This window comes from Echinops telfairi, unplaced genomic scaffold (assembly GCF_000313985.2).
Source record: "Echinops telfairi isolate 266 unplaced genomic scaffold, ASM31398v2 ScPeMD7_3;HRSCAF=10, whole genome shotgun sequence".
In the NCBI taxonomy this organism is placed as follows: Eukaryota; Metazoa; Chordata; class Mammalia; order Afrosoricida; family Tenrecidae; genus Echinops; species Echinops telfairi.
The window spans coordinates 22,340,401-22,470,151 of record NW_022103899.1 but is presented as its reverse complement, the minus strand read 5'-3'; the positions used below and the strand labels follow the sequence as shown (position 1 = coordinate 22,470,151).

General features: G+C 39.2%; 2 protein-coding genes across 2 annotated transcripts in view; one reads left to right on the top strand and one right to left on the bottom strand.

Annotated features, from left to right (window-relative positions):
• Positions 1–39,874: 39,874 nt before the first annotated feature.
• Positions 39,875–118,948, top strand: PGAP1 (post-GPI attachment to proteins inositol deacylase 1). The gene is made up of 27 exons (XM_004701510.2): positions 39,875–40,039; positions 46,432–46,585; positions 49,241–49,416; positions 52,837–53,008; positions 62,412–62,569; positions 64,035–64,087; positions 64,893–64,959; positions 68,548–68,653; positions 69,311–69,366; positions 73,106–73,189; positions 77,623–77,669; positions 77,993–78,044; positions 83,343–83,420; positions 88,129–88,204; positions 88,478–88,551; positions 88,671–88,722; positions 89,482–89,548; positions 89,958–90,066; positions 92,001–92,039; positions 99,655–99,748; positions 102,531–102,621; positions 103,666–103,863; positions 104,769–104,904; positions 107,801–107,851; positions 108,385–108,572; positions 110,170–110,274; positions 111,266–118,948. The coding sequence occupies exons 1-27, from the start codon at positions 39,893–39,895 to the stop codon at positions 111,402–111,404; spliced, it is 2,769 nt and encodes a 922-aa protein (XP_004701567.1). The 5' UTR covers positions 39,875–39,892; the 3' UTR covers positions 111,405–118,948.
• Positions 118,949–127,401: 8,453 nt separating this feature from the next.
• The window catches only part of LOC101658878 (bifunctional methylenetetrahydrofolate dehydrogenase/cyclohydrolase, mitochondrial-like), a 17,813-nt gene continuing 15,463 nt past the window's right edge, over positions 127,402–129,751 (bottom strand). Inside the window, 3 exon segments of the mRNA XM_045296598.1 lie at positions 127,402–127,824; positions 127,826–128,475; positions 128,813–129,010. Coding sequence (XP_045152533.1) covers positions 127,402–127,824; positions 127,826–128,475; positions 128,813–129,010 — 1,271 coding nt within the window.

Here is a 129,751-nt window from a genome sequence, read left to right as displayed (position 1 = left end):
GTGGTCTCATTATTGCTCATAGTGGCAATAATGGTTTCATTTTTACATGGTCCGGGGTAAAACATAAACATACTCCAGAATATCATAACGGCAACAACAAAACATCCCCAAATACAATTTGTGAGTGGATTCTGGCAACCAATTCCTACAGTCCGATTCTTTGAAGTCGGGCCATCTGTCGCTGCAGTCTGTCCTCAACGTCAGCCGGCAGGAGGGGTCCCATCAGTCTTCTCTTGGGTCAGCACCGATTCAGGGAGGCATGTGAGAAGCTGCTCAGCGGTCCCTGGGTGTTGCGTGCTTACTGTGTACAGCCCAATCAAACCAGTCGCAGTCGTTGCGTGCTTACTGTGTACAGCCCAATCAGACCAGTCGCAGTCAGCTCAGTTCTGACTCATGGTGGCCTCAAGGGTATGAGGAAAGAAACGTGCTCCCCAAGGTTTACCAGGACTGATTTGGGGGGAGTAGGTTGACAAGCTTTTCTTCCAAGGCTCCTCCAAGGAGCGTTTTCGGAGCAAGTTAGCTGTTTACACCATCCAGCAACTCCTAACCAGTGCCTGGAATTACCATCCATCCTTATAACACTATTAGCCCCACAGGATAGCTCTATCTCTTACTTTTCATCAAAAACATTAAAATATATATTAATCTCTTACACTTCATATAAATTGTTTCATGCTGTATAAATTATTTTCTGACTTGATTTTTTTTATCCCAACTATATTTTCAGACTTCTCTGTGGTGATACATTTAAGGATAACTCATTCATTTTCACTGTGACATAGCATGCCATAGATAAATGAAACATTATTTAGCCATTTTACTGTTGATGGACATTTATTCTACTTTGGTTTTCTCTTGTTTGCTTGTGTTCACAGTTGCGAACACTTCTGTATATGTCTCCTAATGTGCCTAGTGTAAGAGCTCTCACAACATAAGAGTGGAAATGCCGGGATATGGTGTGTGCAAGTGGAACGTTTTAATGTGCAGCAAAATCAGTAGGACCGTTTCCATCCCCGCTGGGAAGCACGAGCGTTCACAGCACTCTACACCGCCTCTCGCAGTTGCTGTGTCTGAGTCCTTCATTCTGGTCCATATGGTGGCTGTGTCATGGTGTGCTTCCCTGAGATTTTCTTTTACATCTCGCCGATTACTGAGGATCATAGGCTAGTTATTGAGACCCTCAGCTAGCTGTACAGACAGAAGGTTTGAGATAGTGACCCTCATGGTGGAGGGTTGGAGTGTATGGTTTGAAAAAGCACGTTCGGTATTATGATTTTAATTTGGAAAATGATAAATAAACTAATCTTCCAGTGGATCCCCTTTGATCATAGTTGAAGGATGTGAAGAGCCTTTTTATGATTCTAAATTTGATTTTAGCATATGTAGTTAGGTTCAAACGTAATATCATTTGATCTCCTCTTTAACCCATTTTAAAGTTGTTGCAGTTAAAAATAAAAGTAAAGAAGAAACACACATAGATTAAGCCTCTGGTGAATCCCTCCTGACCATAAACCAGGGGTCGCAAGTGAATAACCTTGCTATCGTGAAGAATGCATTAGAGGGTGGATTTTTGCAGGTGCAGTTAGGTTAAAATGTAAAACCTTATCTTTTTTTTCCAGCATTTTAAAAATTATTTGATTGAGGGCTCATACATTTCTTATCACAGTCCATACATACATCCATTGAGTCAAGCACCTATGTACACCTGTTGCCCTCATCAATCTCAAAACATTTGCCCTCTACTTTAGCCCTCAATATCATTTGCTCGTTTTGCCTCTCCCTCCCCCTCCCCCTCCCCCTCCCTCCTGAACCCTTCATAATTCATAAATTATTATAGATTTGTCATAAGTTACACTGTCCGACGTCTCCTCCACCCTCTTCTCCGCTGTCCATTCCCCAGGGAGGAGGCTATATGTAGATTCTTGTAATTGGTTCCCCTCTTCTACCCCGCATTCCCTTCACCCTCCAGGCCTCGCCCCTCTCACCACTGGTCCTGAAGGAGTCATCTGTCCTGGATTCCCTGTGTTTCCAGTTGCTATCTGTACCAATGTACATCCTCTGGTCTAGCCAGATTTTCAAGGCAGAATTGGGATCATGATATTGGGGCGAGGAAGCATTAAAGAACTAGAGGAAAGTTATATGTTTCATCATTGCTACCCTGCACCCTGATTGGCTCGTCTCCTCCCCAAAACCCCTCAGCAGGGGGGTGTTCTGTTGCCAACCGATGGACTCTGAAAACCTTATCATTTAATCTCCCTTTTGATCCATCTAAAATTTGTTCTAGTTTTTGATATGTTCTGCTTTCTTTTCGATTAAGGTTTTTCTCTATTTACTTTGTTATATTTGTTAGTTTGTGGTTGTTGTTGTTTTCTTTTTAAAATGTTTTCCTGTATATGAAATGCAAGATAGGCAAATCTATAGAGACAGTACCTGGATTAATGGTTCCTTGGGATATGACAGGGAAGGTTGAGGGGAAATGAGAAGCTAATAACAATGAGCGCAAGAATGAAGAAAATGTTCTAAAGTTGGTTTTTGTGATCATTGTGCAATGAACTATTGAATTGTATAGTTTGTGAATTATATGCTAATAAAACTATTTAAAAAAAGTAAAGCTTGCAGACAAATGTATCATAATAACATTACAACAGTATAAACTCGATGTGACTTATACAGGAGCTCTCTATAATATTCATGCAATGTTTCTGTTAAGTTACAATTATTCTAAAATTAAAAGTATACTTTAAAAAATGTGATACTTGCAAAATCATCTTGACTGATGTAGTTAACCAACAAAATCCCAGAGGTTTCTAATCGAGGGCATTGTCTCTGAGGCTCTGTATACAGATCTGGTGACAAAGATCACATAGACTAAAATTTCAGAAATGGAAAAGTAACCTCAGCTGTAATACATACTAATAGAGAAAAATTCAAATTGTGAACTAGTAAAGGAACCGAATGCAGATGATACGTTTCCATACTTTTAAAATGACCTACAATCACTTCCTTTTGAAATAGAAACAAAAAATTACTTCCAATAAAACTCCACGCTCCATGGAATAGCTGACGTAGAAACAACAGAGAAGAATGTCTGTGTTGCTGTTCGGGCCATCGGGTCGGTTCTGACTCCAGGGACTGTGCACAGCAGATGAAGCACTGCCCTATCTCGCACCAGGTTCACAACTGTGATGGCTGAGCTCATTGTTGCAGTCACTGTGCCAACCCATCTTGCAGAGGGGCTTCCTCTCTCTCAGTGTCCTTCTAGTGTTCCAAGCATGGTGGGATTTTCCAGGGCCACGTACCTCTTGACAATACGTCCAAAGTACTTGAAGCGGAGCCTCGCATCCTCGATTCTAAGGGGCATCCTGTACTTCTTTCAAGATTGATTAGTTGGTTCTTTTGGCAATCTATGGTACTCTTAATGTTCATCTTCAGCATCCCAATTCAAAGGCATCGATTCTTCTTCAGTCTTCCTTATGCAATGTCCAACTTGCCCACGCATGAGAGGCAGTTGAAGATAGCAAGGCTGCAGTAAGGCACACATAGGCCTTAAAATGACATACTTGCTTTTCATTGTTTTAAAGAGGTCCTGTGCACCAGGTTTATCCAATGAATGCATCGTTTCATGTATTGACCGATGATATTGTTCTATAATCACCACCTGCTTTTGGTTCACCTTTCTTTGGAATGAGTATAAATAAGGATCCCTTCCAGTGGTTGGCCAGGTAGCTGTCTTCCAAATTTCTTAGCTTGGTGAGTGAGTGCTTCCAGTGCTTCATTAGTGTTGAAACATTTCAGTTGCTATTCCATCAACTCTGGAAGCCTTGTTTTTGGTTAATGCCTTCAATGTAGCTTGGCCTTCTTTCTTCAGCATCATCAGTTCTGCATCATCTATTTGATCATACACCAACACTCTGGAGGAGCTTTATTCTTTCCTATAGGTTTACTAGGAGTCAGAATCAACTTGATGGCAGTGCATTTGATTTTTATTGTTTAAATAAGACTGGAAAGGAACCGGGTGGTATAGTGGGTTACATCTTGGTCTGTGTGTTAGGTCGGGTTGACTAGAGAAACAAATTCCATTGACACACATATATGTTTAAGAGGGAATTTTATATCAAGAAGTAATTATATATCAAGCAAACATTACAGCCCAGTCCAGATCAAGTCCTTAAGTCCAGTGCTAGTCCATAACTCCAATATTAATCCATAAGTCCCTCTTCAGACTCACGCAGCCACATGCAATGATGCAGAATGCAGGACGATCACAGGCCGGTGGGTACAAAGTCTTGTGGATCCAATGGCGGTGCACACATCTCCAGGCTCTCGCTGCCATCAGCGTGGCTCAAAGTGACTCATCAACAGGAAGGTGAAGCAGAGAAAGAGTGTGTCCTGCTTTCAGGGAGGAAAAAGAGAGAAGGAGGCTGTCATCAGAGAACCATTTATCTCTGTCCCCCTCCAAGCATTTTGCGACCTGATTGACAATCTAAACTCCACCCACATGTTCCTACAGAAGTCATGTTGGCAAGAAAACTTAACTATCACAGGCTGTTAACCTCAAAGTCATTGTTTTGGATTCATCAGTTGCTGTACAGAAGAAAGATGAGATTCTCTGCTCAGAATGATTTTGTCTCAGAAACTATAAGGAACAGTTCTACTCTGCCCTATAGGGTCTCTTTGAGTCCGATTTGAATCCTTCACAGTGGTCTTGGAACAAAATTAAGACAAGTGTGTTCCTGAGCAAACTTGCTTGCAGCCATCACAAAGAAAGGTGGAGGAATGTTTTATTTAGAATAAGCTCCTGGATGTATGAATTGACACCCCAGTCGCAATGTTTTTTGTTTTCCCCCCCTTATTGTTGAATGTTATCATTTCATTTTTATTTAGGAATCCTTTCAGGTTTTTCAGTCAAATTTCTTAATATCTGCACATATCTTGTCAGGATTTATTCCTAGGTATTTTATATTTTATTGTCATTGTAAGTATAAGTAGTACTTTAAAATTATCCTTCTAATTTGCTATTTGTTATTTAGAAATGCAATTTATTTTTATTTGTTGGTCTTTCTAAATTAGGCAATTTTAGTGCATTCATTATGTCCAGTAGTTAATCTGGATATCTCTTGGGTTTTTCATACAGGAAAAATATTATCTTCAAATAACAGTTTTTTTCATTGTTTATTTTTCCCTTTTCCCTTTTGATTCTTCTGTATTTTATTTCTTTTACTTCTCTTAGCACACAGGCTAAGATATCTAGCTCAACATTAAATAGTCTTGAGAGTGAACTTTTTATCATAAGATAGAGAGTATAATAGAAGCCATGCCAGTGACTAGCTTTGCTTTATTGCTGACTTAATGGAGAACGCTTTCAACATCTTGCCATTAAATATGCCCATCTGCTATAGGATGTTGAACCTTTTATCAGAATAAGCAAAATTTTACACTTATCACCTCCTAAGACCTTTTTGAATAGGATGTTACATTTTATAAAATGTTTTTTCCTGCATGTGTTGAGATAATTAGAGCCCTGGTGGTACAGTAGTTAAACCCTTGACTGCTTACTGAAAGGTTGACAGTTTGAATCCACCAGCTGATCGAGGGTGGGAGAAAGATGAGGCAGTCAGTTTTGGTAATGCTTTACAGCCTTAGAAAGCCTACAGGAAAGTTCTACTTTGTTCTACAAGGTCACTATGAGTGGAATAGCCTTGACAGTAATGGGTTTGGTTTTTTCGCTTTATTGTGATGATCCTATAGTTTTCCATCTCAGAAGATGATGTGGAGCAGCGGATATCACTCCTGACATTAGATGGATTGTGCCTGAGAGCAGAGAATAGCAGAGATATGTATTTTACTTGTGTTTCGTTGACTATGCCAAGCCATTCAACTGTGTGGATCATAACACACTATGGAGAGCCTAGAGAAGAATGGTAATTCCAGACCCCTTCATTATGCTCGGGTAGAACCTGTTTATGGATCAAGAGGCAGGTTTTTTTAGCAGAACAAGGGACGACTTCAGTGTTTAAAATCAGGAAGGATGTACATCAGGTTGTATCTTCTCACTATACTTATTCAATCAGTATGCTGAGCAAATCATCGGCAAAGCTGGAGTATATGAATAATAATGAAGCATCAGGGTTGAAGGAAGGCTTATTAACAACCGGAGATATACAAATGACATCAACTTCCTTGCTGAAAGTGAGGAGGGATTGGAGCACTTGCTGATGAAGATGGAGGAGGGCACCCTTCGGTATGGGTTACAAGTCAAGGTCAAGAAGACCAAAACCCTCACAACTGCACCAATACATGGCATCATGATAAAAGGAAAAAGGATTACAGTGGTCAAAGATTTCATCTTGCTTAGATCCACAATCAATGCTCCTGGAAACAGCAGTCAAGAGATCAAATGATACCTTGCATTGTGTACGTTTTTTTTCCTCAGTAACATTATAGACACCCTCATTTAAATGATCAAAATGGGAGGCTATTGATTGTCTAGGTCTGAACACCGCAGAAGGCATTTCTTCCTTCTCTCTAATCTCTCCCTGGAGGATTGCACACTCTGAGTTACACCACATCCAAATGGCAGTGTTGGCATCCTCAAGGAACGCATATTGTTTCTCTGTAATGTTCTTTGAGTTCTGAGAACACAGAGAAGTATGAAGGAGCAAGATGGCGAAAGGGTGGATGGATGAAATCCTCCCAGGGGACAGTCTCTGCTGCCTCCACGAACAAGCAGGTGCATCGTCACTATGGAAACCTTCCTCAGTGCAACATTCCTGGCATTTTTCTCACAGTGCTGTTCTCAGTTTTCTTACAACTTCGTCATAATAGAGCCCTGTGTTGGTCCATCCCCTTCACGAAAATCGGTCAAGATTGCCCCAATGGGATTCCCCCAAATCAGCTGGCATCATCTGAACTAACCTCTGTACCTTGAAGTTAACTGACCCAGCGAATCCCTTCAGAAGTCACTGTTTTGATTGGGTCTTGCTCTCTGGATTTTACTGAGAAATCTAAGACTCATTCATAGTTACATTTTTTCCCACAAAGTCTTGTTTATTGTTGGTTTTGATCTTGCTTAAGAGACTGGTGGGAAGATCCATTGCTTGAATTAGCAGCTCTTCCTGCCATGCGTTTGGCACCCGTTGACGTGACAGCTTGCTGAGGACATGGTGTTCACCTGAAATCGAAAATGCTGAACTAGAACCAAGTGAGAGTCCAGCACACTTAGTCATCACACATTAGTGCTAGTTCTACAGTCTTCCACCAGTTTCGGGACTTGCTATAGTTTTTCCATTCATTAAGACTGATGCGCTTCCTTCTTTGAGCTGAGACACTAGATCCATTGAGAGACTTCTTTTATGTGGAGCCTCATTTGCATAAACTTGTAGAGTTTCAGTGGTTTGGAAAATGTCCACTTGGATTTTATTAAAACTTTGATACTAGCTTTGACCTCAAAATTGTTCCCAACCACCTCTAATCCCCCCAGAGCATAGAAAGTATCTTTTTGGAAGGCACCTTATTCTTGGTCACACTCCCAGTTGACCTTGATCTAGCTATCTGAGGGTGCAAGGTCCTGAATTTTGGTGGTTCCCTAGGTTTATAATTCTGTTCTAATCAAGAGCATGAGACTCTTCACCTGAGGTGCATACACGTTTCAGGGGAGAGGGAGGCAGGGGTGGTGGTGAATTTTACTATATTCTCAAAGTGGCTTGTGCTCCCCAAAAGGTTAAGGACCACAGACCCTAGTTGGCACTAATATCCGTGACCTTTTCCATCATAAGTAGGACTTGGAAATCCTCACTTTGGAGCTGTAACCTCATGCTTGTGCTGCAGGTAGATGAAGCAGGAAGCAGAGATATCACGGGCTGGTGGGTGCAGAGGTACTGCCTCCAGAGACAATGGAAACATGGCAAGGTGCTGGCAGCTCTTAGGGTTGGCAGCCTACATGGGATCAACCACTCCAGGCAGGCAGGCAGGCAGGCAGGCAGGCAGGAAAGCCAAGGCCAGAGAGCTATAATTTTGTTATGCAAGACTTTAAAGTGTGGAAAAGCAAGGATGTTTCTTTGAGGACTAAGGTGCATCTGATCCAAGCCTCTTTTCAATTGCCTCATATGCATGTGAAAGTTGGACATTGAATAAGGAAAACTGAAGAAGGATTGTTGCATTTGAATTATGGTTCTGAGGAAGGATATTGAAAGTTTCATGGACTGCCAAAAGAACAAACAAATTTGTTCTGGGAGAGGCACGGCCAGAATGTTCCTGAAAGGCAAGGATGTTGAGACTTTGTCTCGTGTACTGAGTTAGTTAATTGTGCCAACCTGGCCAATAATCACATGTGGGGCTAATTGAAAGGCGAAGGGATAAATGGGTGGTGAGCCTCGCCTTTCTAGTTCTCGGGTCTCTTGCTTTGTGATGGTCGCACTAGGGTGCAGCTGCCTTAGCAGTTCCCTGCTTCAGCTTGCAAGATTGACTTCCTACAAGACATCCCCAAGGAGAAGCCACATGGACCTATCCCAATGCAGCCCTGGGTGCTGGAGCAGCCGTGTGGAGACCCCTGCTAGTGCTGAGATGCTTATTCGTTCACTGACTCGGCTTTCCTCCTGCAGTCGGCATCATTGCCTCTGTTTTGTGAGGTGGAGGACTTTGTGGACTGGTGTTGGGTTAATGGGTTAGTGTTGGACTTGTGGGCTTGGACAGCATTGGGTTGGGATGTTTTCATGATGCACACTTTCTTTACATAAAATTCTCTTATAATGAGTTGCTGTGGATTTGTTTCTCTAAAGTACCTAGACTAATACATGTACTTTGGGCATGTTATCATGAAAGACCAGCCCCTAGAAAAGGGCATTATGCCTGGTAAAGTGGAGGGCCATTGAAAAAAAAGAACCCCCCCACTATTTCCCTGCCGCCCCCACCCCCGAAACACACATACACACACACACATGCGCGCACGCGTGTGCGCACACAAAGCCCCATGCTTAGGGTAAACAGCTCATTCGAATGGGAGATGAAACCGTGGAGCAGCCACTCACAGGTTGCACCTCACAGTGGAACTGGGCTTGCATAGACTCCTCATACCAACAGTGTCCAGAGTGAAGTTCCTTTGGAAAAATTGATGGTGTTCCAAGTGCAATCACCGTATACCTCTGGGGGATGATGGGCAATGTTCTGTTTCTATGGGGTTTTGTTTTTCTGCCTTTAGTTTGCTTGGTTTTGTTTGTTTATCTTTTGTTGTCTGCTAGTTGGTTTGTGGCTGTTGTTGGGGCAGTTGGTCTTATGGGGTTTTGATTTTGTCATAATATGACAGCCAAAGTAAAGCTGAGTCATGCATATCCCAGGGAGAAGCAGATAGATTCTAGGCTGCGACTTAACTCTAGCGCCGATCCAACAACAGTTTGCTCTGATAACATGGCCCGGTTGAATATTCACCTTCGTGAAGAGATCACTGAAGATAAGAGTACTACAGCAAAATGTGCTGAAGAAAGCAGATGGTGCCAGGCTGTCAATAGGGTCTGAGGTCTTAAAGGCTTGTATTCCAACAAGCAGCCATCTAAGTGAGGAGTCAACTAAATCCACATGTAAGAAGCACACCAGCTTGTGTGATCCAAAGATGACAATAACAATGTCAAATATGACAAAGGAAAATATCAGAGCCTAAATTGCAAACACCCAATTTGTGGAAGGCTAAGGAAGAGAGTGGGGGCCCCAAACCCATCTGCAGAGTGTCTGATTAGGTTAAGCTGCTGGCAGATCTCCTCTAACCACAGGCGAGGGTCTCAAACAGCTTTATTATGAGATAGAGATCATTGTGGTGATTACACTGGATTAAACTGGATACTCAGCCAGTTGATCTCCTTCTTGGCCCAACCTGAAATTGTTCTAGGTGCAAGTATTTCTTGCTTGTTCCATGACAAACATATTTTTCTTTCCTAGCCTTTTAAATATTGATGATGGTCTTTTCTTTCTTATTCATTATTTATATTTTTATCTTTGTATTATTATTTCTTTATCCTTACCACTTTATTTTGTTTCTGTGTTTATTGTTTCTGTTGGGTTTTCCATTTGTGAAGCTCAGAAGGAGTAGATACATAGAGATAAGAACGGATGCAATGACTTATAGGGGAGGTAATGGTGAGCGTAGGAGGTGGGAGACAGAGCAGGTGGGGGGGCTGGGGAAGCAAACAATATATATGGGAGGGGGGAGAGAGCACTAGGACTGATGGTGATTATATAACTTATTTTAAAAGCCATTTCAGCATGGGGGGGCAATAAAATGTTCTAAAATTGATTGTGGTAATGATTGTACAAGTTTTCTTGATATGATTGCACTATTGAATTGTGTGATATGTGGATGAAGTGCCAATAAACCTGTTTAAAAAAAAAGAAAAGAAAGGTAACTGCAGACAATATGCAAACCAATGGGCAAGGCTGTGCTCCAATAAAACTTTATTTAAAAGAAAGAAAGAAAAAGAGAAAGACCCTTGACAAGAGGAACTGACCCAGTGGCTACAACAATGTGCTGAAACAGAACAATAGTTGTGAGGATGGCGCAGGACTGGGCGGGGTTGTGCACTGTTGTGCATAGAGGAGCTGTGGGTTGGAATTCACTCCGTGGCACCTACCTAGCAACAACAACACTCTGTTCATATACCAGCTGTTACTAATGAATTTCTAATGTCAAACCAATCTTGTATTTCTTTTTTTTTTTTTCCAATCTTGTATTTCTAAAGCAAACTTCATTATGTCTTGGTAAACATCTTATCATTGTTATTTAGGATTTTTTTCAACTCAGTTCATGAATGAAGTTGATTTGCAATTTTCCCTTTTTGTATTAGATTTTTAAAAATTAAGATCGTAAAATGCACTGAATTATATTTCCTTTTTCTACTCTCTAGAAATAAGTGTGTGAGGGTTGAGATTATGTCGTTTAAGCAATTGTTACTCCTATTGACATTTTGTCTGCTTTGTCTATCAATTATTAAGATACTCTCCCACGACAGCTTTTTCTTTGAATTGCGGGTAGTGTGTCACATACCTATAGTAATAATTGAACATAAACACTGATTCCTAACTTGTTATATATATTGTGCTTTATGTTTGTTCAGCTAGGAGCCCTGGTGGACTAGTGGTTACTCATTTAGCTGCACTCTGCATGGTCAGCAGCTTCCCTTCTCCCAAACTGCACCTAAGACCTGCTGGTACACAGTCACAGAGGCATTCCCATAAGAGGAATCGTCAATAAGGAGTTGGTATTTTGTGGATCATAACTTCCAAATAGTTCAATTTTAGCTTTGCAGTTTTTCACTTTATTACCTTTTCCAGTCGGATCTCTGCCGGGCAATGTGATTTATAGGAATATATATCATATGTCTTCATGCAATTTTGCTGTTGATAATAATCAAGAGGGTTTCCATTTCATGTGTGGATGTTTCTGCACTACTTTTTAGTTTATCTAAAAGTTTTTGATAGGCTACAAGTCTTCTGAAAACTGCTTCTGCAATAGGGGATCAATAAATGTTACTCAGGCATACGAACAGCATGGGGTTGGGGGCCTATTCTGCTATGACCTCACACACAGAGATATGTAATGTGGGTCAAAACCAACAGCCAGAAATTTCCGCAGTTCCTGGCACATGCGCAGTGTGCAAGCCTGGCTGCCTCTGGCTGGCATGGTTTAGGCACTCTCAGTGGTCATTTCTTGGGGGCAGATATTAAGCAGGACCACGTCATCAGAGCTAATTGCTCTTGGATTAGAGCTTACAATTAATTACAATTAAAGAAGAGCTCAAAATTCATTTATGTATCTAAGGTTTAAGTATTTCCCAGGTCCACTTTAGAGACAGCATTGTCAGCTGGTTGAGAAATAATGTGAGTAACCTACAGGAGACATTTGGTGATTCTACCAAAGAATTTCTAAATTTCAACATCATTTTTTCTTTGACCCAGGAAATTTTAAGAAATACTTTAAAATATCTAAATTTGAAAGTTTGGAGATTGAATTCACTCTCGAACCACGGGTTTAATTCAGTCTTGCCTATGTACAGTAGAGTTTAAGTGTCTGAGCACTGAGTTTGCAACACAGTATGGTTTAAAGTGGAAGCCTGAAATCCATTTTCAAGTTTCCACATAAACTCAGCCTCTGTAAATTCTTTCTGACCATTAGCCAGCAGTGTGAACAGCTTTGCCTTCAGGTAGAGTGCACTAGAGAGTAGACTGCTGCCACTCCCCTCGCCAGTCCTAGCCTTTGGGGACTTGCCTGGGTGTGCCCTTAATGGAAATTGTGATGCTAAGGTCACATGGTCATGAATCATATCCTGGTTGGCTTGGTCGGAGGCCTCTGAGCCAATCTTGTTAGCTCTTTTATCTAAATAATGTTAACATAACGTACATGTCCCAATCGTGGTCCCACTTCTGCTTCTGTAGTCCCACCTGTCCTGGGATGTATTGATGGTTTGGGGAGTTTCCTTTGCCCTCCTACATCCTTTTTAAGTCTCTGAATCTCTACAAATCATTGGACACCATTATGATCATATGCTAATGGCTCCCTCATCCGGATGATGTGTCTTTGTTTTGTCTTTCCCTTTTTGAGACTTAGCAAGAGTTTTCCTTTAATTAAGTTTTGAGATTTGGGATTTCTTTTGTACCCTAACACAAAAGAAACATTAAAAACTCTGAACATCGAAGCTCAGGTGTGCTTTTGGGGTTGACTATAGACAGCAATGCGCTGGTGGGTAACACATCTTGGAGACATGAAAATTCCATGTTGGGTAGACCTCTCAGACCTCAACTCATCTTTAGACATCTCTGCTTTGTGCTGGCCCGGTTCTGATTTTTTATAATAAAGCAATAATCAGCAGTATAGCACTCTCCTGAGTTCTGTGAGTCATTCTAAAGAATGATCAAACCCAAGAATGTTTTGTAGCAAGCAAATCAAAAGTGAGAGTGTCTAGTGAACACACTATTTGATTCTCCCAGAATCCAGATTTCTGGGTCATGGAATTGGGGTGAGCCATCTAGATAATTTATCTGTAGGTATCCTTTTGAACCTTGAACTTTTAAGGAACTGGTTCCCTAGAGGCACCTCAGGTCAAGCAACAGTCTAGTACCCACCTTAATGGAGATTATTTTGCCTTAGGCACTGAGTTCTTTTGGGAAAATATCTATTTGCAGCCAACTTAAAATGCAGGGATTACAGCCTCTGACTAGAGGCTGTGTTTTAAGATGTATTGTGTGTCCGTAGTGACTGTAACCAAACAATATTAAAATGTTCAGTACTAAACAATACTAAAACCCTACACTATATATATATATTGCATTTTAAAAACCTTCTAATGAATTTCAGATTTCCCCAATGCTTTATCCTATTTGATTCTTTTTTTTCTTTCAGGTTTTACTATTTTTTGCTTTCTCTTTTCAAAACCATTTTTTTTAAACCATTTTATTGGGAGTTAATACAGCTATCATATCATTCCACAGTTCAATCACATCAAGCAGTGATATCCAATTGCTACCACAATCAGTTTTAAAACATTCTTGTCTTTACTGAAATCCTTGACATCAGCTCTCTTTGACACTGCCTCCCCCCGCCACCCACCGCAACTGTACCCCTGAGAAACCCTTATTCTACTTATTGTCCCTATGGGTTCATCAATCCTGGGTTTCATATGCTGAAAAACAGAAAAGCATATAACAACAAATCAAGAGGGTGACCCCGAATGACATAACACATCTGAGATAAAGCCCAATACGAATAAACAAACAAACAAAAAAGTACAGAAAATGTTGAAAGCCACCTAAGGCCTAACATGCATCAGTGGGGGATCAACGGACAGGTATTAACCATTCAAGTCAGGTTATCACTTAGATCTACAGTCACCTCTCCAATGAGCTATGTTTAGTAACCACTTTTTTCCCATTCCTCTGTTACAGATAGAGGGAACTCCCTGGAGCTTGATTTCCTACGTAGAACCCACAGTCACTGAAAGCCTTCTGCAAACAGGAATCTCACCATTAGGCTCTGATACTATTCCCTTCTCCAACCTCGGAATATATGATTTACACTCCTTGGGTCACTGATGTTGGTGAGCTTCTTCCATGTGACCTTAGTTGACATCTCACTTAGATGGCTGCTTACTTGGAAACAAGCCTTTAAGACCCCAGATGTTTTTTATCTGATAATGGGCACCATCTAATTTCTTCACTACATTTTGCTATAGCACCCAGATCTGCTGTGTTCCCTTCCTGAGGGTAAGTAACAAAGAGGGTCATGTAAGACCTAATTTTTCTTTAGTTTGAGATAGGATTTAGGGCTAGCCCAAAACCCATCCCAGGATCTACGTTTTTTAAAAAAATCATTTTATCAACTCTTAACACAATCCATACATACATCCATAGTGTCAAGCACATTTGTACATTTTTTGCAATCATCATTCTCAAAACACTTGCTTTCTTCTTGAGCCCTTGGTATCAGCTCCTCATTTTTTCCCTCCCTCCCCGCCCCCCTTGTTCATGAACCCTTGATAATTTACAAATTAGTATGATTTTGTCATATATTACACTGTCCGACATCTCCTTTCACCCACTTTTTTGTTGTCCGTCCCCCAGGGAGGAGGTTATATGTAGATCCTTGTAATCGGTTTCCCCTTTCTACCCCACCTTCCCTCCACCCTCCTCGTATCTCCACTCTCATTATTGGTCCTGAAGGGAACATCTGTCCTGGATTCCCTGTGTTTCCTGTTCTTATCTGTACCAGTGTACATCCTCTGGTCTACCTGGATTTGTAGGGTAGAATTGGGATCATGATAGTGGTGGTGGTGGTGGTGGTGGTGGTGGGGAGGAAGCATTTAAGAACTAGAGGAAAGTTGTATGTTTCATTATTGCTACACTGCACCCTGACTGGCTCATCTTCTCCTGGTAACCCTTCTGTAAGGCCTGGATCTACATTTTTGAATGTTTTGTTGTTTCTTTCTTTCTTTTTCTTTCTTTCTTTCTTTCTTTCTTTCTTTCTTTCTTTCTTTCTTTCTTTCTTTCTTTCTTTCTTTCTTTCTTTCCTTCTGTCTTTCTTTCATCTGCCTTTGGCTCCCTTTCAAAACCTCCTTGTTAATTTATGGTAGAGTGTCTTAATGATCACCCCACTGAGGCATAATGATCTTCCATTCATATTGTCTTTGATTAGCTCCTGGTACTAATTTTTAAAGACTGTTGAGAGAGGGATATTGGGCCAATTGTAGGCTAACTCCATATCACAGTACCTGAATTATTCACTTGTTCAGAATCAATTCTTTCATGACTGAATGCTATTTACACAAACAATGGGAGTTTATCGTCAGGGAAATTTTACAATAATATTCAACTGAGAATGTCAGTCAGAGGTTTGACAGAATAATATATATATCTTAATACAGCAAAGAGGGCATTGATGAAGCAAGATCATGTTTGTCCGCCTACCAACCGTTCAACAATCTTGGTACAGCTGTCTGCCGCTTCCTCAGAAACCGTGTATTTTCCACCTTAAGTCCTCGGGTTACATGTGTGGGAGGGGTAGAGTCCAGTTCATCTGATTTTCCATATCGGATCCCACTGATGCAGCTTCTGAAGCATGTTGTGTGCCTTAACTATCCAAGAGTCAATGCCCCAGCATTCCACGGCACCCAGCCTGGGTCCCCAGGATGAACTTAGAACCCCAGGTCAGTGTGGCCCATTCAGTGCATACCATCAGGGACACCTCCCCCACAAAGGCCCCCAAAGCATTTTCAGTCATTCTCCCCCCAACTGGAGGTCGGTTCTCCCACTTTTCCTACCAGCAGTCAAGTATTTGTGTCCCAGACGTGTTTGCTCCCTTCCTCTCTCCTGACTTGATTTCCACATCAGTACCCCTCATTCCTCTGAAAGAGCTGTGTAGCTGTCCAGGGGACCTCATCATGGATGGACATGGCAGCCATCAGTAGACAACATCCCCTTCCCTTCCCTGGACTATTGAATACCAGCTGACAGAGAGCCTACTAGGCATTCACAGTTGTAAGTATAATGATAGATAAACAGACCAATGGATCAAGACAGAAAGCCCAGAAATAAAGACATCTGCATTCAGACAACTGATTTTTGACAAAGGTTCAGTATGCATTAAATGTGAAGCAGATGCCCTCTTCAATAAATGGTGCTGGGAAAACTGGATGTCTATCTACAGAAGAATGAAAAAGATCCACATCTCACCCCATGCACAAAAACAAACTCAAGGTGGATCAAAGACCTAAATGTAAAACCCAAAGCTTTCAGGATCATCAATGAGAAAATTGGGACACATCTAAGTGCCCCAGTACAGGGAATACATGGGCTACCAGAGATAACAAAGGAATCACACTCCGTGGAAGACAAAATAGATGAGTGGGACCTATTACAAATAAAGCTCTTATGTACATCAAAAGACGGCATTAAAAGAGTGAAAAGAGAGCTCCACGGATTGGGAAAAGATATTTCGCAATGACATGACAGACAAAGGACTAATTACTAAGACCTATAGCACACCACAAGCCTACAACAAGAAAAAACTGACAACCCTCTGAGAAGGTGGGTAAAAGACCTGAACAGACGGTTCACAAAGGAGGACACTCAAATGGCTAATAAACATGAGGAAATGTTCTTGGTTACTAGCCATGCAGGAAACTCAAGGCAAAACAACCACGAGATACCATCTAACATCCATAACTATAATCCAATTAAAAGCAAACAAAACAGCACAACAAATGCTGGTGAGGTATGGTGAGATAGGAACTCTTATCCACTGCTGGTGGGCTTGTAAATATGCGCAGCCACTGTAGAAGGCAATATGGGGATTCCTCAAACAAATGGCAATTGAAATCCCTTATGACCCAACAATACCACTACGGGCATACACCCCAAAGAAATAAGAAACAGATCACCAACAGATGTTTGCACCCCCATGTTCATCGCAGCACAGTTCACAATAGCAAGAAGTTGGAAACAACCTGAATTCCCGTCAGTAGAAGATTGTATTGAAAAACTGGCATGTGCACACAATGAAATAATACACATCCCTAAAAAACAGCGATGAAACTGATGGGTAGATAGATTCGAGATAAAGGGGGTTTGTCACCACCAAATGCCTTTAGGGACATGAAAATCAGCTAGCGCTGACACAATAAAGGGGTTAGAAAGAAACCAGGCACACTAATTAGACACCTATGGGAAGATCCAAACTGGGCATGTGCAGACCCAGGCCACCAAGGTCCAGGTGGAAGCCAACCTGGGCATACCCGCATTAGGCACCAGCAATATTACATCCACAGGCGCCTAAGTTCAGCCAGTAAGATCGGCCAGTACCATCAACCACGCCCCTGCCCACAATGGGAATAGGAGGCGATAAAGAGCAGACTGAAGCAAGCCACACCCTCTTGTTTGGGTGCTCTCTTGCAGGTAGGAGGGTGGGATCTCTCCTGTACGTGGCTTTGGCTTATACACCTGTGTGCCCTCTCAGGGCTGCACTCTCTTGGAATTTCCTGCCCTCGGCTCTGCATTTGGGATTCCAGTTCCTGTTCCCAGTACTCCTTCCACGTGTTTTTACACACTCCCCGAAAGCGGCCATTTGCAGTCGTGAACTTTCCCACGGCCCCCCCACCCCCGCCATAAGGCCTTGCACAATTTCCAGGATAGAGTGTGCTGAGACTGTCAGACCTGAAACTTCCCTTTCCCTCTTAGAAGTTATTTGGATTTACAAAAGTGCTTCTGCTGTGTGAATTCTTTGAGTGTTGAGAAGCAAGAACCGAGATAAACCAACTCAGAAACCTACCAAACCCATGAAGCACTCCGTGACATGGAGGGATCTGGAAGACATGCCGAGTGAAGGTAGTCCATCACAGACGGACAGATACTGTGGTAGGAACAAGCAGCACGATGGATGGTACAAGCGCAGGCTTGCAGGGTATCCAGTCTGCAGGCCCCTGGGGCCAGACAGCCTGAAAGAGCCTGACTGGCGCCAGTGAACCATGCACCATCCTCTCTAGGTATATATGTTTATTTTCCCCCCCTAGGTGTGTGTCCTGAAGGTCACTTTGCCTGCTGGAGGGCGTTTCCCATCATCTGCGCTGTATTTTGAAGCTATCTCCTGATAAATTAACATAACGCTAGCCTTAAAAAACTTAATTTAACCTTCCCATAAATTCAGGTTAACACTGCCCAAATCAAATTATACCTACTCACCGCGAATATATTCTTTTACATTAATGTTTTATGTTTTTTGTGTGCATTTAGGTTTTTGATACTAGAAATCCCTGAGTGTATGGTTGGTATCCTGAAGGAATAAGTAAAACCCTTGAATATATAGTCAAAAGATCAGAAGCGAGGATGTCCTGGGGGCCCTCAGACTTGCAGCAGGTATCTGAAGTCTTGGGCAGTCTGGAAGACTTTACCCCTTAACATGTAATATCTAATATGACCCTGGACGAATATAAGAAAAAATATGACTTGCCAGTTACTATTGGAATAGGACAAAGCAGTGTTGGAATTCAATTTTTTAGAGTGAGCATCAGAAGGCACATCTTTGAGGTATAATTTTACAGAAATAAATTGCCTATCTTTAAAGTAGACAACCTGACAAATCGCAGCATATGTAAATGTCCATGACAGATCCAAAGTAGCTGTCAGCCTCAACAGAGTTCACTCACTTCCTTTGCGAACTAATTGCGAACTAATTAAATGTCCCTGAACATTTCACTCAGTCAAAGGCCTGGTACCATACAGATTAGTGTTTGGATAGGGTTGTCTGCAAGTCATAGAAAATCTAACTTAAAATAGGTCAAACAAGAAAAAATATGATAATCTTACATCACAAAGAGTTCTAAGGTAGCTTGACTCTAGGGTTGCTTAGTTTTGCAGCTCAATGACCACGTCAAGGACTCGGGTTCTATTTATATCTTTCTGTCCTCTTGTTCTTTAGTCTAGCTCTCTTCCTAGTTGCAGTTATCCCAGTTCATATACAGACTTAAAAATATCCAGCAGTTCATATACAGACTTAAATATCCCAGTTCATATATAGACTTAAATATATCCAGCAGAAGGGCACCTTCTTCCTATGTGTCCTTTTTAGAAACAAGGGAACGTTTCCCTTATGTCCCCAGCAGACTTTCCTTCACATCATCATAGCCAGAACATTGTCACAAGCCCTTGTCATTTGCCAGTCAATGATAAGAAATATCACTACCATCACCACCTTCACAAAGCTGGATTGGACCAGCCTCCTCTGAAGCCCAAAGCTATGTGAAGAGCACACAGTTTAATTTGTAAGGAAAGACTAAAAGGACTGTGTTAGTCTGGGTTAGAGAAACAAATTCATACAGATGTGTATACGAAAGAGCTTTATATATAAGAGCAATTGGATATTGAGAATATGTCCCAGTCCTGTCCAATCAAGTCCATGAGTCCGATATTAACCCATATATCTGATACCAATCTATAAAGTCCTCTTCAGACTCACGAAATACATGAAATGATGCTGAATGCAGGAAGATCACGGGCCAGTGGGTGGAAAATCTTGTAGATCTAGTGGCAGTGTACGCATCTCAGTGCTGGCAGGGGTCTCAGCGCTGGCAGGGGTCTCTACGTGGCTCCCCCAGCACAGGACACTATCGTAGCTCCATAGTCTTGTCGCTGGAATGTCTCGCAGGGAGTGAGTGTGTGTCCTGCCTCCAGCGTGCTATTGAGCTCCTTAGCACCTCCAAATGAGGTCACCAAGCTGCGACCTGATTGACAGGCTAGACTCCACCCCATCATTCTTCAGTCTCAAATTGACAACACATTAGGTAACTACCACAAGGACGATGAGTAGCAACTAACAGTGTCTGCTAAATGAAGCCATACAAGCAAAGCACTTGTAAGCAGAGCCCACTGGATGTGCCTAGGCAGTGCACTTACGTAGTTGGTCTCTTTAAAGAGACATGGATAGGTGTAAGGAGCAAGTGCTAGGAGCAAAAGTTGTTGCTTACAAACTACCACTGAAGTCAAGTCATGGGTCACAGTGTTCCCTGTGATGTGTTTAAGGGGAAGTTGTTAACCCAATCATGTCTCAACAACCATCAGTGTATTCTCTAACAGAGAAGAGCTGAAATTGGTCATTTATTTCAGTTTTCTTGAAATTAAAATTACTCTCTTCCCAAATTAGCTGAGTTTTCAAATAATAATTTTAAAATAGCATTCCATCCTATCAGCTAGCTTCAGCTTTTCATCCCAAATTAAAGGACAGAAGCCCTTTGCTTCTCTTTCAGCACTCCTTGCGCAGTGCTATGAATGTAAGATATTGAATAATATTGCAATTGCGAACTAATTAATTCACTCAGGGAACTGCTGGAGCTATCTTCTTCTCTCTGCAGTAATCACTGGAGGGAATACTCAAGGATTAAATATTTCCATAAAGGCGATATATATTCTTATGCTTTTGCCTATAAATCATCTGTCACGGGATGAAGTGGTTTCCATGGTAAGTTGGGAGAATCAGAATGGCAGGTTATTATCTCAGCTTTGTTCCTAAGATTCAGATTTCAGAAGGCTGCACATAATAGTGGAGAGCCAATTGGGGTTCACACCAAAGCAGAGGAGATGGGTGCTGGATAGCAAAAGACAGACACTTGCTACCTTGACTGCCGGGTTTTGTGCTAACACCCATGCCTTCATCAATCATTTAGCCTACCCACTACATTGGGTTGGTACTATGTTATCTTAATTTTACAGGTGAATAAAATAGAGTATGGAAAGGTTAAATTACTTGCCCAAAGACCTACTGCTAAGAAGGTGGGGGGAGTTACCTCGGCCTGTCCCATTCTTAATCATTATATTAAGAGATCAAATGGTGGGTAAGGTCTACCCTGATTTAAAGATTTTTCAATACAATGCTTCACTACAATTCTTGATTTGACATTGTAATCATTTGGAAAACAAAACACTGAAACCTTACTCAACCACTGGTATCCTAACTTCTTTCGTTGTAGAGTAGTGGTTCTCATAGTGTGGTCCTCAAACCAGTAGCAATGGTGACTTGTTGGAAATGCTTGTTCAGTCCCCATCCAAGACCTACGGAAGAAGTACCTCAGCGTGTCAGCACAAAAATCTGTGTTTTGTGAGTGCCTCCACGTGACTTTGCTGCAATCATAATGCAGTCTGAGACATGCGGTTCTAGAGAAATCCTATCGATGTAAATGTTTAGGCTGCCTTTCCCTGACAGCGGGTTATGACAGTGGGCCAGGGATGCTTGGGATCTTCGTTTTTCTCTCCAGTCCTGTTTTGTTCCATAACATCTTCTCTTTCAGTTTCTTCTGCTGACTACTATTGTAACTTAAAGCTTCCTGGTCCTTCTTACTGTGATTGTTGTATCTCATAAACTTTAGAGCTTTTGCTATATTTTCTTTTTTTCTTACATATTTTGTCCCTTTCTGCTTCTCACTCATTTTCTCTATTTCCTTCTTTTTTGATCTCTTCCTATGTGCAGCTTCCCCCCCCCCCACCCCACTCCCCTGCCCCGACTAGTAGGTTTTAATCTACATTCTTTTCTTCTGTGGCTCTCTATTATAATGGATTAGACTATTAATTGCTCAGGAAACGATAACATTAGCAAAAAAGTACTGGATTTTAAAGCAAGAGACCCTTACTTAGAAGGAATTCCTCCATCTTTTCCTTTCTTTTTTTCCAGAGAACAAGAATAATTGGATTTCTTAGTAAGCTAAATCTGTTTTGAGGTAGGGCTTAGGTGTGATTCACACCAATTACACATTGCTATGAATGCTCCCCTATTTTCGGATGGAGAAGTATATTCTGACAAGGAGAGGTGACAGATAACCTCGTAGAAGCATATCTTGGGCCTCTAAGAGATACCAGCATCTGACCACAATAAGATAACTAACATCACCTAACTTCACCGTGAGCGCATCTTCCATTTCCTGCTCTTGCCTGCCAAACAGCTCGCATCTTCATCTTGTTCCTTAGAATCTGGTTCTTTCCTTCTGTTCAGACTCAGTCTGTCTAGGTGTTGACTTGGTTTCTGACCTTGTTCTTTTCATTGTGCTTTTGTTAACTAGACTTTGGCAGCCTGTCACATGCTCAGTTGCTGACCTCAGCCTGGCCACTATTTTTGGAATATTTTTGCTGGTAGCTTGCAGGGACTCAGTCAGTACTAGTTATGAGGAAAAAAGGATGACCTCCCAACCTCCATCCAGCTAGGCATCATGGTGAGAGTATGCACAAGTCAGGGCTGGGCAGAAACGAGGTAAACTGAGAGACCTGAGTACTAGCGCATACCTATATCTGAAACCCACGTCATGTGATCCCTGCGTGAGACACCCCCAGAAGATTGAAAGCCTTCTAGATAATCTCCCTATTGGCTCCGTCTCTGCTCAAAGAACCCACTAGGTATTAGTCACGTCTCTCAGAAGGGAGCACCCGGAGTGTGTCTTACCAGGAGTGCAGCTCTCCTTCTCCAGGGACTAGCCCTCCTGACCATCTGAAGTCTCCCACCTGGCTTCTCAGGAGTTTTCTGGCTGCCCTGTTCCAAGACAGATCTGTTTGTTCCTTTAGCAGCCCGTGATACTTTGAATATTCTTCTCCAGCACCATAATTCAAATGCATCTATTCTTCAGTCTTCCTTATTCAATGCACACGAGGCTATTGAAAATACCACAATTTGGGTGAGGCACACTTTAGTCATCAAAATACCATCCTTGCTTTTCAGCACTTAAGGAGGATATAGCCATTGCAATGCATCACTTTGATCTCTTGAATGCTGCTCCCATGAACATTGATTATAGATTCAAGCAAGACAAAATCCATGACAACCTCAGTCTTTGCTCCATTTATTATGAGGTTACAGTTATGATGATTTTGGTCTTCTTAATATTGAATTGTAATCCATCCTGAAGGCTGCAATCCTTGATCTTTATCAGCAAGTGTTTCAAGTAAGTCCTCATTTTCAGCCAGCAAGGTTGTGTCATCTGCATATTGCAGGTTGTTAATAAGTCATCCTCCATTTCTGATGCCCCATTCTTCATATAGTCCAGCTTCTTTGATTTTTTTTCTCAGCATATAGATTGAATAAGTATCGTGAGAGGATAAAATATATTCAGTAATTATTTAGAATAGATTTTAAGGGTTATATTTTTGGAGTATCAGAGTGGTGCAAACAGTTAAGTGCTCATCTGCTAATCAAGAGGTTGGAGGTTCCGGTCTACCTAGAGGCACTTCGAAGAAAGGCCTGGTGAGGTACTTCTCAAAACCATCCATGAAAAATGTCGTGGAGCACAGTTCTACTCCAACACACTGAGAGTCTCCCTGAGCCCGAATTGAGTCCGTATGAATACATTAGCCTTTAGCGTACATCCAACAATGACACCATATTTCATATATGTAACCTGATAACCTAATAGAATACAGTTGGATTGGTACACCTTTAAGCCAAGTCTCATTACATTTAAAATGTAAATATATCTGTTAATCTCACTATTAGTCACATTCTTTTGTGGGGAAGGAGTAAAAATGTCTTTATTTGCAGATGGCAGAGAGAAAATCTGTAGGAAAATTCTAAAACTAATAAATGAGTGTAGCAACATCACAAGATACAAGATCCATATTTTAAAAATCAATTGTACATATTTCTGTATGCCAGCACTGAACAATCACAAAATGAAGAAAGTAATTTCATTTACAGTAGCATCAGAAAGAATAAATGCATTGGAATAAATTTGATAAAAGAAGTACAAGACATGTACTCTGGGGGAAAAAAAAGAACATTGTCAGGAGAAATGAATGCACTGCCATTGAGTCATTTCTGAGAGCGACGCTATGAGGCAGATTAAACTGTGCCCACCTACCCAGGGTTTCCCAGGCCGTAAACCTCCATGGAAGTTGCATTTTCTCCCCCAGAGAGCAATTGATGGGTTCAAATCTCTGGCTGTGGGGCTATCACCCCAATACTTAACCTACGACATCACCAAGGATCCTGGAGATAAATTACAAGAGATCTGAATAAATGGACAGATCCTCCGTGTTTGTGAATTACTTAATTCATTTTTGTCACATAGACAAGTCTCCCATCATAAACACAATCTCTGTCAAAATCTCAGCAGACCTTTTTATGGAAATTGACAAACTAATCCGACTCTCTCTTTTCCCACCAGGAGCATGTTGCTCACATGTTATTCTTCACTATCTTTGTCTGTCATTTGGTTGAGAGGTGATCTCTGAGGGGGTTCAATTCCAGTGTTAGTCATATTCTTGACCAATGTCTAATAAGTTTGCAAAATCAGAACATCTATTTTAGCTGATGTTAACATTCACAGATATAAAATATTGAATCTGTAATACTAAATTAGAGATCTTCTAGTCCAGGAATCAGTCAATTATGGCCAGTTGGGCAAATAGGACCGACCCACTGTTTTTATTTTTATTTGTTTACTAAACTACATTTACTGTTTACAGTAGTAAAGGACAACAGATAACGTACAAATTGGTGAAGAAATACAACAAAAACCAACAAACACCCCACCCCGGGCCACATAGCAAACTGCAGAGGAACCAAGAACATTTTCAGCGAGATTTCACACAAGCAAGAGATGAGGGGTCATGTGGCCCCAAAAAGCAGAGGATGGCCATCGAGCAGACTGACCCCTTACTGAAGGACAATAGGCAGGGTGATAAGACTTTGTAATGGTGTAGATCCCCAAATAGTCCACAGAGCTGATATCACCATCGTAATGCATAGTAATTCAAGCTGTATTTGGAATGCAGCCCAGCAAACATCCATGAGAACAACATGAAGTCATCTTTCCATGGGCTTCAATTGTCGCCGCACTCCGAAGTGGATATGGAACACAGCAACACAACTGCAAATTCAGGAATCCTTAATCTTACGTCTCATGTAGAGACCACAATTACTCAGCAGAAACACATACGAGAAGACCCGAGACCACAATACCATGACCAAAGGGGAATTGTGGTCATTATTTTCTCCTAAATGAATAAGGGGAGAGAAGCCAATTGAGTTTTGCAACACCAATCGATAGGCACTGAGCAGTGCTGCTGGGACTCTATGCCACAGGGTGGGACACACTAGGGAAGACCCCCACGTTTCCTTGGTTTGCCTTTTAAGCAGCATCTTAGGATCTGCCCTTTGACTTTACCAGATGCTGAACAAAGCTTACATTGGCAACATGTGGGTAAATCTTAACCTGTGCCTACAACAAACAGCCAGTGAAATCTCTTCCATCCCCACCAAGCCCCCCAATAGGTGTCCAGGCGCATCACCCAAAGCCGAGCACATAAGCCATCTATATGATTGGATGTAACTGTAACACCTGGGGCCACATCTCCACTCACAGACTGAAAATGGACAGGTAGGTCACACTTTTGTCCAAAAGTGTTACTGGAAAGGGAGACAATAACAAGGAAAACTTCCTAACCCATTTTACCTAAACAAAGACAGCATTTATATAGGCCCAATATCAGTTGCAGGCTAACCCCTGCAGAAATAGCATTGAACCGCTCTCCAAGCACCTCAGAGAGGCAAAAGTAACTTGGTGACTGCCCGCGAGTTGGCGTTGGCATGTTCACATGTTTACTGGGTTGCAAAGGCAAGGACACAGGACACACACATCCCGAGAGGCTTCCAGACACCTGCGTGCTACGCTTCTGCTGCTGGAACACGGCCATCATGTCTTCGTCTTCCAGCTCCAGCTGGGCCGGGGTGTCTGTTTTGTTAATTGGCTGTCCATCAAACCTGAACCGACTCTGTCTCGTGGACACGCCCTGTCGCTCACAGTAGGCCTTCATCGGCTTACTCAGCGGCGTGTGCCTCTTGATTCTGAAGTGGACGACAGAGCCATCCTCCCTGTCCCCCTTTAGGTTGCTGTGGTCATTCTCCGTCTTCACTCCCTCCTTAGACTGCTCCCTGATGCAGTGGCGGGGGCAACGCCAGGCTGGGTGAGTCAAGTTCTCAGCCTTGCTGCTCTCCCCGCCCCTACCTGTTTTTATGAATAAAATTCCATCGGGTACTGCCTTGCTCACGTGTCCCTATATTGTCTACACCTGTTTTCACACTCTTTAAAGGCAAGATTGAACTGTTGCAACAGAGCCCTGGTGGCCAGCAAGACTGAAAATACGTAATTGGTCCTAACAGAACTAAATTTGTTGACCCCTGATTCAGTCCAACCTCCTCCATATATACACAAGGACTTTCCATTTCCAGGTCCTCTGCTCACATTTCCATCAGTCTTGCCCTTCTTCATACTGTGCTGTAACATACGAACGTAGGCTTTAGCCCAGACCTGCCAATTTTCCTATATGCCTTATTCTTCTAACGACAAGTACATGCTTCACCTGCTATTGGTCTTTTACTTTAACATAACTTCTTTGCTAAGCTAATTTAAAAAATGTGTAGTGTTTTATTCTCCAAGTCTCTTTTGAAGAAACATTATAAATATGATGGTTGTTTTATCGTTAAGCAGTCTACCTTTGCTATTTAAAGTACTTAAAATTAAAATAATGTTTGAGTACCACAAATGTTTCATTTCAAAGAAGAGGGGGAGGAAGAAGCCCTAAATGTAAAGCCATCAAAGCATAGGTTGTTACTGAACAATAACAAAAAGACGTAACAAACACTAATTCAAAAAGGGTTATGCAGGACCTCAAATTACTAAGAAGTCTCTGGATAATGTAAATGATGAAGCACTTGGGTACTAACTAAAAGGTTGGTGTTAGGAGCCCCTCCAAAGATGTCTCACAAGAAAGGGTTGAGATCTGCTTCTAGAGGGTCCAAACCAAGAAAAACCAAACTCACTGCCAGAGAGTCGATTCCACCTCAATGGTTGCACGTTGGACTGCTAACTACAAGGTTAGCAGTTTGAAACCACCAGCTACTCTATACGAGAAAGGTGAAACTTTTTACTCCTGTAAACATTTACAATACTGAAAACTCTAATGGGGCAGTTCTGTTCTGTCCTAAAAGGCTGCTATGAGTCCAGACGGACAGAGCTATCAAACACTCTATAAAGCAATTCTGAAGCAAGGGATCATCACGCATTGGAATTGACTCAATTGGCCACTGCTTTGGTTTGGTGCTTAGTTCTAGATTTAGCCCAACCCCATTGCTATGCAGTCAGATTTTACTCACAGCAACCCTATAAGACAGAATAGAATTGCTCCTTCGCGTTTCTGAGGCTGAAAATCTTATTGGGAGCAGACAGCCTCGTTTTTCTCCCAGGTGGGTTTGAACCACCAACCTTGTGATTAGCAGTCCAATGCTACACCCACAATACCACTAGTACACCTTGGTATTAGGCTTTGGTATAAAAAATGGCCAAGACTCTTAGATAGCCATTGTTCTGGAAGAACTTGAGTTCTTTGGGCACAGACATATAAACACAAAGTAGGTATAAGACAGATTTCAAAAATGGATTACATGCATCATTCTTTTCCACTATAGCAATCATCTGAATTTCTGTATTCATTATCTGAAATGATTAGTATGCCACCTACATCCTCTTTAATTGTACTGACATTGAAACAAAGTTCTGTCACATACCTCATCTAAAAGAAAATTATCTTGCTTCACCTAATTTTTTTCACACATAGAGAAATTCTGCTTTTATATAATATACATCATAGCACCACAAGAAATGGAATAATGCTAAGCCAAGCTTTCATGATCTATGGCTGTTATTTTTCAGGATCACGATTTTATCTGTGGTAGGTACAGATCTCTGGAACAAAGAACAACGTTACGATGACATTTTGCTCTATTTAAAATTGAATAGAAATTCAATTCCTTTCCCCTTGACGCCTATCATTTATGCTGCCTATCGCCTCTGTCCTTCTTATCTGTTTAAATAAAACATTTCATTTGAGAAGTCTATCCTTTCCTGATAAATTATCACCACTTTCCTATATTAATCTTAAGAAGTATAGTATCTGTGATTCAATAATGTAGACATTGGGCAGGTTCAGACATATTAAGCTATGCAGCAAATGTACACAGTGGTGTATATTCAAAAGGCATTTTGAATATAAAGGTACAACTGGATTCCATTATCTGCCTGGGTTGACGCGTGAGAGGCAAGCAGGAAAAGGATGAACCCTCTGATGGCCAGGCTGAGGTTGGGTGCTTTTCATTTTGCAGCGATGAGGCTGTCCTGGTGGAAAAAGGGTAATCAGGTTGAAAATCCTTATTTTGTTTTTGATGATCTACTCTCTGTTTCCTTGGAAACAGAGCTGGCAGCCACGGAGTTGCTAGCATTCTGTTTTCTTATTTCTAAGCTTTAAAGCATCAAAGAAAAGGTGAGGATTTATGATAATGACTTGTGGAATCTGGTGTATCTTCAAATAAATGAAAAGCAAATAATTATAGATTGCTTACTAAGTATGAGACACTAAAAAGAACAACTGGCAAGTCTGAAAGGAACTTTAAACCAATTAAATGGAATTCGTGTGAGCTTATCGCATGCCAACGAATGACATATTTTGAATTTTTTTAATTAAAAAAGATGAAAAGTTTATTTATTTTAAATCTATGGTGGGAGGCTGGGACATTGAGAAAGTATTAAAAACAAAAACAAAAACCGCAAACCAAACTCACTACCATCAAGTCAACTCTGACTCATGACAACCTTCTGGACAGAGGAGAACTGTCCCGGTGGGTTTCTGAGAGTGTAATTCTATTATCAGATAGAAAGAAAGTCCTGTCTTTCTCCCTCAGAGAGGCTGGTGGTTTCGAACTGCTGACCTTGTAGTTAGCAGCCCAACACATGACCACTATGCTATCAGGACTCCTCAAGGCTAGTGGTAATGGCAACAAAGCTAAACATTTTTCTATGAAATTGATATGATAATGAATTTAATAATATCTCTATTGGGAAGTGGCTATCAAATTATTTCACTATATATTTTTCCTTTATCAAAACTCACTGCCATCGAATCCCGCCTGAATCTGGGAGATCCTGTAGGACAGAGAAGAACTGCCCTTTGGGGTTTCCAAAGCTACACATCTTTTCAGGAATAGAAGCTTCATATTTCTCCTGCGGAGCACTTGGTGTATTTGAACTGAAGACTGTGATTAGTGCAAAGAATAACCCACTATGCACCATGGCTCCTTTATCAAAGATTGCGCTAAATAGAGGTTTTAAAAGGCTTAACATTTAAAATATAAGTAATAACCATTCAGAAATCATCTGTAAAATGCCTTTGTTTTTACACATGCAAAAGCAGGTCAAGAGAGATCAGGAAGCTCAGACTAACCCGGGGAAGCAGAGCTGGAAGCTAATGCAGCTCCCTCTTGCTCCTAATGACCGCCTTGTTGTCTCAAGTTGCAAATTTTTCCCACACGTTCTAGGCATTAATTTATTTTATATAATACGATGTGGAATATGAAGAAGCAAAACCAAAGTATAAGCATGTATCCAAAAGAAAGAACTGATAAGTATATACAAATTATGTGGGCAGTCTGTCAGAAGTAAACCAATTTACCAGACAGAGACAGAAGGGTGCAGGAGAATTTATTGAATACTCAGGGAGGTCACAGTGGATCTTGTCCAACAAAATCTGTTTCGTCGAAGGCAGGTCAAGGGGTGTTTACAGACAATGCTGGGGGAGGAGATCTTGTGGAATCCGGCTTGAGATAGGTCTGGGTCTTACCTTGTTCTCTACCTGGAGGCCCAGGTGCACAGTCTTGCTGCAGGTATTTTTAGCCAGTTCTATCCAACAAGTGGAGGTGGGTTCATTTCTAACTTCTACAGGAAAAGAACAAACGCACTGCCTCAGTATCTTCAGTCACCTCCCTTGCATGTGAAAACTGCATAATGAAGAAGGAAGCCCAAAGAAGAATTGATGCTTTTGATGATGTCACAGAAGGAGGTGGTTATGCATTGAGCAGCGATCCCTGAGGTCAGCGGTTGCAGGTGCTCCACAGGAGAGAGACGGGGCTTTCTACTCTTGTTAACAGTTACTGTCTCAGAAACTCACAGGGGCAGTTCTACCCTGTCCCAGAGGGTCGCTGTGAGTTGGCATCACCTCGATGGCAGTGAGTTTGAGAGAGTGGAATAGTTGACTATTGGGTCAATTTAGCTCAGCCAGGATTCTCAGTGGTTTGGCAATTTGGGCCTGGTAATCCCCCATGATATGACCTAACAGTGCAACCAGCTTTGTGATGGGTAACAAAATAACTGTAAAATGATCAGGCAGGAGTGCAGCCTCCTTACTGAGGTCACAGCCTGGATGCAATTGAAAGGAAGTTTCCTCAGGGCAGGACTTACTCCTATTTAGGCAGCATCTGTGGGAAGGCTTGCCTCTGCTTTCTAGTCTGGATCTGCCTCAGTCCATTGACCTCTAGTTCTATGTACTTGAGCCAATGGCCTGCCATATGGCCCAATAACCCCGGGAGTTATCTGTGGCCTGCCACATTGCTAGTCATTCAGCTCTTGAATTCATTCAACTGTGCAACCATGGGTTTCCCCTCCTTGGGTTCAACCTCCACCAGCCTGTGGGATTCCTGCTTCCTGGTTTGCCAGTCTTGTTTGCTGTCACTCTACTTTACCAAGCATGATGTCCTTCTCCAGGGACTGGTCTCTCCTGACATGTCCAAAATACATGAGATGACGTGTCACCATCCTTGTCTCTAAGGTACATTCTGGCTCATTTTGAGTTATGCCCCAGAAGCAAATGAAGGTCCCAAAGGCTTTACTCCATCTGGTCAACTCTACTTTGAGGAGGCAGCTCTTCATCAGTCGTATTTTGAGTGCCTGCAGACATGAGGGGCTCATCTTCTGGCACCATCGCTAACAATGTTCTGCTTCTGTTAGGTTTTCAGTAACTAACAATGTTTAGATGTTATCCATAGTGTTTTCTCTAAAGTGAAAAGCCTATTCCTTCTTTGTATTTTGTTCTTAGACTGTTGAAATCTGTTCACTTTGGGTAACTCTGCTGGTCTTTGAAATACCAGCAACATAGCTTTCAGTGTCACAGAAACACACAAGCCACCACAGTACAGTATGACAAATTGACACAGAAGTTGTGGGAACGAATCAATGCAATCATTCAATAAGCGCTGTTTAAGTCTTCATGTCATGCACATGACTTGTTCTTTTCTGAGATAATTTTTCCCCTAAACAGTTAAATATTTCTCCTTTTCTTGGTTCTTGGTTCATGTTTTTATCCTAACCCCACCACACTATCACTGAGTCAACTCCTACTAACTCTGCTGTTGTTGTTGTTGTTGTTAGGGATCTTATAGGTTCTGACTAGAAGCGGACCTGTGCAGAGAGAATGACGCACTGCGGGGTCCTGCACCCTCCTTACAATCGTTCCCATGCTTGAGCCCATGGCTGCAGCCACAGTGTCAATCCATCTCCTTGAGGGGCTTCCTCTCCTTTGCTGCCCCTCCACCAGACTTGATGTCCTTCTCCAAAGATTAGCCTCTCCTGCTAATGTGTCCAAAATGTGTAAGACAAAGTCTGCCACCCTTGCCTCAAAGTCACACTTTGACTGTACTTCTTCCAAAACAGATCAGTGTCATTTTAGCAGTTCATGATAATTTCAGTATTCTTCTCCAGCACGCCCATTCAAATTCATCAATTCTTCTACAGTCTTTCTTACTCAATATTCCAACTTTTACATGCATATGAGGCAACTGAAAACACAATGCCTTGAGTCAGGAGCACCTTAGTCCTCAAAGTAACATCCTTGCTTTTCAATACTCTAAAGAGGACTTGTGCAGCAAATTTACCTAATGCAATGCAGCATAGAACTGCCCTACAAGGTGGGAACTCTTTCAGAAGTAGACCACATCACATCTTTGCCTCACAGGGTGGCTGGTAGCTTCGAGCTTACTTTAACCACTGCACCAGAACTCCATCTTTATTCTAGTTGCTACCAAATTGTTCTATGCTTAACTTTAGACTGTTAGCTTCTTGATATCAGTGACTGTGTCTCATTCATCTATTTTTTAGTTCATATTGTAGAGCTTGGCATATGTGGTAATTATATAATCTGTTGTCAATTTGAGTATTAAGAGTGAATGGGGTAGAGTCTAGTCTGTCAATCAGGTCCCAGCTTGATGACCTCATTTTGGAGGCGCTAAGGAGATAAATAGCTCTTTGGAGGCCGGACACATGCTCACTCCTTGGGAGACATTGCATCTGACAAGACACTTGAAGCTACACTAGTGCCCTGAGCTGGAGGAGTCACGACATGGAGACCCCTGCCAGCGCTGAGATGCTTACAACACCACTAGATCCACAAGACTTCCCACCCACTGGCCAGTGATCTTCTTGAATTTGGCATCATTGCATGTGTTTCATGAGTCTGAAGAGGACTTTATAGATTGGTATCAGACATATGGACTAATATCAGACTTATGGAGTTGATCTGGATTGGGCTGGGAAGTTTTCTCAATATTCAATTGCTCTTGGTAAAGGTCTTTCTTTGACACATATGAGTGTCTATGAATTTGTTTCTCTAGTCAACCCAGACTAACACAGCATATAATAGTCCATGCTTTTTTAAAAAAAACTCTATATTTTTGTTTTTATCTCGATGAGAGAGATGCAGGAAAGCTAGAGATCTTTTTTAACATAGATTGGGAAACTTAGGTAGCATGAGTATGGAACACCGCTGACTGGGTCCTTATTATTGATCAATTCTTATTGATTGCCAATTTCATTTCTCAATGCAGTAATTCCCAAGTATCTCTCCTCTCTTCCAACAGACTCTCACTCTAAGCCTTTATTTTCACCTATTGGACTTTAACCTAAATCCAGCCGACCTAAATGGAAATTAAAATGACAGTTGTCTCTTCTCAATACTCTCCATTTCGATGTTTACTTCATATTCCTTACTCACCCTCGGTGTGCAGATCACAGCCTGGTGAGGCTACCTTGGAGATGTGGCCTATTTTGATATCTATTAAATGCTCCAGAGAACTGGCTTGGACTCTCTTTCTCTCTCTCTTGCATTCTCTCTCTCTCCCTCTTCCTTTTCTTCTTCCTATTTGTCTGGATCCTGTGTTTTGTCACCTGGGATGTGTGCCCATGGCCTGCCAAGCTTGAGAGCTATCCTTGGCCTGCCGTCACATTTGATCTGCTGATCCAACTCTGTCTCTACTGGCCTCTGATCTTGCCGTTTCCTGGCCTCCCAGCTTCCAAGTACCAGGCAGCCATGTGAGTCAGGTAAAGCCTTCAGCATAATACCTGATAACCAAACCAGACTTAACCATTTCTATAGCAGGGTGAGCCATTTTTCTTAATAAAAAGTTCTCTCTTCATATACATATACTTGTATGAGTATCACTGGGTTTTCTTCTCTGAGAACCCAGGCTACCACACGACCTTCCCTAAAAAGTGTAGCAGGATATAATGCATGCTTAAGATGAGCTCATAGACCCAAATGACAAAGCATTTGAGAAAATCTGACACCCTGAGAGAAGGTCAGTATATGCAATACATGGGAGAAATAACAATGAGCAGCTCTAGATAATACAGAAATGGTCTTTAAAATGAGTATGCTTATGAAATTCAAAAGGTTTTAAAAACAGGAATGGGGTCCATAGAACACCGTATAAAAAGAACAGATAAAAAGCATAATGGAAATTCTAGACATAAAAAAATAGTCATGTAATAAAAAAATCCTCAGTATATGGGATAAATAACAGACACAAACTGTTAAAGTTAAATTTCACAAGGTATCTAAGTCTTTAGTGAGGTTTTAATTTCATTAATGAGTGCAGGGAATTCTAGGTCTAAGCACTAGAATACTGGCCAAAAACTTAATGGCTGGGCCCCACTCAGAGGCACCTCAGAAGACAGACCTGGTGATCTACTTCCTAAGGTTTTCCTTGCAAACCCCATGGAACAGTTCTACTCTGTACATGAGGTTGCCAAGAATAGGAGGAATCAACTCAATGGCAACTAGCAGCAGTGTATCATATAATGACATACCTTAATAAAACTTACGGTATTTCATATTATAGAATAAGTCAGTTATGTTAGTCTGGGTAGACTAGAGAAACAAATCCAGGAAGACTCATGTATATATAAGAAAGAGGTTTATATACAAGAGCAATTGAATATTGAGAAAACATTCCAGCCCTGTCCAGATCAAGTCCCTAAGTCCGATATTAGCCCATATCCGATACCAATCTATAAATTCCTCATCAGACTGACGAAATACATGCAATGATGCTGAATGTAGGAAAATCACAGGCCAGTGGGTGGGAAGTCTTGTGGATCCAGTGGCATTGGAAGCATCTCAGCTCCCCCAGCTCAGGGCACTAGTGTAGCTCCAAGACTCTTGCCAGATGCAATGTCTCCCAAGGAGTGAGCATGTGCCCCACCTCTAGCGTGCTATTTATCTCCTTAGTGCCTCCAAATGAGGTCATCAAGCTGGGACCTGAGTGGCAGGCTAAACTTCACCTTAATCCTGTCAAATTGACAACAGATTATGGAACGACCACATCAGTCAATACATCTAACCAAATTTTAAGTAAGTTCATGATGTATTTATTATACCAGCTTTTGAATTAATATATCACTGACTAAAATAGAGAAGTTCATTGTGACTATTTTTGGTGAAATATTTCACTAGCATAAAAAACATAAAGTCTGAAATAATTATTCATAATCCCATATCAAAGATAAATAATGTTGATATTTTCCTATATTTTGCTGACAATTTTTTATGTATTTAAAAGTTCAGAGCATACTCTCCATATACTTTTTTAGTACATTTTTTCTTAGCATTATCTTTTATCTTGAAATGCTTCCAAAATATTCTCATTGTTATATTCCATAGTATAACATAATTTGTTTTCTCAATCATTAGGCTTGAGATTAAAATCTCAACCCCCCCTCAAAAAATGTACTGCCATCTAGTCAATTTTGATCCATAGCAACCCTATAGGACAGGGTAGGACTACACCTGTGGGTTTCTGAGACTGTTTCTCCAAAGAAAGCCTCATCTTTCTCCTGCAGAGTGGCTGGTGGTTTCAAACTGCTGACCTGGTCTTTAGCAGCACAATGTGTAACCACTACACCGGGCTCCTGAGATTATAGTATTTTTCCATATATTTAAAAAATTATTTCGTTAGCCCTATAACACCTGAATTTTTAATTTCAGGAAAAAATCGTTTTGGATTTTATTCCTTACTTTCATAGTTATCAATATATATAACAACCAAAATATATTAAAAATATAAAATGTTCAATGTTTTTTAAATGTAACCAAATTGTCACATTTGCCCATGGATTTATAATAAATGTTATAATTAAATGTTACAAAAACATCATGCTCGGCGTTATTGGGTTGGGGCAGATTCCCAGTAATAAAATTATTGGTGGTTTTCTAACCAAGGTGCCTTTGTAGTGTAGGGGATTATGTGTTGGGTGACTAACTACAAGTTCAGGAGTGTGAACACCCCAGTTGCTCCTCGGAAGAAAGCTGAGGTTGTCTGCTCCCTAAATATTTACAATCTCAGAAACCCAAAGGGGCAGTTACAGTCTGTCCTATATGGTCACTGTGAGTTGAATTGACTTGATTGTAGTGAATCTGATTTGGTGGGTTCTATACACCAGATTCAAGAGCTCTGGCAGCACAATTGCCCATTAGACTGCTAACCACAAAGCCAACTGTTCAAACCTACTAGCCATCTTTGGGAGAAAGAAGACTGTTCCTCTCCTGTCTTCTCCCAAATCTCTCTTATGACTCATCAAATAGCTCTCTTGCAGCTCCCACCTATCTGAACCTTCATTATCTGTTCCCTGGTGGATTTTTTTCTTTTGTTTCCATGTTATTATTGAGTTTTAAATTCTGGTCCCTGTCTGAACTCACACTCTATGCTATTTAATGCCAAGTCAACCTCTTCTAACTGGATTGATTACAAACAAACACAAAAACCTTTGACTTGGATTCCCGATGCTTTTCCATGTTTGTTGTTAGGTGTGTTGAGTTGATTTTGACTCACAGCAACCCCATGCACAACAGAACAAAACACTTCCTGGTCCTCACAATCATTACTATGTTTGAGCCCATTGCTGCAATTAGTGTCAATCTATCTTACTTAGGGTTTTCTTCTTTTTCACTTAGCTCTATACTGTCCCAACAGGATGTTCTTCTTCAAGGACATGGAGCCCTGAGGGCAAGGTGGATTACTCGTTGGGCTAACCACAAGGCCAGCAGTTCAAAATCACCAGTATCTCCAAGGAAGAAAGCTGAAGCTTTCTACTTCCCTCAAAATGTACAGTTTTGAAAACCCACATGGGTAGTCCAACAGGGTTGTGACAAGTCAGATGGTATGAATGATGGTATGAATGAGTCTTCAGGGACTGATACTTCCTGATAATATGTCCAAATTATGTGCGATGAGGTCTCACCATCCTCACATACAAGGTGCCTCTGACTGTACTTCTTACAACACCGGTGGGTCTGGCAGCCCAGGGTCTGTTCAATGTTCCTCACTAGCACCATAATCAAAGGCTGCTGCTCTTCTCTGGTCTTCCTTATTCGTTGTCCAGTTCTCGTCTGGGTATGAGACACTTGAAGATACCATGGTTTGGATCAGGTTCACCTTTGTCCTCAAAGTGACTGATACTTCCTGATAATATGTCCAAATTATGTGCGATGAGGTCTCACCATCCCCAACTACCAGGACCCCAATTCTGCCTTGCAGATCTGGCTAGACCAGATGATGCACAGCGGTACAGATGGGAATTGGAAATGCAGGGAATCTAGGACAGATGAACCACTCAGGACCAGGGGTGACAGTGGCGATACCAGGAGGGAAGGGGGGTATAGAAAGGGGGAATTGATCACAGAGAGCTACATATAACCTCCTCTCTGGGGGATGGGCAACAGAGGGGTCGGTGAAGGGAGACGCCAGGCAGCTGACATCAGCAATGCATAGTCAATAAAACACAGGTAAACATTTTTCTGGTTTTCTCTGCATCCAATCAATGATATCCCTCATTCCACATCTTCTCTTGAGCCCATGCTAAAGCTTTACAATCCTGTCTATGGAAATAGCTAACTAAATTTCAAAATATCTAAACAGAAAACACCTTTTCAAGCAAATTGACCTTTTCTCTGATTCTCTCTTCTTATTCCTAGACATTACCAATAGCCATCATGTTGATTGCAACTCACAGAGAAACCTATAGAAGACAGGCTCCATAAAGATTGCTGTTGCTGTTGGGTGCTGTCAAGTCCGTTTTCAATTCATGTGACGGAGTGGGTCTGCTCCCTAGGGCTCTCTCGGTTGGAATCTTTACTGGAGCAGACAGTTTTACTCCCATAGCCAACAAGTGCTTTTGGCGGGACAGTCCCGATTTTTAACATTTTTTCCCACGTTTCCGTGGCACTTTAAAAAAGTCCAGATTTTTGGAAAGAATGCACGACAAGCTGGGGTATACGGTTTTCGGCTGCCGTGTGGCTATTTCACCAGGATATGAGTTTTATTAATGGTGTCCCGCTTTGCCAATGTTAAAATCTGGTCACCTTAGAACTGTTATGCCACAATCAGCAGACCCTAGTCAGATGTTCTATCTGTACACAGAAGATCATCCTGAGTTGCGGCTGACTCAATGGCCACAGATAACGACATAGTACGTACAAAGAACTGTTCTAAATCTGCTGAGAATTCCGTTTTTGAGCATATTATTTTGATGCTAATTTTGTAGCGTTAAATGTATTTTCTCCAACTCATTTTTCATTATAGGATTGCTTTTGCATTTTATTTTTTAATGGTTGCTGGATGTTTTATGGTTCCAAGTAAAAAGTATACAGAATGCATACAGAAGATTCATTTCTGCCTCTGCCTCTTTGATTCATCCTCACCACCTCTTTTTTAGTTTATTTATCTTCTCAGATTTATCTTCCTTTCTTACACAAAATACAGCACATCATATGCACGGTTCTGCATTTTGTTTTTTCCTCTTCCTTAATCATGTATCTTGGAGATCTTTCCATATCAGTTCTGAGCCTTGTTCAGTTCATTAGCTATCCAAATATTCTTAATGGGTCTTTAAAATGGAGAGCAACAAAAACACAACGAAAGCCCGTCTTTCCTTATATTCTTCTACCTAAAATCAAATCAAATCTCCCCACTGGTCTGGAATGGGGCCCTATCCTCGGTAGTCTGACGGGACATCCATTAACATCTCCCTCAATACTCAATTGTGAATACATCTCATTTTATAGATCTTAAATAGCTTTCAATTATCTAACGTATAAAACAAACCTTGTCTGCCAGCTCTGGTTTTGGTGCCTGTTTACGTCTCCAGTACTGTTTACTAGAAACCTCTTAGGATGGTGAGACCTGATTTTAAAATGTAGGCGCCCTCATGGCGCAGTGGTTAAACTTGGGCTGCGATCTGCAGCAGGCAGTTCTACACCTCGAAAGACGGATCTCTTTTCTTCCACAAACAGTTCTAGTTCTACCCTGTCTCTTAGGGTCGCTCGATGGGAGTGACTTTGGTTTTGGCCTTGGATGTAAAAGGGTAACCTAGACCAAGGAGAGCACTCCTCTAACCCTCACGCAGGAATCCGAACTAAATACTAAACAAGAGAAGAGTTGTGTAAGATGGTTAGATATGGATTTGGGAGTGGCCATTAGGGAGCTGGGTACATGCCCAAGGAAGCCAGCTTGTCCTGACTTGTCAATTTATTTTGGGTTTTAGAGACTTCTTTTATTTATCTCACAACAAATCCTGTTCTTAGGTCAATACTTTGTTTTTAAGGCATTGAGGAGTCTCTAAATGTTATGTGGGAAAGTTAAATGATGGCTGAGCCTAAAAACATTGAAGGGATGAGTGGAGAAATGCATCACGTGTGCTGGAGAGGGGAGGTCAGAAGAGGAGAAGAAATTCCCCAATGGAAAATTAAGAAGGCAAGGGAGGGAAGCGTTTTGTGGGGGGGGGGGTGGGGGGGTTGGGGGTGAGTGGCAAATCTAGCAGAAAGATCAGGCGAAGCTGAAAAGTGTTGGATTTTGGTAATTAGATCTTTTATTGTCCTGGGTAGAGAAGTTTAATTGTGTGTGTGTGTTGTGTGTTTAAAAGGGTAACAAAAATGATAACGTCTTGAGGTGTGATTGAGAGGTGAGGAATTGCATATGAGTAGTGACCACACCTTTAGGAACCTTAAGAGATGACAGGAGCTACAGGTGATTGTTACAGGAGGATTTTCTTTCTCCTTAAACGTCTGAGGTTAAAAGGGGCGGTGGGGTAGGGGGCAGCCATTTGTTCCCTCTTCCGCGCTGACTGTTCCCGAGAGCTGTGGACCTGCTCTGTTACCGCTGGGAGAGCCGAAATTGCAGAGGCCTGAGGCGCTTCCAAATGGAAAGGGAAAGGTTTCTAAACTGCTGCAAGGCGAGTTGTTTGCGATGTGACAGCTGGTGGTCCCCGAGCTCTGATGTGCCCGCTCCCCTTTCCCGGCCATTAATTGCCTCCAGTTTATTGGATGCACACCCACCCCACCCCCAGCCCGTCCCTCTGGGCCCCCCAACCCCAAGCCTGGCCTGTCCCCCTCTGTGCCTCCAGTGCTCCGCCCTCCCCCTTTTTTCCTCTCCACACTCCCAAGCTTTCTTCTCTTCGCCCTCCAAGCCAGCCCGCCCCGCTTTCCTCCCTCTGCTCCCGCTCCCTCTCCCTCTCCATAGACTCGCGCGCCCGCAGCAGACGCCGCCTCCTCCCGCCCCGGGGAGAGCCCGGGAGGGCGGCGCGGGGGGCTGTGCGCGCAGGCGCACTACCTGGCGGGCGGGCGCGCGCGGGCTGCGGGTCCGCGCAGGCGCGTGCTGCTGCTCCGGCTCCGCTCGGGCGCCGGCGGCGGTGCTGCTCCGGCGTGGCCAGTACTGGCTCCGGAGCCCCGCGGTGGCGACACCATGTTTCTTCCCTCCGTCAACCTCTGGAACCTGGCGTTTTATGCTTTCATGGTCTTCCTGGCGACCCTGGGGCTGTGGGATGTCTTCTTCGGCTTCGAGGAGAACAAGTGCAGTATGAGCTACATGTTCGAGTACCCGGAGTATCAGGTAAGGGTCCGCCCTTTCCTCACCTGGGCGCTCGGAGAGTCCTGCCCGGCGCCGCGCGGAGTCCCTCCACCTCGGCACCCCGCGCTCCTCGGGCCGCTTGAGCCCAGCGCAGCCCGGCTTCGCCACCCCCGGAGGCGGGGCAGAGCCCAGCCGCCCCTCACCTGCCCTTTGTGTCCTCCCTCCTGGGCCGGGTGTTGGGATTGCCGGGTCCCGGAGCATCCTCTCCGCCTCCTCGTAGTTTCCCGGTCTCTCCGCCCCGCGCCGGCCTCGCAGCCCGCAGGAAGCCCGCACCTGCGACTGGCCGGGCCCCAGCGTGGTGACCTTAGCCCCGGTCCCCAGCCCCAACCCCACCCTCCCCGCGTCCGTCCGACAGGTGCCCGGGACCCTCTCCCGCGCCCTCCCGCGGGATCATTGGCACCGCAGCTTTCGCTTTTCTGCCCGGAGCCGAGCGCCCGCAGACTCGGTCTCGGGCAGCGGAGTTTGCGGCCGCCCTCGGAGTCTCCGGGCTCTCCCTCTGGGCAAAGGCTCACCCGAGTGCTGACAGGGGAAACTCTTTAGGCTCCCCGTTCGGCGCAGAGGTTGCCGTTTCTCGTTCGGTAGGCTGAGAGTCTGGGCACGGTACGTTTGTGCATGCCGCCGAGCAGCCGGGCCTCTGCCTAGCTCACTAGTTGCTTGCAGAATCTGTTTCATGCTATTATTTTTGTTTTCACCTCGTGTTCGCAATTTGATAGAAACCTGGCTCTTCTCGGTTCTACCTGTTTTCTCTCCCCATGTATGTTGATGCCCTTTTCCTCCACCTCCCCTCCCGTTTCATTTTTAATATTTTCCATCGCATTTGCTTCATCATTTCATTCATGACTAGCAGGCAAAAGAGGTGGTGACAAATTACACAGCTGTCCAGATAAATTTCTCGCGAATGCTGCTTTTATTTTTTTTAATGCGTGTCTTCATTACCAAGTGCCCCTTATGAGAACTCCCTACCGTGAAAAATGTATGCACGATAAAACATATGATAAAATGCATTATTAATATTCTTTTAAAACCATACCAGATATATATATTTAGGCTTAAGAACAGGAGTTGGAATTGCTTCTGTGCAAGTCATTTGATGGTGATGGGGTTGCATATATGATTATGCTATATAATTTAGGTCGTAAAACTACATAAGATTTAAAAGTTTAAAGGATGAAAAACAACCTTTCCCTTGGGCAAAATTCTAGGGAATTTAAATTTCATTTATTTTCAGCTCCATACCTGGATTTCCCATCATTGGTTGTAAGGCAGTGGAAACATTTGATATCATGTTCTAACATGTTACTGTTGTCTCCGTTCACTTGGAAGCAAATATGCTGGCTGATGTTTATCCGAGGCTAGCTATAATACAGTGCATGGGCTCTTGCTTTTGTGTTTGTCTGAAAATAGTCCCCTTAGAGCCACCTTGCATAATTTATGGTTTAATCATTAGGAAACTCCTAATAAACTGAAGTAGGTCACTTTAGTTTCATACTATATTGAAGAGTTTGGCTAGCATGAAATTATTGTGGAAAAATACAGTACTAATTCCTATTTATTTTTAAATTGCCCATGATTATGGAAGCAATTTTAATAGTCGCAGTATTAAAAACTGCTTTCCTAAGGATTGAGAACAAAGCATTTAGACCTGCAGGTGATTTCCTACCTTGTAAATTGATGTAAAAAGCGAATACAGCATAGCTGTTTGGCTTTTTTTGTTGTTGTTGAATAGTCTGTATTTACTCTTTTTGGTTCAAATTGCTCAACTGGAGTTTCTCGTAATTTGTACAATAATAATAGAAGTTTTCTTTAATTTTAAAAAATATAGATAACATTTGCCAATTCTACATTTTTTCTCCTGTACAATTCAATGAAACCAATTATCTCAGACATATTGTTCAACCATTACTGAGAGTCTTTGCCATATTTTCCATCTCCGTAAACAGAAACTCAAAACAAACATTCATTCCTCTAGCCAAACAAACATTCCTCTCAATAGATTTTATTTTTAGTATCTAAATAGCTATAATATTAATTCACTGCCTTTGACTTGGTCCTTTTTATGTTGCACACCAAGTTGTGTTATTTTACACATAAGCTTAAATCCTATCTTAGGAAATGAGTCATTTTGAATATGGTGAATTTCTGGAAAACTGAGGATATTCTTTTTAGAACCAGGTGGTTTTCATGACTAAAAATGTTCCAAAGGTTTTTATATGCTGCTCACTTTTAATTATTTTTACAGTGGTTCTGTAATTATTTTTTTTTCACGGGGGGCTGTAATTATTAACAGGTTGATATCCAGCATATAGTATGTCTTTGGTTTTCTCTTTCTTGGTATTTTTTTTTCACCATTTATTTGCATATTTTCTAGCATGTCACCTTAGTAAATGAGCAGTAGTTGAAACTCATCAATTTTACGCACCCCCCTCCTTTTTATTAAAAAGTGGAGCAGGAATTTGAACTTTTTGCAAAAATGAAGTTTTAAAATTTACAATTATTTATCCTCTTCCTTTGTTTTTCCTAGATTGACTTATTCAGACCTAGTGGAATATTTCACAAGCACATCTCAAGCCTACTAGGCAAAATACACACCATCCATTATCCTTGAATGTTTCTTGCCTTATGACAGCAAGGCAAAGCTTTTATTTAGCAACTATTTTAGGTAAATTGTAGAATTCAAGAAGAAATATCTGAGTTGTTTTCATCCATAAAGTAATTTCTCAGGTTATCTATTGATATGTAACCTAACAGTTTCTCCTGAAAGGAAATTCTGACATTAGAAAATGTGAATCATATATTATTAAATGCAATATTAATTTATCAAGTCATTTATCGAATAACAGAGCCCTTGGTGGTGTAATGGTTATGCATTGGTCTGCTAACCACAAGGTGGGCAGTTCAAAACCACCCGAAGTTCCAGGGAAGAGAGACTTTCTACTCCCCTAAAGAGTGACAGCCTCAGAAACCCACAGGGGCAGTTCTGCTCTGTCCTGTAGGGTTGCTATGAGTGGAAATCAGCTCAATGGCAGTGAGGTTTTGAGTTCTTTCGGTGAATCTTCAGGGAAGTAGACTGCCACATTTCTCCTGAAGAGTAGGTAGTGGCTTTGAACTACCAACCTGTTGGATAGCAGCCCAGTGTTTAACCATTGTGCCACTAATATTCCTCTGTGTTTATAAGGATTATTTGATATTTCTTTTTAGATATATTTGCTAGTTTTCATGGTCGGAGTTCATTTTTAACTAGTTTCAGACTTTGTTTTTAGCTACTATACTGAAAGGACTAATAACCTAACATGCATGCACTATTCTATCCACTGAATTGAAAGGAGTAAAGAAACATTTTTGTCCTCTTTTTTCTTTTGCTCAATCTGCATATAAGAAGTTAAATATGATATTTTCATTTTTTCGGTCCAATGCGAAATTAATATGGGGATTAATTTGAATCGAAGTACACAATAATGGAGTTAGTATTTCAGTGTTTTGAGTCTTTGAAGAGATAACTAAAGTTGCTAATGTCTTAAACCATAAGTTCACAGTCTCTAAAGATGTTTACCATGCTGTTATTAGACAGATTAAGAGCTCTGGTGGTACAGTGGTTATGAGTTTGGGCTGCCACTGCAAGGTCAGCTGTTCGAAACCACCCCACTCTATGGGAGAAAGAGGAAACTTTCTACTCCCTTAAAGAATTACAATCTGAGAAACTCACAGGGGAAGTTTTACCTTGTCCTATAGGGTTTGCTATTAGTTACTGTCAACTTGATGGCAGTGAGTTTGGTTTGGGCTTATTGGAAGATTGCTTATGGTACTGTATCCTAGAGGGACAGTCAAGAGTGTGCATGGATGGTCAGAGTTCTGTCTTTTGGAACAGCCAAGTTTTGGGGGGTTTTCCTTTTATTGGGGGCTCTTACATCTCTTATCACAATCTATACATCCAGTGTGTCAAGCACATTTGCACATATGCCGCCATCATCATTTTCAAAGCATTCTTTTCTCACCTGTTGTCAGCTCCACATTTCTTCCCCCTGCTCCCCCCACCCTCCCCAATCAAGTTTTTTATACTCGTTAACATTGAAAATTTTGGGAATGTCAGGAGGGGCGAGCTGGGAGGGAGGGGGATAAAATGAGGAGCTGATGCCAGGGTCTTGAGTGGAGAGCAAATGGTTTGAGAATGATGAGGGCAACGAATGTACAAATGTGCTTTACACAATTGATGTATATATGGATTGTGATAAGAATTGTATCATCCCCCAATAAAATGATTTAAAAAAAAAAGATTATTGACTTATTGAATTGGATGGTTGGTAAATTATATGCCAATAAAACTGTAAAATAATGAAAATAAATTGGGGGGAATGCCTTCAGTAATTAAAATTTATATTAAGCACATACTTCTTATATGTACAGCAAGGCTAGATTATTAAATTTATTGTAGTTTACTTAAATAGCATCTACTGTCCAGTCAAATTAATTTACTTTTTAAAGTTTTTATTTTGAATTAGGTGGAGGTACACAGAATAGAGTACCAATTTTACATTCAGCTGTTTATGCTCATTTTGTTTAAACGCACCCATGTCAGTCTCCTCCGTGTGCCGTCACCTATCCCACTTCTTCCCCATGTCTCTTCCTCGTTATTTCCTAGCCCTCTGTCTTTGTCCTTGCGCAAGGCTTCCCTTTTGGTCTAAGTGGTTGAGTATTCAAACATGGGGGTGAGTTCAAGTCCAGGTCTGAAAGGTGACTTAGGATCCTAGCAAGAGGCGGGTTTATATGTAACACTGCTTCGTTAGCTCCTTCCGCTGAGGGCTTGGGGGAGCCGCTGTGAGAATGGGGCAGCACTGGGGGCGTTTGGTTCCATTGTGCAGAGAGCTGCTGTGAGTTAGCACAGACTGTGAGGGATGACATTAATACTTAATATAGATCACATCGAAAAAAGTAGATGAATCATTGTCGTATGTAGCTTAAATAAGTGGCTTATTTGGTGACTAAGCACATAAATTCAGAGCAGTTTAAGACTTGCTGACAAACTGTACTCCTGGTCCCATGAGTATAGAAACATGCTAATTTATAAGAATGCTTATAGTACAGAAGAGTGCATTTCTTTTTAAGACATAGATATATATGAAGGGGTTTTAAAAGTTCAGAGGAAAACAAAATTAAAATCTTAGGAAAATCTTCCACAAACTCTTTGAAGTCTCTCATATATGTAAGGAGCCCTAACAGCATAGTAGTTAAGCACTCAGCTGCTAACCATAAGGTCAGTGGTTCAGACCCTCCAGCTTCCGGGCTTCCGTAAAGATTTACAGCCTTGAAAAAACCCAACGGGGTACTTGTACTTTGTACTAAAAGTGCAGTTCTACTGTGTCTTATGAGACAGTGAGAATGGACAATAATGGGTTTGGCCTGGTTTATAATAATAATTAAATATTTTACTATGCACATTTTAGGTCAAAATGTATTAAGTTGAGAAGTCTAAAGTTGCATTATAAACAAACTTACTGCCCTTTGAAATATGTGACAGCTGGAGTATGTAGTTAAAAAACAAACTCACTGCCCTCATGTAGATTTTGACTCATAGTGAGTACATGATAGAACTACCCCTGTGGGTTTCAGAAACTGACTCTTTAGCAGCAGTTCTCAACCTGTGGGTCGCGACCCCTTTGGGGGTGGACCGACCATTTCACAGGAGTCGCCCGATTCATAACAGTAGCAAAATTACAGCTATGAAGTAGCAACGAAAATAATTTTATGGTTGGGCGGGGTCACCACAACATGAAGAACTGTATTAAAGGGTCGCGGCAATAGGAAGGTTGAGAACCACTGCTTTAAAGTAATAGCCTTATCTTTCTCCCTCATAGCGGCTAATAGTTGGAACTGCTGACCTTGCGGTTAATAGCCCAATGCCTAATCCACGATGTCACCAGGGATCCTTCTAGAACATATAGTTAGGCCAGAGTAAAAGGAGAGACAATAGAAAAAGTTTAAAATGGCAAAAAAGAAGTGATTTGATAGTGTAAAGGTCATCATTTCTAAATGTAATTGATAGAATTTGAAAGTCAATGCATTTCTAATTATACTAACACATAACTTAAACCAAATGCTTTTTCTAGGTTGTCAGTGACCATTTTGGTTCATTTGTATTCTTTAGAAGTTCAAGTCCCATTTTATGCTTTCCTGAAGACTTTATAATTCAAAACTCACACAATTTAAGACTAATTCTCTATAGGAATAAACTAAAAGGAGAGCTTGTTTTGTTCATTAAGCTCAGTTTTTCTCCTTTGTAATATCTTTATATTGTATAAATTATAAAATTAGAATTGCATAAAGTGAAGCTGCATTTTATAAATAAAACCGATAAAAGTAAATTGTATTTTTTGCTGTAGAAAATAGAACTTCCAAAGAAACTGGCAAAGCGCTATCCTTCATATGAGCTATATCTTTATGGAGAAGGGTCTTATGCTGAAGAACACAAAATTCTGCCATTGACAGGGATTCCAGTTCTCTTTCTTCCTGGTAATGCTGGAAGTTATAAGCAAGGTAAGTCTTGGAAATACATTTTGAAAGCTATTACCATATATACTTGTGTATCAGCCGAGTTTTTCAGCACAATTTTTAATGCAGTTTTTGTGGTAAAATTAGGTGCCTCGGCTGATAGTCGGGTCGGCTTATACTCGAGTATATACGGTATATTCAATTGAATAAGTTGTTAAATGTATATACTCTTATTAGTTACTCTGTTAGGCATGTTGAAAGATACAAATAAATGACATTTTTTTTCTGAAAGGAGATATTGGGAAAACTTGATCATTTTGTAAAGAGTGAGGAGAAAAAGAATAAAGTTGAGTGGGTGGGATAAATACAGGGATTCAAGAATCAGCAGAGGGAAGGTTGTATGTTGAATATAAGAGGAAACAGGAAAGAGAACCTGAAGTATTGATTAGGGAAGTAAATCAGGTTAAGAGAGAAGATTGTTAGCACCCTGGGATCTACTGCCTACATGCCCCTTCTGATGACAGCTCTCTCTTTTTCCTGGGGATAACTGCAATTCTAATTGAAGGTGGTCATTTCCTTGTCTTTCTATGTAGTTTTAGCACCTAAGTATGTTGCCCCCCTATAACCTAGTTTGGGGGGCTGATTTTAAAATCCCAGATGATTTTACAGATAATCATGTAGAGTATATTCTTTTGTGTCTGATGAATCTTACTCAGCATTAAAAAGCTAACTCTTTCCAAGTGTGTCAGCTATAATTAGTTCACTATCACTCTTCTCTTTCATAGGCCACAGCTACCCTTACTTCTGTCTTTGGTCATTTGGTTGGTTACGTTTGGGGGCAGTGGCAGTTAATGAACATTCATCTTTCTGTGTTTTGGTGCACATAAGCCCACCTTTCTGTAAGATGTGTGCCAGAGAATGGAATTCCATATTACAGGTTATATATGTCTTTTCACCTTTACTGGTTATTTTGATGTGAACTCCCACAGGCACTGTACACATCGCTTTGTCCAAAGAGCTTGTCAATGTAGTAATTGTTATATTTTAAATTATAACCATTCTAGTATGTGTTGTGATTTACTTTTAGAAGATAACCAATCTGGGTCTGTACAGAGAATATGTTCTACAGGGTTATGATGGAAACAGGAAAACTGTCAACATTATTAGTCATTAGGAAAATGCAAAACAATTCCATAGTGAGATACTACTTATGCCCACAGGGTTGTCTATAATTTTAAGAAAAGAAGATAATGACAGGGTTGTTGAGGATGGGGAGAAATTTGAGCCCTAATGCAGTTCCAGTAGGAATGTGGCATGCTATAGCTGCTTTGGAAGATTGTTTGGTGGCTCCTCAGAATATTAACCCTAGAGTTACTATATGACCTGCTTTCAGAAAGGAGAGAGACGAAGACAGCCTCATACAAAAATCTGTGTGCAGATATTCATAGTAGCACTATTCAGCCAAAAGGTAAAAATAACCGATATGCCTGTGAACTGACGAATAAACATCCATGTCCATGTACTAGAACGTATATTATTTACCGCATATACTTGACTATAAGCCAACCCAAATATCAGTGGAGGCACCTAATTTGACCACAAAAACTGCATTAAAAAATGTGCTGAAAACTTGGCGTATACACAAGTATATACAGTAACAATAAAAATATTGGAGTTTGATATACTTTGTAACATTGGTAAACCTTGAGAATATGTTGCTAAATGAAGGAACTAATTACAAAATGCCACATATTTTGATATGTAAAATGTGCAGAATAGACCAATCGATAGAGAAAAAGTAGATTAGTGGTTCCCAAAGCCTGGGGGGAGGGGGGATTGAGAATGAGTGTTAATGCGTCTAGAATATCTTTTGAGAATGGTGAATTTTGAAATTAGGTTGTAGTGATGGTTACAGAACTCTGAATATACTGAAAATGATTGAATTTCTGCTGGTTGCAGAGTGACTTATATGATAATCTGAATTTTAGTATGTGTATGTATGTTAAAAATTGAAATGGCAAAATAGAGATATTTGTTTGCTAAAATAGACAATGGACTATTTATGCCACTCATTGTAATCAATTAACAATAAAATCTATTAAAGGGTTTACAACAACAACAAAGAGTGGAAGCAAGGAGACGAGTTAGGAGTATTTCAGGCGAGAAATGATGGTGCTTTGATTAGGTAGGTAGCGGTGAAAATGGTGAGAAACCTCAATTGGTTATAAGTTTGGAAGGTAGGGGATTTTAGGACTTATTAATGGGTTTGGATGTCATGTATGAAAGAGAAAAATGAGTCAAGCATGAATATTTAAACCAAGTGATAAGTAGATATATCCTTAGGAATCTTTTTATTCTTAAAAGCTGTGATAAAATTTCTCTTTTTTATTCTTTAAAGAATTCTCCTTTTTTAGGTATTATTACTCTTAGTGAGTAATAATAAAAGCACTGAAGCAGGTGAAAATGAGTATAACTTTCTTATCTTTTATTTATTTAACTTCATTTAAGAATATTTAGGATACTCTGTGCCAGGTGTATAATGACTAGACTAGTATGTTCTTTAAAATTGATACTTTTAAAGGGTGTCATCTTGAAATATTTTATTCAGTGTGAGAGCCATTTCTTGAGGAGCCTTGAAACAAGAATAAATGAAATTTAAAAAATTTTTTGCTTAATGAGCACTCTGCTCTTTCCCTGCAGTTCGTTCTCTTGGCTCTATAGCACTTCGAAAAGCAGAAGACATTGATTTCAAGTACCACTTTGACTTCTTTAGCGTGAACTTCAATGAAGAATTGGTGGCGCTGTACGGTGGAAGTCTTCAAAAGCAGACTAAATATGTCCATGAGTGCATTAAAACAATTCTGAAGCTCTATAAGGTAAAAAGTCAAATCAGTAGTAGTACAACCTAGTAGCCACTTTTTTTTTTTTTTTTTGCTAAAGGGATTCCATATATTTTAAATCCAGTATACTTTAAATTTTCCGTTTGTTTTTGTGGAAATGAAGCAACGATGGCACAGTTGTTTGTTTTTTGATGGAAGTCCGTTGTTTGGAACTCACTGGTGCCTTTTTATGCTTAAAATGAATTTATAAGAAACCTTTCTTGTGATTTTGGGGCAGAGGATTAAAACAAAGTGTAATGTGTTCTCCCAGCCAGAATAGTGGCTTTGTCAGAAGCACCACATCACACACTGTATCAAAGACCCAAGACACTAAGTGGAACAGATTTAGGTGACAATCCTTGGACCCTGAGCATGAAAGGAAGGGATGAAGGACAAGATCGGGTAACTGGTTGGCAGAAGAAAACATCTGGAAATAGAAAATGAGTCGAGATGAAGCAGTGGACCCTGGCCAGTGAGCCCGGTACTCATGGCCATCTTGACAGAAGCACAGAGACTGCTTCACAAGATTCCCAAGGACCTAGAGTAGCTGCATAGACATGCCCAGAGTGAAGTGAGGCCCTGACGACGGCTGTCGCCAGTGGGAGAGCCCAAGCACCCTGGCATGGTGCCCAAGAGTATGCTCCTCTTCTCTCCAGTAACCTGGTGATTAGTCACGTGACTCAAACTACAAACTCACTGCCATCTAGTCGATGCCAACTATAGCAACCCTAAAGGACAGGGTAGAACTGCCCCTGTGAGTTTCCAGGACTAACTTTTTACAGTAGTAGAAAGCCCTATTTTTCTCCCGAGCTATGGTTGGTGGTTTTGAACTGCCCACCTTGCAAATCGCAGCCCAACACATAACCAATATGCACTATAAACTCTCACATTATTCCAGCGTTGACTGCCAGGGACCAAGGCATGAACATTCTTGTTCCCTTCTACTGGGCCCTGATCATTGTCAGTCCCACCTGTCCTGACCAGCTTCCTTCCTCCTGACTGCCAACTCTGCCAAGTAACAATATCTGCTTCAGGCCAGCACTGGCTGCTCAGCTCACCCCTCCTGTCCACCAACTCAAACAGCAGCAGGCTACTCCAGCATAGCATTGACCGCTCATCCTACCACTCTTGCTTGCTGACCCAGTTGAGTAGCAGTAAGCTGCTTCACTGCACTGCCAGATCATAGCATTTGAGACAAGGCCGTTTGGGAAAATCCAGCACCCTTTCCTGATAAAATGCCCAGCCAAAGAGGAATAGAAGAGAAATTCCTCAACATAATTAAGAGTGTGCACACAAACCTTAACAGCCAAGATCATTCTCAATGGAAAGAAACAAGGCATTCCCCCCTGAGCATGGGAACCAGACAAGGATGCCTTTATCACTACCTTTACTCAAAATTGTATTGGAAGTATTAGAGCGGGAAAGCAAGAAAGGGAAATAAAAGACATCCAGTTGGTCCCGAAGAAGCAAAACACTGTAGTTGATGTAGTCCTATACGTAGAAAACCCCAGAGCTTCTGCAAGTAAGCTGTTGGAACTAATAGAAAATTCAACCAACTGGCAAGGGACATTTCAAAATATTTTGGACTGAATAGTAAAGCATAAAATCAGTACTTCTCAGCTTAAAATTGTGACTAAGAGAAAAATTATGCCTTTAAATACATAAAATTAGTGAACTCAGCTTTGCATTTAAGCTGGAAAATTAAGGAAGTAATTATGAATGAAAAAGCTAATATCGCTACAGAGCCTACAGGTATTAAGAGAATAGTAGCAAAATAAGAGGGGAACCCCCCCCCCCCAAACTGGAATTGTGCTGAGCGGAGCGGAGCTTTCATAGTATGCATTTTCCCCACTAGGCGAGCATCGAGCAACTTGCTCTGAGTTAGCGCACCCAGTGACATCTCCTGGGAAGGTTCTCTCTGGTCACAGTGAATTTTTTCTTAAAAGTAGTTTAGCTTGAATCTCATTTGTCGTGATGGCCAATTTAAGAGAACAGCATGTCGTTGTGAAATATTGTTTACTGCTCAGGGAAAAATGCCACGGAAACTGTTGTGATGGTGAACACAGTTTACCAGGACAACGTTATAGGGAAAACTCACATGTATGAAGGGTTTTCTCATTTGACAAAAAGGAGAAATGTTGATTAATGGCAAACTTCATTCTGGATGTCCGAACGGGTGAAAATGTGTGCTTGTAGTGCCTTTGGAGTTCCTTCCACCAGCTCAGACTGTTAATCAACCTTTCGATTTAGAAATGCTAAAAAGATTGTGTAACAGTGTGCAACAAAAAAGGCCTGATTTGTGGCAGACGGGAGACTGGTTTTGCCACCATGCCAGTGTGCCTGCTCATGCAGCCATCTCAGTGCACCAGTTTTGGGCAAAAAAACAGCATGCTTCTCTTTCCCCACGCACCTGACTCACCTGACCTTGCTCCATACAACTTCTTTTGATTTCCGTGAATGAAGAGAGACATGAAAGGACAGCAATTTGACAGCGTAGAAGAGGGGAAGAAAAAAAACAACTAGGGAGGTGCTGTCACCATCCAGACAGATGAGTTTGAAAAATGTTTCCAAGAATGGAATCGCAGATTTGACAAATGTCTTAAGTGTAACGGAGTGTACGTTAAAGATAAAAAGGTTTTATAAAAACTTTAAATACATACCTTTGGGGAAAAAAATCCAATTTCTTTTGGGTACCTCCTTGTATTAAGAATAACAGGTCAATATGTTCAACAGCTCACATGAAATATATAAATTTTTGAAGAGCACAGATTACCAGATAGGAGAAACAGAAAATCTGAGTAGCCATATATATTTTAAAAAAATAAGACTTTGTAATTGAAAACTATATCCCCCAACTCCCAACCCACACATTCACACTGACTCACCTAGAGCCCCTTAACTTCAGTGGTAGATCTTATTTGGAGGAAAAATAATAAATCATCTTACACTACTTGAGAAAATAGAAGAAAAACCATCAACTTAAAGCAGCGGTTCTCAACCTGTGGGTCAAGACCCCTCTGGAGGTCCAAGGACCTTTTCACAGGGGTTGCCCAATTCATAACAGTAGCAAAATTACAGTTATGAAGTAGCAACGAAAATAATTTTATGGTTGGTGGAGGGCGGGGATTCACCACAACATGAGGAACTGTATTAAAAGGTCACGGCATTAGGAAGGTTGAGAACCACTGGCTCAGAGTATGGGGCTGGCATACCCTGATATCAAAACCAATCAAGGATGTTATAAGAAAAACAGTATGTATACACTAACTGTAACTGAGTAAATGTACTTCTATTTCTTAAGAGGTTAATAGCTTAATTTTTATTTTCTTGTAAAATTAGTAATATTCAGAGAGCAATATTTGACTTTTATATTATGATACTAAGCCTTAATTATGCCTTGGTAATTTTTTTTAATAGGGTCAAGAATTTGCTCCAAAAAGTGTTGCGATAATTGGCCATTCTATGGGTGGCCTTGTTGCAAGAGCATTGCTTACATTGAAAAATTTTAAACAGGATCTGATAAATCTTCTTATTACACAAGCAACACCTCATGTCGCTCCTGTGATACCATTAGATCGTTTTATTACAGGTGAGTATTGTTGTGTAAACGCTAACTGATCTCACTGATGCTCATAAATAAATAAATCTCCACAGCTGCTGCTTTTAGGGTGCCTCAGATGTATCAGGAAGCCCTTGGCTGCCATCTGAAAGATGGGTGGTTTGAACCTATCAGCAGCTCCACAGGAGAAGAGAGCTGGAGATCTGTTTTTGTAACGATTACAGCCTAGGAAACCCTATGGGGCAGTTGTACTCTTTTGGTCAGAGTCACTATGAGATGGAATTGACTTGGCACACAACAACAGTACAGATTTATCCATGTGTGAAGCAGCTCACAAGAATGAATTTTCTGCGACTTTTCATGTAGAATCCTAATTGAAACTGCTTTTAATTTTTAGTCCATAGCACCTTAACATGCCTTATAATTCTGAGAGGTTCTTAAAATCATCACTCTTCAGGATGAGTCTGTCTCTTAAAATATATTTAAACTACTTACATATTAACTCAGTATTCTATTTAAAGGAAACATATTTACATAAATAATAGAAATGTTTAAATTTTAAATAAATTGGGTTGTTAATATACATAGCGACAATTGCTTTTTTTAAAGAAAAAATCATCTAGATTCATGAGTGTTGTGTTAAGTAACATGTAACATCTCTATTTTCACACAGTTCTATGGTGTAAGCTATATCAAGGAGGAAAAGAGAGTATTTGATTCAAGGCCTGTACTTTTCACTTTTGATAGCTACTGCCTCAGACTTGAAGTATGTTGTAATATTTGGTGCTGTGGGGTCAGTTATGACTATGTTCAACATAACAAAACCTTGCCCACTCCTGCACCATCTTCACTGTTGTTGCTATCTTTGGGTCCATTGTTACAGCCACTGGATCTATCAGTCTCAATGGTGACCTTCCTACTTTTCACTGAACCTGTACCAAGCATGATGTGTCCTGTTCCAGGGACTGGTCCCTCCTGATAACATGTCCAAAGTAGGTATGATGGTTAGATTTTATGGCAACTTGAGGTAGAGGTGGAGTCCAACCTCTCCATCAGGTTATAGCCTGGTGATGCCTCCTTAGGGACATGTCTTTTTTCTGCAATAGATGCTGAGGGGTGGGGACCAAGCTCTCTCTTGCTCCTTTTTGCCTTCCTGCTTGCCTGATTTGCGTGTCTGGCTCTGGAGTTGGCAGCCCAGGTAACCTGCTGACCCTGGGAATTGTTGTACCCTGTCATGTTCCTGCCAACCTTGGATCCAGCTAATATCTGACCCATGGACTTGAGTTGGGCTGGGCTGGGCTGCTTTCTTGACAGAAAGCTCGTTCTTATAAATATATGAGTGTCACTAGTTTTGTTTCTGTAGAAAACTCAGCCTAACACAGTAGGTGAGACAAATTTTCATCATTCTTGCTTCTAAGGAGCCTTTTGGCTATACCTCTTGTTCTTGATAGTCATGGTATATTAAGTATTCTTTACCGACATTAAAAATACCATGGCTTGAGATGGGCACATTTTAGCCCTCAAATTGGCATCTTCATTTTTTATATATACCAAGGAGCCCTTGGTATCAGCTCCTCATTTTCCCCCTTCCTCCCCCACCCTTCCTCACAAGCCCTTCATAATTTATAAATTATTATTAATTTTTCCATGTCATACACTGTCCAATGTCTCCCTTCACCCACTTTTCTGTTGGCCACCCCCCAGGGAGGGGGTTATATGTAGATCATTGTGATCGGTTTCCCCTTTCTCCCCCACCTTCCCCTTACCCTCCTGGTATCGCCAATCTCATTATTGGTCCTGAGGGGTTTATCACAATGATATGTTTTATTCTTTGATGCCTGATGCCCGATCCCATCAACACCTCGTGATCACACAGGCTGGTGTGCTTCTTCTTGGTAGGCCCCAAAAGACCACAGGTTTGTTTGTTTTTTCTCAAAGCTAGGTATTTAAAGTTGTTGTTTTTGTTTTTTTAACAAAACAACCTTTTCACCTTCAAAGTACTTTCCATTACACTTAGTACATTTGTTAAATCTGCAATTCCATTCTTTTTTTTAATTTATTTTTTATTTTTTATTTTTTTTTAAACATTTTATTAGGGGCTCATACAACTGTTATCCCAATCCATTGCAATTCCATTCTTGGAAGTGTTTTTTCAAACTCATCTATTTAGATGGCTGACAGCACCTCCCTGGTTTTTTTTTCTTTATCTCTTCTACATCTTCAAGTCTCTGTCCTTTCACGTCCTTCTTCATTCGCAGAAACCAAAAGAAGTCTCCTGGAGTGAGGTCAGGTGAGTCAGGTACGTGGGGCAAGAGAGGCATACTGTTTTTTGCCCAAAACTGGCACACTGAGATGGCTTGTGTTAGCAGGTACATTGTCATGATGGCAAAACCAGTCCCTCATCTGCTACAAAGCAGGCCTTTTTTGTCACACGCTGTCATGCAATCTTTTCAGAACCTCTAAATAGAAAGCTTGTGATTAACAGTCTGACCTGGTAAAAAGAACTCCAAATGCACTATGAGCAAACATTTTCACCTATTTGGGAAGTTGATCAGCATCCAGAATGACGTTTGTTATCACTAGACATTTCACCTTTTTGGAAACAAGAAAACCCCCCGTACACTTGAGTTTTTCCCTTGTGAGCTGTGTTCAACATCGCAGTAGTTTCTGCGGCATTTTTCCCAAGCAGGAAACAAAATTTCACAGCTGCACGCTGTTCTCTTTAATTGGCCATAACAAAAATGAAGTTAGAGAAAAACTGCTTTTATGAAAAATTCACTGTGACCAGGGAGAACCTTCCAGGCGATGCCACTGGGTGCAGTAATCCAGAGTCAGTTGCTCGATGCTTGCTTAGTGGGAAAAATGCATACTATGAAAGTCCCACTCCACCCAGTGCCATTCCGTTGTGGTTTTTTTTAATCCCCTTATGTATGTTATTTATATATATATATATTTGTTTGATTTACATAAAAAGATTTATATCAAGAAGTGGCTCATAAAGTTGTAAAACTGGCTAAGTTCAGTCTAGTTTAAGTCTGTGGGTCAGATATAAGCTGGAGACTTCTCCTGATTTATGTAGCTGCAAGGGTTGACGGACAGGAAGCCAGAAGATGAAGCAGGAAGACCACAAGTTGTGGCTGTAGAGCCACATGAAACGGAGGTTTGCCAGATGACTCCAAGGTCAGCATCCACTGATGGCTCCTGTTATCGCCAGGCAATATAAGCGATCAAGGAATCAGATGGCAGGATCCAATCTCTCTGGAATATATACAAAATTTATACTAAAATTCTTCTCTGAGTCAGCTCTTCTCTGAATGTTTGGTAGAATCCCCTAGAGATACCATCTGACCTTGGATTTTTGTGGGAAGAATTTTAATGGCCTGGCCTATTTCTTCTTTTGCTATGGATCTGTAGAGGTTTTCTATATCAGCCTATGTTAATTTGGGTGGATAGTGCATTTCTAGAAATTTGCCCATATCCTCTAAATTTTCAAATTTTTGGTGTACATCTTTCATAGTAGTGTATTTTTTAAAATCATTTTATTGGGGCTCGCGCAACTCTTACCACAATCCATACATATATCCATTGTGTCAAGCACATTTTGGTATCAGCTCCTCAATTTTTCCCCTCCCTCCCTACCACCCCCTTCCTCATGAACCTTTGATAAGTTATAAGTTAGTATTATTTTGTCATGTCTTACACTGGTCATGATATATTCTTGACACTTGAAACTTGTTCCTTTTTTTTTTTTTACGTTTGGCAGTGGTTTGTCAGTTGTTAATGCTTTTACAGAACCAACTTCTTGTTTATTTTTATGTTGTTTTTCAATTCAGTTATTCTGCTTCTCATATTGACGATTTCTTTACTCTGGTGGTTGAAGGTATGTTTTGTTATTTTTGTTCAGGTTCTAGAAGCGGCTCGGTTAAGGTAGTGATTTGGTTTTTTCCTTTTGTTCATGGATGTGTTGATTGCTATAAATTGCCTTCTGAGTACTGCTTTTTTTGTGTCCCAAAGGTTATTGTAGATCATCAAGGAATTTATTTTATTTTATTCCTTATTTCATGAATTATCCAGTAGTTTTTAAGCAGCGTGTTGCTATTGTTCTTTCTTCTGATTTTTACCCTTGTTCTTTCTATTGTTGACTTCTAATTTTATTGCATTGTGTTCTCAGGAAATTTATTGTAAACTCTCAATATTTTAAAATTTACTAAGGCTTGCTTTGTATCTTAGTACTTGGTTTATTCTGAAGAATGTTTCATGTGCACTGGAAAGGAATGTTTGCTGTGCTTTTTTTTGTTAAATCATTTTATTGAGGGCTCGTACCACAATCCATACATTGTGTCAAGCACATTTGTACATTTGTTGCCATCATCATTTCACGACGTTTTCTTTCTACTTGAGCCCTTGGATCAGCTCACACCCCTACCCCCTCATGATCCCTTGATAATTTTTTTTCCCCCATGTCTTTTTTTTCCCATCTACACTGTCTCCCTTCACCCACTTTTCTGTTGTCTGTCCCCCTGGGGAGGTTATATGTTGATCATTGCAATCAGTTCCCCTTTCCTACCCCCCTACCCCCCACCCCCACTTTTCCCTTACTTTCATGGTATCGCTCCTCTCATTACAGGTCCTGAGGGGTTTATCTCTCCTGGAATCCTGTGTTTCAAACTTTTGTCTGTACCAGTGTGCATGCTCTGATCTAGCCAGATTTGTGAGGTAGAATTGGGGTCATGACAGTGGGGGTGGGGAGTACTGTGCTGTTATTGGGTGGTGTGCTCTCTATGTATCTAGGAGACCAAGTTGGTTAATTGTGTCGTTTAGTTCTTCTTCCTCAGTGGCACTCTGGGCAAAGGAAGCACATCAGCAGTGGCAGGCAGCTGGGGAAGAACACTTAGTACTTTATGTTCAGCTTTGCCGCTTCCTTCCCTTTCTTTGCCCACTCCCACAGTTCTGGGGTGTGAAGACCTTGGTCCACTTAGCTTTGAAGTTGTTCTCCAAGTCTCCAGGGTGCATAGGCTTTCTGTCACATTGGTCTTTTCCTGATTGTTGTGGAGGAGTTCCTCTTGTGCTGGTGACTCAGTGGTCATCTTGACCCAGCAGTCTCTTTCCTTGTGTTTAAAACTTTGCCTGAATTGTTCTCTTAATGACAAATTTTTTAAACTTGTTATTAAAATGATCTAGATACTATAGATTAACAATGATAAAATACCTATAGATTTAGAAAATACCAAAGGTTAAAATCATGTTACTTGCACCACAATTGAGACTCCCGTCTGTGCGTTTATAAATTTATTTGAGGAATGACTTCAGGAGCACTGGGTTGGCTTGTTGTGAAGGGTAGCGCTGGTCTTTCTGCTCCTTATCTCACAGTTTCTCATATTGTGGAACTTGCATGCTGCTGTGGTGTCGGAAGCTCAGCCAGCAAGTCAGCCACAGTGGAAAGGTTTTAGTGGAGCTCCCAGAGGACAAGACTAAGGCTCGGGTGATCAGCAGTGGGACAGTATTTGATCAGCTCATTTTGGAAGACACCCAAAGTACAACTGGGGAAGGGCTTTTTCCCAGCGGTACAGCTGATCTTAAGGACATGGATAGAGTAATACTTTCAGGATTATTAATTTGCTGATGTAGCCTGACTCAAAATGAGAAGAAATGCTCATCCATGAATAATCAGAACATGGGATATAAGAAGTATGGATCTGTGTAAGACATGACAAAGTAATAATCATAAGTTCTCAAGGGTTCATGAGGGAGGGGCGCGGGGAGGGAGGGGAAAATGCGCTAATACCAAGGGCTCAAGTAGACAGCAGATGTTTTAAGAATGATGATGGCAACAAATGTGCAAATGTGCTTGACACAGTGGATGGATGGTTGGATGGATGGGTTGTGATAAGAGTTGTACAAGCCCCCAATAAAATGATTTTAAAAAGAAAAAAACTGAATTAGAAAGTTAAAAAATTTATGAAGACTGGTCAATGTTTATTTTTTAAATTCCAGATAATAAAGTAAAACACATTTTACCCAGGAAAAAAAAGTATGGATCTGGGAAAAGTAAAAGTCCTCAAAAATGAGGTGGTATATATAAAGATTGCTCTACTATGCATCAGTGAGCTGAAATGAACTGGCATTGGCCATTTTGGATTATCCAGTGACATGTGGGCTACTATGTTAGGAATGACAAGAGGAATGACATCACATTCATCAGCCAAAAGAATATTTCAGGATCCATCCTGGAAAACAGTAATGTCAGTGACAGGTTGTTATTCACATACCTACAAAGAAGATCATTTGATATGACTGGTAATCAAATTTATGGATCAACCCTAATGTCAATATGAAACAATGGAAGGTTTTGCCAGCTTCTCCAGTGCACTATTGATCAAACGTGCAATCAGAATACATTGATAATTATGGGTGATTGGCGTGCAAAGGTTAGAAACAAAATGGTCAATAGTTGGGAAGTAAATTTTGTTAGAAATAACATTGTTTAATGAAAGGTATCACAAAAACAGTGACTTTCATTGAAGATACCTCTTTTAAAAAACATTTGCAACAATACATGTAGACTTACAGGATGGGATATACAGGAATCAAATTGAGTAAATCTTTGGGAAGAGGTGATAGAATAAGGCCAGAGGCAGACTGTGGGACAGATGATCAATTATCATAGGGTCATTCAAGTTCAAGTCAAAGAAAAGTAAAACACCCACAGGAGCCAAAATATTATCTTAAGCATAAACCAAAATACTCTCCTTAATCTAGAGACGATCTTATAAAAAGGTTTGATTCATTGAACACTAGTGATTATAGACAAGACAAGTTGTGGGGTAGCAAAAGGTCATTAAAAAGACAGGAAAGAAAAGATCAAAGTGGATGTCAAAAGAGACTGAAACTTGCTCTTGAACGTAGAGTAGATCTGTGCTGCCCACGACTGTCAGGACCAAGGGTGCCGGAGTGAGCGCTGACACTTCCCCTTAGTGCGGCTAACTGCTGAAGAAGCGGTGTTCTTGTTTAACTCTGAATCTCCCCACACTGTGTGTCTATCCAAATAAGGAATCCACAAGTTGACTTCTTGTCCAAGTGTGTTGCCTTGTGTGAGACGCACTGGCTGCAGTGTTGTTGTTGTTGTTTTAGTTAGGAGTCATCACGTTGGTTCTGCTTCATAGTGACCTTGTGCACAACACAAGACATTGCCCAGTCCTGCGTCATCTTCACACCTGTTCCTGTGCTTGAGCCTTGGCTGTGTGCGGCCCTGCTTTATCTCCCTCCTTAAGCTTGCTTTTGTTCTGTCTTCCTTTCCATGTGGTGTTTAAATTCTTTGTCTTCTCATTTGTTGCTCAGAGTACCAGGATTATTGTCTGTGTTTATTTCACTTGGTTTTTCAGGTCTCTATTATAAAAGGATTGGAGGGAATATGTCGACATTGGGCTGGTGTAGAATTAGATTCTCCTCTTTTCTGTAGCCAGAGGAGGTCAGGAGCTCATTGCCATTTCGTCAGTAACAAATTAGGAAGACAGAAGAACTGACACCTTGAATTTCAGTGTTGGCAAAAAATACTCAATGTACTCTGAACTTCCAGCAGAACAGATAACTCTGCCTTGATAGAAATGCAGTCAGAATGCTCTTTAGATGCCAAGTCTCAAAGAATTTGAACCTGTAATCAGGAAGGATCAGTCCCTGGGAAAGTATATCCTGCTTGGTAAAGTAAATGGTCTGGGGACAAGAGAATGATTTTCAATGAGCTAGCGTGAACCAATGAATGAACCAATGGAGTCAGACATGGCAGCAATTGTGAGCACGGTGCAGAACCCCTCTGTGTTTCATTCTGTCTACAGCTCTGCTTTGGAACTGAGTTGGTGGCAGCTAGCAACAGCAGTCTTATATCTAAAAGGCTTAGGCTGAAAATAATTCTTAGCATGAAGGTACCCTTATAATTAGCAGACCTTTTTACCATTTATTTTATACTTATTCTTTTATTTCATTAAACCAGAATTAAAATGAAAGAGCAAAAGAAGTAGTTCTCAGAACGGTGAATTTTGAGTTTGGGAGAGACAGACTCCTGTTATGACAGAAGTAGATTCCCTATTTATAGTTGGTGGAAACACTGTCCTTTAATATGGTAAAGGGTGCCTGTACTGAGCTCTGCACATAGTGGACCTATGTGCCCTCCTTCATAGGGTGAGGAGTGTCTGTGGGCCAAAGGCATCACCACTTTACAGCCAGTGTCTACTTCTGTATCATGACCCAGGTTCCCAGGACCTCAGGCTTTCTTGCCCATGTATCGCAGCTCCACCCACTTCCAGGCCTGATTGGGTCTCCTATCTGGATCTGCCCTTCTCAGGGTAGAGGTATTCAGTTCTAAGCTTGAATTGTGCCTGAGAGATAATTATCAGGAAGTACAAACAGGTCTTAGACGTGAACACAAGGCGCTAGTGGTGCCAGGTGGAATTGAGATGGGAAGAGAAAGACAACTCAGCTAGAGGCTGGATCTTCTCTCCCCGTGCTGCTGTAATCTGATGCCCAAGGCAAGTGAGTCTAGGGATTCTTCATTTCAGCCTGCACTTCGTGGTCCTTGGAACGATATGTTTATCATGGTAGGCAGAGAAAATCTATTTGATTTTACATTTTCCTAGCTAGATTTTTAACGTTGAGTAAAAATAGACTTTTGGTGCATAGGCCCCTTTCATGCTTTATGCTAGGCTTTGCAGGCATTAGGAAGTGGTGTGGTGGACGGTCTAAGTAAATACTGCTGAGATCTTTCGTGGAGAGACTGCTCTTCTGAAATGTTGGAAGCCCTTTGTTGGTGCAAATGCAAGGATAAATAAGCATTATCGTTTTTATGATCAGAAAAGAACATGAGAACTACTGTACCTGGCTCAATGTGGTTTTTTTTTTTACATAAATTATTTCACTTTCTGAAGATAAAAATTGGTTGCTGTTTCTTTACTTTCTACACTAAATGGATAAAACTCAGAGTTACAGCATAGTCTTAAAACGAATATCAATGGCTTTGTCCTATTAAACTCTTACAAGAAATTCAATTATCCTTTGTGTGGCTGACTGTAGCAGAGAGCTCATCAGGAGAGACTTGCTGTGATTGGGTGGTCTATAACTTTTGAAAAATAAATCTTTGGAAAAGGTTTTAGGGTTTTCTCTCCTTGTTGCCTGTGTCCTATGAATAAGCAGCATGATTGGAATATGGAGATCTGCTTATAATTGGATTTGTTGTTGTTTACCAACTCATACTGTTTATGCTATGATGTGATGGGGGAGAAGAATATCTGTAAATTGATTTTTTACTCAAAATAATGTAATGTGAATACACATTATAGACGATTCAGATGACAAGCAAAATATTTCATTTACTCTTAATATAAGCATCTTATTGTTGTGTGGAACGACTACTTCATTTTAATATCTCTGTGTTCTCTACCAGATTTTTATATGACTGTAAACAACTATTGGATTCTAAATGCCCGACATATAAATTTAACGACACTTTCGGTAGCTGGAGGATTCCGAGATTACCAAGTTCGTTCAGGATTGACATTTCTCCCACAATTAAGCCATCATACCAGTGCCTTATCTGTTGTGGTAAATGTTTTTTCTTTAATTAAAGATTCTGCTTAGAAAGTAACATGATAAACATTATGGGCCATAAAAGATGTAGATGCTTAAAAATGACTGTTAAGTTGGTATAAAACTGTGTGTGAGAGAGAGGGGGAGTGGGGAGAGGAAAAGAAGGAAGGAAAGAAGATGGATGTGTTGGGAGGACAGGGGCATGGTTACTTATCTCCATAGGAAGTAAAAAGATCTTAGACACTTTGTGAAAATAACTTATTTATGAGGATTAATTGCATATTGCCCAAAATAAGATCTTGTCCATTGATTAGAGTTATATGTGAGAACAGCCTCCCCACAACCAAATGGGTCCAAGGGGTGGCTGAGTAATCGAGGGGTAAATTAAAGAGACAGGAGACAAGGCATGCAAGAGCTCACCTCTTTCCTGGTGCCCGGAACCAGAATGAGGCAGTAGTGTATACTCTCACAGCTTATATAATCTCGGACATGCAAGCCACTGTAAGCATATACATAACAGAAAGGGGTTGTATTAGAGGCATGCACCTAACAGGGCGACGATCTCAGGGTATACACACAATAGGATGGGGAGGCAACAGAGGCATACGTGTTGACAGGAAGGTACATACAGAACAAGATGGGCAGCTTCTAGAGTTAGGATGGTGGCTTAACCGTGGTGTCTCTGAGCCGGCTGGACCCTAGGTTTTCCTGAGCTCTTCTCCAGGAGAGCAATCTGTGATCCTTATTAGAAGGGAGTGGGCTCTATTTAGGGTGGGACAACCCTCAGGCAAGTAGCCTTCAAGCAGTTGACCTTCAAACGTACATAGTAGCAACCATGTGCTTGCAAGCACCTTAAGATTGGCATTATTATGCAGGGACATGGTAGGGAATCACTTTTACTTGGGAGAACATGACTAGGACACATCTCCAACCTACGAACATGAGGGTCTCCCTCTACAGGAGCCCCGGCCTCCCAGACTCCTTGACTTATGAACGTAGAGAATTTTTCTTCATACACTCTCTTCCGGGTTCTTTTTCCACAGAGTTATAAGAAAGTGCTAGACCAGAGGATGTACACGGGTACAGATCAGAGCTGGACCAATGCTTATTTATCCTCAGGACCAATATTAAGAGTAGCCATACCAGGAGGGTAAGGGAAAGATGGGGGGAGATAGTTGGCACAATAAACCTACCTATCACAATAGCCCTTTATTAAAAAAATAAATAAAAAGTTAAACATTTAGGATTCTATGGATGCTTTTAAAGGGTAATTTAAAGCTCAGTCAAAACAGGTTTATAGGTTTATGAGTTATTTTGTGCAGACATATCTTTATGTTTTTGTATTACCTTTTATAATATTTTCAAAGTATTCAATGAAATTAATGTTATATGTTTTTAAATACTAGCTTGTAATAATTTCAGGCCTTTAGGAGAATAACAAATGTACTTTTCTAGTTTGACTTTCGATTTTTTCTTTTAGAGTTCAGCAGTGCCTAAGACCTGGGCCTCAACAGACCACCTCTCCATAGTGTGGTAAGTTAGCGTAACTGATTGGCATGAGTGATCGCTGGCTTCTTTCCTCATTAATGCATTGAATGGCGTTTTGGTTTTATTAGAGCTCTATCCATTAGTAAATAAAGATGGGAGAAAGATTAATGCCTTAAAACTCTGAGCCTTGGTTTTTGTGCCACTTTGACCATGGTCCACTTGAAACCTATAAAATCATCTCCCAGAGAACCAGTAGCGTCTGTCTGAGATGAAGGTAGATACCAGCATCACAATCCCAGAGTTCGTCATAGTTGGATGGGAACAAATGGACTTAGAGTGAGACTTGTTGAGCACACGTGTTTGACTAGAGTGGTAGTAGTTATTCTAGGGGATAGCACATGGAAAACCAATTAGAAAGTAGATTTCCCCTACATAGCATTAAGACTACACGAGATTAAAGATTCATTAGAAACAGACGTACCCTGGTAACCTATGTTTATATGTTTCTGCTCAAAAATTATCTTTTGACTTACCTCTGACTGTGCATACAACAGTGTAGGCAAAAACTACAATGGTTCGGAAATGTAAAGATGGATTAGACAGTATGGTTTTACCTAGAGTAAACTTTTGGGGAGATTTATCGAAGAAGGAAGTACCCTTATAGTACTGTCAACCATCCAGAAAGATTTGCTTTGTTTTCTTTTAGTTGATCTCAACTCTAAGATATATATGCCTAATAAGATGATTTTAAAATAATTTTTAAGCTTAGAAGGTTAAGAAAGACTCAAATTGTGCATATTTAGATCAAAAGTATATATTAAGCAAGTTTCATTTGTCATTTATTCTTTAGGTGTAAACAGTTGCAGTTGACTACAATTCGAGCATTCTTTGATCTTATTGATGCTGATACTAAACAAGTATGTATTTTTAAGCTAAAATTTATTTCAGTAAAGTGAGGTTTTTGTAATAGCAGTTATGGATGTAATACATTTTGTTTAACTTTGATAAACACAGAACTTTATATCAGGTGGAATTAGATCCAAAATATAAATTTCTTTACTATTTTCTGAGCGTATAGTGTTTTAATTGTGAGCGAAATTGGCAAGAGTTTTAAGTATATTAAATAGAACTATGACAATAATGCAGTGTTTCTCAATGTGGGCGATGCCATCCTCTGGGGCACTATCATGGTCCAGGGGTGGGGTGCAAGAACAGATGTCTACACCTATCCTGGATATGGGCTGTACCACAAAAGTTTTTAATTATAGGGGCAAGGTGGTGCTGAGTAATTTTCTTTTTTTTGAAAAGGGGCAATAGGCCCAATATGTGTGGGAAACTGCAATAATGGAATCACATCAAATGACAAGACCAGTTTGTACTTGAAAAACTTGGTAGAGATTTTGGAAAACCTTGTTCTAAACAATAAAGAACTGTAGGTAGATATTTTTATGGATAATTTATGCGTATACCTAAATTTTAATAAATTCATTAAGTTGTAAGATGAGAAAATAACTCTAATACTATGTCATAATATAATTCAAATGCATAAACATTTTGCAGAAATACATTTTTATAACTATTCTGCTAAGAATCAAAATTTAATACTTTTGTGAAACTGAGTTATCTTTAACAAACTCAGTATTTAATGGGCTAGCTAGACTAAATACTAAAAAATAAAATGTTAACATGCGATTCTTAACCCTCCAGAAGGCTACAGTTTAGGGGGAGAGGCAGAACATATATTTTGGGAAACTATAACTCAAAACACAATTACCCATAAAAAAGTGGTCCTAAGAAGGGAAGCAAAATTGAAGATCAATTTCTGGTAGTTTTCAGTACACTGACTTAATTTATGTTTCATAATGTGTCTCCAGGTTCTAATATCTATCAGTGGCTATACAGAATTGCAGACAAAATTCATGATAAAGGATTTATCAAGGAATTTAACCAGTTGTAATGCCAGTGAGAAATGCTCAGAGTTGAGTTGTTTTATCAGGGCATGTTAACAAAGTTCTGGTAAGTCTGCAAATAAATTCCTACAGAGCATGCCACTCTTAAAAACTTCAACCTGAAGGCACTCAGCTCCTCTTCCATGGATCAGCAAGTTCAGCCACCCCAATTCAGTGCCAAGAGTCACTCCACTTTGAAAGCCAGCCTCCTGCACAAAAGCATTCAGCTTTATTTTCTCCATTGGTTGGGAAGTCCATCACTCTGCTTCATGCTCTGGCTCCTGCTTCTGGGCTGCTCCTCTGATGATCTAGCTGTCATCCGGTCCAGGAGGTTCACCTCTGAGGGATCTCATGTCCAGAGAATGTGCTTCACTCATGGTTCTTGCTGTTAATGAGATTTCTGCCTCCTGTTTTTCAGGGGGCTCATTTTCTACATAGCAGGATGACACTCCAGGGAATCCTGTTTGTAATTACTCACAGAATAATTCTGTCACTATCACCCCCCATCTTCTTACCAGACCCATGCAGGGAAAGTGGTTCAGTGGGAATTTGAGACTTTGGCCAGAAGAGCCATATGAAAAATTCCCTGCCCTGGCAGTCAGCATAAGTCTGAGTTGAAAACTTGAGAGTGGTTGAGTTGCTAGAGAGAGAGTAAATTGGGGGAGTTCCTGCTTAACTGAAGCCTTTGCAGAAGGACCCCTGGTTTTTAATGGATTACATGCAGATATGACTACTTTAAAAAAATCCGAACTAATTTAATAGTAGACTGAATTGATGCAAGTATAAAATTGCTTCAATGAAGATAACACTCCTCTACTCTAGTCACACTGTGTCTACAGAACTATATTTTGTGTACATAGCAAATTTATGCAAGAATATGATCAAGAAGGGCCTGAAATAGTTTGGCAAAACACAATGTATTTGAATTGACTAATTGTACAAGAAATATATTATATGGATGGGTGCGATAGTCCAGGTTGACTAGAGAAACATTCAGAGACACTCATGTGTAAGAGAGAGCTTTATATAAAAGAGCAATTGTAAATTGAGAAAACATCCCAGCCCAATCTAAATCAAGTTCATAAGTCCGATATTAGTCCATAAGTCTGATACTAGTTCATAAATTACTCTTCAGACTGACAGTCACATGCAATGATGCAGCATGCAGGAAGATCACAGGCCTGTGGGTGCAAAGTCTTGTGGATCAAATGGCAGTGGGCGCATCTCCAGGGTTCTGGCTGCCATCAGCGTGTCCTCACGTGGCTGTCAACGGGAATGTGAAACAGAGAGAGAGTGCATCCCGCTGCAGAGAGGAAGTTCCCAGAATCCTCATGACAAGGCCAAGTGCACAAGCGGGCATCAGCACAAGCTGTGACCTGATTGACAGGCTAGCCTTCCACCCCTTCACTCTTAGTATCCTTAGGTTGTCACAAGATTATGTAACTACCACAGTGGGAGACATAAGACTCTTCAAATTTTTAAAACAGTCCTCCAGTCTCTTAGTAAAAAGCCATCAGATAGTGTGCTCTGAACAGGAAGAAGATTATTGTAAGAGTTATTCATTGGAGTGTACTTTCTTGTAAAATAACAACTTCGAAACTGTGTGAGCAAAGGATGGGTGACTTACTAAGCTATTTGAAAACATTAGTAACCTTGAGCCCTCATTTGTGCTTTGTCATTTTCTTATTGAGAAAATTCCTCAGCCTGTGAGGGTCACAGTGCTTAAACTAGAAAATTGAACAGAGGGATCCCAAATGGATTGTATGGACCACTAGAATTTTTATTAAAAGGGAAGGTTTGACATATAGTTGCCAACTTTTTATTTTGCTAGGACATTTAAAAATAGACAACTCCAAAAAATCTGTTCTCATTATAATTTCATTAAAGATTGTCTTGACATAAGAGTAAGACAATAAAGGAGAACCATTTCTAGAGAAAGATAGCTGTGAATTTATATTTTCTTCAGTGGGTAGTGAAATCTTGTTGCCGCAGGCTGGTGTTTAGGAACTAGTGTTGGGATCATCAGACCAGAGGATTTCCTAAGTTCTGTTTTAATCTACAAATATTTAAAATGTTTATTTTTAATCCTAACTTAACTCAAGAGGCACTACTGTGGAATGATTCCAAGCATGGGCTCGAGGTCCATTGTCTAGGTTTGAATAGTAGCCCAGACTCTTAATAACCACGGGACCTTGACCAAGTTCCTATTTTCATTTTGTCATCGTTTCTTCATATTTTAAATACAGACTTTTAAAAAAATTACTGTTTCCTAGATTTCATGTATTGATGTAATGAGCTAATTAGCACATGTTGTGTACATAGAACAATGCCTGGTCTAAAGTAAGTAAATAGTTTCGTTGGTCATTATCACTTGAAGCAGTTTCATTGGGTAATTGTTGTAATTTATGTGGCTATGATATGTTGTCAGGTTTGTTTTTCACTTACAGTGATCCCATATAGAACTATTGGCTGTAATCCTTTACAGAAGTGGATGACCAGGTCTTTTTCCTGTGAATGGATAAAATATGATATTGGATTTATCAATGTTTTTCCTAGATAACTCAAAATTCCAAGAAGAAATTGTCAGTTTTGAGTCACCATTTTATAAGACACCCAGCCAAACACTTTGAGGAAAATCCAACAATAATTTCTGACCTAACAGGTTGGTGCATTAGCACGTTTTGTCGAGTTCTGGACTCATCTCAGGTGAATTTGTTGTTTGCAGACCAAGTCGTTGAAACTGTAATGCTGTAGTCGGGACAGTTCTGTTAGTTTCTCATGGATTTTGCTCAAGATTTCATGGGAAAGGAAGGTCAAAAGTAGAAAAACAATTTATAAGATGATGCTCTTAAAAATTCTGTCATGAAACTAACATGGCGTGGAGAAATTAAAGAGATGGGTAAATGTTTATTCTGGCTGTCACATGAAGTAAGCTATGCGTTCTTAACACCTTCCAGTGTCTCAGTCCAGCCCTTTTTGGATTGCTTTTAGATTCTTAGCATGTATTTTGCTGGTAAACTTGGTTTTTAAATGTAATACCTGTCTGATCTACCTAATGATTGTAAACAATTACTTGGAGAAAAAAATATTATACTATCCTTCTATTCATACTTAGAGATACAAAACCTTATATTTAAAATGTTTTACTTGATATGAATGTAGAGAACATCTCACTCTATCTTCTGTTTTAAAATAACTGACATAGGAGAAGCTTCTTTAATGCCCTTTTATGATTAAGAAATATTTGTCAATATTCAAAAAAGGAAAGACATTTTTAACATAAAAAAATAAGCCAAATTAATTTCCTTTAATTTATTAGGGACATCTATGTGGGTTCCAGTAAAAGTACCCAAGTGGACATATGTGGCTTACAATGTAAGTATGTTGGAAATATATATATTTCAGTATTTTTCAAAAATATTTCAGTATACACATACAAGCATACACACACACATAACCTTTTTTTCACTTTAAAAATTCCTTAATAATAAGTTGATTTTTTTTTACTTTCAGTGTGTTTTATTCAGGTTCCAAGCAAGATGCACACTTTGTTAATCATGATATGTTTCTTCTTTAATCCCCTTTCAAACGATAGTACTTACTTCACCCTTTTCTCTCCTTTGAAGTTTATTTACTGCAGAAATGAGCTCAGTTGTCCTATGGCGTTTCATACAGTCTAGATATTGCTCGTTGCATTCCTGTAGTCTCATTTAACCTGTCTCTTTGCCTGCATTTTCCTGTAAATTACTAGTTGGATCTCGGCGTATGAGTATGATCAAATTCAGCTTTATGCTGGACAAATTCTCTTTTTGTACTGCTCTTCTTAGGTGCCATCAGGTTGGTTCAAACTCCTAGTGACCCTGTGTACAACAGGACAAAGCACCGTCCGAACTTACACCGTCCTCAGTTGTTCCTGTGTTTGAGCCCATTGTGTCAATCCATCTTGTTAAAGGGCTTCTTCTTTTCATTGCCCCTCGCCTTTACCAAGAATGATCTTCTGCAGGGACTGCTCTCTCTTGCTAATGTGTCCACAGTTCATGAGATGAATTTTTTCCATCCTTGCTACTAAGAAGCATTCTGGCTATACTTTTTCCAAGACATTTTCTTTTGACAATACATGGTACTTTCAATATTCTTCACCAGCAACATCGTTTAAATGCTCAATTTTTCTTCAGTTTTAATCAGTGTCCAACTTTCACATACATATAAAGTGATTGAAAATACTATGGCTTTGGTTTTCAGGCACACTTTGGTCCTCAAAGTAACACCCTTGCTTTTCAGCACTTTAAAGAGAGATTATGCAGCTTATTTACCCAGTGCAATGCGTAGTTTGATCTCTTGACTGCTGCTTCCATGAGCACCAATAGTGGAGCCAAACAAGATGACAACTTTCATCTTTTCTCTGTTTATCATGTAACCTATTGGTCCAGTTGTGAGGATTTGGGTCTTCTTTACATTGAGTTAGCAGCCATCGAGTTGATGCCGACTCAAAGCAACCCTGTAGGACAGGATAGAACTGCCCCTGTGAGTTTCTGATACTGGGGTGCTTTATGGGAGTCGGAAGTCCTGTCTTTCTCTCATGGAGCAGACTGGGGATTTTTGAACTGCTGACCTTGCAGCTAGCAGCCCAACATGTAACCACTACTCTCTGAGCCCAACATGTAACCACTACTCTCTGATGGTGTAGTGGTTATGCATTGGTGGCGTAATGGTTACATTGTTGTGCTGCAATCCTAAGATCAGCAGTTCTGTCTTGTCCTACAGGGTCACTATAAATTGGCATCCACGACATGGTAGCGTGTCGAGATTGAGTTACATTGAGTTGTCACCCAGACTGAAGGCTGCAATCCTGGATTTTCATTAGCAACTGCTTCAAGTCCTCTTCTCTTTCATCAACCAAGGCTGTCATCTGCATATTGCAAGTTGTTAATAAGCTTTTCTCCAATCCTCATACTGAATTCTCCTTCATAAAATCCAGCTTTGCTCATTATTTGTTCATTATACAGATTGAATAGTATGGCATGAGGATACAACCCTGACACACACCCACAGAGGCAATTCTGCCCTGTTCTCTAGGGTTGCTGTAAGGAGCCCTGGTGGGGTAATGGTTAAGTGCTGGGCTACGATCTACATGTTGGCAGTTCATAACCACCAGCAGTTCCATGGGAGGAAAACTGGGCTTTCACCTCCTGTAATCAGTTACAGTCTCGAAGCTCACAAGGCGTTGGTATGAGTCAGCTTTGACTCAATGGCAGTGAGTTTATTTTTCATTTAATAGGTCTGCCATGAGCTGAATAAGACTCCATGACACTGGGGTATTAAAGGCTTGAAGATAAACAAGTGGCCATCTAGCTGAGAAGCAAAAAAGGCCACATGAAGAAGCACATCAGCTTGTGTGGTCATGAGGTGTCGAAGGGATCTGGTATTAGGCATCAAAGAACCAAAAAATTATATCATTGTAAATGAGGGTGAGTGAAGACAGGAGACCCAAAGCCCATCTGTAGGCAACAGGACACCCCCTTACAGAAGGGTCACAAAGAGGAGATGAGCCAGTCAGGGTGAAGGGTAGCATCGATGAAACATACAACTTTCCTCTAGTTCTTAAATGCTTCCTCCCCAACACTATCATGATCCCAATTCTACCTTGTGAAGTGTTTTCAATTTAACATATGTTGAATTTTTATCAAACGTTTTTCTGCATTGATTGATATGATCATATAGCTTTTCTCCTATATTTTGTGTATGATGAATTACATTGATTGCTTTTCTAATATTAAACTATCTTTGCATGTTTAAAAAAAAAAAAAAAGACTCCATGACAGTGAGTTTGTTTTTTTCATTTCCTTGCTATCCATTCATAACTCAATGTTTTTGCTCAATTTGTACTACATTTCTGGTCCTAAATCTTGAATCACTTTTTCTCAAACAAGGATTCTTTTTATGAGAACGAGTGTGTTAGAACTCTGATCTTGGCACAATTGCTAGTTGCCGTTAAGTAGATATCAATTCACAGCGACCCCATGCACAACAAGACAGGGTGCCAGGTCCAATGCCATCTTCATGATCCCCATCTTTGCTGTGTGGGAGCCGTCGTTTTTGTTATTGTGTCACTCTGTCTCCTGAGGGGTTCCTGAAGGGTGCTGATCTCCACTTGAGCAAACATGAATTTTTTTTCCTAACAATCGATCCTTCCTAGCGACAAGTGCAAAAAAGGCAAGTTGAAGGCTTGCCCTACCAGTTCCCCTTCTTGCTTTTGGTTTTATTTCTTCTAAGATTGATTGGTTCATTCTCTTCCCAGTTCACAGTCCGTTTAATATTCGTCACCAACACCACCGTTGGAAAGCATTACTTTTCTCCGTGTCTTCCCTTTTCACTAGATGACTTGTGCATACATACAAGGCGACCGACAAAACTATGGCTTAGGTCAAATGCACATTTGTCATTAAAATAACATCATTTTTTAATTTTAAAAGAAATCTTTTGCAGCAGATTTGCCCAATGCAATGCATCATTTGATTTCTTGACTGCTGGTTCATGGACATTGATTATTAATGTGAGTAGAATGATATTGTTGGCAATTTCAGTATCTTCCCATTGTCATGGTGTTGCTTATAACTCCAATTGTCAAAATTTTTGTTTTCTTCACGTTTTTTGGCCCTCAAAAAATGTGAGCACTAGAAATTATTGCTTATCATGTTGGCATTGTTAGACCTCTTCAATGGGCAGAGCTAGGAAACAAATATATTTTATATAACCTTACAACTTGACTTAAGGAGTCCTGGGGGCGCTGTGGCTGTGTTGGCCTGAGAATAGTACAGTTGGCAGTTTAACTCACCAGCTGCTCCACGGAAGAAAGGTGATGCTGTCTATTCCTGTAAAGATTTACAGTCTCAGAAACCGTATATAGATTCTAGGGTCATTATAAGTTTGAATCTACTTGTTGGCAGTAGGTAAACATCTACCTTACATGTATTACTTCTTTTTCCCACTTCTTGAATATTGGTTTCAACAATACTGACAACAATAGAATTCTCATTTGCGTTTATCTATATATTTTTAATGATGAATTATCCACTCTTATGATACTTGTATTAAATGGTTGTCTCTTTTTTAGGAATCTGATAAGATATATTTTACATTTCCTCTTGCAAATCATAGAAAAACCTACACTCATGTGTATTGTCAGAGTACCATGCTGGTAAGAAAATTTATGTTTTATTTTAATTGAAAGGCTTAGCTATTTATCAGTTTTAAGATTTGACTACCATCTAGTAGAGCCCATCTGTAGTGGTAGACTGTTAGTCAGTATCACTAGTTGTGAATTATTTGCCTAGAACAGAATTTCAATAGAAAAATGAAATGACATTCCATAACTGATAATACACTCTTGACTTGTACTTTTGGCTCTAATTTAAGACTTTTTTCGCTTTGTCTTTTTGCTTTAATTTCCTTATATTCAGGATGAAGAAATTGAATTTACATGGCCCTACCAATTCTAACATTTTGTTAATACTTTAGGGAATAGGTATGTTTAAGCACAGTCATCCTATAAGAATTTAAAAAGTAAATCCTGCTTTTCCATCAGCTTCCATACTGAAATTTTAAGTGTTTTTAAATACCAAATATTATCTAAGATGGGAAGTTTTTTTTCTTAAGTGTGACTGGACACAATTTCAAAGCAGTGAAATTTGTCTGTTTCTTTTAAATGAACACTGGTATGCAAGGCATTGTAAAAACTGTTAGTGGCATGGCATATTTTTGTTGTGAAACTGGGAATATTGAAGTGATAATACCATAATTTACCATAAATAAAGACTAAATAATAAAAAACCCATGAGTTTATACTGATATTGCTAACACAAACTCAAGACTACAAGATTTTGGGGGATTTTAGAATTCTAATCTGTTTTTAAACCTTACATGTTTTAAAGGCTCCCCCTTATTAAAGTTGGAAATTTCTTTCAAATAAGAGTCACCCTTACATTTTTCCTGTGAATACTTCAGATTCAGTTCTAATTATGATCTGGTCCTTGGGTAGCTCATCGATGAAATTTCTAAAACGGGTTAATACTGAATGTCAGCGTTATGGAGATATATGTATGAGGCAGAAGCTCAGATACGCTTTTTTCCTTTATGTACATTAAATGCGCCTTCACAGATCTCCTCTCCCGCCAGTGGTATCATAGCTTTCCTTTTTGAATCAACAATCCATATACAAAAGAATAACTAGGCTATTGATAGACAGAAACCCTCTTTGATGTTTATTCTCAGAATAAATATTCTGAGAGTGTTAATTAATTCTAAATACTATGTATTGAACTCAATGAGGGATACAGAAGACCCCGCCCCCAGGGTACACATCCTTAAGCAGGATATTTTGCTGTGACCATTCACAGCTACTCCCTGTTTAGCTTAATTTCTTTATCCAAGAAGAGGCTATTTATTTTTGAAGACCACATATACTCGTGTATAAGCCTAGTTTTTCACACAGCTTTTGTGCTAAAATAGGTGCCTCGGCTGATGTTCGAGTCAGCTTGTACTCGAGTAGTTGTTTGTTATATGGTCTGACTTTCCTTAATGGTTCTTAGAAGTACTTTAAACACGATAGTCAGGTGTGCTTTAGCTTTCTCTACTATGGTTGTCTTAATGGAGCTTGCTCTGGTTGTGTATCTAGTTGTGAAAATATTTCATATTTTTAAAACTTCTAAGAGTATAAGAAATTTGTTATGATTATGTGTCTTCATGAAAAAGACAATGTTCAGTTTACTTTTAAGAAAGTGTGGCAGTCTATGTCTATCTATATAAGACAGGGCGAACAATCCTGAGAAAACAACGGACCCGTGGTTTGAGGGTGGAAGGGCGGGGAGAACGGCATGGGATTGGGGTGGGGGGTGGGATGGAGTGAGGAGCCAACAAACTCAGAGATAAGGGAACAACCAGAAATCTAAAATTGATGGCGAGGAGGGCGTATAATGTTGAGTGGGGTTTGATGAAGAGCAACGTATCCGAGAGGAAATAATGAGAGCCGAATGGAGGCAGGTGAACATGATAGTGGGATAGGAGGAAGGTGAAAGGAAATAGAGGAAAGAAATAGGAGGCAAAATCTATTTATAGAGGTGTAGCTATAGGCATATATATGTAAATATGTTAATTTATAATGAAAGAGATAGAGGCCAATGTACAACATATTTACATGTTAAGTATTAAGATAGCAGGCAGACTTTGGGCCTCTACTCAAGGCCTCCCTTAACACAAGAACGCTTTGTTCTGATAATCTTACACTCTTAGATACTCACCTTTCTGACACAATCGCTGAAGACAAAATGGGTGCATAAGCAAATGTGCTGAAGAGAGGAGTTGGTGCCTAGCTATCAAAAGATATAGCATCTGGGGTCTTAAAAGCCTGAAATTAAACAATTAGCCATCTAGCAGGGAAACAAGCACACATGGAAGAAACACACCATCCCATTATGAGGTGTTGATGGGATCAGGTATCAAAAGTTCCAAAACAAACTATATCAGTGTGAACAAGGAGGACTGAAGTGGAGACCCAAAGCCCATCTGTACACAATTGGACATCCCTTGGTTATAAGGAAGGGATGATTCAACCAAGGTGCAGCTTAGCACCGACAAAACACACATCGTTCCTCTAGTTCCTGAATGCTTCCTCCCCTCCAGTACCATGACCCAGTTCTACCCTACAAATCTGGCTAGACCCAAAGCCCATCTGTACACAATTGGACATCCCTTGGTTATAAGGAAGGGATGATTCAACCATGGTGCAGTATAGCACCAACGAAACACACATCATTCCTCTAGTTCCTGAATGCTTCCTCCCCCCCACTACCATGACCCAGTTTTACCTTACAGATCTGGGTAGGCCTGAGCACACACGTTGGTACAGATAAGAACTCTCGACACATGGAATTTAAGACAGATAAACCTCTCAGGAACAGTAGTGGGAGTAGCAATATAATGAAAGTAGGGGGATGGTCTGGGAGGGGGACGGGGGAGATATATATATATATATATATCCAGTTGGATATATGTATCCAATCACAATGTTGGATATATAGTTGTAGCACCAACACACACACCCCAAAGGGGATGGATAACAAATGTGAAAGGAGACAACAGACAGTGTAACATATGAAATAATAACTATATAATTGATCAAGGATTCACAAGGGTGGGATGGGGAAGAAGGGAAGAATAAAAAGAGGAGCTGATACCAAGGGCTCAAGTAGAAAGTGTTTTGGAAATGATGATGCAACCTATGTACGAATATGCTTTATACAGTTAATGTATGGAATGTCTTAAGAGCTGTAAGAGTCCCTAATAAAATGATTTTAAAAGTGCGGCAACTTTGAATTTTACTATCGACAAAATTTTTTTGAGCTTATAAATTTTAAGATCAGAAGCATTTTCTTTTCTGTGTATCCCAGGAATTAGTTTATACTAAGTTCTGAGTAATCTCTTTAAAGGCTGCCCATATGCTTCTGTAATTAGTTAGGAGTTTACATTACCATGCTGTGTTACTGTAGCTTTGAATAATAATTTAGCTGGAATAAGTAGTGTGCAATGTTGGCAGTTTTTATGATAGGATTTCCTTTAAGAGTAACTGCAAAAGGCCATTACCAAAAGCGAATTAAAAAGAAAGAAAAATGACTTGAATCTTGAGGACATGCTAGGTTTTCTGTATGTAGACGATAAGGATTTGTTTTGCTGCAAGGATTTGTTTTGCTGCCTAGTCATTTCATTATTGTAAAACACAGCAAACAAAACAAACTCACTTGCGTAGAGTCAATTCCATCTCATGTTGCCTCTGTAGGACAGGGTAGAAATGCCCCTGTGGGTTTCCGAGACTGCAATTCAAAGCCCCATCTTTCTCCCAAGTAAAACATACAGGCAACTGATAATAGGAATTACACAAATAGTTTGTCATAATGAATAGCAGGCTCGTAGACTTGGAAGTGAAATTATCTGGTTACTCCAGCCTCCTACTCTAATTCTATTGGTATTTAAGATCATAAATACTTATTTGTATGTATAGTTAATTAAGTTTTGATTAAACACACAAAGAGGAATGATGGCAGTATATTGCATGCCATTATTTTTTATTTCTTTCCTATCAGTTTTCTCTCTTGTTTTTGGAAAAGTACCTTATAATTGTGTATAAGTTCTACGAGGACAAAGATTTGTGTCTATCCAGTTCAATCTTTTCTCTCTAAGGGCTTAGCATAATTCCTTTGCCTTTAGGTGGATTATAAAAATATTAAATGAACAAAAGGATTCACTTTTCTATTGTCCAATCTATAATTCTAAGAAAAATGTTATGAAGCTAAATATAGAATATTGTTAAAATGTTATAAATTTCTTTTTCACTCTGCAGTGAAATAATACCAAATTTCCATCTTGAGCCCTTGGAATTGTGCTCTGGGTTACCTGCTTATCTATGTTGTTATTGGACTTCTTTTGGAATTTTGAGAACATCTTAGATATTTCTAAATAGCAAACTGCTACTTTATGTTCCCATTGCTCCTACTCACCCTGTTATATAACAGTAAAATGTTGAAGATGTCTGTTGAAGCTGTACCATTTAGTGTGCTTTATTTTGTTATTCATCAACAGGATACAAATAGTTGGATTTTTGGATGCATAAACAGTACTTCTATGTGGTGAGTCTTTTGACCCTAAGGGCCAGCACTTCATTTTCACACATTCTTATGTTAGTACACTAAATTATAGTATTGGTTTAAAAAGAAAGATAAGTGAAAATAATATCAGTAATTTTGCAAACATTAGGCTAGGGAAAAATAAAATGTTTTTACTATTACTATTAATATACAGTGGGACTAGATGAACAGCATATATTGGATTAGACCTCAGCTCATTTTACTGAAAGGTCTATACATAATTCCTCTTTCCTTAAAAGTTTATTTATAATGTGTAATACCTTCATGTATTTGTCTTTTAATTATCTTTTCATATTTTTTCAAAGCCGGCAAGGGGTTGATTTATCATGGAAAGCTGAACTGCTACCAACAATTAAGGTAAATTATGGCTTTAGTATTTCAATAGCCAGATGAAAAGATAACTTAATTATAGGCATTTCAGAATATATTTTTGTTAATTCATTTAGTTATTAAATAAATCAGAGATTTGCTGACCTACATCTTAGAGTTATTTTCTCTAGAATGTCACTTGATGAAAAATAATGTACAATTATTATTTTTCCATTTCAGAAATAAATATATGTTAGACAGCATTCTCTAGAGAAACAAAACCAAAAAGTTAGTAATTTTATATATACTTATATAGATAGATATGTAACATAAGAAATAAATAGTTAATTAAATTAAACAAATGGCTCAGTGCAACTCACTTCTGTGAGACAGTTGTGAGGCACTGGCAGTCCTTCAAGTCTTGAGGGCCACTGGGTAGTCCTCTGTAGAGCAATTCAGGATATCCAGGCACAGGCAGCAAACAGCCAGATGACAGGGTCCGCCAGTCCCCAGCTTAAGAGGTGTAAATTCCATCTTGATGGAACCTCAAATCACAGCAACACAGTGCACGGGTTAGGTGTCCCACAGGTAGTGTAGCTTGCAAATGGAGGCAAAGAACAAGCAAGGCAGCCGCACACTGCTCCAATGATTAAAGAGCAAGACACAAGAGAGGCGAGGCTCACCGAGCCATTTATCTCTCCGCCCTTCAATTAATCCTACATGTGTTCATTGGCCATGTTGGCACAATAAACGTTAACTATCTCAAAATACAATATAATGCTTTAAATAAAATTAAGTACGTTAATATTAAAGCATCATATCAAAAGAGGCCTTTTTTTGTTTGTTTTTTTTCAAAAGAGGTTTTTAAATTAAATTTGAAGACATGTTTGGGTGGTCTGTTTTATAAGCTGGCTGGTAAATTCAAAGTTCATTTTGGGGAGAGCCTGCATTAGGGAAATGGGCATCTCAAAGACACACATATTTAACACTTGGGTAACTGATACGCCTTATCTGTACATCAGAGTTGACGAATTATTTCCTTAAGCAACTCTGGCAGTTACACATGTTCTTTTTATGAAAAACAAATGTGGATACTATCTGCAAAAAAGTGGCATGGAGGAAGCCATAACTGGCCTCCTGGCTTCCATATTGCCAAGAGACAAGGGTCAGACATGCCTCCACTGCCATCTTTCTTTACAACTGTTCTGACGCCGACCGTTCCTCCTCGACACTGCTTCTCTGCTGATTTTAATAATTCGTTGCAGGGGCCACACAGAACTCACTCACAAAGTTCACAATTTAAGGGACCGTTAGGGAAATTAACATGTTAACACAAGCCAAGATCAGTACACAGTAAGGGTACAGTCCTTGGTCAACATCAGCTCCTCTCTTCAGCCAAGTCTTTTCTGATCCTCAGCCTCTCAGCTGCATGGTCCCTTCAGGGGGACCTGCTTCTGCTTCAGGGGGCCAGGAAGCCACCCTTGGCTCTGCTTTACAGTGTCATAGTCTCCACACTGCTCTGTCTCAAGGTCTCCTTACCTTGACCTTTGGTCATTGCCTACCTCCATGCTTCTGCCCCATGGTCACTGTGTGATAGCCTCTGGCCTCAGCCTCCGCCACCTCAGATAGAGATCTCCAACAGGCGCCACCTGTGGTGCTTCTGATTGCCATGGGATTTCTCCCTGTGCTCCCAGGATTGCTCTTGTACACAGAAGAATGGCTTTGATGAGGAATGGTTTTTGTCTTTGAGCAGACCACACCCCCAAGGAAACAAAAGGTGGTGACTTGGTTCATACACTACTAACATCAGGACTTAATCTCACTTTGGTTCTGCCCATTAGCGTAATAAGACAATTCTCCCCAATATGGAACGATAGCCACAGACTTAGAGGCCAGCATTTCTAATACTTCACATCATGCTAGAAGGGCCATATTAATTGTCTACATCTCCCTATGAAAATCTATTGTTGAAAAAGAAAATATCTCTAAATTTTTAAAACTTTATTTATTGTAACTATCATTGTATGCCAACTTAACTGCCACTGAGTTCATTCTGACTCATGGTGACCTTGTGAAATGGAGTAGAACTGCCCCTATGGCTTTCTGAGACTGCATCTTTTCTCCCATGGAGCAGCTGGTGATTTGAACTGCTGACCTTGCAGTTAGCAGCGCAAAGTGATAATTTTCCATCATCAAATACATCTGTACTGTACAATAAAATATAAAATACAGCTTCATAGTAAAAAATAGGTTCAGACTTGAAGGTGAAAACATCTGATTAGCCCAGCCTCCTATTCCAATCCAGTTGATTTACGATCATAAATACTGATTTTGATTTGCATATATAGTCTAGTCTTGATTAAACATACTATCTAAGAGAAATGATGACAGAATAAATAATTGCAAGGCATTTATACCTGACTTTGGAATCTTCCACGATTTTTCCGTCACCTGAATCAATCTTATTTTTGCATATTCATTCACATGATTTTGTACTTAAGAAATAAATATAGTAAGGGAAATTATTTCACTCATAAGAACATTTGTAAGGTCTCTCTGGTTTTAACTTAACCTTCCAGGCAGGACAGAACAAGCAGAACTATTAGGACATGCTTAATATCTACCTGCAGATAATTTATTTTTAATCTTCCATTTAATTATAGTGGAACCTGGGTGGCGCAGTGGGTTACTGATTGGGCTGCTCACTACAGGGTCAGCAGTTCGAAACCACCAGGCACTCCTTAGGAGAAAGATGAGCACTTCTGTGAAGATTTCCGATCTTGGACACCCACAAGAGTAGTCCTACCCTGTCCTGGTAGGGTCGCTAAGAGTCAGAATCCATTCGATGGCAGTGAGTTAACTGCGCCTGTAGGAGCCCTGAGGGTGCTGTGGTTCAGTGCTCAGCTGCTTGCTGAGAGATGGCTGCTTCAAACCTACTAGCTGCTCTGTGGGAGACACGCCATGGGAGAAAGATGTTGCAGACTGCTTTCACGAGGAGGAGCATAGTGGCCCTAGAAACCCTGTGGGGAAACCACTTTGTCCTATAGGTCTAGGGTCGTGATGAATCAGGATTTACTGAAAAGCAGTGGGTTTGGGTTTTTCATTGTTCTTTTTGTGTATCCAACTTATAACTGGATGGTATAGGATTAATGCAGAGTTAGTGCAAAATGAAGGATTAAAAGTGTTTGCCTGTGTGTATACTGCTCATAGGACATAATTATTGTCACTAAACTGTACCTGAAGATTATTGAAGTAGTAGGGGTTTTGTTTTGTTTTGACGATCCAACCCCTCTGCCATGGAATCGATTCCAACTCACAGCAGCCCCGAAGGAGACAGTAAAACTGCCCCATAGGGTTTTTAAGGCGGTTAATCCTTAGGGAAGCAGACTGGCACATCTTTCTCCCTTAGAGTGCCCTGTGGGTTCAAACTGCTGACCTTGGTGGTTTAATTACTATGCTACTGGGACTCCTTGTTGCATATACCAAAATTAATAAAAACACTGCCATGTAGTTCAATTCATAATAACCTTATTTACCACAATTTAAGAAACATAAACAGCAGCAACCTGTGAAAATGTATGTTGCCTGTTATTTAAATGGTAGTCCTCAAATCATAAAATCCCTATTAAAAAGAAAGGCTCCATAGATTAAGCAGTATAGTCAGCTAGCTGGGGCCCCTCCCCTGTTCATTCTGAGTGTGAGAAACAGCTGGCGGAACAGCAGGAAAATGAACTATTGCAGCTGCTTGCTTTTGATAGTGAATGCGGGGAGAAGCTATCGGATAAGGATTAGAATATTCTGCAATTTTAAGTGTTCACGGCTGAAGAGAATTGTAAGTGGTAAATGTAAATAAAGTTTTGTTTAATTTGTGTTAGCCATTTATAAAAGGCTCATAAAATTATTTGGGCATGAAATTGAAAGGAAAGGAAATATTAAAGAGAAAAAAATGTGTTTTTCATAGTAATGTCTCAGCAAAAGTAATGTCATTTAAGAATCACATTCAGGAATTTCTGTAAACTGAACTGTTAGGAAGCCCTAGTTAGTAAACTGTTAGTAACATAGATGGGAACCTACAGCATAATACTTTAAAATCTAGCACTTTTCATTCTTGATCATAGTCAGAAGCTAGTAAATAGTGTTGGACGGCTTATCACAACGTTGGCAATTCAAAGGCCTCCGGCACTCCCCACGGGAAAGTAAAGTTAACTACTCCTTTAAACACGGAGCACCGCAAAGATCCTATTTTGGGTCGCTATGAGTAAGAATTGACTCAGTGGGTGTGTATGCATGTAATAGAGTAGATAAACTGAACATTCTAGTTCTTCCTGATTCTTTAACTTTTATGCTGGCTATATGGTTACTCTCACTTGCCTCTAGTTGTAGTATGTCTCACCTTTTAACATTATAACTTAAAAGTGTATAACAGATGCTTTGATAAGTAAACCTGTAGGAAAGCCCAGGAATTTTTCCCTGACAAGCACTGCTGGGTGAATCTAGGGCATGTTGGAAGGGGCCACTCACTGACAGTTCTCTGATGTTAGCATCTCTGCCTTACCTGTCCATGGTGGTGCATCTGGACAAAAAAATAGAATGTCTTTGTGCAAACGTATTATTAGAACACATATAACATAGAGTTATTCGTACCCCTTGTCTACTTCCAGGGAAAAAACAGACAAGTCTGTTATTCCCATAGATTGAAACAGACAAGTTTGTTATTCCCCAAGACATAGACTATAATATCAAGTCTTAATTTTTAGAAGAATGTGTTTTTTTCTGAAGCACCTTATTAGCCTTATTGTGTTAGCCATTATTCACTAACTACATTCCAGAGGGTGGTGTTTATGTATATTAACCAGAAACTCATTACTACACGGGCTGCATCAGAATTATTTTGAAGTTAAATTATGACTATTTCAGCATCCATTCATTCAACTATTTATGTTCATTTTCATGTATTATCAAAATACAGAAATAATACTATAACACTATAATAGAATAAATCGACAAGTTACAGAAAAGAAAGACATCAAATCTGGCAGTAATGGTTTGGAATAGTTAAATTCAGTGTTAAAAGTCATTCATTTTACATAAGGGCTATAGCTCAATGAACATATTTGGCAGTCCAATGTTTAATAGAACTACTAGGATTTTGACTTTCAGTAGGATCATTAATTTAGAAATGTAAATGTGAACATCTTATAAAGTAAATGCAGTTTGAAATCTGTTTTCCTATAACTAATCAAGCAAGACATAAGCGTGTGTAGTTTATCTTACTTTTAACATGCATCGAACCCTATATACTCTTTAAGAGATAAAATCCATTTTAAAATCTTTTTTTTTTTTCAGTCTCTGACATTAAGGCTTCAGGATTATCCATCTTTGTCGCATCTCGTTGTCTATGTACCATCTATTCATGGAAGTAAGGTAACGAATTAATGTTGTTAACTGGGATATTTGGAGTATACGCATCCTAAATTCTAAAGTTAAGTTTTGATAGAGTCTTCTGACTAAGGCCTCTCTGAAGCGGTGGCCAGTTTGAGGAACCACCTACGAGTGTTCAGTCTTCTGGGTCATCCCCTGTAACTTGAACAAAGCAGAATAAACCCAAGGTCTCTTGTTCCCAGTGGGAACTGGTTCCATTTAATCAGTCTTTGAAAAGCAATTAACTATTTGGTACCCCTTTCTATGAAGGAGCTTTAAAAAGTTTGTGGAAACTTTTCTTTACTTTGTTCTATGTTTCCATGAGCTTTTGGAAGCCCCTCTCGCATAAGATGATGTGCTAGGAATTGCAGGGGGTGCATACACGGGGAAACGTCGGCCCTGTTCTCAGACAGCTACATGTTATAAGACAAGGGGAGGAGAATGTATTTAGTAGGAGAGAGAGAGAAGAAAAGAAGTTCTGAAACATACATAATGCAAGTGGGAATATTGTCAGAGCATGAAAAGAGAAGGGGAAGAATAGCTCGGGTAAAATCAAAGAAGTCTTCAATGAAGGGGTCTTTGGTAGAGCTGTTGGGTATGCATCCAACTGCTACCCACGATGTCATGGGTTCTAAACCTACCAGCCCCTCCACAGGAGAAAGATGAGACTGTTCCCATAACCCCTGTGTCGGGGTGCTCTGAGTCAGAACTGATTGATGGCAGTGGGTGTGGCGTTTCTGGTGGGTAAAGGATAGTTTGCATTTTGATCGGTAGAATGAACTTCTAGACCTGTGCCGGTCAATTTAGGCACCTATGACTATTTAATCAAAATTAAATAAAATTTAAAATTCGGTTCCTCAGTGATACTCTCCTCATTCCAAGTGCTCTGTCGTTTTGTTACAGAAAGTGCTAGAAGCACAGAGGCACGGTGGAAGCAGAGCGTGGAGGTGGGAAAGCATGGGGTGTGTTGGGAGAAAGGAATAGTAAATTTGAAAGGATGGACACAATGGGTACAGGAGAAAGAAAAGTCTGGAAAAAATAGCGTAGGCCATATGTGGGGGCCATGGGTAGGTGCTTTTATCACCATCGTAGTCATGGTATCAGAGCTATGTGTTATGAAAGAGTGGATTTCTGGTGTAGAGAGATCGGAAGCAGAGAGACCAGGGCCCTCATAAGGCGTGTGCTAGAAAAGTGGGACTAGAAATAAAAAGATGGTGATTGGAGACAAGGGAGAGAGAAGATAGAACTAAAAAGGCCTCCGTGTCCTCCCCCTTCCTCATTTCACCTTTGAGATCCAATCTATGTTTGTCCCTTCTCTTGCTTTTTAAAGCCCCAGTAACCTTTCACTCCCATAATACTCTATTTATAACTTACTACATTGAATGATCATTTATTGGGCTTGTCTCCTTGGCCGTCGCTGGATTGTGAACTGTTTGAGAATAAGGATTAGACATAATTTTTTTTTAAATTTTGCATTCTCAGCTTTTAGTCACTATCACATAAATGTACAAAAATTCCGTGACTGAAAAAAAACTGAGATTGGTGACCAAAATAATTAGGAATATTCAAAAGAAGTAAGGAAAGGTTTTGAGAATGATGATGGCAATGAATGTACAATGTGCTTTACACAATTGATGTATGTATGGATTGTGATGAGAGTTGTATGAGCCCCCAATAAAATGATTTAAAACAAACAAACAAACAAAAGAAGTAAGGAAAGGGAAAGAGGGGTGTTCTGGAGAGTAATCTTAAAGATCTCTCAAAACCTAGTCTCACAAGCCCTTGTATTAATGGATTCATTGTTTTGTTTTGCTTAGCTCAGGTGAAAGGTAATTAACATCTTCAATACTAAAAGCTCTCTTTAAGGGTTTTCTGTCAGGTGAGTTGGTTTTGAATAAAGCTAACATAGTTCCAAAACTTGAAAAAGGCCCTCTTTGTTAATACAAGATATTAATGAACTTTCCTGCAAATAGATCCTCTTAGCAGCCTAATAAATATGTAATATGTCTTAATGTTCTTTGGAAAGTGCACTGCTGACTGCTGCTGTGCAGCCCTCTCACACTAGAATGATAAATTGAGCCTTTCCTAATTTTTCTTATCTATCTCACAGCCCATTAGGAGAGTGTATATATTCAGATGGGCAGTTATAAAAAAATTAAGTCAACTGATATCTTAATATATTTTTGGAAATGTAAATATGAAATTATCTGCAGTTTCTTATAACAAAAAATAGGTCTCTGGATTATTCCCACCCCACCCCCCGCCCCCCTTTGGATAAGAATTTATTCCATCACAATGATGAAAAAGAAACACCTCCGGGATGGATTTGAGTAGTTAATCACAAAAAGACAGTGTATGAGACCTCTCTTAAAAAAGTGTTTTTTAAATCATGATAAAAGGTTTTCATACAGAAAGAAACAGACTTTGGTGATTTCCAGGGCTGGGAGGGGAAGGAAAGGAATGAGGAAGTTAGTAGGCCAAAGGGTAAAACTTGGGTGAAGGTCAAGAAAGTATCCTTCTAACCTTCCTCATGCCGTGACCCTTTAATACAGTTCCTCGTGTTGTGGTGACCACCAACATAAAATTATTTTTGTTGCTACTTCATCACTGTAATTTCACTACTGTTATGAATTGGGCGACCCCTGTGAAAGGGTCATTTGAAGGGGTTGTGACTCACAGGTTGAGAACCGCTGTTTTAGAAGCAATGGCAGGGGCAGGGCACAAAGGGACAGGGGGACCTGGCTGGAGTCAGGGTAAGCTATTGGGAAGTTTGATACATTATTTAAGTTATTGAATGCAAAAATGGTAATCTGATATATAAACCCCTACCTAATTCACAACATAAGGGTTTTTTAAAATTATTATTCAATTATGCAAGCCAAAAGGCAAAGAAAGTCTAAATTTTAAGCAGATATCTTAAATACCTTTACAGAATTATCTAAAACTGACTTTAAAAACTGCTTCCTGACTCAGGCAGTAGCTCATTCCAGCTCATTTTGTAAAAATATAATGAATAATCCAGTACATTGTTCTAATTGTTTGACAGCTGTTTTCTGTGATGAAAATGACTCCTTTTCCCTGCATTTAAAAGAGGTATGGAAACGTCTTCGAACACGTTTTTTACCTTTATCCCCATGTGTTAGACTATGGTTGTTTTTGGACTGTAGTTTTAATAGTAGCTACAGATCTATTTTTTACTTTTAAAAACAACAAAACATCCACTTAAAGAGGCAAGCAAACAATATTGCCTCAAATAAGAGTATATCCAAGGAGTAGTTATCAAAATAACCTAGGGTAGACCCCATTGGCTTTCTATGGGCAGGAAAATCCTTGCTAAACCAATAAATCAATTTCTTTTTTGGCTCTTGTAGAACAAAATTAATTTGTTGCATTATGATTCGTGTAATAGAATTATTCATTTAACAGAAACATTTCTTATTGCAGATATCCCAGAGCAGAGATGTTTTTTGTTTTTGTTTTTAATGTAGTGGTAGAGCTATTACTCAATCACTGCCATCAAGTCAATACTGACTCCTAAGGACCTTGTAGAACTGGATGGAACTGCCGCCGTGAGTTTCCGAGACTAACTGTTGATGGGCGTGAAAGCCTTGTCTTTCTCCCTTGGTGCTGCTGATGGTTTCAAACTGCCCAACCTTAAGGATTGCAGCTCAACGCCACACCCAACTTCTACACCTCCAGGACCCCAGAGATATTACTAGAAAAGAAATATTCTTACAAAATATTAAAATATTTAAAAGAAAACAGGTGTTCTTGTGGGATACACATTGGTGAAACTCACAACACTCTGGCCCGTAGCCACCCTTCATCTGGAAGGGAACTCAGCCCGTGGCTCAATTTTAGCCAAACTATAGGTCTATTATGGGAACAAAACACTAAGGTGTGAGGTACCCACACCTTAACATAGTCAACCATATGAGAAGAGGATACCATTTGCCCAAGGACAGTGGTCAGAAGGGTTAGCAGAGACTGTGTAGAGGTTTGAGATGCAGGGGAAAGGTGGGGGTGAGTGCTTTGCAGTGAGTGGTGTGCAATGAAGGAGATGCGCTAAAATATCTATGGGTTATTGAAAGTAAAACTGATGATCTGTTATGTAAACCCTCGCCCAAGTAACAATAAAAAGCTTTTTAAAAAATCGTAGTGATGTAGGTATTATAACTTTACTTTTTTGAGGTTACTTTTTACTTTGTAGTCAACGTATTTGCAATTTATAATAATAAGCTATTTATTATGGGATGTTTAAAAAGTAATATGTGTAAAAAAAAAAAAGTAATATGTGTATAACAAAACCACCTTTTCTCTGTGAAAGTATTTAGATAAACTGTCATTTAAAGGCTATAAGGTCTTACCAAAATTTTCTGTGATACTTACTTTGGTCCATCCTCCAATGTCCTTATATTACAAACACTTAAAACTTTAAGAAAGCTTTTCTGTGAATCTATTGTTAATGTAAGTATGCCTTTCATAATTACCCAGTAAGCTAAATAAAATTTGCTTTTTATATTTTATCAGCATAATCTCTACTTAAGGCATTCTTACCCTCAAAGTGCCGCCAGAATTATAGTGTTCCAGGTGACATTTGTTCCAAAACTAAGGTTTATAGAACTTTATTTTTCACTCTAACATTCAATAAAGATCTTTTACTATAAATTTATCTCTACTTTTTCTGATAAATTAATGTTTTATATTTCAGTTTGTTGTAGACTGTGAATTCTTTAAAAGGGAAACAAGATCTATTCAGCTTCCTGTAACTCATCTTTTTTCCTTTGGTGAGTGCTTTATTTCTGGAAATTAAGAATGGCTGTTATGTTTTACAGAATGCCAATTTAGTGTGCCGGTTAGTTTCATAGAGCAGAGAATTGTAAGAGTGTTGTTCTGTAGTTCTTAGAATAACCGTGTGATCTAGTTCAGTGGTTTTATGCTTACTGAAAGGATAACTTAAAAAAAAATCTCCACAATCACATATATTTACAAGTAGTGTGTAATGTGTATTGAGTTTTAAAGTGAATCCATGTTAAATATTGGTACTATTAATTCAACAGGGTTGTCTTCAAGGAAAGTGGTTTTAGATACAAATGGCCTGTTTTACAATATAGAGCTTCTGAACTTTGGACAGGTAATTGTTCAGACTATAACAAGACGTTCTTGATTTTACTTTACTGCTTAGTTAAATAAGCAAACTAGTAATATTTGTTTTTGTTTGTTTATTTGTTTTTTGGTGGCAAACTCTATTAGATATACCAAGCTTTTAAAATCAACGTGGTGAGCAAGTGCTCAGGAGGCAAAGGTAAATATATTTTCTGGAAAATATTTAAGAAATGATTTTGTCATTCAAAGAGTCATAAGATCTTCACTAGAATTTTCTATAATGATTTTACTTTTCCAAAGATTTTTAATAAGTAAAATGAATTATATAATAGTAAAGCTGTTTTCTATTTCTAAGGAATTTGGCAGATTTCTTTCTTAACAGTGAACATGTTTATCAGTTCAGTTTTAATAGCCACATTTATCTACCTGTCTTTTTATATTAGCAATTTAGACTTAGCTGTTGAATCTTTTTTCCACACTTAATACTTTGCAAATGCTCTAATTCAGTGGTTCTCAACCTTCCTAATGCCGAGACCTTTTAATACAGTTCCTCATGTGGTGGTGACCCCCAACCATAAAGTTATTTTTGTTGCTACTTCATAACTATAATTTTGTTACAGTTATGAATAATTATGTAAATATCTGCTATGCAGGATGTATTTTCATTGTTACACATTGAACATAATTAAAACAGTGATTAATCACAAAACAATAATAGGTAATTATGTATTGTGAAATATTTATGTGTTTTCTGATGGTCTTAGGCGATCCTGGGTTGAGAACCACTGCTCTAGTATCTTTTGGTTAAATCATTGTTTAGGAAATTTCCTATAATAAGACATAAACCTTATTGATTTTTTTATATGAGCAGGGTAATTGTATAAATAGCTAGGTGTTTTAGCAACTTTTGTAGCATTTTATATAAGTTACAAATACATATTTCTTTTTCTTTTAACAGAAGAAATAACTAGTATATATAAACTTCATATTCCCTGGTCTTATGAAGATTCACTAACCATTGCACAGTAAGTATATGAAGGAATTTGCTTCATACTTTGGTATTTTTGAATAATAGATATTCTGTTTAGTACAATTGTTTAAATCACAAACTATTAAAATATGTATGTATCCTTTTTGTTATAACTTTGTGCCCATAATTGAAGATAATATATAGAATTCTTTTTTAAAGTATTTATAACGTAAACCTTATTTGCTTGAAACACAAGCCTTTTCCCACCTTCTGCCTAATTCCTGTGTCCTGGCACTCAAAGATCTGTTCACATAACTAAAAACATCTGTCCATTCATCATTATCTATTCTGATGTCTAACAGTTAGCTTTTTCTATATTACTTTATTTTTATTGTGCTAAAGATACTTTAACTGTGGTCATTTACTGGAATTGGTTACTTAAGAATGGACAATTATCGTTTCAGGGTTCCATCTTCCACAGAAATTTCTCTGAAACTCCATGTTGCTCAACCAGAAAATGACAGCCACGTAGCATTATTGAAAATGTACACGTCGTCAGACTGTCATTATGAGGTGAGCAGGATGCTAGCTTAATCTTGACGTTATGCCATAAAATAAGCAGACAATACTTTGGTTCTATTACCCTCAAATGCATGTTACTCTGGAAGCCAATTTTTGGAAGCGACTTGATACCAATGTTGCTACCAAGTGTGTTCTGACTTGTGGCAAATCTGTGTATTACGGAGCAGCATTGCGTCATAGGAGTTTCTCCACTGTGATCTTTGCAAAAGCAGATCACCACCATCACACTAGTAAGCAAACACGCAAAACAAAACCTCACTGCCTTCAAGTCTTTAAGGCTAGTCTCATCTTTCTTACTGTAATAGGTGAGGCAAATTGTCAGCTCTCCTCAGGGACCTTAGAAGAAATAAGGATCTTTAAAGCTTTGTCCATTTTCTCAACTCATACGGCCTCGGTATTAGGCTTAACTGAACTACCTGAAAGTATATATCCTGATACGTTATTAATAATAATGTAAAAATTGAGACTGCAGGTTAACCCTCTAAATTTGGTAACGCAAGTCCAGAATCAACTGAAAAATAAAGCACGTAATGAGACCGGCTGACAGGCTTTTCTGCAGTCAATGTGATGTCTTGTCTGTGTTCTTTTTATCACATTGACAGGTTGATTGTTGCTCTCTTTGCTTAGCTTAAAGATCTTTGCTCTTCCTGAATTGTTTTAGGTTCTGTTAGTCATTAATGTGTGTGATTCGGTGCACGTTATTTTACTTGTTTGTTTTACAATCAAAGTTGATCTCCTGGGATCCTCTTTAGTTAGAGAAGGAAATAGCCTTGAGAGTTACATTTTATTTACGTATGGACTCATGACCTGAAAGAACATGCCAGGTCTAACCATTTCAGTGTAAGTGATTAAAGTACGTATTTAATGATGGTGACATCACAGGTCTCTAGTTTATGTGAAACATATCATTTCTGTTCAACTGTTTTGACCCAACCTTAGATATTCTTTATTATGACTTTCTTAGAGTGAGCAAAGACTGGTGTCGTCAAGTGCATGGACTCCGCCCCTCTAGCCAAGTTAAAGTTGGGGTGATATTATTAGTAACTTTAGATTTCTTGGATTTTATGGATCCTTCGGTATCTTAACAGTGAAGGATCTTGTTGGGCTATATTGGCTTTTTGCCCTAGCCTTCCAATTTGGGTATATTATAGAGACAATAAAAATTGCATTTATCTGTCTCCAAACAGTACATTGCTCTCAAAATGTCCATTTGTTTATGAATACCAAATGCTACACAAAAGTTCATTTTTGAAAAATTAACGTTATACTATAACCACCCCTATGAAAGATTTATCTACTTTTCCAAAATGTGCCAATGTCAAAGAGGATTTCTTGGCTTAAATATTCCTGGGTGTGCTCTCACATGTTCCTGGTCTTGAGTCATTTGAAATGTGTTCTCAAATTTACTCAGAAGTAGCTTAGCCTAACTAGACAAGAAGGATTTCAAAAACCTCATGGAAAAACAACATAATCTTTTAGTTCTAGTTTTCCAGAAGTTTTGAAATACCCTTGTATTTAGAGATATATCATTGTAGGTTTAGATTTTTTCAAAGTACTGATTATATAGTAGGTTTATTAATTTGTACTTAATTTTTTAAAGCAAAAATATTTATTTTGCTGACATAATGGTAATAAAATATTCTGATTAATTTGTCAAGAGTTAGTACATGCAGTGTAGCATTCATCCAGTGATCACAGTGATCAAAGAATTGCAATCAAGAAATTGTAATTAAAGTAAAACTACACTGAATACAATTTAAATATTATGATTCAGAAGATTAAGATCTTGAATGTCTTTAGGTATATCCTTATAATAAATTATTCAATTTAGAGTCATAAAAAATTGTTCAATGGAGCAAAATGTGAATTTGCAGAATTCAAGGGAAATAACCTCCTCCTTTTTTTGTGTGATTATTTTAAACTAGGTGACAATTAAGACTTCCTTTCCACAAATACTTGGACAGGTAAGAGAGATTTCTGGCTCATCACATACTGTCTTGTGAATAGAATCTGTAAGCAAGAGGTAACCAATTTTTTCAATAAAGACCCAGGTAATAAAGATTTTAGACTTTACAGACCCTATATGATTTCTGTTACCATGGCTACTGCTTCATTTTCTTCTCTCATGTTAATAAAACAAATTCCCAAATTGTTCTTGGACTGTGGGCCATGGTTGGCCAACTACTGCTGCTTTTGCTTTAAGATGATGTTTTAATTTTAAGGTGAGGCGAATTCTTAGAAACTCTTTGTAGAAAGAGCTGATATCTAATCCGCAAACAAACTATAAGTATTTTTGCTAACATGATTATCAAATTAAGATTTTGTACCTCATACTATAATTCATTGCCCAATAAAATTTGAGTTGTGCCACATAAATGAATATTTTCAAAGAACTTTACATGGTCGGGTTTTGGCTTTTGTTGTTGTTTTTGTCATTAAGAATGTGCGAATGTGGGAAGAGAAGAGGTATTAACAAACCCAGGGACAAGGGAATAACAAGCGATCCAAATTGGTGGGGAGGTGGGTGTGGGAGACCTGGCATGATCGAGGGGAATGTAACAAAGAGGAAGTGCTGAAATCCTGGTGGGGTCTGAGCATGATAGTGGGACAGGAGGAAAATCAAGGGAAATAGGGGAAAGAGCTGGGAGGCAAAGGCCATTTATAGAGGTCTAGATAAAGACATGTACATATACAAATATATTATATGAGGATGGGGAAATAGATCTATGTGCCTATATTTATAGGTTTAGTATTAAGGTAGCAGAAGGACATTGGACCTCCACTCAAGTACTCCCTCCTTGCAAGAATACGTTCTTCTATTAAATTGGCATTCTATGATGCTCACCTTCTTGACACAAGCACTGAAGACAAAAGCGGGTGAATAAGCAAATGTGGTGAAGAAAGCTGATGGTGCCCGGCTATCAAAAGGTATAGCGTCTAGGGTCTTAAAAGCTTGAAGATAAACAAGCGGCCATCTAGCTCAGAAGCAACAAAGCCCACATGGAAGAACATATCAGCCTGTGTGATCATGAGGTGTTGAACAGATCACTGAAGACAAATGGGTGCATAAGCAAATGTGGCGAAGAAAGCTGATGGTGCCCGGCTATCAAAAAGTATAGCATCTGGAGTCTTAAAGGCTTGAAGGTAATCAAGCGGCCATCAAGCTGAGAAGCAACAAGGCCCACATGGAAGAAGCGCACCAGCCTATGCAACCACGAGGTGTCGAAGGGATCAGGTATAAGGCATCATCAGAACTAAAAATCTTACCAGTGACTGATAGGGGGGAGTGTGGAGTGGAGACCCAAAGCCCATTAGTAGGCCACTGGAGATCCCCTTGCCGAGGGGTCTCGGGGAGGAGACGAGCCAGTCAGGGTGCAATGTATCAACGATGAAAAATACAACTTTCCTCTAGTTCCTAATGTTTCCACCCCGCTCCCACTATCATGACATGAATTCTACCTTGCAAGTCTGTCTAGACCAGAGGATGTACACTGGTACAGATAGGAACTGGAAATACAGGGAATCCAGGGTGAATGAGCCCTACAGGACCAGTGGTGTGAGTGGTGATACTGGGAGGGTAGAGGGAGAGTGGGTAGGAAAGAGGGAACCGATTACAAGGAACTATATGTGACTTCCTCCCTGGGGGACGGACAACAGAAAAGTGGGTGAAGGGAGACATCGGAGAAGGCAAGATATGACAAAATAACAATTTATAAACTAACAAGGGCTCATGAGGGAGGGGGGAGCGGGAAGGGAGGGGAAAAATGAGGGCCTAATGTCGGGGGTTTAAGTGGAGAGAAAATGTTTTGAGAATGATGAGGGCAATGAATGTACACATGCGCTTTACACAATTGATGTATGTATGGATTGTGATAAGAGTTGTATGAGCCCCTAATAAAATGATTTTAAAAAATAATAAAAATAAAGGGGGAAAAAAAAGATTATAGACAAGAAAAAAGAATGCGCGAAGGGATCACAGAGGTAAATAACATGTTTAGGCAGCATCAAGAGGTAGGTTGGAGGATAGTAAGGACATTGGCGGTCAAGACCACAGCTTCGGCAGCCTTTCCGAGACACGGAAGCCAAGCCAAAAGGCCCCACAAACTTTTTTTTTCTTCAGTTAATTAAGTGGAATGGTTTGCATTTCAGACCATCAATTTACCTTCAAAGTTCAGATCACTCATCACCCTCACCTCCCACAATTTATTCCACTCCTCTTCCCTGATTTCTCTCTCATGCTCAGTTTATAAAAGGCAAAAATAGTTTATTAAATGTGAACATTGAAGTGGTTTAAACTCATTTGGAATGTCTTCATAATATACAGACAAGTGTTTCAAAAAATAAGCAATAAAATGGAATATTATTACTGTGATATTTTTTATGTAAAAACTGGAATTTTGACATAAGGAAGATACTGATTTGAAGGAAATTATTTAATTTTGAATTTTGCTTAAATTTTTATTATTTTCATGTTATATATATTTTGTCTGTTATGTTATACAATTCAAACAGAAATTATTTTACGTTTAAGTTTATAATTTTGCTTACAATACCATGAAAACTAGAAAATCAAAAATGTTTAAATTAAAAATTAATATGCATTATCTCAACTTGATTCCCCACAACAACTTGGTGAGAATTAATAAATTTGTAATACTTGAAAATTCTAAGTTAATGTATAAGAATTCTATGCTAACTTAGAAAGAGAAAATTTAATATTAACATAGGCTGGAAAATATTATGGATAGTTATAATAAATATTCCAAAATATCAAGGGAGCCATTATTAAGAGAAATTATTTCCTGGAACATAGGAGAAATTTCATACTCAATATGTTTTCAGTAAGCTTAAGTGCATGTTATTATACTAGGGTGTCCTAGATAAGAATATAATGTACTGTCTATTATCTATATTATCCTTGGGTATGATAGTTCAGATTAATGATTTTTTTTAAAATCATTTTATTAGGGGCTCATACAACTCTTATCACAATCCATACACACATCAATTGTGTAAAGCACATTTGTACATTCATTGCCCTCATCATTCTCAAAACATTTGCTCTCCACTTAAGCTCCTGGCATCAGCTCCTCATTTTTTCTCCTCCCTCCCCGCTCCCCCCATAGCTTTGTACTGTATAACCCATTGACATCCAGTCAATTCTGACTCATAGCAAGCCTATAGGACAGAGCAGAACTACTCTGTAGAGTTTCTAAGTACATTTTTTACCAGAGTAGACAGCCTCATCTTTCTTCCTCATAATACTGTGTAATCAAGCATAATTATATATCCACCCAAAAAAGACAGGCTCCTATTCTTGTTTAGGTACAGAAATGTCTCTAGAAAATACAACTGTGTGGTCTTTAAAGGATCAGATTAAGAGGCTTTTTTTTTTAATGTCAAATAATTTGTGGAAATTGAGAAATTTTGGTAATGAATTACCTCAAATTGTAGAAACGTCTAAGATGCCTTTCTTAAAGTTTATTTGGAATTTTAGCTCAGGGACCATAAGAAAATGAATTGAAGCTCATAGTACATTTTATTTTACTTTTTAGGAATAATACCATTTTTTAAAAAAAATACTTTTAGTGGGGGCTTTTATATCTCATCACAATCCATACATTCCTCCAGTATGTCAAGCACATTTGCACATATGTCATCATCTTCAAAGCATTCTCTTCCCGTTTGAACCCCTGATACCAGCTCCCCATTTCTTCCCCCTTCCTTCCCGGCCCGCATGCCCTCACGAACCTTGATAAGTTATAGATTATTTTTTCAAGATCTTATATCGTCCTCTGTTGCCCCTCGCCCACTTTTCCATTATTTGCCCCCCTGGGAGGGGGTTCTAGATCGATCTTTGTGATCCATTCCCCTTTTGTCCCCCAACCTTCCCCTAATCCTCCTGGTATCTCTGCTCTCCTTGTTGGTGAATAATACCCATTTTAAAGATGTTGGTAACTTCAGGGAAAATGAGCAAAGAGAAACCAGTGTAAACAAAAAACTGATTTTAACTTGCACATCTATTTTATTTCCATTAGAAAAATATTATCTCTATAAAATTTTGGTCCACTTTCCTCATTGCTTCAGCCATTAAACTTGGATACTTTTACTTTTATTCACGTAAAAGCAGAATCATGGGTTTGACGCAAGTGTAATACCTCACTGTATTAGTAAGACTTAATTGGATTAGGTGTGCTCTATTATTTATCCGCGAGGGGAATCTTTTCTACATATTGTTTCTATTATTTATCCGTGGGGGGAATCTTTTCTACATATTGTTTCTATTATTTATCCGCAAGGGGAATCTTTTCTACATATAGTTTCTATTATTTATCCGCGAGGGGAATCTTTTCTACATATTGTTTCTATTATTTATCCGTGAGGGGAATCTTTTCTACATATTGTTTCTATTATTTATCCGCGAGGGGAATCTTTTCTACATATAGTTTCCCATCACTTTGATTTATCTGAGTAACTATGTAATGAGTGAACCTTTGTCCACATTCATTGTTCATAAATAAATGTGACAATTAAATTTGTCTGATCTTCAATTCATGTTCAACTCTCCCCTTACAGGGAATTTCCACACACACAACATCATTTTAAAATATTTTTTTAAAAAAGAAAGTTTGAGAATCTTTGGCCTTTAAATAGATAATTTCTGAAAATATTTTTTTTCTCATAAAAGATATTGTAGTATTAAATAAAATTGTCTCTGGGGGGGTGAGGTGCCAGCCCCACCCGGTACTAGAACTCACTGGTTCAGTAATACTACTTCTGGGTTCAGTAATGCACAATTATACGGTTGAGATATATAAGTATTATATTAAAGACATCAAGAGCATAAGAGTTATTACAATAATACAGTCAGAGACATTACATGATACATAGCAACATTGCTCACCTCAGCCCAGCTTGGTGGTCCTCGTAGAGGGGGCTTAGCCGTCAGAGAAGAAGCCGCTGCTTCATCCTCCTTAGTCACCATCTCCAGCCACACTCTGGCCAGCCACCCTCGGCCAGCCACCCTCTGGCCAGCTACTCTCCGGCCAGCCACCCTCTTGAGAACCAGGGAGCCTCATTATTTATTGCTAACCACGCATCATAGAGTCATACATCACAGAAAGGTGCAATACAATTCATTCTAGAACAAGTTTGATCACTCTAACGTCTCACATAATAAAACAGACAATTACTATTCTGGGAGGCATGCAAGTTCCCTGATAGTGGACAATAACCTGAGTCACCAGGAGGGATATTAACATAGGCAATACAATCAATAGGAGAGGAATCACCTAGGGGGTGTGCCCACATTGGTTGTGGAATAGACTGGTGTCTGCTTGATCTAGACAGCTGATAATGGCTAACTAACCTTGGTCACCCTTGGGCGGGTTTGCCCTCTCTTGCAAGTGAATAGACCACCATTATCCTTATCAGAAGGGAGTGGGTCTTATTCAGGGTGAGTCAGACTAATAGTCTAGCCACTACAGAGGAGAATAACCTCTGACCTACTCTCGCTGATCACCTATTGTACAGTCACTCTTAAGCAGTTAAGTTTGGTACATATTTTGGGGAGACAACTTAAGAGAATTCCTTCTGTTCCCCACAAGATATTTACAGACTAAAAAGTAAATTGAAAGTTACTTTCTCAAGAAAATCTAGTAAATAAATTTATGGTAGAAATGAAGTCCAGTGTTGTCAGATCTCTACACTGTAAAGGAAGATAGGCTTTAAAGGTGAGGTCTGGTTGGGTCTTCAGTGTCAATTTTTTTGTTTAAATAATGTAGCATATAATAAACTAGCGGAAGCACATCCAAGTTTGAGTTTGTTCCAAGGAGGCCAATTTGCAGTTGTTGACTTAGTCTTATCTTTTACCAGCTGTTTTTCTAGGCCAGTAAAACATTTAATTCCCTTACAATGAAACACTTTATATAGAGAATACCCTATGTAGGACTTAAAGATTTCTAAAGTAAAGAAAAAAAAAAGATTTCTAAAGTCAGTGAAGGGTATTGGAGGTTAGTAATTTCAGCAAGCATTTTCTAATTGCTTGCCATATGCCAGTTGCTATTCGAAATGCTTTACACATTTAATCCTCACAGTCCCTTGAAGCGTTATTAGCTCCATTTATTGGTGGGGACATACCAAGGAGTAGTACGTCGGGAGCTTGCCCCAGGACACAGAGCTCCTGAGAGGTGAAGCTGCAGTTTAAATCCAGCAGTATGGCTCCTGAGGCAGCTCTGCAGCTTAGTTTTCCTTCCATATTCTTGATAACTAATTATGGGGTGTGTTTCCTTTCCTCGTATGTCGTTAGCAGACAGTGTCTATCATGCAGCGTGCAAAAAGGACCTTTTTTCCTATGACTCTTCCCTCCTACACTCAAAAATACAACTTGTCAATCACAAGTAAAGGATATAATTTTGTTTTTAATTTTTCTAATCTCTTCTAACAAGAGAATCCATGGAGCAGCTTCGGGGAGACCCTGAGCTCCCTCACATTTACCCATATTTATGTGGGCATGGACTTCTATGTATTTATCAGATTGCCAGCAGAGTTTATGTCTGCTCCTTAGAAATTCTGTAAGCTGGAGAACATGTTTTAAGTACATTTCTTTTTAATATTTAACATTTTTTTATTACTTTTTTTTTTGCTGTAGAAACATGCGTGTTTTATACAGAGGTTGGAGCAGCTCCTTCTCCCACACTCACTCTCGAGAATGCTGATGGAACAGTGGGCACACAGTCCTGGTTCTGTCATACTCCTCTCCTAATTGTCATCAAGACATTTTCAATTTATCTTAAACCTTATCTTAATTGCTTAGTGCTGCGGTAACAGAAATACTACAGATGGGTGCTTTGAAGGCACTATAACATAATGTGTTCAATCCCAGTTCCATAGATTTCTAAAGACAGTGAAGAGCAAAAGAAGTTAATAGTAGAAGCTAGCATTTTCTGATCGTTTATCACATCTGAGTTACTATTCTAAATGGACACATTTAATTCTCACACCCGCCTGGAAGGATAAATACTATTATTATCTCCATTTTACTGATGGGGACATACAAGGGGGTGTCAAAAAGTTCCTGGAAAAATTTCATTGTGTTTCCACTCCAGTTTTCCACAAACTTTTGCAATACCCCTCGTAGAGGGGTGAGTAAATAACTTGCCTGTATGTTTTATTTTTGATTATTCACATCATTTGAGCTCTTGCAACTGATTTTTTGTCCAGAAAATATAGAAACAGAATCTACTTCAAAGAGTTTGGGGGAAGAAAGCATGAGGTGGTGCAACGTGTCAGGTGTTTAGCATTGTACCTGGAGCGGGTGAATACTTTAAGAGCCATGTGATAGCCTATGCTAATCAACTATATGATGTCATTGATTTAAAAAATTAAGATAACATGTTTCTCAGAAGCTGTGTGTTCTTAACATTTATTTTGAGATTTATACCCATTACTAGAAAGAACTACCTTTGTGGTTATGTCAGTAAGGGCGGGAAGTGAAGAAAAACATTTCTACTTTTTTTCAGAAAACCTTTATCAACATTAATATTGAGACGTTGCCCATTGGTTTGCCTCTTTTCTCAGGTAGTTAGATTCCATGGTGGAGCTCTTCCTGCCTACATTGTATCGAGCATCCTTCTTGCTTATGGGGGACAGTTATACTCTCTTCTCTCAATAGGTAAGAACGCTTGTAATTTTTTGTCAATTTCTGTTATGAATGTTAAAGTAGAACAACAATTAGTTTTCAGTATATCCCAACCCCACTGCCGTTGAGTGGATTCTGACTCTTAGTGACCCTAACTGTACAGGGTTTCCAATGCTGTCACTCTTTATGAGAGCGGACAGCCTTGTTTTTATTTATATGCATATATGTAGTATGTGTGCTTTAATTCTATTATATTAGATGTTGCTTGTTAGGAAACATAACCAAGGAGTTTTCAAAAACAGCTATATAGTAAAAAACAAAAAACCAGCTATATAGTAGTAGGTACAACTACTTAAAAACTCCAAAGTATTGGGTGATTCTATTACCAACCTTTCCTCTGTTTTTTAGAGCACTGATGTATATAGTGAGTTATGTGTTGGGCTGCTGAAAGGTCAGTAGTTCAAAGCCGCCCGCCGCCCCACAGGAGAAAGACGAGGCCATCTACTCCCATAACGACTTGCCGTCTTGGGAGCCCAGAGGGGCAGTTTCACTTGCTCTATAGGGTCTCAGTTGGAGTCAATTTGACGGTAGTGAGTTGGGGGTTTGAGTTTCTATGTCTTTGGACCTGGCTTGTCCCAAGTCCTGAAAATTATTCACTTTTTCTTAGGGTGTCACATTTGTATCCATGTTAACTCAAATAGTTTATGTTTCGGTAGTGGTGTTTTGACTTACATGGAAGAATTGAACAAGGTAATTTTTTCCCCTGTATTTATATCTCTTAAAAAAGATAAAACATTAATCTCAATGTTATTAAACACCAAAAAATAACAATGATGCCTTAATGTTATCAAATGAAGTATTTCAAAATAATTTTAACAGTATCCATGTAAGATTCGCATATTATAATTTTTCCTTTATGTTTCTCAATCTTCATCTCCCCCCACCGCCCCACCGCCCCACCTTTCTCTCAGTTTATTTATTGAACAGACTGTTGGTTTGTACTATGCAAGTTTCCTACTTGCATCCTTGTTAAGCGTATTCTTCTACTTTATGTATTGATTCTATAAATTGGTAATTAGAACCAGAGGCTTTATCAAATTCATATTGCTGTTCAGGCTGTCTCCCACCCTCATGCTTTGGAGGTGTTATATAAGTCAATAACAGAGATTCTCAACCTTCCTAAGGCTGCGACCCTTTAATACAGCTCCTTATGTTGTGGTGACCCCCAACTATAAAATTATTTTGGTTGCAACTTTATAACTAATTTTGCTACTGTTATGAATCATAATATAAATATCTGATATGTAGGATGTATTTTAATTGTTACAATTGAATATAACCCCAGCTGAATATAAAAAGACCAATCAGCATCCAGATTAAGTTCCCATGGTGCAGATTTTTTTTCAGTAGTTGATGATTTTACAGTACATGATTTTACATTAACCCAGTAATTGTAATTCGTGACATGTCGTTTTACTACTGCTTTTCACACAGTAGCTGCTCTCTACACAGCAGCTGCTCTCTACACGTGTGTGACTGGTCCGCATAAGTACATTATGGCGCCAACCCTGTCACATACACCTGTATTTGTACAGGGTGTATGTGATGGGGTTGGTGCGATGATGTCATCACACCCAGTACTCATGTGGGCGTATCTGTATGTGGCGGATCCGCCTGGAGACGGATCGAGGAGTGGTGTCTTGGTTCCTGAGACCATCGGAAATGTGTTTTCTGGTGGTCTTAGGAAACCTCTGTGAATGGGTCGTTCGACTCCCAAAGGGGTCACTACCCACAGGTTGAGAACCACTGGTCTATCAGGAGGCACTCAGTCCCATTTTATTCATAATCTTCCCTATCTCAATAATTCAACAAAATATTTTCAATTGGATTACTTAGTGCTGCCATAACAGAACTACCAGAAGTGGATGGTTTTAAAGAAGAGAAATGTATTTTTTCACATTTCAGAATGCTGGAAGTTCAAATACCGGTCATGATTCTAAAGGCAGGTCCTTCCTTGTCTACTGCAGCTTCTGGGAGCTGCCAGTGTCCTTGTAGATGCATCTGTTTCAGTAATCTGCCTTCCTTGTTCCTCCGTGTGTGTCTCTGTTTATTCTGCCCTTTTATAACTCAGAAGTGATGAAATTTTGGGGTACATCCTTCTCTGATATACCCTCATTAATATAAAAAAAGAAAGGGATTTTTACTTCCAAACAGTCTTAGTTCAGATACTGGGGTTAGTATTTCAACACATATTTGGGGGACACAATTCATAACAAATCTACTTACTAATTTTCTTTTGTACCATCCTGATTCCTATGCTGGCAACAGAGCCATCTGGTATACCATTGGGCCTAACCAGAAGTCAGTCCACGAAAAGTCAAGCCTCCCAGGACTTAGAGCAAGGTGACAGGTGGAGAATGGTTCTGGAGAGGCAGATGTAGAGTCTATAATACAATAGACAAAACTCTCCCTCAAAAAAAAAAAACACCTAACAACCTCACTTCTGTTGAGTAAATGATAGAATTGCTCTTGTGGGTTTCCCAAGACTGTAACTCTTCAGTGGAGTAGAAAGTCTCATCTTTCTCCCAAGGAGCAGCTGGTGTGTTTTGTTTCCAAAGCTTCACAAGTATACTCTTGGTTGTAAACTCTGTTGCAGTAACATTTAATCTCTCAAGAGGAGTCTCTGTGATTATAATGAAAACCTTTGCTTTCTCTGGCATGGAATGTGTTGTTCTTATTGACAAGGTATTATATATGATGTGCTATATTTACTGAGTAGAAATTCCCTAATTCTTGTAATTTTTTAAAATTCCAGGCCAATGTTTAGAATATTCTGTTATGTTGGATAAAGAAGCTAAACCTTACAAAGTTGATCCTTTTGTGATTATGATTAAGTTTCTCTTGGGGTAAGTCTTAGCATCAGAATAGTAATGTTCCTTTTGTTTCATATTTTTTAAAAATTTGATTCCATATGTAATATACATTCTTAAACAAATATGGAGATCAACTTTCATGCAATGAAATTTTTCTATTTAGATAAAGATCTAATATGTTTGTCAACATATACTTCAGTTGTATTTAAAAATATTTATAAATAAAATGTTTATATTAAAAATAATTGTTCAACTTTAGGCACATCAGCCTAACACCCAGATGGTACATGTGGTTAAGGGTTCATTTACTAACTAAGAAATCGGTGGCTAGAATCCATTCGGAGCTGCCTGGTGAGATAGGCTTGGAGATCTACCATATATACTTGTGTATAAGCCAAGTTTTTCAGCACACTTTTAATTCAGTTTTTGTGGTAAAATTAGGTGCCTCGGCTGATATTCATGTTAGCTTATACTCAAGTAAATATGGTACTTACAAATTGCTCTGCACACACAAGGGGTCCCCATGATTCAGAATCTACTGACAGCAACTAACAACACTTATCGATCCAAGTTTATAGTATAAACACAGGAGCCCTTTAATAACATTTGCGTGACCTTTGAAAATCCCAGATTTGTGAATATAAATCATTATAGGATGTTGATTGAAACATTGCTTCAGATCACTTTCTCTTGTTTTCCATACCAACCATATTTTAGACCTGAGTATCCTATATTTTGCAATTTTTTTAGTTAAGAACCTTTGCTTTCTTGGCTCTCTTTGCTTTCTCACAACAGCAACAATAAAAGCCACAACGACACAAGGATCAATAGAAAGCAGTTAAGCTTCAGTGAGGCTCTGCTGCCTGGTTATCAGTAGGCACGTTTGCAAGATCAGTGACTTGTGTTTTAGTCAAGGGATTAAAATTTATTTTTCGGAAAATTTAAATTATGACTTATCAGAGGACTTTAGGGACTCCAGTGAATGATCAAACACCTCAAATGGTGTATCTTTGAATGTCAGTTGTTGATTTTCTTGTTTTTGGTTATCTCTTATTGTATGTTTTCTTTTTTCTACAGGTACAAATGGTTTAAAGAATTGTGGGACACATTATTGTTACCAGAATTAGATGCCATCTTCTTAACTAGTCAGAGTATGTGTTTCCCCCTTGTGTCCCTGATTCTCTTTCTGTTTGGAACTTGCACTGCCTACTGGGGTGGCCTCCTCTCTTCTACATCTCTGAGGCTCCTCTCTTCATTGTGGCTAACTTTGAAAAGGTAAAGTGAAGCACTGGAAACTTTGTCATTGCCACTGAGAAAATAAAAATACATGTATATTCTTAAAAAGAACTTTAAAATTTATTTGTTTTTAGTCAACGTTCTAGCTAACAAATGCATAGATTTGCTTTCAAATAAGTTGTCATTGCCAAAATAAATAATTTATTGCAAATCAAATATTATATTTGATTTTGACCTTAGTGCCAAGGAGCTAGTAAAAATATGTGACAAATTATATAAAAATGTTTTTAATGTCTGTGCTGAAAGTCTTCTCAGGCCATGCTTTTATATGATAACTTCTAATAGCAAACATGAAGGCAGAAGACTCCAATCAAGATCTTTAGAATCAGCACAGATGAGATGTTGTAAGAGCTCCAAAAGTGTTGCCAGGAGTTTTATTAATAGACCAAAGACTTGTTATACCTGAATTACTGCTAGCCTTTTCTGGTAACTTTTGAACTAGTTTAGATTGCTACTCTTCCTCACCCAGACCCATGGGAAGAATTATGATGGGAAATTTTATCTGATTTGTTTGTTATGAACAACAAGCATCTGAGTGAAGCTGAGTCTGTAAGAAATAGAAAGAAAATTGTTCCTCCTCGTGTCCGGATTGGAGATATATGAAAGGCCTTTTAGTTAAGGAGTATTTCTACTTTTTTTCCCTTTGTGTATTTATCAGCCATAGTGTCTCTCAATGGAATAGAGCCACCACAGTGGTACAGAACTTAGACTCTAGTATTTGTAACCATTTACCTTTATCAAAAATGCCTTACTCTTTACCTTTTGATGCTTGCGTATTAATGAGCAGGAGAGAGGCTGGCAAGGTAATTGTTTTCTTATATGTGGTTATATAATTAACTGTTAATATATATATGTGTTTAAAGGCTTTATTCTTGTTATTCCAGACCCTCTGAACTTCCGAAAGATATCAGGGTGCTAACACCGGACTTGCCCTTTTTGACAGTTATTTTGATCACAGTTAGTTGGGCAACTTGTGGGGCATTTGCCATACTTCTTACTTATCTTTATTATGTATTTAAGGTATGTCAAATAATAAAACTGGATTGCCTACATTTTGTGCCAGGCAGATATAGCCTTTCCTGTAAATACTGTTAAGAATTTTAAGTTACTGATGTAATAATCTTCTGTCATGTAATAAGTATGTGTGAATTTTTAAAAACATCTTTGCTGGACATAGAGGAAAGAACTAGGAGGCAAAGAACATTTATAGAGGTCTAAATACAGCCATGCACATATGTAAATATGTTTTTATATAACGATAAGGAAGTAGATCTATGTACATGTATTTATACGTTAAGTATTAAGGTAGCAAGCGGACATTGGGCCTCTAATCAAGTACTCCCTCAATGCAAGAACACTTTGTTCTAATAACCCAGCATTCTGTGATGCTCAGCCTCCGGACATGACAAAATGAGTGCATACGCAAATGTGAAGAAAGCTGATGGTGCCCAGCTATCAAAAAATATAGCATCTGGGCTTGAAGATAAACAAGCGGCTCTAGCTGAGAAGCAACAAAGTCCACATGGAAGAAGCACAACAGTCTGTGTGATCATGAGGTGTCGATGAGAGCAGGTATCAGGCATCAAAGACCCAGAACAAAAAATCACATCAATGAGGAGGAGTGCAGAGTGGAGACCCAAAGCCCATCTGTAGATAATTGGGCATCCCCTTACAGAAGGGTCACAAGGAAGAAACGAGCCAGCCAAGGTGCAGTGTAGCATCGATGAAACATACAACTTTCCTCTAGCTCTTTAATGCTTCCTCCCCACACTATTATGATCCCAATTCTACCTTACAAATCTGGCTAGACCAGAGCATGACCATAGGTACAGATAAGAGCTCATATCACAGGAACTTAGGACAGATGAACCCCTCAGGACCAGTAATGAGAGTAGCAATACCAGGAGGAGGAGGAGAAGGTGGGGGAAGAAAGGGGAAACCGATCACTATATCTACATGTAACCACCTCCCTGGGGGATGGACAACAGAAAAGTGGGTGAAGGGAGTCATTAGTCAGTATAGGACATGAAAAATAATAATAATTTATAAATTATCAAGGGTTCATGAGGGAGGGGAAAAATGAGCTCATACCAAGGGCTCAAGTAGAAAGAAAATGTTTTGAAAATGATGACGGCAACATATGTACAAATGTGCTTGACACAATAGATGTATGTATGGATTGTGATAAGAGCTGTACGAGCCCCCAATAAAATGATTTTTTTTAAGCTTTGCTATTTAAGTTTTATACAATTAACTCTAGAACTGAAATGATTTTTTTCTTAGCTAGATTTCTTTGATAGCAAACAAACACAAAAATTATCTGTTTCTGGTTGCTTTCTCTTCTTGCAAATTATGTTGTTGTTTTTTTAAATGAATTTTTCCAAAGTAATTTTTATTAACACCTTCCTTTTGAACTTGGTGATAGACAAAGAAAAAACTTGGTGATAGACAAAGAAAAAATTAGTCTGTGGGATTAAGCAATCAGTCATGCTAAGATAATGTAGAATGCTACAAATGTAGCTGAAGAATTGAGACAGTTATAAAAGTAATTGGATTGATAATTTTACTGATGAAGTGAAAAACATTTGCCAGAAGACTGACAGCTTCGCAGGAATAGCCTGGGAGCTTAACTCTGTGGCTTCTATATTAATGTTTTAGAGAGAAAGTTGATATAAGAGTGGATAATTATTTTTTGATAAGCGTTTATTTATAATAGTTTGTTGACATGTAATCCATATAACATACACTTTGATATTTCAATCATATTTCAAACAATTGTACAGTTATCACTACAACCCGTTCTAGAACATTTCTTCCTTCTTAAACTCATTGCTATTAGCTCCTCATTTCCCCCTAACCCGTGCCTACCATGCCCCCAGGAAACCATTAAAATCCACTTCCTAAAAAAAATAAAATAAAATTCACTTTCTGTCCCTACAGATTTACTGATCCTGGATTTCATATGCAGAAAAATATACCAAAAAGAACAGCACCCCAAAACAATAATAACAAAATAAACCAGAGAAAAACCTCAGTTAAAGAGAATGCAGGAAATATTAATAGCTAGAGCAAATTTAAAATGGGTCAAAAGGGAGGTCAAATGATTTTAACCTACCTGTGTCTATAACAATCCACTTTCCTTTGCACGCTGCATGATAGCAAGGCTACTCACATCCCTGGTCTATGGTCAGTGAGGATTCACTTGAGGCTTATCATTTTTTTGCTTCTGCCTTAATGCTCATACCTACATATTACAGATAATTATCAGTTTGGGTTTTTTTATTTCCAAAGGAAATTTATGTGCATGAGAAAAAACTGATTTATAAATATATTTTTAGTTTAAAAAAATTATTTAAAACACCTAACCCTAAATCAAAACTTTGTTAAAATACTTAAATAAATTTAAGAAATAATAAATTAAGCTTAAAGATTTCCTTAGAGTCTAAACATTTTATAACTACAAATAGAATTCAGATTCTTAAAGATTAAAATTGTAGAATGTGTTAAACTACTTATACTGTATGGAAAATAACTCAAAACTCACAAGGCATCATAAGACAACTTACAAGGCTTCATTTTACGCAGTTTTTGTGGTAAAATTAGGTGCTTGGCTGATACTCGGGTCAGCTTATAAGCGAGTATATACGGTAATGATAAACTTAAGTGGTGTGCCAGCACAACCTGGCCCCAGTTTACTCTGGACATTTGTTTTACTTTGTGGTTTGTTTTAGTCCACAATAGCAAGCATTTATAGTTTTTTGTGTGTGTGTTTTTCTCTCTCTCTTAAAGAATTAAGCTAAATGTTTAGATGGATTTACAATTAAGATATTTTTAATTTTCAAGTTACAATTCTTCTCAGTTGTAATAAAAGTGTTTAAAAAGAAAAGAAACATTAAAAATCAATTCTTTTTCCTAGATTGTTCATCTGCAAGCCAGCCTAACGACTTTTAAAAGTAGCCAGACTGTGGTAAGTTTTATTTTTAAAACTCTACATCACCAACAAATGTATAGATGTGCTCTACACAATTGATCTATGTATTGTGATGAATTGTATGAGCCCCAATAAATTGATTAAAAAAAAAAACAATTCTACATCACTTTAATGTAGAAGAACGGGGTAAAATACAAGTTTGTGTGTTTGGGGGGTAAGAAATTTTAGAACTGTACAGTGTTTTGTTTTTAATTACTTTGAGTTTAAATGACTAAGTGAGCCTAAGGAATATTATATTGCATTTAGATCACACTGCATTTTGATCTTTGTCAGTATCTGTGTTTTTGTACACTATGAAGTGATACTTCCAGTTGTAGAAGTAGTAAGCCAAAATAAAAATTTTGTAACTAATAACTATTTTAAAGTACATTTTAAACAAGATAATTTCAGTCTTTCCTATCATTATAATAATTAAAAGATATACTAACCTAGCTGTTAAATAATTGTATTCCTAAATAAAACAGCATCTTTGTTTAGTTTCTTAATATTTTCACTCTACTGCTTTATAGAATTCCAAACACTCCAGAAGAAGTGAAAAGAAATCCAGTCTCCATAAGGACTCCAGAGAACACCGTGTCCGTTTGTCAGCTAGCGATGCGGAGGATAGTCTTCGCATGCACAGCACTGTGATTAACTTATTAACGTGGGTGGTAGTGCTCGCCATGCCATCCCTAATTTATTGGTTAAAGAATCTTAGGTGGGTTTGCTTTATGTAGTTATTTATATAATATGATTCAAACAAATATTCACAGGTAGAGACTTGCTATATTGTTAGTGGTACAAAAATTTACTCGAGAACCAGACATTGTGTAGTACCTAAAATTTATTTTCCATGCTGTTACATTTTTGGCCTTATAATGAAAATGCAAACTTTGAGATTATGAACTTTTCCAAAAATATGCCCCCAAAGAGTAATTATATATATTTTACCTTTAATCTTATTAGAGTTTAGACCTATGTGAGAATGTGGTTTTATTTTGTTAATTGTAGGTATAATACTACTGCCCAATATTTTTTTCAATGCATGATTCAAATTTGTTTTCTAAAGTTTGCAGGAATAAAAATGTTTCATTACATTACTAAATATTAACAAGGAATGAAAGCAGTGTATACTTTCGAAGGTGTCCGTGCTTTAAGTTAATATACGTTAGCTATTTTACTATTGGAAACCATCATTTGTTGTGCTACCTGATAATTGTCTTAGTTTAAATGAGAGCATTATAATTTACTTCCACATTATGTCTAGAATTTTTAGTATTTGGTGAACTCAAATAGTAGCTCAATAGAGTTTTTAGAATCTATATGTTACATAGATAAATTATCCAGATAATTCATCTATACCCACTGCCATCTAGTTGATTGCAACTCATGTATCAGGGTTTCCAAGACAGTGAATCTATATAGGTACCGATAGCCTCATCTTTCTTTCGTAGATTGACTGGTGGGTATGAACCACTGACCTTGCAGTTAACCCAAGACTTAACCTCAACACCATATTGAAGCACAGGAAATACTTTTAAATTAATAGAACAATATTTATAAATAATACATGAGCAGATGTTTTGTTCTTTGTCCTTCTTTTTCATCATGATCCAGAAATCTGCGGGGAGCACAGACTTCTGAATCTGGAAGACTAGACATCATCTACTAATAAATGATACAGAGCAGATGTGGATTTTTAAATAAGAATAATTATTTTGTATAACTCTGACTTTATCTTAATATGTTCTATATGGGCAATCTTAATATGCTTTCTATTAAAATTTTCATTTATATGTGGCAGTTAAGGCATATACCTATTTCTTCAATAATTTCTAATATAATTCGTCCTACAAAATCTTGGATAATACAGATAATAAGATAATAGAGAGGACCCCTGGTAGAGTAGTGGGTTAAGCTTTGGGCTGCTAATCACTTGGTTAACAGTTCAAACTCACCAGTTGCTCTGCAGGAGAAAATGAGGTTTTCTGCTCCCATAAAGATGTACAGCCTCGGAAAGCTATGGAGCTGCCCTGCTCTGCCCTGTATAGTTGCTATGAGTCAGAATTGACTCAACCATGGTGTTTTTACAGGAAAGGAATTATCAGAGATTTCATGAGATATTTGGAGTTCTCTCAAGTTTACTCGTGTTGTTTCTGTAATTTGTTTCACTTGATAATTCTTGTTTAAATTGATTACTCCTGCTTTGTTGATTTGTGCTTTTTTATATATAGGTTTTGGGGTATTTGTTTTTTTATAGCTGTTACTTTAAACTTAAAAGTGTTTGGGTTTTTTTCTGTCTCTCTTTGATATAGGTATTACTTTAAACTTAATCCTGATCCATGTAAACCTTTGGCATTTATTCTTATTCCAACTATGGCAGTTCTTGGAAATACGTACACTGTTTCAATAAAGTCAAGGTAATTTAGTCTTTCTTTCCCTCTGTTTCTCGTGGTCTTTATCACCCTTTTTTGTCATATTTTATACTTTTTTACTCCAATTGCTTTGACCACTCCTAACTCGGATGCCGTAACAAGGATTGACTTGCATGCACTTGGCATAATGTGCTTGTTTCCTTGATTACAGGCCTCACCTGTTAGAACATGGTGATTTTTTTTTTTTTACTTAAAGCGGTATCCCTTAATATAATATCTAAGAGTCACTTACAAAACATGGAAGAGGGGAAGTGAATGGAGGTCGCAGTGAAGTAAAATTGATAAATTTTGAAGCTAGAATATGGATGTTTGAGGGTTCATTATAATTTTCTTTCTACTTTTCAATGTTTGAAATTTTCCCTAATAAAATTTGATGTTTTTTGACTAGTTGATTGCTCTGGAAGCCTTTTTAGTTGATTCTGTTAGGGATGTGCAGAATTTAGACAAACCTGGGGTTTAATTTTGCTTTTAATAACTTTTTGTCCAAAGACAAATTTCTTAGCCCCTCTTCCTTAGTTTCTGTTTTCTGAGAATAAAATGGGTGATAGGCTTTCCTGATAGTAATATCTAGTATTTAGTCTTAAGGCTCTTGTTAAAAGTAAGCTAAGAAAATACCTATTTTTTGTTTGCTTGTGTTATTTTTTGTTTTGCTTTGTAGAGTTAAACATCTGTGCTATGTCATAGTAAACATTATTCATCGTTTATGTTAGGGTTCATTTCTCAATGTAAAATTCCTAAGTAAAGGCAATCTAGTAATGTAAAAATTTATATTTTCTAAATTTTATTTTATTTTATTTTTTTACATTTTCTAGCCACAATATAGCTTGTATTGATCTTTTAAAAAGTTACATTTGGGTAAATTCATTATATGAGAAAGCACTGCATTTAAAATCACATAAAACACTTAAGTTTTTCAGAAGTCCATTTTAGTTCTTCATTCAGTTTATATAATATCCGTTTCCCTCTCTTCTTACAGTAAGTTGTTGAAGACTGCGTCACAGTTTCCACTTCCTCTTGCTGTCGGTGTGATCGCTTTTGGGTCAGCACACTTATACAGGGTCCCGTGCTTTGTCATCGTTCCTCTGTTACTCCATGCATTTTGCAACTTTATGTAAGATTGGATTTGAAGAATGAGAAAGGTGATATTTGCCCAGAGGGCCAGTAATAAGAAAGAAACGTACAAATTCATCATGGACATCAAGATACTTTGGAGAAGACACGTCTATTTTTACAGTATTGAAGATAGGAAATTAGTTTTGTAATGCTTGAAGAAAATAGTTGGAGCATGGTTTTGTTTTGTGGTGTGGTGTCTGTGTACTACCTATTTTTGGAAAAATTGCTAAGGGACATGGTAGCCAACACCTTTGAGGACTCTTGTGCATATCAGCTAGTCTGCTTGGTTGACAATACCAGGGGTCTTTTCCTAGAATCTCAGTAGATGCAGCATTGTTTATAATCTCACCTCAAGCATTCTGCTCTTGGCTCATGAAACTAACTCTCTTCTGAAATGTGTGTTACTTGTATTTGCTACAGTTTGCATATTGAGAAGTAAGTCTTAAAATATTGATGAAACTTAAAAATGCTTACTAGCCCGGAAGGGCCTTTGGTTCGTGTTTTGGCAGCCATGGGTGGAAAGCAGGTCTTTTGTTTCCATTCTGTTGTACATACATAAAGTCACTGTGAATCAGAACCAACTTAATGACACCTAACAGCAACTATAGGAAAATGCAGTTCTGAATTGTAAGGAAACATTTTCCCTGTTGCCAATGTTAAGATGAATGGATGGGAGTATAATCCAAAATTCAAAATTTATGAAATTTTCTTGTTACTTTTCAAATACAAATCCTATATTGTATTATTGGTGAATATGTATTTCTTAATCATCAAGTCAATTCTGACTCATGAAGACTCTGGGGTTTCAGAGTAGAACTCTGCTCCGTAGGGTTCTCAAAAGCTGTGATATTTTGGGAGGCGGTCGGGCCTCTCTTGTGAGGTGCCTTTGGGTAGATTTAACCTATAAACCCTTTGGTTAGTAGCCTCGCACATAGTGGTTTGTACCATCGAGAGGCTTTTTGGTGGAGAAGACTACTAAAGAGATCTAATATTTAAAGATGTAGAGGAAATTTTCATAGCAATTTACTTACAGTTAATGGAGCAGTCAGCTGTTCAGTCTATACCCTGGTCTCATTTAATTCATTGCCCCTGTGGTTGCCGAAAGTGCCTCCAGTTCATGAGGAGTTATTCAAAATAACCTTTTAGAAGAGTTTGCACAACAGAATGGTAAAATGCAGTGCTACCTTTGACTTAAGAAATTATGCTGTTGATTAAAAACAGTTGATAAGCTGTTACATCATTAATGGTATAAATATAAATATTACATCTGTATAAATTGGAGCTTTCAAGGCACTAGGTGCTTCAGTGGAATTATGATTTTCCCAGGTTATTTTTAGGATTATTGTTTGGACTCAGAGAGTAACATGTTTGTCTCAGTTCATTTTTAACTACAAACAAGTAGGAAGTTGATGGTAGAACTTTGTCAAGGCATGTTCTCCCTGCCTTAGGATAGAATAAACTCAGGCCAAGGTACACCTATCCCACCACACCATTCTTTTAGATACATGCACTGTAAATACCAAAATCTCTGGAGTGAAGTCCTTACGTACCAGTGATCCTAGTTGTACCTGTGGACTTGTGTTCCTGTGAGTACTCAGGATGCCCCAGAGTAACACTGTCTTGTGATCTGCCATCAGTTACATTTGGACTCCATTACAACCCCTCAGCTGTTACTGCCTACAGAGGGTTACCCCACTCTACTGCCAAAAAGGGTTACCCCCAATTCTATTCTCAGTTGTGTCTCAGGTCCTTGCTGTTTGGGCATCCTTTTGAGAGAGTTTTATTATACTTCTGAGAGTTGGCTTGATTTTTTTTTTTAATTCAAGTTCCATTGTTATCTTTCCCAGCTTCATTCCTGTTGTTGATCATTCATATGTTCATTTACTGAGACCATTAAAGGGAAGTGATAACCTTACAATAGACATAGAATACAAGACTCCTGTTTTGTTTGCAAAGAATAGCAAAACGTAATGAAATAAAAAATTTTGCATGTTCAGTACCAGAGAAGGAAAAAAATACATACTAGATGGCATTGTCCCATTGCACAACATGTATATATTTAAATAGACACGTCTTTCTATGTTTGGCTATGTATACAGTCCTAAACACTTTTGTACACATGATTGTTCTGTATTACCACTGATATTATAGTTGTATCTCAAATTAGTATTATTTATTGCTGAATTTGGATGTAGGTCCATATATAGAAAGCATTGAAGAAAATTGATTACTTTGGAATTTCAATTGATAGCCATAATCATTGTGTTTATATAGACTAGGCTTCCTTGTTTGATCAGTGCCAATCATAAATAAAAGGAGCCAAATAAAATTTAAGAAGATTAAATTTCATTTGTGAATAAGTTCCTTTGCTTTTTAAAACAGGAGCTTAGGCACACTATTTTCATGTGAATGTAATTATTATTACTTAGTATTTTATTTATGCCAACAAAATACTTCTTTTAGAGTTACAAAAGCACTCTGATTAAACAATTGAAAAATATGATTGTTTGGGTTTTTAACCATTATATACATGGTGTGTATATGATAGATACACACATTCTAATAAGAATATACAGTCCTGATGAACTGTTAAGCTCAAATAACTACGATAGGTAAGACAGTAGATTCTGTTTTAAGATGAGTAAAATTGATTATTCATGATAAAAGAAAATTCATTTTTCTGTTAAATTACACATTCTTCCTGTCAAGCCTACAGTGTCTACTGTCCGCTACTAAAACAGCAGATTTGTTAGCAGCCATTAAAAATATGAAGTCCTTTTATTGACACTTAGGAGTTATCTGATTCCGCAAATTTCTATTTCCAAGCTCTGCTGAGCTATTTTGATTTAGTAATTGCTGGTTTTTGACCACGTTTTGTGCTTAAATACAGAATGAACAAGAAAACATTGGTTCATTTCAGTGTTTCTAAAGTCTCTTCTCGAAATACTTCTATTATAATTTGGGACTGAGCATTTAATAGAAGTTGCCAGTGTCTTTTTTCTGAGATTTCTCTGTGCTAGGAATTAAATTTGTTCTGTAACTCTTTTCTCTTTAGTTATAACCAGAACAAAATTCTTGAAAACAGTGGTCCTGAAAAAAAAACATGTGTGCCTGATTACTATTGATTCTAAGTTCTTAAATGCATATTGATTGATCTTTTAAATTATTTTATATATTTCGGTCAGATAAATTCAGTTTTACATAATGGAATAACTTCTTGATTGAACTGTTATTCTAATATCTACTTGATTATACAATCAGGAAAAAGTGATAAAGAACTGCTGTAGGCCTAATAAACATTTATTGCTGATTGTAGCACTTATGTAGAAAGTGCACATTCCAGCCACACCCAGAAATGTCTTTGAGGCAGATTATCTGATTTGTTTAATAGCTAGTTCCTATACTTTTAAAAAAACTCGTCCTACTTCACCGTTACAGCGTGGTGTGTTCAGTTTACTTCCTGAGTTATTAATACCTACTTGCAGAAGGTAAGCAAATGAGATGAAAGCAGGTAGACGCACTTTCAGATGTAGTTCTTGAAAGCGCCGGGCGAGACAGGAAGCAAGAGGGTGCCCACACGAGCCAGAGCTCTTGGTTTCCGATCATCAGTTCAGTTAGCCTGTATTTTCATCGTAGGTATAAAATCTAAAGTAGTGCTTTATAATTAGGGTTCAGATAAACTGTATACTGCTACACTTGAAATATTAGTATTTGTTAATAAAATCAGTTAGGACAAATAGATGTGTGGGACATTCTATGACTAGACATTTACTTTTTCTCATCATCGCTTTGTTAGTGTGTGTCTGTGTAGCCTTTGTTAACTTTTAGATCATAGTAAATACGTTAGCTTGTGAAGTTTATTGAGGAAGGTCAATTTAGGAAGCATGACACTCTCCAGAATACAGGAAGCAGTTAAAGTATCTGTGTTATGAAATTACACTGAAAACTTCCTTGCCAACTTTTACCTTTAAAAGTCTGATGTTTTACAAAACAAATCAGCAAGGTAGTTGGAGGTGAAATTTTTATCCTAGTCTTTTTGAGCAAAGAACAACTTTAAAATCAGTGTTTGATAAACTTTGAGTCTAGAAGACTGGATTTTTGTATAATAATAACAATTTCGAGAACAAAATAAAGTTTAGAAATATCCAAAGCCTACCTAAGAGAATTGTGAGAATAGAAAACTGTTATTCCACTAACAGTGTGACTGTAAACAGTACACTGGAATTGAAAACTTACCTTTCAAAAATTTATTTTCTAAGCTACATCTTGATTAAATTGTCTATTGTTGGTACTTTTTAAATCCAATTCCGTACTTTCTTAAAATGGCTTGGCGTGTTAAGCTGCCAAACATGTTTTGGAATACCAAGTAACCAGTGAATTTCTGATGACTTTATATCAGACTTGATATAGATGAGTCAGAATCATACTGCATTCACTGTCTGTATTATAACTTGGAACATTTATGAAAAGATGTGTATGTTGATATATTTTTGACCAGTGCAACTTTTTTGCATATTTGAATCCTAATCTTAGTTTAGGAAATCTAAAAGTAGCCAGTTTTATAAAGTCCATATGCTATTTAATTTTAATGTTTGGTTTTTAGTATTTATATAGTAGTAATGTCAGTAGTAAAACGTTTATTGGAAAAAGAATAATTAACTGTTCAAAAGCCTAAATGGCATATTTTCTATTTCTAGTTGTACTTGTTCTGTCTTGTAGTGGACTTTTTACATTCCTTTTAAAGAAAAATAAGACATATTTGAATTGTGTTTTGAATTTTATTTTATTTTTGCATAAAGTTCAACATTGGAAACCATTAAACTGCATTCATATGGTTAGCAAATCACTTTATCACCAAAGCTAAATGAAACTGTAAAATACCTCCGGATATTTGTGCCAATGAACTCTTCTTAGCTTACTGGGGAAAAGCAAAATTAATCTTTTCAGTATTTTTCATCTAGGACTTACAAGAACCATGAAAATTGGGAACACTTATGCTTCATACCCCCATTTTTCCTGGGGAAGAAAGTATTTAAAGTTTTTGGCTTAGACTATTCTACCCTGTCTGATTTCTGGAACACTTTCTCGGAGCGTTCATTGGGTGTACTCAATTGGGGTATGCAATAGCTTATTGCATATAGAGATTCATTTTGTGAGGGGTGACCATTATTCTTGTTGTACAGGGCCATTTGTAGTACAGGTGTCTCATTTGTGTTAGAAAATTGACCACTGAAGTTTTTTTAAAACATGTTTTCTATGTATTTTTATTCAGTCCTTTTTGTACAATCACATTTCACTAGGGGACAATATCCACTTAAACCTAATATAGTTAAAAACAAGTAAACAATGCAGTGTTAAAGGAAAATATTATAAAAATCAAAATGTTAATGCTAACATTACAAAGACGTGTACTCACGAGAGAAAGGTAAAAATACAATCCTCAGAAACAACCATGTTTATCTGCTTGATACTTTCATTTTTCCCTTGTGAAAGGGAAAGAAACTATCAAAGGTAATTTCAGCCCCTTATTAAAGTGTCTCTGTCATTTAAAGCCACATGCATTTTCTCTGCCTAGAGACTGTAAAGCCAATTGCTTAAGGAGCCTTGGAAATGGATGGGGTAACAGCTAAGTTTTGAAATGCTTGCCCATGAGTTAGTAGTGCTGTCTCCAATGATCAGCTGGAACCTATGGTGATATTAGTAAAAAAAAGATGATGTCCAAAACCTAAAACTTCAGTAGACGTTGATTTTTTAAAGAAGTGTATTATCCTTTGTGTTGAGTAACTTTATCCTAAGTAGGAGAATCCTGTATGCATAATCATTCTACCTAATCTAATGGGTGTTTGTTGGAATGCTTGTAGAAATAAACTGCCCCTTCTCTACCACAGAGGAAAAAAGAAAACCCCAATCTTCAATGTATATAACATAGAAAATTTTACTAAGTATTGACTTTTTTAAAATATAAAAGCGACTTAGATATGTTATTTTGAAGTGATTATATTAGTTTCTTAAACTTAAGACTAATTATAAATGTAGCAGTATGCCCTGAGAAACCAGACCAAATTGAATATACATCATCACTGTGACCTTGAACCTACAGTCATTTGGGATAAACAGATTGTGCCTTAAAATGAGAAAGTAATGCCCTACAATTGTTTCACTCTGTTTTTTACTAGGGGTGGTCTCCTTAAATTGGCCCAAATCCTTTCAAGGTTGGAAATAAAAGTCTTTTCTTTGGTCTTATTGTAAGTTGACCAGTGTTTCCCTTTGTTCAGAACTGTTTTCTGGTGGCCTCCTAATTTCCAGAATTCTCATGTTAGATTAAAATTAGCAGAAATTATGCCTGAAGTAAGTTTCTGAGAATCTCCTTTGGATTCAAGAGTGTTAGTGACACCTCTGTTTGAACTTCACACAGATGGAAAAATTAATCTTCAGATGATTATAATCTATGAAAGGCATCAGTTCTTCCCTTAAAACCTGTATTCATTTTTCCTCAACTTTTTGAGTCTTGTATTTAGTATATATCAAATAACGTGAATGTAGCCAATAGTTTTTTTAGTAATAAGAATAAACTCAAATTTATATGGTGTATTTTTAAAAACATTATTTTCTCTTGTGTTTCTTTTTCCTTTCTAAATATAGTGTTTGAGAGAGTTCACTCCAATTTTTAAAATGTTAGGACCGACAGTTTTACTGTGCTTATTTAAAATCATGGATATAATTTCTATTGAACTCCAAATCATTCTATTCATGGGATACTCGTGGGCTCTCCTGAAAGAAGCCCGCATCTGTGTGTGTTTACTTTGTTTTATAGTTTTCATTTTCAGTTTTGAAATTAACTCAACTATTTTCCCCGTTTCACCTTCACTACCTTTCCACCAAAGACAAAAATAGAATTCTCTGAAACTAGGGAGAACGAAAGCATGTCTTTCCTTAAAACTTGGTAAATTGAGATGGACATTTGGGTCTAGAGTATGTAATTAAAAACATTAAAATGACTGTAACCTGCATCAATTTTTACCCCACAGTTAAAAGTTGATAGAGGACAAACCCTTAGTCACACTGTGAGATAAGACTCAGCAATCACTTATTTGCAATGTGATGATTTTGTTTTCATCCAGAGAGTCCATTGCTCAGGAACAGCCCTTGACAGTGGAAAGGAGCTTGTCTTACAGAGTACACTGAAAATGAGTGTCACCTGGCAGATGTTTCATTTAAACATGCATGATCTCCAGTATTTTGTACAATGTGTAGTATACTAAACACTTATGTGTAATTTTGTGTGTATTTTTCGTGTGGTATAATTAACATTATTACATATAACTGGTTGTAATTCATGAAAAGTGCTACTTAATGTATTCTGTAGAGTGTTGTGAAGATTTTTACCTGTGTTTTAATATCATGGTGTAGGGTTCAATAGATAAATATTTGCCTTCTGTCTCTGCTCAGGTATTAATGTGTAGCAATTTTTGGTGCTTTTTTTTCCTTCAATCTGTCACAATCTGTTGTTCTGAATGTTCAACAATAAATTTGATGAACAAGGGTATATGGTGCAAAGTTTACTTAACATGGGATGCGATGAACTTAAAACATCGCAAATATTGGAAGCATGATAAATAGTATTTTCCAACTTGGCATTTGTTAGCTTTTGGCATGCATTTTTTATGGACATTACATAGTTCGCATTCTATTTTGAGGAATTGTTCAATTATGCATCTCCCTAATGTTAACTTGTGTCCCCAGTTTCCAAAATTAACTGAGAACGACTGAGGGCATTGTGTATATATAGATTACCCGGTCATCCAGTACTACTAAGCATGATCTTTCCCTGAAAAACCTGTTTTGTTTTGTTTTTCCCCAGCAAGTGCCTTCTAATAGTAATTCTAAAGTTCATGAGCATTGCCTAAGTCAATAAAATTAACCTGCCAGGGCTCCTGCAAGCAACTAGAGTGTCTGTCCTTAGAGCCACAAGGTTCCAAAAGAGACACTAAATAACACAGATCCCAGCTTCATTCTAGAACTGATGGCAGGGGCATCTTAGATTAAAATGTACTAAATTGGACATCTATCTGTAAATGAATTCTCTTCTTACATGTTGATTTGAAACAGCTGGGTTCTCTGCTGAGGGTCTATTTCAGTTGAAATCAGGACCCTGGCTAGGGAGACTCCTTCCAATTGTTGGCAAGATTCAGTTCCTTGTGATTTCAGGACTAAGGCTCCTGTTTTCTTGTTGGCTTTCAACTGTCAGGTACAAAATGCCATCCCTTGCCATGTCACAGTTTGTTCTTTTAAGATCAACAGAGCATGCTAAAAGGATATTTGGTCATTTTAGACGATCTCTGTCTTAGGCTGGGTTGACTAGAGAAATCCAATGACACTCAAACATGTGTAAGACAGAGCTTTATATATCAATAAGTAATTACATATCGAGAAAACAGCCCATACCAGTCCAACTTAAGTCCGATACTAGTTCATAAGTTCCTCGTCATACAGCCACATGCAGTGATGCAGGATGTAGGAAGATCACAGGTCAGTAGGTGCAAAGTCTTGTGGATCCAATGGTAGTGGATGCATCTCCAGGGGTCTGGCAGCAACCAGGGTCCACCAGCATGAAAGGGTAGGTAGAATAGGGGAGGTTCCCAGGGCCCTCCTTATGAGAAGGCCACCCCCACGTGGAGATACAAACAGGCCGGGACCTGATTGGCAGGTTGAATACCACCCCTTCACTTACATATCTTTAAGTTGACATGAACTTATGTAACTACCACAATCTCCAAAGTTTTATGAAAAAGTTTTTAATTTTTTCACCTATAAACTTAATACTACTGCACTACATAAAAATACAAAAAGTAAAGATACATCTTAAGGTGCAACAAAATACATTGAGAGGACTAGCGAGTAAATTGACTTTTCAAGTAATTTTGATAATTTTACTAGGAAGGGGCTTCCGACTAACCAAAACCAAACTCACCGCCCAAACCAAAGTCAGTTCTGACCCATTAAGTCATTTAATCCTTAATAAAGCTGGCCAAAGAGCAGGAGAGTTTCAGAGCTGGCACTTTCTTTTTATTGATTTGTGTTTCTGTTGCTGGCATTATTTTCAACTTGTGGTTTCTTGAAAGGGGTATTTTAAAGCTGATTTTTCATTTTGTAGATAAAACTAGCTAATCATGAATTCCTTCATTGCCTTAGAGAAGCAGCGGCATTGCAGCTTACTGAACATGCTTCCTCGATGACAGAACTCTCACTCTCCCTGTACAGCCCATCCCACCCTGCAGTCTCATAAGGGCAGAGGACGAAGGCATTAATTCATGCCACTCCAGGTATACAGTATGAGTCCTTAGTATTTCACTAGCTTTAAAAATGAAATAGTATTTTCCACCTACCACTCTATTTAGAGTGTGCATACCCCTCTTAGAGAAACGTAGTTTAGGACATCTTCTGTAACCCTTTAAGGTTCTTTGTTTTTCATATCCTTATTTATTCATAGGACCCGGAACGTAAAACCAGTTTCTGGAACAGAACTATACCTAGTATTACTTAGAGAACAACCACATCTGTTTCCATGTCCCACTCTTCCCCTTGGTTGGTTGGATGGTTTACTGTGTCAATCTAGTATTATCCTAAACCTAACTTACTGCCAACTGACTCATAGCAACCCTAAAGGACAGAGTAAACTTGCCTCTGGATTCCCAAGACTCTACAGGAGTAGAAAGCCTCATCTTCGTCCTTCAGAGCAGGTGGTGGTTTTGAAATGCTAACTTTATGGTTAGCAGCCCAATGAGTAACCCACCACATCACCACAGCTCCTTTATGGAACATTACAATAACTGAAAAATAACAAGTGTATGGCTTTCACAAGCCAAAATGTGTCCTCTTACAGTTTGGGAGGCCAGAAATCCCAATTCAGGGCACCATCTCTCAGGGAAGCCTTTCTCGCTGAGCTCTGGGGAAAGAAAGGGCCTTATCTCCTTTAAATAGCTGTGGGGTTGGTGTTCCTTGGAGATGTCCTTTTGACTTGGCATCTTCCCCTGCTCTTCTTTCTTGGTGGTACAGAGCTCCCTCAGCTTTGATTAGCCCCATTCTCCTAGTCCAACTGAGTAGTGACGCCCACCCTCTTGACTCCTGCTCTTCTACCTCTTGGCTTTGGGCAGTAGGTGGAACCACATACATTTGCACTTATGAACAGCAGCCTCACATTGGAACATTTGGTCCAGGGTACTCTTTCTCTGGCCTTTAGCCCTCAGTCCCAAGGGTTCTTTGGGCCAACCCGGCATCTGCCTGTTTACACAAGTGTTAAAAAGCTCCTGGACTCTTCTGATGTGCTCTGAGGCTCCCCACTGCACAAGTGAGCCTCAACCTGAGAGCACACTGCTCTCACGCTGTGGGTTGGCGAGCTTAGTTTCATCAAGTGGCTTGAGGCATCTCCTTCCTGCCTCAACTCTGTCACTGTGGAGGTCAGTTCCCCTGCTATCTTGCACAGATTTCCTGTTTGGCTACTGTCATGTTTCTGCCTCTGCTTCATGCCCCCACTCTGTCTCAGTTACTGCCCTCCTAACTTCCCTTTGAGCTCCCACCGGAATTGCTTTTGACACCCTTCATTCCACTGACAGCCATTTCAAATCACAGAGACCTACCTGCTACCACCAGGAGAGAAGAGCCAGGAGCAGATTGTGTCCTCTGGACCCAGGGTCCCTGTGCTGACAACCTCGTAGATCCAGGGAAAATTGATGCCAAGACATAAAGAGATTTTCATATCGTGATGTTTGTGTTAGTCCTGGTAGACTAGAGAAACAAATCCAGGGAGACTCATATGTGTATAACAAAGGGCTTGATATACAAGAGCAGTTGAGTATTAAGAAAACAGCCCAGTCCAGATCAAGTCCATAAGTCTGACATTAGCCCATATTCCGATACCAATCTATAAAGCCCTCTTCAGACTCATGAAACACAATGACATCAAATGCAGGAAGATCACAGGCCAGTGAGTGGAGGGTCTTGTGGATCCAGTGGCGGTAGAAGCATCTCAGTGCTGGCAGGGGTCTCCAAGTGGCTCCTTCAGCTCCGGTCTCTGGCTGCATCATTGTAGCTCCATCAGGCATGTCCTAAGAATGTCTCACAGGGAGTTGAGTGTGTGTGTGTCCCGCCCCCCCCTCCCCCGCAAGCGAACTATCTTCTAGCACCTCCAGATGAGGTCATCAAGTTGCGACCTGATTGACAGGCTAAACTCCACACCTTCACTCTAATCCTCTCAAATTGACAACAGATTATGTAACTACCACAATGTTAACAGGAAATCAGGACTTTCCCTCTCAGGGCTGACAAAGCTTCCTCCTAGAGCTGTCCCTGATTTCAGGCTTCTAACCTCCTATCCTGCAACATTTCTTTTGTGAAAGCCACCCTCGTGCAGTATTTCCAGTATAGCAGCAGTAGATCGCTGAGACCCTCACCACAGGAGAAAACCCAGCCAGTTGCCCTCTGTTAGATTCTAACACAGCCACCCCTTGCGTGTCAGAGAATGGGACTTCGCTACATAGGATTTCCAATGGAAGTAGATCATCAGGCCTCTTTCAAGGTGCCTCTCTGGGCCCAATTGGACCATCCACCTTTCCATCGCAATGCTCTCGAGTTGCAAATGCTCCGCTGTGTCCAGGGACTTTTGGTCCTGAGAACTGGAGAACTGAAGGATGGCCTCATCACAGACCGCAGAACGGCCAGCAGACAGCAGGGTTTATTTGGAAAGGAAAACACCTGATGCATCAGGTGGGGTGAGTTGCCGCTCAGTGAGCTGTGTCTAGAGGCTTTTACCAGGTGTAGGGTACTTGATCTGTCTCCGGGTTATGAACGGACCAATCCCGGGACTGGTTCTACTTCTCAGGTCCAATCAAAAACCTGGTGCTGCTCTCTCCTCGACTGGGTCTCGCCTGGGCACGGACAGGGAAGCGCGGCTGCAAAGGTCAGCAAAAAGGGTCTTGGGTTTGCTGACCTTGGAGTCGGACTCAGCCTCGGCGTCTGATGCCTGCAGGTTTAAGACTAGATCGTCCGGCTGTGGAGATCCCCCTTCCAGAGAGCCAGCCGCTCCCCACGTTTCCCGGCCTTTCGCCCACATTGTGCCTCTATCTCCCTTCTCTGACAAGTGCTTAACTGCACCCGAGGCAGTGCTTCACAGGGGAGGAACCCTGAGATTATGAATCGGGGAGTTCATCTTCATTTAGGTTACAGCTTTCCCTTCCTGAGACAGGGCCAGAAACCTGTGCTGGCTAATGTTTTACATTAAACCTGTATTGGTTGAATGCTGGAATTTAAGGGGTGGTGCTGTTGCCCTGTTGCTCTATGATTCTCTCTGCTTGCAATGGAGGACAAACTGTAACATGTCCATTTCCTTTGTCAGGAATCCACACCATGGAGACAAAATATTCATAGAGCATGCTTTCCCTCAGAGGCGTCAGCGTGCACCAAACTACTGACCCCTCACCCCCGGTTTCTATTAGAAACCTTCAAATCTATGCAGAATCTTTATAATCCGTTGTGATCTATTGGGTGGAGAAGGCAGGAATAAAACTGGAAAAGAGACGTTGGGAAGTTCTGATATGAAGCATGCAATTTTTTTCTGAAAGCCTTTTTCTGTATTATGCTTCACCTGGGACTGTGCCTCACTCTCAGGCTGTGGGGGAGACCATGAACACGAGTAAGATTTCACACGTTGCCAACCAATGCTCTGCCGAAATTCTCACTTATTCTCAAGACTAAGTAAGGGAATGGAGAATGGCTTCCTGATCACCATTCCTATTGTGTCACCAAACTTTCCTGTTTTAAAGGACATTCCTTGCCCCCGTGAAGCTATAAAAAGAAATAAGATCTTAGCTGCCAACATGCAACCAACTGGAATCCATCTTCATAAATACAAGGTCAGTAAAAAAATACTGCTACTGGACTTCCAGTTCACGCTTAGACAGATTTATTCCCTGTGAAACAGGTTCACAGTGAGCAGGTGATGGATGAGTGGCTGGCTGCACACAGTTCTCTCCCTCATGCGCGTGTCTTAGTCTGCCTGGAGTACCTTTGATAGCATACGGCCTTTGTGAACTGCTGAGACGCCACGCGTTTTGCTTGCCTTTGCCGCGTGCCTTAATGGTTTCAGTTGGACTTGGCAGTACATTAACTTACCTTTGGTGTTTTCTTTTGGAAACTAGAGATGAATTCCTATTGAAATTATTCCCGTAAAGGTGAGTTTATTTAACTCATGGTATAGTGACTCGGAAGTGAAGCATGGGCTAAGAATTACTAAGATTTTTTCAATCATTTGAATATAATGTTATTTCTTTAGTAATAAGAATTGAAGCAAATGATATATTTGTAGTTCTAGGCAGAATAACAGGAATGCTTGTTGAAGACTAATTAGACTGAAACTTACTCTTTTGAGTCCCAGGGGGAAAAACATATGAGGACCACTGCCCACCAGAGGAGAAAGCAGCATAAGAAAGATGACATGATATTTATTAACCAATACCCTGTAACTTAATTACACATTTATTTCCTTTTCCAGACCCCCACTCCTTTCCTAATATACATATAATATATTAAATATATTATGTTAATATATTTAAATAAAGATCTTATATATCAATGTATATTTATTAATTTAAGTATATATTAATATATTAAAATATATATATTTAATCCCCTCTTTCTCCACTTGAGGAGACAAATCTTTGCTGGATGGATCCATTGTATCTTATATATAGTCAGTAAATCTCTCCCTCTTGCCAGCGCCTGTCTGTTGAATTGGCTTAATTGCAGCAGGCAACTGGAATCACTCACGTTGCATGAACACCTTCGACAAATGGTCCCATCAATACAGTGGCTTCCCAGGGAATCTGCTGCCCAGTTGCATTCAAGGCTGAGAGGGCAGCTTAGAAGGTTATAGTGACTTTTTTGGGTAGTCTTGATAGATTTTCTTGGACAGGACAACCCTAAAAGTTTATTAGGAAGAAGTTTTTGTAGTTGTTTTGTTTTTTAGGAAGAAGTTTTAAGAAGATTGAAAATGGTGGGATGGGTGGGAGAACCAGAAAATTTGTCCTAAGAGACTTTTCCCTCACATCAAAACTGCGCGCCTGCTCATTCTTCAAAGGTAGCAAAGATGTCCTGCAAGCGTTTCCTAGGGACCCGTGCCCCATCCCCCACATCCTGAATCCTGGGTCTTCAGGCTTTCTTCACCCAAACTCAAAAAGCCATTCAAAGAAACAGCCCGAGCCCCTCAAGATTGCTGGAACTGCCATGTTCACGTGCAAATAGAAAAGTGTGCGAAATTCCTCCATGATGGTGAGAGAGAGAGAAACCCTTTCTTCGGAAGGACAGAAATGGAGGTGAATGAGAGACAATAACCACATGTTTTGATAGTTTTACTCAAAAAAATGTTCCTATGATTTTGCAGCAACTTTTAAAAATTTATCTTGCATATGCTATAAGTCAACTTTGAGAGAAAGAACTCATATGAAAAGCAAATATTGCATGTTATCTATTGTAATAAAAAACCTTCTGGAATAGGAGATTTGCACAAGCTAACTTGTCCCCTCCGTGTCCTCTCAGCAGACGTTCACGGAGGTCTGTTGAACCAGGATACATGCCGGTGCATTGACACTCAGCTTCTTGTTTTATTATCAAAACAACCTTCTCAGGGAGGATTATTATCTCCACAGTACAAGAAAGGAGGCAGGCTTAGAGAAATTAAGTAATTTGTTCATGATAGAATTCAAATCAGATTGCTTATCTAAGAAATAGAGTTCTAAAGAAACCCTAAATATGTAATATTAATTCACTTTCTACTCTTTGTAAAAACCTTATCTGACTGTACTATTTATTTCTCATACATGAGAAAAATGTGAATTCATTATCTATCTACTTTGTTACCTTTCTATATTTCCCTGTAGAGCTGTCATTCAATTCAATAACTTCAATTTGGTCCCGTCGGTGAAAGATTCATTACATCAGACAGAGTCGCTCCCTCAGTTCCATAAATAACTATCTCTGGATCAAGGGCAATGTACTTAGCCAGTCTGCATCCTCATCCATATATTATCAAGAGCAACACCTGACAAACTTGGCTGAAGAATAAGTGAGATAGTGTACCGAACAACACCAGGCACAGAGTAGGTGCTTGAGGAACTTCAGCTCAATGCTGAAATTGGACTTGACAATTTTTCTCTCTTCTTTTTTTTTTCAGTACAAAAAATTAACAATAAAGTGTAAAGATACAGCCAAAGATGACAACACACATGAATAATTTATAAAATAATGTTTCTCAAACTCTAGAAAACTAACATGGGACAGCTCACTGAATGGTCCAGACATAAGACAAGAGCTGTAACAGAGACCCTCCCCAAACACTGTCACGTGAGTGACAGTTAACCCTCTGTATGACAGCTGAGGAGTAAATTGGCAGGTAGCTTTGCTTCGTTCCTGCCCAATTCTATTTTATTCAGATAAGCCTGGGTACCGATGAATACACGTCCACATCAGGGCACTTGTAAAGACAGTACCCAATGACAATCATGTCTCCTTTGTATCGGTCCCAGTGTTCTCTATCAGCATCTCCCCTTTGGTTTGACCGGCTGAACTCAGTAGATTGGAAACCTAAACTATCGGTTCTGATTGGAGTAGCACTTGGGCAAAGTCACTAGAAAATGCCAGTGTTAACAACGGAAGTGGCTGTGCAGAGTTCAGCACCCATTCTCCATGAGACAATGCCCCCCGTGTTAAATCACTCAGTTAATGGTTGCTCTTGGCTAGACCCTAAGACCTAGCACGACAACAGAGTGCTCCCCTGTGAGGAACTTCGGTTACCTGTGCAAACACCCACCCACTGAAGCTCTCGATAAATACAAAGTGTCCTTTCGCACCATCTCAGTCCAATAAATAAAGAATATTGCATTTTCTATTGGCTTGTTTTGCCTCGTGTGCTGGCTTGGAACGCTGTTGGTGACGCAGAAGCTACAATCCTTAGTTGGATGCGACTCCACGCTCTTTCAACTTCACTGCCCGCTCCTCAGGTCTCAGCAGCTTTTTGGCAGCGATGATGGTGTTCGTCATGAGCATCGCCACTGTCAGGGGGCCAACACCGCCGGGGACCGGAGTGATGTGCCCGGCTTTCTTCCTCACTCCTTCGAAATCCACATCTCCAACTAACTTGGGCTTAGCAGTTATGGGATGTTGAACTCTATTTATTCCAACATCAGTCACAGCTGCTGCTCCTTGGGTCACGTCTGCTGTGATCAGATTTGGAATGCCTGCAGCAGACACCACAATGTCTGCAAGAGTGGTGTGCTTCTTCCACTGTTCTTTGAGAGTGTGCTGATGAGATATGGTAACAGTGGCATCATCTCCAGGGTGCTTGTGGGCACCGTCGGTATGCAGTAACAGTTACAGCAATGGGCATGCCAACATTCTTGGACCTCCCAGCCACAACCACATTCTTCCCTAGGGTTGGAATTCCTGTCCGTTTAATTATTTTCCACACCCCCCATGGGGTAGCAGGTAACATGGAATCTTGGTCCAGACACATCTGGCCGACGTTAATGACGTGGAAGCCGTTGTCATCCTTGTCTGGAGAAACAGCAGTGCAGACCTTCCGCTCGTCGATGTGCGCTGGGAGAGGAAGCTGCACAAGGAGGCCATCTACACTGTCATCGCCGTTCCGTTTACTGATTAAGTCCAGCAGCTCTTCCTCGGAAATTGAAGCGGGCTTCAAGACGGTTTCACTGCTGATTTCCATGTCTGCAGCGGCCCTGGTCTTGGTGAGGATGGAGGAGTGACTTGCAGGGTTCTCGCCGACCAGAACCACACTCAGGTGCAGCCATTTGTTGCCCGATGCCACCCACTGTTCCACCTCCCGCCGCACTTCTTGCTTGATCTGCTGGGCACGCTTCCTTCCAGAAATGACGACAGCTTCACTTCGTACTGCGGAGAGGCGGAGGGAGCAATGGTGGGACCGGCATCTCCACGCGGGTCGGAACAACCGGGCAGCAAACATAGCCACGAGGGAAGGCACAGCCAGGGACCGCGCCCTTTTCTCTCCTTAAGTAGGAACTTTGTTTGTTTCCAGCTTTCTAGCAAATGCTCCAGCTTAAGGACATTATCATTCAGATAGATACTACTCAGAAATATGCCAAACAACTACTAAAACTAGTAACTGAATATAGTGAAGTCATATACAAAAAACGATTCTATTTTTATATAAATGATCACTTGTACAATAAAATGAAATAAAATTTTAAAACACCATGTACCCCCAAAAGATACTTGGGAGCAAATTAAAATATGTGCAATACCTCTACACCAGAAAATTACAAAATAAGGCTTAGAGAAATGCTTAAAGCCCTCAAATTGGGAGAGATCGAAGATGTACACTTACTGGCAGACTCAGGCTCCGGGCTGCTCCTCTGACTCCGTCTCGTGGTCTGTGTGCCACAGTCTCTGGTGCCTCTAGTCTTGGCGTCCGCAAATTCAGACAGAGATCTGGAGCGTACTTCTTTGAGGGTCCTGTGCTTTCTCAGTGTGTCTAAGATGGCTCTTACACAGAAGAATGGCTTCGATGGAGGGGTGGTCTCGTCTTTTAGCACACCATAACCCCAAGGGAACAGGGAGTGTGCCTTGGTTCACACCCTTGACTCAAGTCAGTGCTTAACCTCACTTTAATCCTGTGCGTTAGGGTAGCAGAGAACTCCATCCAAAATGGGATTATAGCCACCAGCATAGAGTTCAGAATTATAATATATCGCATAAAGAATGACGGCTAGGAGGCTTACATTAATTGACTGCATTTGAACATGGTCAAGAAACATGCATTTATTGTCCATTTATATTCAGCAAAGTTACCAAAACATTCCAATGGGAAAAGAAAAATCTTTTCAACAAATGGTTTTGGAGGGAAGAGAGGAAACCCTGACTCTCTCACATCATCCACAAGAATTAATTTGTGATGAATCATGGATCAAAAAGCTAAATTACTCTCTCCTCATCTCCTGCTCTCTCTGCCCAGGCAGTGCACAGACATGGCTGTTGAGATCATGGTTGTCCAGGAGGTGAGCATACTACCATGAAATGTGTCAGACTTCTTCATTTCACTCTCCTATCTCTCCTATTACTGTATGACTTTACTATAATCTATATATATTTTTCTTTTTTTAAAATCATTTTATTGGGGGCTCTTATCACAATCTTATCACAACTCTTATCACAATCCATACATACATCAATTGTGTAAAGTACATTTGTTCATTCATTGCCCTCATCATTCTCAAAACATTTGCTCTCCACCTAAGCCTCTGGCATCAGTTCCTCATTTTTCCCC

What these genes read in the sequence shown, in the direction of transcription:
- PGAP1 (XM_004701510.2), top strand. Translation starts at nt 39,893, where the DNA reads ATGTTTCTTCCCTCCGTCAACCTCTGGAACCTGGCGTTTTATGCTTTC. An exon ending in ATAAACAGTACTTCTATGTG is followed by an intron (nt 77,670 to 77,992) that starts GTGAGTCTTTTG and finishes ATTTTTTCAAAG; the next exon opens with CCGGCAAGGGGTTGATTTAT. An exon ending in ATACTCTCTTCTCTCAATAG is followed by an intron (nt 99,749 to 102,530) that starts GTAAGAACGCTT and finishes TTAAAATTCCAG; the next exon opens with GCCAATGTTTAGAATATTCT.